Here is a 144,179-nt window from a genome sequence, read left to right as displayed (position 1 = left end):
ATGTGAGCCTCACTGACATGCATGTGTGTGTCCTATGGACACACATTTGGGCCACTGCATGTACTGCAGTAGGATTTGTCATCTTGTCTAGTACTGCCTAGTATGTTGACACCAGTATTTGTTATGGATTTCATGCTGCCCATATAACTGTCCACTATCTGCTGCCATCTCATTCAGCTACCCAATTCCCTTGCATGCTCATGTCCATACCAGAGATACAACTTTCAGAACATATTACTCCATTCAGCAATTGATAGGAAGAGTGACTTACCTTGTGGCTGTGCCAGTATTGAGGACAATGCTGGAGGGCTGACTATGTCAGATTAACATAGTACACTCCCTATACATGGTAAAGCACAAGTAGTGTCGTGTGGCATCCCTTTTACTGTATGTGTGAGTCAAAGAGAGGTGTCATTCCCTGGTTCCCTACTGTGTCAGTGTGTGTGCTATGCATTGCCTCTTTGCCAAGGCCTGGGCATGCCTCCTTCTGCCTACATGGGCAGGCTCAAGTAGTTCCTCCTCTGAGTCCCTCTGTGTCTGTGCTGGCCTTGGCAATGGTGGGGGCCTGTGTGGCCTTGCCTATGCAGTTCCCACTGCAGCTGTTTCTGCAGGATCATATTGTGTAGCATGGCACATACTATGAACATTTATGTACATGTAGCTGGAGAGTACTGCAAGGCTCCACCGGATATGTCCAGGCAGCGGAACCGTGACTTGAGCATCCCACACACATGCACTATTATGATTCTGGTTTGTGTGTGTGCCTCATTATAGAGTTCTTGTTCAGATATGTGTGCAAAGTGTCATCAGCCATGGCTCCAGTGTGTAGCCAGCATCCCCCACTAGGTGGCCATATGGGATGTCCCCACTGGCAAATGACTGGTACAGCTGTGTCATATGCCAGATGTGGGAGTCGTGATAGCTTCCAGGGCTGCCAGCACACACATTAAAGATAATGCCCTGGGCATTGTACACAATGTGGCTGTTGATGGAGGGGAAGCCCTTGTGGTTTATGTAGACCCTGTCCCGCTTACAGGGTGGTGCTTTGATGTGTATGTGCATGCATTCTATAGCACCTACTCTATTTCAGGTTATTCTGCTATTTGGTGGAAGAGATGTATATTGCTGGTCAACGCCTCACGGGTGTTGAAGAAATGTATGTGCTCACCGGCATGTGCTGACATGGCATCAAGGAACTGGTGGAGCACCCTGGATGCTGATGCCTGTGAAATCCCCATGATATCCCCAGTTGCCCTTTGGAAGGTACCTGTGGCTAATATTCTTAAGCCTACACATACCTTGGTATCCACTGGGATGGGTTCTCCTCTGTTTGTTCTGTGTGTGAGGCGTGGCTGGCACAGCTCAACAATTTGCTGTAAAATGTCCCTGTCCACCCTATAGCAGCCCACTATCTCCAGCTTATGTAGCCTCTGCTAGGTTACCCTGAGTCTGTGCACTCTTCTCCTTCTCCTCACTGTGGGTTGATTGTCAGCATTCACATCTTCACCACCCTCAGCCTCTTGCACATATTGATGTATGAGAGCAACAGCAGCCCCTAACATTTTGTTAGGTTTGTCAGGTAAAATTTCCCCATCTGTGTACACTGGTGGTGTAGAGTTTGTGGGAAAAAAACAGACTGGAAGGTGTCTGCATAGTTTATGGTAGCGTGCTAAAGTTCCATGTGTAATTCGCTGATTCTAATACCTTTCACCTGTCAGCTAAGCTAGCTCTCATTGATTGCCTTCCAACTGATGTTTTCCCTTCCCACTGCCTTCCCGTTTAAGCCCCGAGGTGGAGCGTGCATACCCAGCGCTCAGATGTGAACAGAGCTGCTATTTCCTGTTTTTTTTTTTTTTTTTAAAACCTGGTACACAGCTCGCATACCCGTTTAGGCAATGTAAACACTGCCAGGCAGCCTCAGACACACCCCCTTCCTTAGATGTGCTTAGCTAAGGGCAAACACGGGCCACAGAGCTCCAATAAGCTTACAGCATGCATGACACTCCCCCTTATGAGGTCATCCACCTCTTAGACTTATACAGTGGTGTTGCTCCACCTACCCGGTTGGCTGCAAGCTAACACTGAGTGGAAATCTATGATTCAGTATCAGTCCCCTCATTTGCATAAAACAGAATGCTAATTCATAGTTGCCACACTCACATTGAGCCTTCCCCCTTAGCAACTACTATTCCCTGGTATTGTTGTGTTATGCATGCCATTGACTATTATGGCAAAATGCTGATTTGGGTTTAAAAGCTTATTTCCAACTTTTTTCTTATTTTCGTCCAAAAAAAATAAAATTGTTTTTTATATTTTTGCAACTATTTCTCATGCCAATGGCTATATATTTGGCCATTGGCACGTCTACAACATTGAATACATGCTTGCTTTAGAGCTGTCATGCCTCTGTTTTGTAATTTGCAGAAATGTATTCGGTTAGTGACCGAATAAATTTCTGCAGGTTACACAATTCTTGTACAGACACCTGTCTGCTTCCTGGATCACTAATTCACCTCATTTGCATGTTTTTCACCAGCAAATGAGGAAATTAGCATATAGCAGTGGTATTTATGCGGGAATAGTGTAGGTGCGCTCGTGCACATCTTGGGGCTTGTTCCTGGATCGACCGGTGGCCATATTGCATGCAGCAGCTCTTGCACTATTCAGGCACTCTGTGCAGAGCTTGCTGAATCCAGCCGATTATCTTCGTTATTTAATTTTTCATCTTTATAAATTTGTTCTATGTTTTCTTCTCTTTTAACAAATAATTCAAATACATATTCTTTAATTATTTTGTATATTCCTTCTTGCTGTTTTACTTGGTTACCTTCCTTATTCTTTAATTCTCCTATTATTTTTCCTTATTTTATTATTTTACTCAAATATGGTGCTACATCTTCTTTCTTTCCTTGTAAACAATATTTGTGTTTATATAACAAGTTTTTCATTTTAATTTGATTCATTTTATATATTTTTCTTTCTTTTTCATAAAAGGAATTTTTCTTCTCTAATAAATCTCTGAATGTTTCTTAACTTAATATCTTATATCTCTGTTTAAACACTTGTTTATATCTTTCTTTAAAATTAAGCCACCAAACAGCCCAATTCTCATAAAACTCTGTCATAGTCATATGGTTTTTCATAATTCCATAAGTTCTTTTTTCTCTTCTATATCTAATTCATTTTCATTAATTCTTTTAATTTCTTTTCCTATTCTTATATATGCTTCATTTTCCCATACTTTAACCCATATAGCCACATGATCCAAAAATCCAGCATACTTAATTCCCTTTTCTTTAACATTTAAACTATCCAATGTTGAAAAATAATAAATTTCTGTCATAATTTCATTTCTTTTGTAGGTCCAGAGGTTATTCTCCCATACACTTAAAGGAAAATACCACCCCAGAACTAAAAAAAAATTTTTTTTACTCTATCTTTGTTTCTTGGCCAATTTTAACACCTCATAATCACCCTAAGTAATTTATTTGTAATTTTAGCTTGTTTTCCACAATATGGCTACTAATGGGGCTTGATGTAGCAATGTGATCTTGTTCTCCCTCAACCCTTTCTCTTTCCCATAATGCTTTGTATAACTCATGCCAGATATGAGGAAGTAATGAATTCCCATGCCACTGACATATAATGGGATTTGTACGAGTCACTATTATCTTCTTTACCTTCTGTAAAATGACTGCTTATTTTCTCTCTCTTATCACCCTCATTTATGTTTGGCTCAGAGGTTGTTTTGCACTATACCTAGAAGTTATCCAGCTACAACCAGAAAACTAGCTAAATTGCAGGCCTTTGTTCAGGGTTTTCTTTTGTAGTCCAAGAGGACTAATAACTTTCTTGGGAGGCATAAGCTATGGAACCTTGCTGGCTAGGCTTATGTAGGCCCTTGGACCGATAGCCTAGTACCTACCTATGAACCTATGAATTGACAGTCCCATCCCCCCACACAATTGCAGAGGTGTTAAAACTGTCACTCCACTGGGAGATCCTTACAGAATCAGTTCCTCTTAGACTACAAAAGAAAACCCTGAAAAAAGGCCTGCAATTTAGCTAGTTTTCTGGCTGTAGCTGGATGACTTCTAAGTATAGTGTAAAACAACCTCTGAGCCAAACATAAATGAGGGTGATTAGAAACAGAAAATAAGCAGTCCTTTTACAGAAGGTAAAGAAAATTACAGTGACTCACACAAATCCCATTATATGACAATGGCATGGGAATTCAGTTACTTATTTGTGTCTGGCATGAGTCATACAAAGCATTATGGGAAAGAGGGTTGAGGGAGAACAAGATCACATTGATACATAAAGCCCCATTGGTAGCCATGTTGTGGAAAATCGGCTAAAAGTACAAATAAACCACTTAGAGTGATCTTGACTTGCTAAAATAGGTCAGGAAACAAAAATAGAGTGAAAAAAACATTTTTGTTAGTTCTGGGGTGGATTTTTCCTTTACTTTTCCACTTTTCATAATTTATTTAACCATTTTAACATCACAATTGCTTTTATTTTCTCTTAAATTTTAATTAAAACCACCCATCACTATAATGTCCATATTTATACAAACATATTCAAGAATATTTTTAAACATCATATCTCTCTCTCTCTTTTTGTTACATATGCATAGAAAGCTTTAATTCTGTACACATATTTTTTCCATCTCAAGTCTATTATCATAATTCGTCTCAGTTCCACTATGGTTACATCTAATATGGTTACATTTGGGTGGTGTAGTGGTGAAGCATTTAATGTTGTCACCTCACAGCAAGAGGTTCTCTGGTTCCATTCTCAGCTGGGGTGCCTTCTGTGCAGAGTCTGCATGTCCTCCCTGCGTTTGCATGGGTTTCCTCTGGGTGCTCTGGTTTCCCTCCACATTACAAAGACATGCATCTGGAGTGTTTCTCCCTGAGCCTTCACTGAAAATAGGCTCTGTCCTAGTCAGACTTTCCCAGTCAATAAATGTTAAATAAATAATAATATTTTAATGCTTTCTTGACATAATATACATATACCCACGCATGTTTCTTTCCCCATGTTCCAAACTGCCACACCATTCCAAAGTTTTTCAGTTTGTGTTCTTTCTTCCTCTGTTAATAATCTGATATCTTCTAAAACGATAATATGTGCATCTACTGCAGCACACCCATTGTAATATACATATTCTCATCTTAAGATTTTTCATACTGTTCATATTTAAAGCTATTTTCAGCTTTTAAGAACAGTTAGTATAATACAATTTTTATACCTTTCCTTTCTTATTTTCTCTAAGCATTATATTTTTGAATTTTCTTTCCTTTCTTTAACTCTTTCCCTATCAATTTATTTTTATTTCTTACTGTATGCCAGTCAGCTTCTTCCTCACTTGTTTCCTTTGTTTCTTTTTCCTTATTTTCTTCAACTTCATGTACAACCTCTTTATTAGTCACATCTTTTTGTGCATTTTCTTGTACAACACATTCTGCAATCTCTTTCTCCTGTATAACTTCATTTTCTTGCACATTCCTTTCACATTCTAGCCATGAATGACCAGTATTACCACATTTTTTGCACTTTAAATAACTTTTTTTGCATTATGCCCTGTTTTGCCACATAAATAACACCTTTTTTTTTATAAATTTCAATGATTAAATCATTTTTTCACAAAAATAAGTTTTTGGTTGACCCCTGTATTTCACAACCCTCCTATTACCATGTGAAAAATTAATTATTAAGGTGCTGCTGTGCTGTACTGGAACCAAAGTCTTCTTAAGACACAAAGTCTTGTTGGCTGGTTACTGCTGAATCAGAGTCTGGTTATAATAGAGAGTTTTGCATGACTGCATCTGCAGTCTTTTTAAAGCACCGAACCTTGCAAACTACACACTGATAAAGAAATATACTTTGCAGCACAATACAATTTTATTTTTAGAGCAGTTACTATTAAATAACGTATAACAGATGAGACGTACTACTATTACAGCTTAAAGCTTTGATGTATAAGGTTTACTTCATGATCAGTATAAATGGTTATTCTCCTACAGGATACCTCGGAACAAGTGTGTTTCTACAAATACCTCTAACACAGCTTGATTTTTACAGTCTATTTACACTTTTCTTGAATCCTGTTTTTCTTCTTGGTATTTCTTTTTGGACTTTATATGGAAGCATCTGTTAGGAAACACTTCTGCTGATGCTTGTAAGAAAGCATATAATAATTTACTTGTCAGACTATGAGAAAGCACGTACAAATTGTTTTCTGATGATCATGTCCATTCATCTGTAAGAAAGCACATCAAACAGTTTTGCTGATATTGTGAGAAAACATGTTTTTTAAGGAAACATCTTGTAAGAAAGCACATACTGCTGATTTTGCAAAAAGCATGTCCACTCATCTGTCAAACTTCCTTGCTGATATTGTGGGAAAAAATACAGAATTGTTTTTTTTTACAGTTTCTGCTGATTCTGTAAGGAAACATCCATTAACAGATGTTCCTAGTTTTTCAAAACACAGTCAGGGTTATGTCACATAGTATGGATGCTCATTGCATATTGCTAAGCTCTAGTCCTACGTTTATGCAAACTTTTATTTTATATCTTATTTATTTTGCATATTTGTAGCAGAATTAATTTCAACCTTTATTCATTGTTTAGCACACTTTAACACCATGAACATTAATAATACTAGGTACACGCATAACATTGTCATTTTCTGTATTACACCACATTCCCACCCCCCAATTAATAGTCCTCTTTTATAATATATTTTTGTAGTGTCCATTACTTCCTTACATATAGTTAAATGTTCTTTCAGTTCTTTTGCTTCAACTTCAGTTCTAACTGGATCATTCTTCTTCTGTTTTATTTGTCTGTAAAAAGCTTGCACCACATATTCTGACCATGGCTAAATATTTTTCTTTTGTTCATATACACCCCAAACATTTTCCATGGCCTGCCCAGTCTCAAATATTAAGTCACAAAAAGTCCCTTTATTAATTAAAATAAATGCTCTTACCTCTTTTGCTTTGACACCCAGAGGTGCTATGAGAGAGTCCCAAACCTCATACCTGTCCAAACATTCTTCTTTTTTACTGCTCCCGTGTACTGTATACTTCTTTTTTATTTTTTTTTATTTCTTCTTTGTTCCTTCTTCAACAGTTTGCACATAAGTTTTTGTCTCTGGAACTTTCTCTGGCACAGTCTCTTCTTTTCCTTTTTCTTCTTCTATTTTTTCCATGATGTTGCTCCATGAAATTGCTGCTGCATTTTCTGGCTCAACTTGGTTTACCATTTCTTCCAAATAATCATCCCGCAACCCCCGATTAGAGGGTTGTAATTATGCATTTTTCAGTGGTAACTGTCTCTCCTTCAAACAATCTCCTCTGAAAGTTTTTCTCTGAATCCATCTCTGTTTCAGCTACAATCTCCTTTTCCTTTAATGTCATTTTTTTCTGTGCTGATATCATCAGAAAAAACTTCTGGTTGCAATTGTATCATTTCAACTACATTTTCAGCAACTTTCACTCAAGTTTCAGCAAAAGCTGAATCGGCCATGTTTTCTCCCTCTTCCTCCCGGCTGCCTCTACCCCTGGACAGAAAACAGGAAGTTGGGATGTGTAACACACAAACTCTTCCCAGACCACCAAGAGTAGGGGAAATTCCCCTGATGCCCTCGCCAAACTTCCCCTAGTAGTATAAATACCACTTTGGGTCTCCCCTGAAAAGAGGCTACTAGCCTAGTGGGACTAACCCAGTCAACAAAGGATAAATAAAATAAATGTAAGAATGAACTTTGACTGCTTGACTGCAGTGGAGGTAACTGATGGATTTGGGGAATTTTAAAGACAAAGATTTCTAAAATTAGCATAACTCTTTCAAGTCACTGGCAGTTAGTACATTTGTTTTAGTAATTCACAATGATGAGTATCTAAATCTGCAAGGACAAGCCCACACATTTTAATGTTAGTTTGCAGAAGATGTGAGTTCTTTTTGGAGTGAAGGGCAACAATAGGGTGCCCATATGCCAGCTTTGGAGCCAGTACAGGAAGTTTGATTGGCAGCTCTCTTAGCAGTGAAACTATGTTGGTTTGAGTTGGGTCCTGAATATGGGTGTTCTTTAAAAAGGTCTAAGGCTTTTCTCACAGGATTTTCTCCATTGCCTTTCTGGCTACTGACATTAGTTTAATTGGCCTGTATTTGCCTAGAATGGTACACTGTCTCACTCAAACAAGGAAGCAGCTAAAGCTGTTTCTAGTCATCTGATACTTCTTGTTGGCCAGGAAGGTATTAAAGAATTCTATAAGTGGTTTTGCCAGAGTATTTGCCCCTTTTTGAGTACCCTGACAACTACTTATCAGGGTCATCTGCTCTGCTTTGTAAAACTATAAGCTGGCCACTTCATTTCCTATGTTTTCCCTCTTTTCTGACCCAACTTTCACCACGCTCTGCCTTCTCCTCTTCCTAGAACAGTATCCTTACCTCTTCCTTTGTAAATCATAATGTGAAGACCTCATTCAGCACTTCAGCAAATCCTTGTCAATCCTGACTCCCCTTCCATCCTTAATTAATCCGTTTAGGTTGATGATACCATTCTTCCTGTCTGAAATTTATGTGAAACATTCTTTCCCACCCCAGCTTAGCTCATGGGCTAGTTTCCTCTCCATTCTAGCCTTGTTTTTCTTTATCTATCTAGTTGCTTCTTTCCTGGCCTTATTATTGACATGCTTCTCTTTCTCCACTGTTAGAAGGTCCCCTTTTTCTTGCTGAGACCTGCCTTGTTTCCCTTGCTCAGCTACGCTGGTATCTTTCCAAGCTCTACCTTCCATCTTCTAGGCAGTCACTCTTGACATACCTTTCAGGATTGTATTTTTGAATTTTACCTAAAGATTTATTTGCTGATTACATGTGTATTTATTTATTTTATAGTTTTCCCCTTTTTGCATATTATTTATCTTTGTATTTGTTTTATTTACAGTTTTCACCCCTGCACATTTTAATAATTTTTCCTGCCACCACAAATGCATAAATTCATTCCCCATAGAGTGAGAGCTGATTATAGAACAGTTGTCATCTCTGCAGCTAGTAGGAGATTGTCATACTTTCACAAGCAAGATTGTCATACTTTCACAAGCATGTGTTTCTACAGATGTCCAGGGGGCAAATAATTTTCTGTTTTATAAAACACAAGGATGTACAGAAACTGTCCTCTGTGATGACTCAAATGTGACTTTGGTAAGGATTTTGCAGTTTGTTGTTGTCATTTATTTTTTCCAACTGCTTTTTTAATGTAAGTAGCAGCACCATAGTCCTATATACAGACACACACACAAACTGCAGATTAGTAGGTCTTTCCAAGCAAAAGCAAAGTTTTGTGGTTTACTTAGAAGTACAGCATGTAACTTTAACTTGGTTATACACTGTTTAATACTGCTTTGAAACAATCTATGTTGACAGGTCTCTCTGGATTCCCTGCAAAGAACAGTTAGCAGTTTCTCATTTCAGGTCTTCTCTCACTGTGATTCAGTCTCTCTCCCTCTCTCTCAGACCTGCTTCTGTGGATACCAGGTCCCCTTTCACAAAGGACATAATCTCTGACTGGACTTTCCTTAGCCTTCTTCTTTATTGCTTTCCACAGCACATTAAATAAACTTGATGTCACTAATAACAGCCAGCTATCTTTCTGGAAATTACATAATTCAGACAAATGTAGGTCTTTTGGCATCCAGTTCCACCCAAGAAGCTTGACATGAATGCTGCCAAAGTAACACTGCTGGCAAAGTAACATATACATACTTCCAGGTATGTTTTGAATCCAGTTACAGCACTGCCTACTGTGTGGTAAACTACAGTGGATGCCTTGGCCCTGAGAGTGCATGCTTTTGTAACTCACTTTCATTGGGTGTGGGAAGGGTGAGAAGTACAGAAAATGGAAAAATGTTAGTGTGTGCATTTCATTTCTAATATGCTTTCACAGCAGAATGAAATCTCAAGTGTCCTTCAATATGTATCTGTTAGTTTGCTTCCTGTCTAATATTAATATTAGCAAGAGCTGACAGGGTTAGAAAAGTAATAGGAAAATATAAGATTTGTTCTGAATAGAAAGTTCTATCATGGAATGTGAAACTTGTGCTTAATATGGAATGTCATAAACAAACAGGATATCTTAGCAAAAGTAATACTGTAGTGTTAGATTTTAATTGGTCAGTGGCAGTTTTATGATTGTTACAATAATGTTGCTTTTAATGAAAACGGTATAAAATACTATGATTCTTGTATGTTGAAGAGACAGGATCTTTAGTCTCCTACATACATGTCTGTCTTTCTGTGCAATAAAAGAGATTATTCTCTGAACTGTCTTATGTGAAAGTTGTTTGGTATCTTAAACAGTTTGGAGCCATGCTACTCAGAGTTTAAAGATGTTTCTGTGCACCTGCATTAGAAATTGCCATTGGGCCCAAAAGAAAGACAGGTTTTCTGTCAGGCAAGTTTCTGGTATAACAATACACAATTTTAAATCTCAACAGAGTCTAAAATATTTACAGGTAAGCTTTACTAAAACATTCTTCATGAGTTTTAATTACATGTGAGTGGGTAAATTGTATTAATCAAGGAAATTGGATGTCTGTGTAATCACTTATGCTAACAAACTTTAGGTATAATTGTGTGCTATTGGGGTATTACACAATATATACAAAGACAGAGTATCCTTCTGAGAATTCCTAGTAGGAGGACAGAGTAATCTTCTCAGGAGAGAAACTGGGTTCTAACCACATATACAAAAAATGGAACAGAGGGTTCCTTCATTAGGAATGAGAGTGAACTTCGTTATAGCCATAGATCTATCCCTTTGGTATGAGAGTGAGCTTTTATAATGGTGCCAGTACAAGTGGTCTTAAGGAGCCAGAGTATGGGACCCCCAGGTAGCTATATGTTTAATAAGTACGGTAGATACAGCTGTAATTATTTGGTAAAATAGTCTGAGCTCACGAGAAATTACAGTGCTTTATAGTTTCTGGAAAAACTTAATTTTGATAAGAACATTTTAGAAAATCTAAAAAAATAAACTGAAACAGACAGGTAATAAGGTACCAGCCTCTTTTCAGTCAGCCTTTATAGGTTCATAGGATATTACTAAGCTAACGGCTCAAGAGCCCTTACAAGCCTAGCCTGTTTTACCCAGACTTTACCCAAACATTTATCCCTATGGGAAAATTAACAAGGGTCAGAAAGCAGGGTTTTGACAATTTTTGCAGACTGCCTCTGTCCATAAGGGACATGGGGAGCCACCCCGAATGAATTTGTGATTTCCCATCCATTGGTCTAGATTGCTGTTGAAGATGGTCAGGGAAGGGCTCTGCTTCACTGGAATAGGAAGTCATTTTGAGGAAGAGCAATCTCTGGGACAGATACCTGTCTCTCCACCATAATTTATTCATGTTAGGGATCAGGTTTAGATCTTTAGAATGGGTAACCCTCATGCAGTTAGTTTGGGAAAAATGCAACATTTTCATCAGGACTGGCTTAGAGACTGCCTTATAGGTCAGGCACAGATCACCCCTCAGTAATCTTAGGAAAGTCACTACAGTAATAGGGCTTTTTATCAGACCGCATATGACAGGTTGGTTATACACTGAACTTTTTTGGTGAGAGACCTCTGAGGACACTCCAACTGTTGTAGGTGCCTGGCAAGATACATGCCAAAGGGTGCATTATACTTGATTATTAGCCTGATGAGGGCTGAGTACAGTGGTACTATGACATCCTTAGATCTGTATGCCATGCCCTTACTTATAAGCAGAGTCGCATAGAAGGACTTCTTCACCACAGTGGACACATGGTGGTCAGAGTTCAGATTACTATCTATCTGAGGGTTTAATGGGAGTTTGACTGTTACATTTATTTCAAAGGAGACCGATTTATGATCCAATCTTACCAATGAGGACATTATGCTGGGTGGGGATGCAACACTCCCCCATGTTTATGAGTACTATGTTAAGGATATTTAAGCCCCTAGTGGGAGTGCAGACCAGCATTTACAGAACATTTGCATTGACAAAGTACACAAATTTCTAATCCAGCATGTTGGTGGTTATGTATATTTCCCAGTTTAGGGAGGGGTAGTTAAAATTGCCCATGAGTAGTATGTTGGGCTGAATGGTAAGTGATTCTATTAATCTCAGGTATGAGGAGTGGTTTTCATGGTTTGTTGTTGTAGACCTGTAGCTAGTGATGATATGGTGGGGGATTTTACCTATGGTCAGCTGGACATGAAGTAGCTCAAGTGAATTATCCTGCCTGACCAATCTAGAGGCGTGATTTTTTTTTTATTTTAGTAGAAACACCAAGTCTTTTTATGTTTTCCTTTTCAGAGGGTGGTCTGAATGTGTGATAGGCATTGCAGCCTTGCACTGCTGGGCTGGGCTTGTACTGAGTGTCAAGAAGACTCTAAAATAAGGAAAAGGAATATGTAGTTAAAAGTAACTCAGCTAAATTAAAGTCAGAGTTGCAGGCAGCTAATAGACCAGTAAATGGGAAGTCCCATTCCTGGGGTATGTGTAATTTAAGACAGCTAGAAAAGTTACCACTCATGCAGCCGAATCATCTGATGATAACTGGTCTCTGTTACCATCTGCATCCCCTCCACATTATAACCCAACAGTGCTTCAAGAAGCTGACAGTTTTCCCCGACTCCCCCAAGACAGCAGGTGGAGGTGTGTTTGGCAGAAGCAAATACCACTTCCCCAGATACAGCCCAAGTTACTTCCAGCACTTCCAGTCCCCCCTCTGCTCTGGGTCAGGTTATAACACTAGATTTAGTCAACAATAAGTAGTAATACCCTCAGACGCTATGTTAATATGTATGACTAATAATGAGAAACAGTTGTATCACAATCATAAATATGGGAGGGGGGGCAAATTAAAAAGATTTCCTAATAAAAGCCGGCCAGCAAAAACTATAATTTTGGGCAAAATTAAGCATATTATTACTCAATTTCCAATTGTTATTGATAAGGAGGAATATCAGTGGACATCCCCTGTAAGTCAACCTGCAGAAGAAGAGACAGATTCTGACTCTTCTAACAATTCTGATATATACCCTTCACACAGATGCTCCCTGCACAATATGTACCAAACCCTGCAACAGCAAGAAATAGTGAGGCTAAACCTATTATAACAGTGGTATGGCCGTGGACTGAAGTGGATTTTCAAACCACTGTAGGTTCCCTCATTCCCATTTAAACACACACTGCAAAATATGCAAAAATCTTAGAAAGACATGAACAATTATAAAGCCCTACTACCAAAGACTTGAGGGCCATACTAAAAGCCTCTACACCTCCTGATATTTTCAGGAAAATATGGGAAAAATCTAATGTGACAATATTCCAAAACATACAGATGATGGATTTCTAGCTGCTAGAAATAACCTCTTAAAAGCTATTACCACATGTTTCCCTGCCCCTGACTGGGCAAGGATAAAAGCTATTATACAAGGAGATAATGAATCCATTGACATGCATCCACAATGCATAAGAGGTGCATTTGAAACCTTCTCTGGATACCCACAGCCTACAGAAAGTGTGGCAGCTAAAGGGCTGTCAGCAGCTTTTGTAGAGATTCTGATATCACCCATACCAGAACAGATTAAAATGGTTTGCTTAAACTGGCCAAGCTTAGGCAGCCATGAAATTATAAATCAGGCACAATACATAGCAGCCAATATACTTAAGGCAGAAAAGGAACAAAAGAAAAGATATTGCATACTAACTTCCAAAGGTGGGGACAGGGAAGGAGAAATCATGGGGCAAGAGGTAGAGTCCAATCCTTTTGGCAACCCCCAGGACAGTATCAGCAAAATTATTTATTCCCCTGATTCATCACAGGCACAACAGGGTGCACCATGGCTAAATACATGTTTTAATTGTGCTCACACTGGCATTGATGAAAAGAATGTCCATCAACAGGACATCAAGCAACTTTGCCAAATGCTCAAATACCACAACAACCTGACAGAATCCATCCCATGTGAAACACTACATGGCAGCATTCGGTGTTGCAGCAAACTCATGAGGACAGCTATGAGCGGGAACACTACAGTTCTTTTCCTTGGTATGGCTTGATCAAGACAATCCCTTTGTCATATCTCTCAACTTCTCAGAGCAAGAAATCTGGACAATGCCAAAAATAATGGGGGGACAGAGGACCAAAAGTACAGACAAATTTTAAATATTCCTCTTATAAACTAAAAAAAGTGGCCATAATAACAGGTTTTAGCATGCATTTTCTCAAGGTTATAAAATCTGAAACTCAAATGACTGGCATTATTTAGTGACTTCAGTCCTCAATGACTTGCTAGTAAACCACAAGTTTTATGAGGAACAGACCAAAAGTTTGAGCCAAAACTCTGGACATTCTGTGAAAATCTGGACAGTTAAGATTTATGCCTTTTGTCATTGTTACAGTGCAAAATGTATCTGTCTCATTTCTTGTAGGTACAGGAGCTAATAGATCAATAATAACTTCGGCAAATGCTGAATACCTTCCACTTTCTAAACACACAATTTGGGGTATGAGTATGTCCGGAGTTTTTATAGCCGATCTAAACCTGTTCCTATTCAGATTAGTCCGCTAAAAGAACAGCATACTTTTATTGTAGGAAATTCAGCCCCATTAAATCTGTTAGGTAGACATTTACTATGTAAACTTAGATGTACTGTTTATTGCACACCTGATGATGGTGTATTTTTTAGACATTTCAAATGAATCTTTAGGCTTCTAACACTATCTGTTCAAATGAAGATATCTTTTTCTTTTCTTAACAGTACAGCAGAAAATAGAAAATGCTAACATGGAGGAATTTAATGTTATTCCTCCTCAGCTCTGAACTAGCCACAGCAACGTAAACAAAGGAATGGCATCTAGGTCGAAAGAAGTCATTGTTTCACTGTATTCAGCATTTATCAGACCTACCATTGAGTACAATGCCCACTTTGGTATGTACCTAACCAGGCATATCCAACAGTTGGAATGTCCAGAGGTTCCTCACTAAAAGAATGCAGGGCACAAGTAACATGTCCTATGCAGACCGCCTCAGGGCCCTATCCCTGTATTTTGTCTCCTACAGGCTCTTGGGGGATATCTATGCCTAACATACAAGGTATTGTCAGACCCTGCCCCGATGGACCTCCTGCATATATGCAAAACAAACAGCACCAGAATTACCCATTCAAAAGACTTAAACCTTGCCTGTGATATAAATAGGACCTGCTGGAGAGATAGGTATGTATACCAGAGATTACCTCATGTATGGAACAGGCTTCCCATCCATGTGAAACAGAGTTGTTCCCTAACCCAATTCAAGTGTAACTTGAACAATTGGATGGAAACAGGAAATTCATCAGCGGCTTGGAACCTATGTCTTCAATGGACACAGGCAACCTGTAAATGGTTAATCTCCCAGGCCCCTGCTTGTAAATGTTTCATCTACCAAGCCTCTGCTTATACTTATCAATAATACAAGAACTTGCCAGAGATTTGGGATGCATGGCTAGGCTTAAAAAGGCCCTTCTGGTCATTAGCCTAGTAAACACATATGAACTGAACAATTAAATAGAAATGTATCTGCTGAATTAGTAGCTGTAACTGAAGCATGTAAAATTGGCAAAGATCAATCAGCATCCATCTTTAGTGACTCTCATTATGCTTATGCTCTGCATGATTTGGGGGCACTTTGGAAAGAAGGGGTTTATTTAACATCAGCAGAGACAATTATTACAAAATTCTGTTTTTGTTAATGATATGTTAGATGCTTTATTACTAGAGGAGATAGCTGTAGTGAAGTGTGCTGCCATAAATCTGATAATTCTTTTGTAACCAAGAGTAACAATTTTTAAGATATGGTGGCAAGACAGGCTGCATTGTTTTATCCTGTTCAGGCTATATTTTTGCAGCATTTTAATGAAAATAGCATCTTTTCTTTACTGGAGTCTTTCCAAGACCAAAAAGAAGGCTGTGAGAGAGAGAGGTGGATAAGCAATGGTTGTAGTTGCTCTCTGGACGTTTTGTGGTGCCATAAGGATGGTCAGCTAGTAGCCCCACTAAATTTTCTAAATCATTTGGTTAAAATCTATCACTTGCCATTTTATTTGGACAAAAATGCATTAATAAGGTAAATTTCCACTGATTGATATGCACCTCATCTCTCAAAGTTTTGTAAATATGTGTGTAGTTCATTCAATGATTAAAAAAGCCTTGGGGGACCTTTTTTGTTTAATTCAGCGCAACTTTATTGACTTTCCTCAAATACAGAAATTTTGATATACACTTGTGATAGTCCATATATTTCCAGATGAACCAAACCAAAATAATAGTGTAAAACCACAATGAATCACAATAACACTACCCAAATCCTGAAGGAAGAAGCTCACTCCACAAAGCAATAATATGTCCTGATTTAATTGAAACACTCAACGTAACGGACAAGTGCAAGAATCAACTGATACAAAATAAAACAGGTACAAAACGGATCAAGCGCTTTCATCCGCCAAGCATGTGGACTTCATCAGGATCAATAAAATAATTAGCTTAGCTGATTTAAGCTATTTTTGGCGCCAACACAAAGAATCCATTTAAAAAGATACTCACTTATAATGTCTCTGATAACAATACATTCACCATTTCCATTAACAGTCCTTATCATAGTCTATACAGCAGGTGCAGTGTGTCACTTCACATCATAAAATACGTATGTATTCATAAATAAATGAGCATATAAACAAATAAAAATATTTACGTTTGGTGTCCCCATAAAGATCTACAAAAGAACTTAGTCATAAAATAGCTAATGAATAATAACTAGCACCTATGGGAAAAATCAATTTAAAATATATATATAACTGTGACATTTAATAGATGACCTGTGGGAAAAATTGATCTAAAAACTTATTTAGAACATAAATACTTATTGTAAAAACATGGCTGTAATTAAACGCTAAATGTTAACAGTTGTTTACTTGTAAATCAATTCCTCTACCTAAACATCTGCTAAATACAGTTAGTGTCCTAAGGCTGTAGTTATAATGTATAATATACATGTTGGAAACAGTTTTGATTGTAAATATTTATAATAAAAATCTTTATAGTAGAAATCAGAATGTATAAAACCTGGAGAATACTAAACCCTATAATTTGTGAACTTCTATGTACTATAAATGATGCATGTAGCTTAATATAGATTGCATCCGATCACCCAATATATAACCTCCTATTGCAGCTTTTGTAAGATGGGCTTTATAGTAATATAATCATTTAATCCGGGTAAGGTGGAAGCGTCAGTTAAAATTTGCCATCTCACTTCTTTCTCAGCCAGGTGTATACTAATGTTACCACTTCTGCTGTTCTCTGTTCCAGGATGGCAAATTTAAAATTGTGGGTGTTGTTGGTGGCCATTATGTGCCGATAAAGTGCGTTAGTACTATCTTTTTTCTTAATGGCATATAAATGGTCATAAATACGCTTCTTAAGCATGCGTTCAGTTTTGCCAATGTAATAACTGGTACACCTTAAGCATTTAGCCATATATATATGATGTTTTTTGTGTCACAATTGCCTCTCCTAAAGGCAATTCTGGTTCGATTAATATTCTCTAATATAATCCTTTCATCTTCTAGCATAACCTTGCAGTATCTGCAAAATCCACATTTTCTCGTTCCCTTGTACTGTGCACCCATACTTACTACCCTGTTATTTCTTTCAAAAATACACTTCATATTTGTGCCCATTTTATAAACAAAAATGGGTGCATCCCCTACTATTGTCTTTAGTACACTGTCAATATATTCCAATACCGTTTTAGAATTTCTTTAATTTGTGTAACCTGAGGGGTATATTCTAAAATACATGCTCTTTTGTATTCAATAACAGAATCTTTATTAGTGCCACTATTCATTAAAGGTTTGCCCATTACTGGGGAATATTTTTTCCCCCCATTCCCCTATGACGTATGTTTTAATTTCATTTATTAGCCTAGAGTTGTATCCCCTGTTTCTACGGGCAGCGCGAATGCACTGTCCCTTAAATATACTCTTTTTAGTCTTATAAGGGTGGTTACTTGTAAACTCCAGATAGTTGTTTGAAAATGTGTTTTTCCTATAGATGCGAGATCTAAAACCCTCATTGCTATTCGATATGAAGGTATCTAAGTATGCAATACCATCGCAACTATAATTGTAAGTGAATTTCAAAAAGTGACTAGTGCTGTTTAAATACCTAATAAATTCATCAATAGTCTCTTCCTGTCATTCCCATAAAATAAAAATATCATCCAGGTATCTTGTGTAATACCTTATAAACCTGAAATACTCACTTTTAAAGATTTTTTCCATTTCCCATTCCAACATGACTAAATTTGCATATATTGGGACGCAGGCAGCCCCCATCACCACTCCTTGAGTCTGCCTGTAGTATTCCCCTTCAAAGTAAATATAATTGTACTCCAAGATAATTTACATCAATTCCATAATTAGATTAGTATGTTCCCAATCTAAATTTGAATATTGTTTGATACTCGTGTAGAAACCATCTAGACCTTCTTCCTTGGGAATACATGAGAATAGATCAATAACATTATTATGTTATCAGAGATATTATAAGTGAGAATCTTTTTAAATGGATTATTTGTGTTGGCGCCAAAAAATAGCTTAAATCAGCTAAGCTAATTATTTTATTGATTCTGATGAAGTCCACATGCTTGGTGGATGAAAGTGCTTGATCCGTTTTGTACCTGTTTTATTTTGTATCAGTTGATTCTTGTACTTGTCCGTTACATTGAGTGTTTCAATTAAATCAAGACGTATTATTGCTTTGTGGAGTGAGCTTCTTCCTTCAGGATTTGGATATTTCCAGATGAGTAGAAGGATATAGTCCATATCTTTCCAGATGAGTAGAAGGGTATCTGTGTTTGAAGAATGATGCACACATGGTAGCAAAGAAGTTATTAACTGAACTGATTCCTATATGGTGTTCCCTGTAGAAGACAATCTGACCAAGGATCCCATTTTACTAGTTAGGCACTACATCAGCTTTGTAGAGCTTTGAATACTAAATTACAGTTTCACTGTCCCTATAGATCACAAGCTTCTGGGATAGTAGAGAGAGCTAATCAGACTATCAAGCAAAGACTTGCTAAAGTTTGTGAAGAAACTGATCTTAAGTAGCCAGAAGCATTGCCTTTAGTTTTATTTAGTATTATGAGTGCAGTAAGTGTCCCTAGAAAATTATCTCCTCATAAAATCCTCATGGGAACACCTATATGAATGTCTAACCCCCCCCCCCCCCAAGAACTTAGAATTGCAAGATATATATACACTTTCTTAATATAAATCCCTGTGTTCTCTTTTGCAGGAATACCATAGTGTCATTTTGCATGCATTCCAATGACCCACAGAGCAGGATCACCATGACCTACATCCCAGGGACTATGTCTTTATCAAACTCCATGCCTGAAAAAACACCATACTTGGTTTTACTCACAACTGTTGCTGCCATCCGTTTTCAGGGATTTCCCAGCTGGATCCATGTGTCGCATGTTGAAAGTGTCCTCCCTTGTGACAAGTACAACTGAAATCCCACCGAGGTCAGACCACATGAACCAGCAGAACCTATTGCTATAAGAACCAGACAACAAGCCAGAATCATTGTTGCATCTGGAAGTGATAGCCCATGATGAGTTGCCATCCAAACCAAATCCAGAACCACTTATGAACTGTTTGCCATCCAACCAAATTCCACATCTGCCATCCAGCTCACTTCCAGAACTGAATGCAGTTAAGTTACCCTTGTTGCCTGACCAGGAAATTAAACATTGTGATTCTGCTACCTCATTCTGGTCTGATTCGACTTCCAGTGGTTCTTCAAGTCTGACAAAATTTTTTATTGCTTCCAGTTCCAACATTGCTGATTCAGCCTACCTTTAGGATACTGATTTAGGCATTGCCTTACCCAGACAACATTCCCTTTCAAAATCATCTGCAATTAAGGCCTTTGGTCAATGAAGTTTTGGTGACTGGTTTTATTTGCACAATGAGGATCCCACCCAACATTCTTGTTTACAGTTTCTTCACAACCCGATCCAGTCTCAACATGCTCATTTTTTCCTAAGGGCCAGTCATCACCACAATTACTTTTCATCATCATTTTGTTTCACCTGCTTCTGTCACCTGGAACAGTGAGTGCATCATCCTCTGCAATCATTGGAATCTTAAGTACCTAATCTTTCTTGATAGACATACATGCTTTAAAAATAGAGACAGGTGTTTGGTTAAAAAGAACTGAGAGCACCTGAAGGACATCCCTAGTTTAATACTTTTTCTGCTGCCTTGTATACTTACACACAGACCCTCAACATTAGTAACTGCTGGGTTTGTTTGCATATTCCTACCACATATGATGGGGATATTCCATTGATTCCTGTACTAGTGACTGATTCTGAGGATCATACTGCATTTTACCTTATTTTTCTTGCTAAAAATTGGAAGACTAAATGTTTCTACCCCCTTTACTGTAATGTCTTTTCAGCTAGCAATGACTGCTAAAGGACATGTTTGGTGTCATAAAAATGGGACACTTTTTGTCAGATTAGTACTTGCATTTCTACTTGAAACATCTATGAGGGGGGATTGAGAGCAGGGCATGGCAGCATTACGTGCATATTATTACATTTTGTAAAAAAATAAAATGACCCAAACACAAACAGGAAACTCCAATTTAATGACACAACATACTGCACGAACACTACAAACAGTAAATCCCATAAACTAAGCACTTTCACCATGAAAGAATGGCTTCTTCAGAGTTAAAATGGGATGAATGTATCCAAACTGAAATAGCTTAATATCTCCAGAACTAGCCAATCAGATGGAATAACATCATACTCAACTGATTTAAAAAAACAAAAATGAAGAATTTTTTTAAAAATAACACATAATCTTCACACAACTAAAACAAGTATGAAGCATATAAATTCAAAAGATAAATAAAAATCTGTACCACACCATTAAATAAATAGTATAATTCATCACATAGCCTATATAACCCTAGCTCTTTCTTTCAGTATTGGTAGGACTGCAATACTGTTGTTTAAACCCGGGGGAATGTGGCATTTAGCCTAAGTTACCACTTAATTTCCAAATTCTCAACTTTTAATTTTAAGTCCCCCCTCTTTCATTTGCTGATACCCTATTAATCACAAAAAATAAAATTAGTACACCTTGTACTGTGAATGTATAGGGCATTATGCAAGTTTTTAGTTTTTATTGCCCTCATGTGTTCCGCTATTCTGTCTCTCAATCTACGTACAGTTTTGCCCACATAAAAACTTTTACAACTGGTGCACGTAGCAACATACACTAACATAGTAGTGTTACAACTGCACCTACCTGGGCAAGTTAAAATGCGATCATATCCATAGACAGAAACATAGGGACCATCATTAATATATTTGCAAAACTTGCATGTCCCACACTTGTACATGGTAGATTTATATTTATTCAGTTTAGAATGTTCTTGATGTTTCTACACCTGCTGAAAACTACCTTTGGTGTATATCCCAAAATACGTTTGCTAGTTTCATTAAAGCCAAAATGCCAAGCATTAATAATAGTTGTTAATATAAGTGTGGCCAGATGACTGTATCTTAAAATCAAAGCCCCCATTTTGTTAGTTTCATTTTTAGTGGGTTAGTTTGCCCCTGTGGACCAAAGTATTGGTTGAACAACAGTGTCTCTCTTATTTAATACCTCATGTCTAACTTTCAGTATTAGTTTTAAGGGCTAACCCATATCTAAAAACATCCAATTTGTATAACTCATCCTTGACGGTGTCATTGTCACTCACCAGCCTAGACAACCTAACCATCTGGCCCTTGGTGACTCCCTTCTTTTGGTGATAGGGATGACAGCTATCAAAATGTAACACTGAATTAGAAAAAGTATATATATATATATATATATATATATATATATATATATATTTTTTTTTTGGCTGTGTATAATACCCCCTTCTTTTGTCAGATTGATATCAAGGAAATTAGTTTCTACAGAGTACCAAGAACTGTTACACTTAAGAAAAGAGGTGGTGTTATTCATAAATTCAACAAACTGCATAGCCTCTTGTTCATTGCCATTGACAATGACACCTTCAAGGATGAGTTATACAAATTGGATGTTTTTAGATAGGGGTCACCCCTTAAAATTAATACTGAAAGTTAGACATGAGGTATTAAATAAAAAAGTCACTGTTTTTCAACCAATACTTCGGTCCACGGGGGTGAATGAACCCACTAAAAATTAAACTAACAACATGGGGGCTTTGATTTTAAGATACAGTCATCTGGCCACACTTATATTAACAACTATTAGTAATGCTTGGCATTTTGGCCTTAATGAAACTAGCAAAAGTATTTTGGGATATAAACCAAAGGTCATTTTCAGCAGGGGAAGAAACATCAAGAACATTTTGGAACATTCTAAACTGAATAAATATAGATCTACCATATACAAGTGTGGGACATGCAAGTTTTGCAAATATATTAATGATGGTCCCAATGTTTCTGTCTATGGATATGATCATACTTTAACTTGCCCAGGTAGGTGCAGTTGTAACACTACTATGTTAGTGTATGTTGCTATATGCACCAGTTGTAAAAATTTTTACGTGGGCAAAACTGTACATAGATTGAGAGACAGAATAGTGGAGCAAGTTGTTGTGTCTTTTGGCTTTTCCCAGTTAGGGGTTGTCACAGGGGAACTCCGGTCTGCCCCTGTGGACCAAATTTTTGGATTGGCAGTAGATTTTTACATGCCGAGTTGCCAGCCCTGATGCACAACCTTCAATGAAGGTACGCCCATTCAGAATAGTGGAACATGTAAGGGCAATAAAAACTTGCATAATGCCCTATACAGTCACAGTACAAGATGTACTAATTTTAACAAATTTATTTTTTTGTGATTGATAGGGTATCAGCAAATGAAAGGGGGGGTGTAAAATTAAAAGTTGAGAATTTGGAAATCAAGTGGCAACTTAGGCTAAATGCTAACCCCCCCCCCCCCCATGTTTAAATGACAGTATTTCAGTCCTACCAATATTGAAAGAAAGAGCTATGGTTATACATACAGGCTATGTGATGAATTATACTATTTATTTAATGGTGTGGTACAGATTTTTATTTATTTTTTGAGTTTATATGCTTCATACTTGTTTTAGTTGTGTGAAGATAAAGTATGTGTTATTTTTAAAACATTTCTTCATTTTTAGATTTTTTAAATCAGTTGAGTATGATGTCATTTCATTTGGCTAGTTCTAGAGATATTAAGCTATTTAAGTTTGGATACAATCATCCCATTTTTAACTCTGAAGAAGCCATTCTTTCATGGTGAAAGCAGTTAGTTTATGGGATTTACTCTTTGTAGTGTTCGTACAGTACATTGTGTCATTAAATTGGAGTTTCCTGTTTGTGTTTGGATCGTTTTATTTTTTTACAAGGTTATCAGTTTATTACTTCATTGGGAGTTTTTTAATTTGGTTTTATATTATTACATTTGTGGAAATCAAGCTTATCACTGGTTTTCTACAAACTGGTCTGCTTGTTGTTATATTCGGTAAGGGGCAAAGTATGTGTCTAAGAGTTGCACTTTGAAATCCATTACTGCTGCCATTATTTATTTTGCTTCCAACAGAAAAGACTTCAGATATATATATACACAGAAAGTGGATATCTTCAAAGGAGGGCGGCTGAGAGTTAACACTGTACTGGAAAAATGATGTTGTAGGAAAGGGTTACTACAGATCTGATTTTCAAGGTAAAAGTAATCTAATTAATTGATGTTGTAGGAAAGGGTTACTACAGATCTGATTTTCAAGGTAAAAGTAATCTAAGTATCTAGTATGGATTACAGATGCCAGAAACAAATATAATATTTATATAGAAAGATTTGAGTATGTACATTGGAATGTGATGAAATGTAACAATGCTCACTAATAAAGCATGAATTTCCTATTTTTATTTGTAAACTATTCAATGTGGTATATGGTTTATATTAGACCTTATGCGCGAATACCAAAACATTGACCCCTATACCGCAAACCGCGAAAATCCCGAACGCACTAAACCGCAAAAAAAAAATATTGAATTGTCATAGTCGGCCAGCCACCACCACCTGCTACATACTGCCTACCCAAACAAAATAAATAAACCACATACACTAACCAAACCCTACTTCTAACCTAAACTAAAGCACCAAAACCCTACCTCCAACACTACACTAAACCCCACAAACACAACTATCTATGCACTCTCCTTAACCCCTCCCTAATGTCCATAACTACAAAACACATCCCCTACAGACATACACCTACACAAAATAAAAGCACCAAAACCCTATCTCCAACACTACACTATACCCCATAAACACAACTATCTATGCACTGTCCTTAACCCCTCCCTAACCCTAAGGTCCGTAACTACCGCACATATCCCCTACAGACATACACCTAAACAAAATAAATAATACACAAATATACACTTAAATAAACCCTACACCTAACTCTTACATACAGTACCTCTCTATGCACTTACCTTAACCCAAATCCTAACACTAAAGTCCTATCGCACACTTACCTTACAGAGCTGTACCACAGACGGGCCAACCAAAACAAATCGACATTTCAAAATTTGCGGTTTTGATCTTTCGGGATTGATGTACTTCGTGCAATATGGTTCAACGTCTTCGTAGTCACCTAATGGGATTTTTGATTGCGTAATAGGAACCCGGTTTATCAGGGTGATTCTTTATTTTTAAAGTTACATTTTTGCTTCTTTCAAAGAGACTTGATACAATTATCTACCTCCATGTCAAACACACGTGTGTGTGTTTACTTGATCACAAATAAAAAACATATTTCTGCAGCTTGACCAGATACTTCCTCATCTGTTTATTTAAAGAAGACATGCTATGAGAATAATTGTTTTATTTAAGAAAGCAAAAGGAGTTGCATTAGCATTGTTACATAAGTCTTTCCTTTGAGATGCCAGTGAGTAGACTGCATTTGTGTGAAAGCAACAAGCTGAAATGCATTATTGTCGCTATAATTTATTTTACTTTCAGTGCTATCAAACATCAGAGGTATGCAAAGAAAGTGTTTGTTTTTGTGACTACAGACTTGCCATGACAGAAACTCCATGTGTATTTAGTGTGATAGTGTGCTACAGTCATATCCATCAGTAAGCTACACTGAAATCTCTAGTGGTAGGTCAGTAGTCTTAGGTGCATTTTGTACCTAAGTACCCTGCTTTAATTTTGTGAAGCCTTTACCATGAATTCTAAAAGAGGGACTCGCCTATGGCCTTCAATAAATGGATAGCAAATATAAAATTTCATGGTGTATTATTTTCAGAGTGTGGCATTTTGCATTACATTTGTTTACTATTAGGCACATGTATATGACTTTTGATTATGATGCAGAATGTAGCCCATGTCCACTCTCTCTCTCTCTATATATATATATATATATATATAGAGAGAGAGAGAGAGAGAGAGAGATTTGTCATTGCATCAGAAATAAAAATCATATTTTTTTCTGAAAGGTCAAATTCATCATGGCCTATAGTCCACATGAGAAAAAGAGCATGTAGTGAAATGTAGTATAATCAGAATAAAAATTAACATGCTCTCTAATCCCAAAGGTGATAGGAAGCAGTGGCTTTTTGCAAGCATGCCTAATCTGGGAAGGATTGATGGGCTTCTGCCAACAATCAGACACATTTTCAGATATGGGGATTGAACCAAAATTGTGAAGCAGATTGCTGTTATCATATTAGCATGGGGAGCTGGAGGTAAATGCCATTATATTCAGTAAAGAATGTGATGTCAATAGGCTCAGCCCAGGTAGGACATACTAAAAATTCCCACTTATGCAGGACAGCATATGTGACACTGCTAGCTGCTCTTCTCCACATTGCCACTGGTGCAGTCCAAAGCTTGAGTAACAGAATTATGATAATAACCATACACAATGACATTGATGATGTTGTTTATATAATGTTTTTTGTTTATAATGCTCATGCAGTTTTATTATAAGAAGCTTACCTATTTTATGTTGGAATATATATATATATATATATATATATATATATATATATATATATATATATATATATATATATATATATAGGTTCATAGTTACTTAACAGGCTATTGCTCTGTGAGTATATTACAACACCCAGACTTACATTCCTCCCATGGTACGTTTTGGGCCTTCTGTTTTGTGTATGAGTAACACAGAAACAGGCAGAACTGGGATATTTTGGGATATTTACTGTTGACCCTATCCAGGAGGGACATGGATGTTAAACCAGGGTGAATTTGTGGTTTCCCAACCATTCAGCCAAATTACACCTGAATCAAGTAAGAGAAGTACTTTGCTTTATGTAGAGTAGAAGACAGTTCATAGAAATGATATTCTCTGCGATACTAACTATCTTTCCAAGATGTTCTACTTATGTTACAAAAGAGATTGAGATCCCTTGAGCAGTTGTTCAGGCTACCATTGGACTTGTTAATGTCTAACAGGTCAGAAAGGATAAGGTCTGTTAAGTCCCCTTATGCAGGGCAAATATTGTCTCAACAGCCTGTAAAGTTTTTGTGATTTAGGTTCTTTTTTAAGTTAGAAAGTGTGTTGCTGTTTCTCCATTGTGAAAAAAAATATTTGGAACACTTAAGGGACCTACAGGTAACCCTTTTATCAAATCTAATATTCTGGGACAGTGTAAAAATCCTGTCAGGTTCATTGCAGAATAATTAGGACCTTTCATGTATCTATTATTCTTTTTGGTGGATCGTGTTGTCATGGCAACTACTTTAAATTAACATTACCAAAAGGAAACTACCTGTGGTGGCAGCACTTTAGCTATAGACAAAAAATGCCTATTTTCACAGTTCTTCATTTACATGGCTATGAAAAGGAAATGAGAAATTTGTAGCACAAAGCTATATGAGGTGACTCACTGAGTAAAACAGATTGTAACTAATGCTATTTCATGCAAAATTGAGTGCCTTTTCTACTCCCATCTTGCATTATCAACTCCTCCCCATAGAACATGCTGTATACTGATATCTGGGCTGTATAAGAAAATTTACTGAAAAAATATAAACCCTTTTGCTGCTATTTCTACTAGAGTTATTTACACTCCACTAACTAACTTTCTAGTGTAACAACAAATGCTTAATTTATTATTCACCATTCAGTATGTTTTTAAAGCTGTACTGGGTAGTGACATGGTTTCAATCAGGTTATTAGAGCATATTAAAAAAAACACAAGAGAAGTTGTACTGCTGCAATTTTACTGGATCTTTATAAAGAATGTGTCTGCTCATATGCCTGTTTTAAAAATTGCATGTCAGGTCTGATTATTCATGCTCTGACTCTGACATAGGGCCCATCAATAGTTATGACCTTGTTTCATTAAAAAAAGTACATTAGAGTGAAGTAATACAGTTGTATCAAATCTCAAACAATATGCTACAAAACAAATTATTTACAAAACAAAAATAATGACCCACCTCTGGCAGACATTGCATACATATATTGAGTGAGTCTTGTAGCAGTCAGGCTGTTATTAATGCATCTACTGTTAGGATAAGTTATGACATAACTGTACTTTCCTCTCTTTACAGAGAGAGGTGCTTGAAGTCATAAAGTAAATCCTTTCCAACTGGATTGGTAACTGCATTGTGTTTTGTCATCAGGCAATGAAAAGCCATTGGAAGATGGTGCTGTCAAGGGTCACTCCACCGGAGGCCTATCTGCATTCAATGCATTAATAAAAAATGTCTGTTTTGCAGATATTGGTGTGCTATGGACAAGGAACTACCAGGGACATTGGATCACACCTTGACTGTACATTATTCGAGTCAAGTCTCCTTTGCATTGTTACTTGGACTGCTAGTATTGGAATCAGGTCTCCTTCACATTAATTGAACTGTGATTGACTCCTGCCTGCATGGCATTTTGTGCTTCAGGACTGTTTCCTGAGCCATTGCTTTAACGCTATACCAGTTTGACATCATGCTTGGTGTTCTTCCCAGGAGTAACCAACTGCAAGAGATCTCCAAACTGAAATGTAGTGCATACATAATCACCCTATAATTTGATTTGTAATGAGGCTTTCTGCATTCGGTGCTTATTTTCCCCTCACTGCCCCCTTTTCACTGATGGCCTGTACATCCTACACATGTGGATGCATTTCCCTGTACATTGACCATCTATATAATTTATTATACTGCTGTTAGTTTTATATTTTGTTTCCTGTGTTGCTGCTTGAGCTTGCCCACTGGACTGAGTCAGCCTAAGGGGTGCATGGGCTAGACATAGTCTCCTACACTGTGTGATGTGTTGGCTTGAGGTCCATACTCCCTCAAGTACAGAGATGTGAACATATTGGGACAGCAGAAGAGGAAATACTAACAGCCACTACAGAAAGGCCTCCTCTCACTGCAGTCAGTAAGGTGAAGTACATATGTTATTCCTGTGATTTAGTCTCACCAGGCAAAATTTGTTGAATCTTCTTATTTCAGACCTTGGTATATTGTCAAGGTAAAGGTTTTGGCCACAGGGGATTCCTGCAAGGTAGTCTACATTAATTGTCCAAACCTTAGGTTATCTGCTGCACAAACTAGAGTAACTTTGTAGTTTCCAAGTTTAGCTTTGTTCCATCAGTTAACCGTGCCATTAGTTTTGGTTTCAGAATAAGCAAACAGCTGTCCTTTTAGGTTAGGACCTTTTTTCTATACTCAGTATCATATGCCAGCAGCAGTGGTTGCTCAGAGTCTTAGTTGAACTGAAATTAATCTCCCTGCTATCTTGTAAATAGAACTATTGAATAAAAGATATGTGTTCAATAGCCAATAAGGATAATAATATTCAGTTGTGAATTATAACAAAGTTTCAGGATCACTTCATCAAACTGATTTAGTAGCTTGGAATTTGGCATACCAGATTATTAGATTTAAACATTTATTTAGTATTTATTTTCTACAATGACAAAACAGTGTAAGAAACTTCTCTGTATGGAAGATTTTCACTCCATATATTTGTAGTTAATCACTGTATATTAATCAGATCAGACAATAGTAGTAGAAGTAGCGAACGTAAACTCGTCTTAAGTCAAAACAAAACAAAAAGTAATAATAGAAAATATATAATTGTACAGCATTACTAAGTATTCGAAAGTAATCCAAGCAAGGCAGGCAGTCTGTTTCCAGTCAAAAATCCTTTATTAAGTACACAGACAAACGATCCAAGTAAAACAAAAATAGAGTAATAATTTCCTCACAAGCTTTCTAAATATATATATACATTTTATCAGGCACGGGAGTGGTTTATTGTGCTGTAAAACAAAGTGTTATTGGTACACATTTTAAATTCACATCCCTTCCCCCATCGGTGTGACATTTGAGCTGGTCCTGCCCTACTTAGTAGCTGTCATAATAATATATAACCCTTATGTACTTTAAATAAAATTATATAAAGGTGTGGTACCTCTTATTTAACCAAATTATTAAGTAGATTATTAAGTCTGTGATTTTATCCAAGACAATATACTACATGGCTGGAAATATATCAACCTTAGTTCATTTGGCAATCAAAAAATATATATAAATATATACATATACATTTTGCATGTAAAAATCAATTTCTATTTTCATAACCTATTGTTGTTAAAGATCGCTTTCATCCTTCTAGACTTCTTCAGGTCTGTGTATAAGCTGTTCACTCTACTGTAAAAGAGGAGATGGTTTCTCCGAAATGAATTAGTTTCTATAACTTTTCATGTAGCAATGATCTGAGTGAGACTGCAGCACTACAGAGACTCAGTAACTTATGGTTCCAGTGAGGAGAGGGGAAAGAAGACTGGATTTAAACATGTCAAAAAAATGTTTGTAATAGGGAGAACAGGTACCAAATAGCGAGAGGAACAGCTATAGGGATCACTTCAGAGGGATGTCGCTCTTTAGTTTGTTTCCTAGCTAAGATGCCTTAGATGCAGTATCTGTAGACTTTCCTATTGCCCATGTGAGTTTTTGTCAGGATACTCAGTTTCTTTTCATATTCCAAATACATGCTATTTCATAAATTAACAATCACAAAATTGCCCATAGTTTTGAGTGATTGAGTGTTTGTGTGTTGTACATCTTTGAGTGGCAAGAGTGCCGCTTCAAGCTCTTAGGTCACTGCTAGTACAGAAAAGCCTTCCACTGCACACCACAGTGGTCCCCATGGCTGGAGCAATATCTAGCTCCAACTCAAGGAATAAATTCTGGTCTGGATCTTTTGATCCCCTAGAACTCCCAGCCTGGTTCTCAAACATGATTGAAGTAGCTATGAAGTCTTCTGTCATCTGTGTTCTGGTAAGTGGATGAGGTTCTCCCACTTGCCAAAGCAGCAGTCAGTCAGCTTGCATATGTTTTTGGCTTATTTAGACATCTTTGTGGTTTGAGTCTTAGTTATTACATGTTCATCGTGCTTGTGACAGCTATTCTGACCACCACAACATTGTAAAGAGCAAGATTGTGCCCCAGAACCACCTGTTTAAGCAGCTGCATAAAGGGGTCTTGAATCTCTGCCCTCCTATGAAGACCCCTCACCTCTTTGGGACTTGAATTTCAGAGTTGACAGACTTATCCGTCCACCATTCAAACGTAGGCACTAGTCACTATGCTGTCTGCTGGGTCCCCAGCAGTCCTCAGGCCTGCTTGTCTGCATAGTGATGAAGATCACAATATGGATGGTGACCTGAAGGGCTCACTTGTGGCCTCTGTTAATGATTCGCTGGTATTGAGGCTTAGGCCATCAGAAAATGGTGTACATGCATCTTCTTGGTTTACCTGGTGTGAGGTGGGGTGACTGGTAATGTGTCCAAAGTGGACCAGCAACTTGATACTCACATTGGCACCCTGAAGCACCTCCTTGTATGACTTGTATAATCAAAAAGCTGGCTGACCTCAAAACATCAGGCTACCAGACATAGCCACAGAGATGCCTGAGTTCTTGGGGGGGGTTCTCCTTTGAGCCAACTGGACAGGCCTCCTCACCCCCCCCCCTTTGCCCCATCATTGTGTTTCTCACCCTGTCATGTTACTCTCTATCAAAACAAAACAAAATTAGACATGCACTGCACCCAGCGTATTCCTGCAGTTGCACTTATTGTCTTCCCAATCCACTTCTTGATCACCCTTCCCCCTACCTCTCTTGCATGTTTGACCTTTGGCTTCTCACATTACTTCACCTCCCTTTCTTATTTTGCTTGTACAGGCTCCATACTCCTTGCATTTGTGATGGCTGTGACTCAGTCTCCTTGCTGTGCACAATAGAATGGTTGACTGTGTAAAATGTAAACAGACAGTTTGCACAGTGCACCATTCATAAGCAGTAATTTCCCTTTTCTTAGCCATTCTATTGGCTGCTACACACACATTTACAAGTAGTACCCTCTGAATAGTTCCCTTTATAGTGCATTAATCATACCCACCTTTTCTACAAGTGCAAAGTTTGAAACACTACTTTGTAACTTGATATAAAGCATTTTACAGGAGGGCAAGACTTCAGCACTCACTCTCCGTGTGGGTAGGTCTACATCCCCTCACACTCTTTGTTGAGTATGTATACTAATTTTCAGATTACACATCACGTTGAAAAAAAAAAACAGTCTAACCACTAATATAGTAAATGTATTACTGTTTATGAACAGGACTGTCAACAAGCAGTAGTCTGTGATTTGGTTATTATCAAGTAGTCCATCGACAAAATAAACTATTTCCATAGGAAATGCATGGCTATAGACATTAGAGGGGAAATTGATGGAAATTTGTATACTAGGAGTGATCTTGTGTAGGACAGAATGGAAAAAAGACAGTAGGTTACTAGAGTGCAAAGAGACTGGAGACTGAATGAACAGTTGCTGTGATCAACTTTTGTCCATACTAACAGGCCATTTTTAAGAGTGTAACTGAACTATTGTGTATATTTCTGGTGGCCATACAGAAGAAGAGAAGTTATGCTGGCAGAAAATGTGCAACACAGAGTTAACAGAATGGTAAAGGCAATGAAGGATTTGGGGTATAAGGCTGGGATTTAGAAAACATGGCTTATATGCAGTACAAAACAGAAGAGAAAGGGGGATATGAAAAGGACATACTAAACTGTCTGGGAACAAGTGGAAGCCAAAGGATGGCGGAGGAACATGGATGTCGGTCGGAAGTGGGGACAGTTCAAGTTAGACTTTGCCAAATATTATTTAACAGAGAGCAATATCACACTGCAATGCAAGCCATTAGGGGGATACAAGGGCACTTATAAAAGAGAAAAAAAGAAGGGTTCAGGAATGACGACTGACTTGCTGTGCCAGAGTTAGTTACTACACTTGGACAGACTCAGCAGTCCAATGATCTTTATTCTGTCTGTACTTTCACTTGTATATGCACTAGCTTCCCTAGAGCTGTTTACTGTTACAGTATTTCAGATTCACAAAATGTTTATTATTAAATAAAACACTGACATATTTAATCATGCCATTCCTAGCATGCACTTACAAAAAAAATAGCTGTTTTTATTTATTTCATTTAGCCTTTTGGGCTTTGCTTTAATACCTAGTGTAGTACACTACATGATTTGTGTACATATTTTGTGCAGGCCTGAAGTATCTATTTAATGCCACTGCCTTTTCTCTTCATTTTTGATAAAGTGATGAACATAACCAGTATGTTTGCACCCCCTCCTCCAGCACTGTTCCTGGGAATAATAAGTCCATTCATTGCATGAAAGAAAGCAAACAGATAAATACACTTCCCATATGGCTGGGTCCGATAATGGAGTGAAGGGGTCGTTCGAACAGCAGAAAGAAGCGGAAATACTCACAGGAGTCTCCAACCAGAGCCAAACACATTCAGAGACAGAAAAAGGAACATTAGTTTGGAATATTTCCAGTAAATGCCTGTTGCCAGCAGAACTGTCGTTATTGAAACGGGGACTACCATTTATTCCTACACAGTCCCTAGAGGTAACGGACACTATTTTAGATCTAAAAATGTTTAGTAGGAATTTACAACTGAAATTGTTATTTAATGGTGTGAATAATGACAATGTTTCTGTCTTTAAAAAAACTAGCACATTTATGCCACTGGGACATCCTAATGTAGACATGTTTGTTAAATTATGTGAAGATGAAGTGTTTGGTAAATTGAATAACAATGGCAATATGCACAGGATGAGAAATAACATAATCTAGAAATGAGGAACAGGCTTTGAGAGGGCTGCAGCTAGATTATAATATAACAATTAAACCTGCAGACAAGGGAGGCCCAGTAGTGATATGAATACATCCTTGTACAAAGAGAGTATGCAGGAAATGTTGAGTGATGAGAGAACATATAAACCAATAAAGGAATCAGACTTGGAAGGAATGGTGAGCAGTATTGAAACAGCATTATATGATTGTTTGCTAGAAGGACTGATAGACAGAGATTTGTATGATTACTTCTCAGTACACAAACCTTTGACACCGATAATACAAGCCTTGCCAAAAATACATAAGAATCCATATAAACCTCCTCTCATATTGATAGAATCATGCAGGAATTGGCTAACAGAGCCTTTATCTATTTTTGTAGAAAAAACTATCAGACTGGTGGTAGACAGTAATCCCTGCATTCTAAAAGATACAAAACAATTTCTACAGGATTTATATGACTTCTTAGAAAGCACGAATGAGGAAAAGAGTTCATTAATATTAGTAACCATGGACGTCTGCTCTTTATTCACATCTATTCCAAATATAACAGGTATAGAAATGTTAAGGGACTACTTGGTTAATGATGGCACGTGATAATAGGAAAATAGATCTAATATGCTTACTTATGGATTTGATTTTGAAGCATAATGTGATGCTATTTGATCACTGTCTGTACCTACAAAAAGAAGGAGTAGCTAGGAGCACGCCAAGTGCCTATAGCTACGCGAATTTGGTTATGGTGATGTGGGAGAAAGAGCAGATTGTATCAGGAAAATGGAAACAAATCATCTTTTATAGGTGATTTGTAGATGATCTTTTCCTGCTGTGGAACGGGAGTGAGAGTGAACTTAGGATGTGCCATCATGAATTGGATACAATTTTTGAGATTTGAAATGCATAAGAAGATAAACTTCATAGATGTAAATATATCTAAAGACATAGCAGGGGAATTCTCTACAAGCATATATCGGAAAGACTGTTATAAGAACACTCTTCTCCATAGGAGTAGTATGCATCCTGGTTACATTTTTGACAAGTCCTTAGAACATCTAGGTTGGAAGCAGGAGATGTTAGATTTAAAGAAGAAATCAATAACCTAAAAATGAAGTTACATGAGAGACGATATAAGGACAGCAAAACAGAAAACATAATGAAAGAGAGTATTGTCAAAAGAAAAGATGTTGGAAAACCATATTTTTCATCCAAACAATGAATGCATATCCATAATAATAAAAAAGGAAGTATGGGACAGGTAGTGAGGGCACCCACATACTATTCCAGTAATGCTGAAGTTGTAACAGACACCATTAGGAAGAATTGGCCAGACTTAAGACAGGATCCAGCTATTAGATAACTAGTAGGGGACAGACCTAGCTTTCTCTTTAAGAATAAAAAATCTTTAAAAAGAATGTTGTGTTATAAACCTGAATCTAAGGGGCAGCGGGAAGGTGTAATAGGTACTATACCTTGTAAGAAGTGTAACCAGTGCTTGTTTATAGCACAAGATAACACTTTCTTTCATCCAGACATGCAAAAGATGTTCACTTTTAAGACAAAAGCGAACTGTAATAGTAAGAATGTGATATATTTGGCAGTTTGTGGGATATGCTCATCTTTTTATGTTGGAAAAACTAACAGGGAGCTGAGATTTCGTATACGTGAACACTTACTGAATATTAAGAAATGTGTTATTACCAATGCCCTGGCAAAACATGTCTCCCTTACTGATCCATTGCATGTATTTAAGTTTCAGGTATTAGAACAGGTATTTGAGAATGAAAGAGGGGATGACTTGATCAACTGTACTGAAACTTCAGAGACCAGATGGATCATTAGATTGACGGCAGACAGGGGCAAAGGACTGAATGATAGAATACCCCTGAAACCTATTTTAAAAAATAGAAGGCCTCTTTAAAAATAGAAGTCTTCTTAAAAAGTAGAAGTTTTTTAAAAAGTAGAAGTTTTTTTTAAAAGTATAACAAAAAATGTCTATATACATGAAGGTGTACATACAAAACTGCCTGTTATGTAATACAATTCATTTATTTTTTCTCTAGGGGATTGTATTTGATATTGTAGTTATTTATACTTATATGCATAGAGATATATTTTACATTTATATGATTTGTTTTTAACAAATATTTGCACATTTACTGGGAACATAAACAGAGCAACATCTATTTATTATAAAGTTTCATCACATATGTTAGACATATTAGTAATAGTATCTAAGTATATATTTATGTATGCTTTTGCCTTTTTAAGCTGTTAATTGGTGTAGTGTAGTGATAGGATGATTGATTCTATGGAAAGCTATATTAATTCACGTTTTTAACAGCTTTTTATGGTCTGATGAAATGGTGTGAATTTTGCTGTTTCGAAGAGAATAAAGCTGGTTTTGAACCTACTACTGGAATCAGTTATTACTTTCTGCCTATGGTTGGAACGTTGGTCGTTTTGAGTGGATTATTTATCTTATAGTGTTGACTTCACACTTCATTTACACAGCTAGCAACCTATTTTGTGTATAGTAGCATAACCAATATGTTTGCACCCCCTCCTCCAGCACTGTTCCTGGGAATAATAAGTCCATTCATTGCATGAAAGAAAGCAAACAGATAAATCTTAAGACAATGTGGCAGTTTTTTTTTTCACGTCTTTCATAGCAAAGTTATGTTACATGTTATTTGTCTGAGAAAAACGGGCAATTGATTGCATACAACACTCCGTCTCGGATTTTGTAATGGTAAAGTAATGTTATTAGATGCACATTGCTGTTGAGTTTGTTTAGTAGCTAAAGTCCTGATTTCATTTTAAGATTATGTTCTCCTGTATTGTCTCAGTCTTTATACATTTTAGTTAACAAAGCCACACCAATCTCCAAAGCCTGTGACCAATAAAGTAAGTCTTTCCTGTTTATGAGGAGATCATGGGTGTTGTCATTTTTGTTTATAGTGACTTTGCAGTTTTTCCTGGTGATGAAAGACATTGTCCTCTTGACTTTTAGGCAGGCTTTATATCAAAATAAACTTTTAAATAACTCTAATATGATGCATATCAAACAGTGTAGAAGTCTGCATTACAAATATATCTTAGAAATCACATTGCTATATTCATGTAGTAAATTAAAAAATATTGTAATGCAAAAGTAAAATAAAACTGTAAGTATTCTATATTTCTATAAAGTAAAAATGTGAGATTGACATGACCTGGTCGTAACCTATCTTGTGACTTGTTTAGGTAATTATACATATATTTCATCCGTGAACTCAGATCTCATATTTTCACAACAGGCAAAACCATTTTAGGTTAAACATGAAATGCTTACTTCTTTTGCTTACTGTACAAGAAACACATCTGTCTTAAGTTAATATTAAACGTTTCAATATTCTTTGTTTACAGTACATGAAAAATATCCACATCTCAAGTTAACATTAAACAGACACTCAGGCTCATTTTGTCTACTGTACACAAGACTTTGCTTACAGTGTACATAAGACACTTCCATGTGTACATCAACAAAAACTGACTTATAAACTGTCATTTTGACCTGGAATTTGAGCAAAATACAAAAACTAACTCATGATCATTGCACATCCTACAGGGAGAAGAAGGGATGAGCATATTTTAATTTAATAATATATAAATATCAAATGTATAAGTCCATGATTCTCCAAGCTTGAGCACTGTTCTGGCCACATGAGAGAAAACCATGTGTGTGTTATTAGTTCATCTCCTTATGAAACCGTGCAAAAATAATATAGCTTCTAGGCCTAAGGAAAGCAATAGAATGGTAGCTTCTGATTTATCGGACTTCAATTGTACACCATGGATTTTCAAAGATTCAAATCCAGAAAAGGAACTGGGAGGAAGTGGACCTTCTACTATACCCGTAGGCCAACAGCAACAGACATTCTCGGCAGCACTGGCAAGCGGGTTACAGGAAAAAGACAAACGAATTAACCAGGTACCTGTACAAATTAATAATTAAAAAATAGACATGAAGGACTTGTTGCAGGTTAGTTTTACTAGTAAATTTGTATCTAAAACATTTGAACCTGCACCAGTCAATGACTCTTACAACATCAAATTACACAAACTGTCTAAACTTTTAATTAAATACAGGACTTTAGATATTGAGAATTCATATCTAAAACAATGTATTTTGGATGGTATTGTTCCTAAAAGATTAATGTTATGGAAATACCCTAATAATGTGATACCTGATAGTGACTTTCATAATGAATTACTGGATATATTTAACAGATGTGGACTGGAAATTCTTAAGGCTATGGTTAAAGAAAATGATAGATTGAAAAGTGAACTACAGAAGGATATCGAGGTTTTAAATGAGTGTAGTAAAGATGATTTAATTCATTTTATTCCTACTGAAAAAAGTAAATATTATAATATAATGGCTGAAATTGATGAGAAATGTGACAAATTGATAAAAAGGAAACTGAAGAAGTTAGGGAGAGACCTAAATGAATACAAAACTAAATTGAGCTACCCCAAACCTAAGTACGTTTATAGGACCTGGGAAACAGTGGGAAGGGACCAGGCGAATGAGGTAGGTCAAAACAATGACGTACAAATAGGTGAACGTATGAATGAATTAGATGACTTTAACGAACCCCCACCCTTGAGGAGATCTGAAAGAATAAAGAATATGGACAGCAATAATTATTATCAAAGAGAATTTTTGGAGAGGGGGAAGATGGGGGAGGGGAGATACTAAATATTTTAAGTATCCCTCACCCCGACTTGGAAAGTGACAACAATTAAACAGGATGAAAATAATGTATATAGGTTCACCAAGGATGGCTATAGTATATATAACTTCAGTGGAACTGAACTGAAAAACGAACATTTTAGCCTTCTATCTAGAGGTATGAAGTTCATGCCATTAAGAAAGGGAGACCTAGCTAAAAGTCTAATGGATGTGAAGATGTTTACTAGGAAAGTGAATTTAGAACTATTCTTCCCACAGGACAAAGTTATTAATCAATGTAATGAATTAAAGAAAAAAGTGTGTTCAACCCTCCCTTACATCCACAGATTAAAAACTTTGAACTCGTGGTGGAAAAAGAAATAACAGAAGGCTTTTCTAATGTAAAATACAGGGCTAACTTGGACACTAATGAAAACAAAGTTTTAAATGATTTAAGGAATAACAAAAATATAAGGGTTATGAAACCCGATTGGGGGGGGGGCAGTACTTACGGATAATTTGACATATGATGTGCTTTGTGGAACATCTGCTATGGCTGAATAAATATCCTTTAATTTCACTTGGCTGGTGTTCTTCGTGTCCCTTGGCACGTTTTGCAGTTTTTCCGGGTTTTTGTGCCTTGTTAGAACTCTTCCCCTTATGTCATTGACTTCAACTGTACCAAGACAGATCTTGGGTTTTGTTTCAGCAGGTACCTCATTTCTAAGGCAGAAAACTATAATAGACCCCAAGATTCAATAAAATCTGTGTAGTCTCCATGAAGAGCCAACACAGAATGTACCCATGTACACAGCCACACTTCCCCTCGGCAGCACACCATGCATATTAATCATGTTGCACCGCCGAGGGAGATCACCAAAATAGATAATGAATCCATGTAAGTAGTAGTGTAGAGGCTGTCCTGTAGTTGTGGATTGTCCAGGAAATTCCTGGACATATGTTATGCACAGGATAAGAATCTTTGTAATGTACTCTGATATTGTATAAATATGTTTTTTTAATTTTTTTAATGCTCGTTTGCGGCATGGTGCAGTGCTTAGCTTCCCCGAGCTGTTCTTACACATACACAGTTGACACCTGCTAGAAGTCTAAAAATAGAAACCGGATGTAATTAATTTGTTTAAAATAGTTTTTTTTTTAATGGCCATTTGCGTTGAGCCTAAGTAGTATATGTGAAGGTATACTCGTTCTCTCACTTTCCAAGTAGCTAAATAGGTTGAATCATGGCCTAAAGTGTAATAGGTCCCTGGCTCAAGTCCTGAGTAGTCATACCTTTTTAAATTTCATGCCATGAAAATGTGTGAGGTGACCTAAAAGGCGGTTTAATACAAAACCAAACTAGTTACATATGGAAAAGCTGTGCGATGCTAAGCACCGTTTAAACATGTTCAATGGCTATTCTTGTTTTCACGTTGCTAAGCTCCACTGAAACACAGCTGTGTGAGTTTGCATGATGCTGAACTCCACTAAACTGGTCCGTGAGATGATAAGCAATGCAGCACTTGTTTGAAAGTTACAGTATGATGTGTAAGGGTGGAAATGTAGACTGTATTAAGGCCAACAGGCGGGAATACTACACCATTCAGCCTGTTGATATGCCTGGCAGTGTTGGTGAGGGAGTGTGCTTTCGGGCACAGAAGCGAGGTGTGCGGGAGTACAGGGCATTTGTTGCACTCCTGGTGACCAACTATGAACCCCAACTGCTGCAGGATGATTACCAGGGCTCAGAATGTAAAGCTGAAGCCTGGGATTTGTTGGACAGGGATCTTACCAGTGCTACTTTATCCCCCACACTGATAAGCAGTATTGTCACCACTATGATAGCTTGAAATGGAGGAAGAGGGGAACCTTGGACAAGAAACTCAAGCTGGGCAGACCCCACAGATATGTAATTATGTTTGCTACTACTTTACTAATATACAAGTTGAATCCATTCAGAACTGGTATGCATAATGGTTCGCTTCTCTTCCAACAGGTGCAGCTGAATGGGTTCGCAATGTCCAATCTCATGCAGGGCACCTGGCCAGGATGAGGTGTGTGTGTGTTAAGTAGGAAAAAATGTTGGATAAATGTACTGCAATACCCACAGTAAGGTTCAGGGCTGTCTTCTGGCCAGTTTGCATCAAATAACTCTCTCTATTCCTCCCACTCCAGAAACAAAGTATGTGGGTAAGGTAGCTCATGTTCTGGGCTGATATGTGTGTAAGTGACAGATTCTAAGGAACAATAACAATAAAGTTTAAAGCAGGATTGTGTTTTGATAAGTAATGTGTTCAAATAACTGCAGTAGGGCTGTATTCACTGCATGTGTGTTCTAATCTGATGCCAGTCAATTGTTAAATTAAGTGCACATGTGACTCCAGTCAAGTGTAAAAAGGGAATTAATAAAGAATGTAGAAATAATTGCCTAATAAATGAAGTGCACTACCCAGAGTAAGGTTCAGGGCTGTCTTCTGGCCAGTTTGAGTCAAATAATGCTCTCTATTCCTCCCACTCCAGGAACAAAGTATATGCTTAAGGTAGCTCATGTTCTGGGCAGATATGTGTGTAAGTGGCAGATTCTAAGGAAAAATAACAATAAAGTTTAAAGCAGGATTGTGCTTTGATAAGTAATGTGCTCAAATAACTGTCATAGGGCTGTATTCAGTGCATGTGTCTTCTAATCTGATGCCAGTCAATTGTTAAATTAAGTGCACATGTCCCCTGGAGTCACAACTTTTGGGTTCTTCTCATATGCCAGCCAACTAAGACATGACCAGTTGTCTAGTCTACTTAATGTACATGAACATACCTCTCAACTGTCACGATTTTTCATAATGTAATAATGTCTGGGCCTTGATTAGCAGATAAATGATTACATGGAATGCAATTTATTTGTAAATCCATTCACAGAGCACCTTGGTAGTAATGTATGAGCACAGTATGTGAAACAGTTCCCTGTAGTTGTGTATCTGCATTTGTTACTGCTTGCCCATACCGTCCCATGTTAACAGGTTGAGAGGCATGTACATGCAACATCATCTATACAAGAATCGGAGTCGCTGTACTCACAACTGACACTGCACACCTGTAGAAGCATGTATTAGCAGTCTGTGTAGTAATATCATCTGCGAGTTCATGAATGGTATGTTTTTCTCTCTCTCTCCCCACCCCTTATCTTCTTTAATTTATTAATGTCATTTATTATTATGATTTGATATTAATGTATTCTGTTAAACTAACTGTTATGTTGGCCTTATGGGTTATTTCATAATGGTTTGCTGTTAACATACTTACTGCTATGTTAGCTATTCTTGTGTTCCACATAATATACCTTAATATGTATTTTGATTAATCAATATTATCTTCCATTATGTTAATATGGGTCTATATCAGTTCACAAAAATGGCTGAAGTTCGAACACCATATGTTCGAACTTCTAACCACGAAGTACAAAAACATCGAAGTCTTAGAACAGCAATTTTTTTCCCAGGGAAAAAAATCGTTGTACCAAGAAACACACACACACCAAAAAAACAGCAATCCACACACAAACATTTAAAATCCTACATCTAACCCTACACTAAACTGTACATACACTACTATCTATCCACTTACCTTAACCCAAACCCTAATCCTAAGGTACGAAACTATCACACACTCACCTTACCCGCGCCTTAACCCTAACTCACCTATCCTGCCCTAACCCTAAAGTCTACACAGTTGCACACTTCATAGGTTCATAGGTTTATACTAGGCTATCTGCCCTAAGGCATTTATAAGCCTAGCCCAAATTTTTGTGGCTTACGCCACCCCTTATATGAAAAAATACTGTGCCCATTAGTTTGTTGTGCCTCTGTCCAGCAGTGACACAGAGATGATTCCCGGGGTAAACCTACGATCTCCCATCCACAGGTCAAGATTTCTCTTGAACAGAACCAGCGAGGTGCTCTGCCTCACATGGACCGGGATTTTATTCCACAGCATAGGGAGTCTCTGAGTAATAAATCTATCCCTCCAGCACGTCCTATTTATGTCTGTGCTAAGGTTTAAGTCGCTTGCTCTAGTGATTTTGGTGGATTTGGATTTTTTGAGGTGGAGCATGTCCATTAATTCCGGGTTGGACATGACCTTGTATGTCAGGCACATGTCACCTCTGAGCAGACGGTATGCGACTGAATAGAGCTGGAGTTTCTTCAATCTGGCAGCATATGACAGATTTTGGAGTCCCTTTATCCTTTTGGTGAGGAACTTTTGCGGTCTCTCCAATTGCTGCAGATGTCGGGTGAGATACATCCCGAATGGGGCATTGTACTCGATCATTGGTCTGATAAGTGAAGAGTACAGGGGAACAATGACCTCACTAGATCTGGATGTGAATCCCTTCATGATCAGGTGGGCAATGTAGAAGGTCTTTCTAACCACTTTAGCAACTTAAGTGTCAAAAGAAAGGCCACTGTCAACCTGGGTCCCCAGGTCCCTGATAACCTCTTCTGTGCTTAGTGGATTGCCACCAATATGGTAGCTTGGGGTTACCTTGTTTTTCCCGAAGGGTATGACTATACATTTTTTGGCGTTTAACTTCAGGCCATGGCTCTGGCACCAGCTATCTGTTTCCGTGAGTCCCTTCTGAAGGATATCCGTGTCCGATGCACTTTCCACTATGGTGCCCAGTTTGCAGTCGTCTGCAAACTTTGTCAGCCAAAGTCCTCCCATGTTGGCCTGTACATCTGAGAAGTAGATGCCGAACAATAGGGGGCCAAGGACCGAGCCCTGTGGGACACCACTTGTGACCGGCTTGGAGTCTGACATAGCGCCAGCAACTCTAACCCTGTGGGTTCTGTCCTTAAGCCAGTTTGCAACCCATCTTGTGACATATGGGTTTACATTTAAGCTGGTAAGTTTTTCTACAATACCCGAGTGGGGTATTGTGTCAAAAGCCTTTGCAAGGTCAAGGTAGGCTGTATGGACTGCCTTTCCCTCATCAATGGCCTTGGTGACTGTTTCGAAGAAGTCGACCAAGTTCAAAAGGCATGATCTTCCCTTGACAAGCCAAACTGGGTCGGGTCCAATGTCTGCAAGTCCCCTATATCTTTGTTTATGAGCTCCATTATGATCCTCTCCATAGCTTTGCAAACTAGACTTGTTAAGCTTATGGGGTAATTACCAGGGTCCGTGAGGCACCGCCTTTGTGGAGTGGGACCACAGTTGCCGTCACGCCACTCCTTGGGCACGTATCCTGTGGTAAGGCTGAGATTAAACAGCTGCCTTATGTGTGGGTTTAATTCCTCATTTAGCTCGTGTAGCACACAGCCGGGGACACCATCCGGTCCCATTGATGCTGTGTTTTTAGCTTTAGAGAGAGCAGCTTTCACCTGCGCATTTGAGATGTCTGGGAGGCTACACTCTGCTGGGATAGTTATCTCTCCTTTAGGGAGAGGGGGTGAAGTTTGCACTGAACCTGTCTGCCAGTATGTTGGCAATGTCTGTGGGTTCAGTGATTTTTGTATCATTTTGGACTAATTCTGAGCATATATGGGAGTTTCCACCCAGGTTCCTAACATAGCTGAAAAAGGCCTTATGATTGTCCTTTGAATCCATGGCAATTGTTCTCTCAAAATTGGCCTTAGTTGATTTTATGAGTGCTCGTATTTTTTACTAATAATGATCAGGGGTGACTTCCCTTTTATGGATTTTGTTCTATCATGTAATAGCTTTCTCCTCTTATTGTAAAGTTTGCTAATGGCTGGGGACCACCAGACTGGACGTTTGACCTTTGTGGAAAGAGTCTTGGTTTTATTTGGGATTGCCTGATCCATGCAGTCCTGGAGGTGTTCATAGAAGGCATTTGTAAGGGCTTCCACAGCTTGGGTTGTGGTTTCCACTGGCTCAGGGGCCTTGAAGGATACCACACCAGTCTTGAGTAGTGTGAAGTTTGCTTTAGAGAAGTTCTTCACTGTGGTTTTTTTTTGGGGGTGGGGGTGGGATGTGGATTTCCAGTGAGATTAGTTTATGATCAGATCTCACCAATGAAGGATATACTTCCTGTGTGGAGCATTTTGTCCCCATGTTTGTGATAATGAGATCTAGTATATTTTCTCCTCTCGTGGGAACAGTGACTAGCTGTTCCATGGCATTTGAATTTATGAACTCCAGGAACCGTTGGGCTAGAAAGTTAGGGCTTGAGTAATGTTCCCAGTCTATATTCGGGTAGTTGAAGTCACCCAATATGATGGTGTTTGGAGATACATTTATACCCTCCAGTGTCTTCAGGAAGGCTGTGTGGGGATCCTGAGTTTGAGAGGGTGGCCTGTAGCATGCTACAATTTGTAGAGTAGTTTTGCCTATGGTTAGTTGCACCTGGATGGTTTCCGAAGCTTCGTGCGTTGCCACCAACCTGGAGGTGTGGGTATCCTTTATGAATATGGATACACCCCCTCCTTTTGTGGTGTGGTCCGGGTTTTGGGGCCGGAATGCATGATATGAGGTAAAACCTAATAGTGCCTGGGTGTTCTCAGGAGCCTTGAACCGGGTTTCAGTTGCAGCACAGACATCGATGTTCTCCATACTGAGAAGGGCCTCGAGTGCGTACATTTTGAGATTTAGACTTCTGGCATTGAGCAGCATTACCCTCAGTTTCTTCCCATTTTTGTTTTCTAGGGTGGTAGGTTTAGAATTTGAGCCTTGCCTAAAAAAGGCACTATGGGGGTGGCAAGAGCCTTAGCCAATATCCGGAATCCCAGGGGTGACAGGTGCAAGCCGTCCCTCGCAAAGCAGCATGGCTTGTCAAGCATGTCATCCCAGGCAGACAGACACTGGATCCCCTTTGAATGACACCAGACATTAAGCCAATTGTTAAAGCTGATCATATTGTCTCTATATTGTGGCATCATTCTTGGTGAAGGAAGGATACTGCTCAGGGTCAGGGTCATACCTGCCTGGGCTACATAATCAGAGAGCTCCTCTATGTCTCTTTTCAAGTAGTCCAGGGAGGTACGTCTCAGGTCGTTCACACCAGCATGGACAATGACTGTGTCATATTTGTACTTGCCATGGAGTGACCCGAGTGCTTGTGTTATGTGGCGGATTCTAGCGCCTGATAGGCAGCTTACTGTGACCCTCTCCTTGTTCAGCCTGGTGAGTGGGACGTCAGTGTGTCTGACTATGGAGTCACCTATGACAAGTATGTTTGGTGTTGTATTTGGCCTTAAGGGCTGTGACTGCTTTGCACATTGCTTTTGTGGTTTATGTGTTGCTTGTGGGGTGTCTTGAGGTAGCAGTTGTTTCGGTGTCTGCTTTGGAGGCCTCTGCTGTTTAGGTAAATTTTTACTCAGAGCCTCCGAGTATGTCTTTGTGTGTTTATGTGTTTGATTCAGTGGTGTGGTAGCATTATGTGAGGCTGGTTTTGTGGTGTGTGTAGTTGCCTTCTCCTCCTGTCTGGTCTTGCCAGTCCTGAGTTGAGAGAGCTCAGCCTCCAGTTTGGCTAAATAGCTGCATCTCTCACAAGTATTTGTGTTATGTGGGAGGAGGAGAGGGTTGTCTGTGTACATGAGGCAGTTATAACATTGCCTCAAGATTCCCAGATTCACCAGCTGGACCAGAGAGGAGATTGACAAATGACCTTTGCCCATGCTAGAATAATATTGGGAATTCCTTAATAATTGAAAACAAGGGCCAGTGGGGAGTGAGGGTGTAGTGCTTTTAATTTTTAGTGCTGACTTATATAATTGCTTTAGTGAGCAAGTGCCAGGTAACTTAAGTGCAATGTGTTACAAGTAACTAAATGCAAAAACGACAAACAGTAACTTTCTTTCAAATGAAACAAGGAAATAAGTACAGTAAGCAATGCAGATATCACTAGTGATCCACAGAAGCGCTGAGAAGCCGTGTATTAGGTGGAATTAGCTTCCAGGGAAATAACAAGCAAACAAACAACAAGCATATAAACAAAGCTAGATTCAGCAGGCCTGGATCTAGTCTATGCTAGAGCAAACAAGGTGTACCAATTTCAGTAAGATACAGTTCAAATATTCAGGCACTATAAACCTTTATCCAGAAATTCCCAGCTCAGAAGGGCAGAGTCCAGCCTCTTCTCCCACAAGAGTGCAGACCACGAACCTTCTTAATGTAAAATAACTGGCCTGAAGCCCAAGTGCCTAAACCAGAACTAATACACTTGGACACTGGGCTTTCAATCAGCAGTTCCCAACTTAGAAGGATGAAAGCTACCTGTCCTGCCACCACAGTGCTTGCCACAAACCTTCCTAATGTAAAACAACTGGTCTGAAGCCCAAGTGCTTAATCCAAAAGACTTAGAATGATAGCTACACTTTAATCAAGTTACAACCAAGCAGTAATAAATACAATTGAATACTTTAGAGAATGTCTGGATTAGTGCTCAAGTTACACAAACAAAGCTAGATCCAGCAGGCCCAAATCCAGTCTATGCCACAGCAAACAAGGCACCAACTTCAGTAAGAAGCAGTTCAGATATGCATGCACTATAAGCCTTTAACCAGAAATTCCCAGCTCAGAAGGGCAGAGTCCAGCCTCTCCTCCCACAAGAGTGCAGACCACGAACCCTCTTAATGTAAAATAACTGGCCTGAAAGCCCAAGTGCGTAAACCAGAATTAATACACTTTTAGAATAACAGACACTGAGCCCTCAATCAGCAGTTCCCAACCTAGAAGGATGTAAGCTACCCGTTCTGCCACAACAGTGCAGACCACAAACCCTCTCAGTGCAAAACAACTGGTCCAAGCCCAAGTGTTTAAACCAAAAGGCTTAGAATGAGTTACACCAAGCAGTAATAAATACAATTGAGTATTTTTAAGATGATGCAAAAGTAAAATGAAGTAGGTAGAAACACAAGTACAGTAAAAGCAGATGAAAATCTGAACAAGTGCTGAGATCAAAGAAACAGATTTGAGTGCTGAAACTAGAAAACTGGCTAGTTATAAGAAAAAAAAACAAGCTAGAAGGCTTCCCTCAAACACAGAAGGGCTTGGGGGCTCAGAAGCCTACAAATAGTCTATACCACTTAACAGGAAAGGCAGGAAATAAGCTTAATTTTTTTTTTGTCTGTTTCCCAGATGCTCTCTTTGTACACAGTAGGAGTGCCTGAAATCAGAATATGATCTCACTGCACTCAGTTGAGTGAGAAAATGAGATGGGCCCAGAGGCAGGCTGAGGGGCGGGCAGTTTCAAGGCCACTAAGATTAACACCAAAACAAAAACAGGGAGGGTGGGTGGGAATAACTGAAGAGCAGAATAACTGCCACAGTTTAAATCAAATTAAATACTGTATTTTTTTAAAAAAAAAAGTGCAGATAAAGGTACTTACCTGAACATGACCCGTAACTTCCCACCACAGTCCTGATAATTGCGAAGCCACAGAAATGGCCCACCGAATTCTTTCCCAGGGAAAGAATTCGGTGTTCTGCGGCTTCAAGATAATCAGTGTTTGAATTTCACAGATCGAACATCTGGTGTTCGATCGTCAGCCATTTCGATGGACTGATATAGACCCTGTTAATGCTAACATTTGTTTGGTTATTACTTATCTTACCTCATGTTTACATTTAATTTACTACATTGTGACAAGGTAGGCCAGTTCTAGGTGATCCACCTACCTTGGCTCCCCCGGCCGTGGCACTGGGGCCCGCAGCCTGGTGGTACCCCTCTGTGCTGGCCCTGCACTACCTGTGGTATTGGGTAGTTCTGCCCCATGGGCTGGAGCTGGGCCTTCCTCTGGGAGTGGCAGTGGAGGGGGTAATGTTGTCACCCATGATGGAATAACAGGTATGGTATGCAGGTTGCTACATTGAATGGTCGGAGTTCACCAGCATCAGATGGATAGCATGCTCGCCACCATAGTGGGGTAGCCTCACCCAGGATATCAGCCTCCACCACTGCCACCACTGGGGCAGTGAAGTAGCAGTGCTGACAGTCCCATGAGTGAGAACTTGAGTTGTGATGCTACCTTGTGGATGATCCTGAGACTGGGATTCCACAACATTCTCCCATCGAAGGTGTTCACCCCCTCGTGTCACACACCAACCCTGTCTGCTGTTTTGTCTGTCTGCAAAAGATTCCTCACCTTTCCAACTCACCTCCCCCACATGTTCCCCAACATTCCAATCTCACCTTAAAAAGGAAAATGGGCAACTGTCCCCCCCCCAAAAAAATTTATATATATATATATATATATATATATATATATATATATATATACATACATACATATACATATCGTCATACATAGCTCTCCATTTCACACATGTGTCTACTGCACACATGTAATTTGGTCAAACTGGCTTGACAATGCAGTTAGTATGGTTTGTTCTGATGAAGACAGTTTTATGCTGTGGAAAGCGCTTAACCTTTGGTGTTTTTATCAATAAATCTACGCTGTTTCAGCATAGTTTCCTGACTCCTGGTGGTTTTCGCTAACTTGTTGGTGAATTCTTTTATTTAGTTGACTACTGGGATCCTGTTGTTTAGTTTAATGCAGTTAGATTGTCATCACCCCTCTCTGGGGGTGACAGTCCAAGTTCCAGATCTGTTAAAATGCACCATTTTTGCTGATGAAGAAATGGATAGTTATGATTCTTTCCTTCACCCATCCTGCACATCTCTGCCTGCCTTTTACTATGTTTCCCCCCTGCTTGCACCCCTTTTCACCACTGTCCTATCTCCCCATTTTTCTTTTCTTTAAAGATTTTTTGTGTGATGCGGAGCTCCGCATTGCTTAAATATGCTAAATAGCGCTGTACTGATATATGCCTTTGGAACAGTATTAATCACATTCAAAATGCACACCTGCATCCTATTTCAGAGCCACAACCCTCACACCTGCAGGGCAGTGGATCATCCCACCAAGTCACACAGCCGCTAATCAAAACAGGTGTTTTAAGCAAAACATAGTAATGCTGTAGTTTTCCCATTAAGCAATTTTAAATGGTGTCGTGATTGCAAATCATGTAAGAGATTCATACAAAATAAAACAGTACTGCAATTAACGCTCTAGTACACAAATACATCATTATAAAGGCACACACATAAGCTATGACATAATTGAGGTATCTGATAGCAGATAACTCTGCATTTATGTCTACAACATGTAAGAACACACTTGATAAAACATTAATGGAAAAGAGGATGTTAACTGGGACTCTGTTATACAAATACATCACTTTAAAGCCACACACATACTAATACATGTAAGTGCGGTACTTAGCAACAGATAACTGTGGAATGATAACTACATGTAGGAATTCACTTGCCATAACAGTGACGCTGTAGCTCAGTCTGTAAAATGCATTGAAAAAATAGCTTTTTGGTACACATGGTCCTGGGTTCAAGTACAGATGCATCTACCAATGAAAATACATGTATGTCGCCATCAATATTATAAATCATGATATGTATGTCTGCCTCATCACCTATTTATCCACCCAAAGCAGTACAGTTAGAATGACTGCATCTGTATTACAGAGGGCAAAGGCATACAGATAGGACCACTCTCATCCTACTCCTAGTGCAACAGGTAATGCAGTAGGCAGCATTCCTACTGGATGTTGAAGTGCATACTGAAATTGTGCCCCACACTGCAGCCCACAGTGTTTTGCTGGTGATATCACAGACAACCACAGATGCACAAGTAACATGCATATATGTTGGTTGAGCTAGATGTAAGTGTTGCCAGCACACACTCATCAGGGGAATACCGTGGCATAACACGTGATATGGCAGTTGTCCACCTGCCTAACATCATGGTTAATGTACACTTCCCTGTTTTGTAGGACACATCAAGCATTTTGACCTGCATTGTCTTACTGATACCATTGGCTGACATTTACCTGACACACATGCCTTAATTCCCAGTGGGGAGGCTACACTGACTGTGGCTCTGCCTATAAAACAAGGCTGCCACAGGTCCCACACTTACTCTTGCAGCTTATTGTCCTGGAAAGTGTTCATCCTTTCTGCTTATGCCTGTTTCCTGCAGCATCACCTTCAGCTCCACCCTGTAGCACACACATTTGTATGTAAATAGTAGCTGCTACAGACATTTTCCCTGCCATGACGTAGGATCTATTCCCCACTATTTCCAAACCCAACACGGAGAAAGGGGTTGTAATGTACATTGAGGCCTTATATCTTGTTCGGGGGTTGCATGGGATTGGCTGATTATAATGCAAACTAGATGTGCTGTAATTTGCAGTTCAGAAGCACAGCTTGGTTCTGAGGCAATCACTACCTAATACAGAACCATGTTAAAAAGGCAAACGGCTAGCTAGGGAAAACATTGTGTATGAGACTTACTTTTTATGGTCAACTCATTGCCACAGCATCTATATATCAGTATCATTCAACAGAGGAGTATTGCACTCTGTCAGGTATATAACCATTTTGTTTCTGACATGATGCATATTTGTCCATGTACTTAGGGGGAAAGGTGATTACAGCAGTAAGCCTTATGTGGAACTGTACATCTGACATTTCATTGATCTGCAGATGGGATACACCTACAGAGGAACTAGTGAACAGTACGGGTAGAATGCTCTCTGTTACATAGGTATACCACTCTCCTGGGAATTTGATGTTGATAGAGGTGATAATAATACACTGCTATTTCCGTGGCACCACTTGTTTTACATATTACATGGAGGGTTTACACATATGGGCCACAACTTAATGGACTTTTGTGTTGGTTGTGTGACCATACAACAGTATGTGTCATGGCACAAGCAGGGATGGATGAGAACTGTCACTATTGTACTCACATCCACACCCTTACTATATTTGCTTAGTGTTGATTGTGAGATCTGTAAGCAAGCAGTGATTACAGGTAGCCATCTGTTACTGCTGTATCTCTACATACTATACTGCCACATATGTGATCCTGGCATATGTTCCCATGTTGTTGTCTGTCAGGAGATATGTATCTGAGATGCTGGGGCCCTTTTACAAAGGCTGAAAATGAAGCTATCCTGGACACCCTGTGTCGGCATCACCAACTCCTGCTGTCCAGAGGGAGGACAAACAGGAAACAGCAGGTAGCATTGTGAGCTGATGGTTCTCAATGTGAATGCCATTGGACAACAGAGCAGGATATGATAAATTCTGACCACAGAACAGCAGCAGATGTGGACAGGGATCGCAGTGTCACTGGTGGAGGCCCTGCAGCAGAACAACCACTGTCAGCCACAGATGAGTTCCTGGTGAACCTAGGAACACAGGACAGCTCCCAGGCATCCATCACACTGTATGTTGTGGATGTGGGTGCCACCATTTCCACACAATAGGAGTTTCCAGGTATGCTTAGTTGGATAAGCATTGGAATACTGTAGCATTCAGTGTTTCACGCTGTACATACTTTTATGTGGGCGACAGATTTTGTTTGGGGGGGGGTTAGTTTCAGTGTGAATCTCATGCCCAAATTGTGACCTACATACCAAGTAACATAGTGTGTACTGTAAATGTGAGATCCGTGGATGTATTAACCTGTCATAGTGCAACATGGGTTGCTCTTTACATTACCTCTCCCTCAATTTTTCACAGCGCCATCAGGAATCATACATGGCCGTGATCCTGTTCATGGTAAGCATAACACTGCTGTGATACAGATGTAGATTGAGTGCATTGTACTTGCTAAAGTGTCATCCCAGGTCTGAAGGCTAGATTGATGTACTGTCTGCATGATTGCCAGCTTCACAGTTTTACCAGTAGAACACAGTTTACAGTCATACCTATGCCTTATAGTTGTGTCCATACTGATAGATTTGCAGTATTTATATGACAGTTCAGATTACAGAATAAATGGAGGAAAATACCCAAAACTCAAACATGAACCAAATGAAAAACCACTTGGGCACTGTAAAGAAGGATAAATCCAGAGGAATTCAAATTACACCAACGCCGTTTATTAAACACAAACCACTCAGCATAAGTCAAAACTCATAAATGCATTAACTGTCACCGCATTTACGTCCTATACAAAGAAGAGTTAATCGGATGCTTTCCAAACCAAAATCTCATACCTTAAATACAATATTCATTGACCTACATCCAATCACAATGTTGCATCAATTAAATAGATAATACAAAACAAAATTCTGTTATGAAAAAATGTTGTTGTGAAAAATATTTTATCAATACAAGAAAACTACACTCTAAAACAAATAACACTGCTTAAAAAACTTACCAATTTCCTTTATTAAATATCTTTGAGTGTAAAACTATTGTAAAACCTAGTAACCTTTTATATGTGTTAATTTCCCTGCCATTTGGGTTACACAGTTGGAACCTGCTGTTATTTCTAATCGTTTGGGCTCCCTCAAGTGAAACATCCTATAACCCACATATATAAAATCCTTTATAGTGTCATTAACACTTATTAATGCAACATTGTGATTGGATGTAGGTCAACAGATATTGTATTTAAGGTATGAGATTTGGGTTTGGAAAGCATCTGATGAATTCTTCTTAATGTAAGATGAAAATGCGGTGAACACAATTAATGCATTTATGTGTTTTGACTTATGCTAAGTGGTTTTTGTTTAATAAATGGCATTGGTGTAATTTGAATTCATCTGGATTTATCCTTCTTTATGGTACCCAAGTGTTTTTTCCATTTAGGACAGTTCAGATTGCCTTATGTGTCAACTGTGCAGAGTGTTGACAAATGTCAGCAGTGTACATCATTGTTGCTCATGAGATTCTTGAATGAGGAGCTTATTATTTACAAACAACTACAGAAGTTTGTTAGAAAGTTATGTCCTCAGCTCCTGGTATATGACAGTGGGGGTTAGATAAGTCTGTAATACTAACAGCACTGTACACAGCTTGACATACATTGCAAGATAGTACTATAGAGCATAGTAGTGCATATACTAATGTACCTATTTTCCCTTTTTATCACGGGTGACTAGGGGGGGGTTGGTCTCTGTCCCCCTTACAACCTGATGTCAGTGTCTCTTCAGACTCTGATGATGATGGTGGCCAAAGTGAAGCACTGGAGGGGGCTGTTGCCAGGGCTGAATCTGTCATAGAGGTTGACATCCCCTCATCTGCCCTCATTATTACCATGCACAGTCAGTATGCCTACTCATACCCCATCCCCTGAGGCCACAGATATTGGACAGTCAGAGGGTGGGGACATTGAACAGGAAAATGCGGGTACTGTGGCTGCAGTTAGCATTGATACTAGCCATAACCAAAGAGATGGCGAGGTTCCACACAGGTGGATTGATAGGGGTGCTCGTAGGAGGCTTGCTGTCCTTTCACCACCTGTTGTAGGTGTCTCATCACGTGTCACTCAACATATGTATAGGGCCATCATGGAGGCACAGGCACCTTCTGAAAGGACCTCCAGATTATTTATTTATTTTTTATTTATTTATTTATTTAACATTTGTTAACCAGAAAAAGTCCGACTTGGAATGAGACAATTTTCAGTGGAGGCCTGGGATAAATGCTCTAGACACATCTTTGTAAAATGGGAGGAAACCAGAGCACCCAGAGGAAACCCACATGAACGCAGGTAGGACATGCAGACTCTACACAGAAGGCACCCCAGCTGAGAATCGAACCAGAGAACCTCTTCCTGTGAGGCGACATTAATGCTCAGGGTTATGGATGCAGCACAGTTTGACATCTGTGACTGCCTCCACCATGTTGCTGATGCTCTGGATTGGCTAACTGATACAGTAGAAAGAAAGTGGTCTGAGAGAGATCGCAGATTATCTGGCTTGGAACGGTCATTGTCTGTGATGGAACGTCTGGTTCGAGTTGAGCATTGGACCCATGGACATAGCTCAGCAAGTACATCAGGTAAGAGTCCATGTGGCTATGCTCACTCACACTCCTGTAGTGGCAGTATATCTAGTGGCCCAGAGGTGAGTGTGCTGTCCACACCAAGACATGGTGGCCATGGGCCAGTGGTCCTGGGCATTCCTGTGGAGGACACAGTCCCAGCAGACAGAAGTCACCCTCAGGTAGTAGCGCCACTTCTGACCTTGGGCATGCAGGTTCCAGTGCAATTCCTGGCCAAAGCAGTTCCTGTGTTTGGGTGCAGAGATGGTGAACTGTCAGCTCTGCCATGCATGGTTCAAAGCTGTCCAACATACAGTCATGTAGGGTTAGCACTGAACTTGACTGTGTTCATGCAGACGCTAACACACCACCATCACAAGCAGATCACCTGCAGACACACACAGCACATTCCATGGTCCATCTTGCCTGCTTCCCTTCCTGACTCACACACACACTTGCCAACCTATTGGGTCAGCCTTGGCCTCCTGCACCACCACACAACACCCTGTGCAAGTGATGATACCTGTGCTACATCCCTGTCATTGATGCAGAGAAATGAATCTATGTGTCTGATGCACAGAGTGATTATCTAAATTGCTATATATGCCTTTAATCCACTGTTGCCTTTCACATGCTACTTGTACTGGTCAGTGACCAACATTGTCTGCTGGCAGTTGTACTGAGTACACACATTATGTTGTGTAGATTAAGTTGGATGATTTTGTAATGGCTGTATATTTAAAAAAATGAACAGTGTCTCATAGAACTGTTTATGTTTCAGATTCCAGATTTTTTTGGGATACACCTATGGCTACATGGTACAATAAACCCGTAACCATCAGAGCACAGAAAGGAATGTCAGCACAGAAACAACATGTCAACATAAAGGTAAAGCAGTAGAGTTGCATGACTTCATAGCTCCATATGTGTCATGCAACCTACTCTGCATCCATAGTCTCTTATATGATGTGGTTTCCTTGATAAGTGTAAGCAGGGTTCTAGGAGCTGACACATCTACATGCTGTGGCTAGGAGATGCACCATCTACAACCCTGTGTCCATTACATACATCTGTCCTCATCCAGTTATGATTATCCTGTTCTGCATCCCATTGTGTTACTTACACATGATGTGCATTACAGCAGAAGTGTGGTTCACAAGGATGGGAAGCCTGTTACATGTAGTGTGTAGTGTCACTGTTACATACCTGTCTCCCCAGCATGGCCTATTTATACCACAGTCAAGGTGCAGCTGTGTACAACAGGAACATCCTGTACTACTCCTTTCTTGGATGTCCAGTTGGTACACAGTGGGAGCTGACATCTCCCTATATGACAGCCATACACCTCTCCTCCAAAGCATGTAGTGGACAGAATACACAGTTTCGTCCTTGACACAGCCTGCATTGGACATGTTATGTACACTGTATATTGGGTTACTGTAGGACCTCTCTTGCAGTTACAGGTGTCAGATATGCCTGTGTACTTACATATTGCAGATGTCATTGCACTCAGTGATAGGGGTGATGAGTGCCACATATAATGTAACAATGACATTCTGTGATTTACATGGCCTACCTTTATCTATAGGTTGTACAACAGTGCATGAAGTCCCACATCTTAATGACCAGTGAAAGTCGAGGGCTACATCACCCTCTGTGTACATAAGTCCCTGCCTACTGGGTCAACTGTTGGAGGTGTGCGGACAATACGGTATTGTCTAGGGAGCGGCAGACTGCCAAAAGTATAGTATTGTGCACACCTTGGCATGTTGTATTTGTCAGTGCCTCGGACAGCAACTGAATGTGTGTGTCAGCCCATCCTGGGTAACCGTTGGTTCTGTGTGTGAAACATAGACGGTCCTTTATTTGCAATCATCTGCAAATGTAGCCAGTCTGAGGTCACTAACAGTTGTTGTGACTGCAGAGAAGGGAATGGCTAGGAGGGGCAGTTCTAGGAATAATGTGTGTGGGTAGTCCACTGGTGACTGGGCTCATTTTAGCGCTGGCCTACAAAAAACTATCTTCCCAGATAATGACTGTCAGACACTTGGCTATCCAATGGCTGACATGCAAGTTTGCAACACACCTCCACAGTGTGTCCACAATGCCTGATGATCTAATCTTGATGAATGCATTGTCGGGCCATGGAAGGTGGGGTAAGTCATATTCCCCTCATACATTGCAGTCTGTAACTATGAATTTGGTACAAAGCTTAGGGTAGGCATGCTCTGACCTTGAACAACACAAACTGCATTTGGACCAGTGTCTGCAGGTGTACTACATTGTTAGCGATCATTTCCATGATAAGTGTTTTCATGGCTGTAAATATGACACTACTGAGGCATCTGTGGACACCAGTTGTCACTGCATGCTACTTGCCCTGTGTGCAACTATGTATTGACTTTAATTCCGGCATGGTTTTCAAGAAGGTAGTCTACCAACATGTCTGTGTCTGTACAGACCATAGGCAAGCAGTAGGGGGGATTCTTACATATACCCTGAGAAAGGTAGGGAAGCATTGTTCACACAGTTATCCTGCAGCTGCACACCACTTATGCAGTGTGTACTGCACTGACACAATTACCTTGTGAGGAATGCAGACAAGAAGGGGTCCCCTGAATTTCTGGTGCCTGGCTACTACAACTGCTTGTCTCAGCACAACCACTATCTCCTGGGATACCATGTCCCTACATCTCATCTCATACCAAAAGCAAAACATTAGTGCCAAACTCCACATGAGGTGCAGGCCACAGCCTGTTTGTTCATCTACATACTTGTCCAACTTCATGCAAGGCTCTGTAGCCTTGACATACTCTTTACCAGGTAGCTGCCTTGAGTAGCAATCAGAGCAATCATTACAGTGTGGCATGTATTATGCCTAGTATTTCAGGGTTCTTGGGTTTCAGTAGGGTAATGTGTGGACGGTGAGTTGGAGCACAGCTGCAGTGCCACACTATGATGTACAATATCCAGTGGCATACACATACAAGGTTGCCCAGGCAAGCACCATAGTGGCAGTGATCCCTGTAAGGTCAGAATGTCACAGCAGTTCATGCAGCCTGACCATAATCAGCATCATGGTACGTGTCTGCATGCCATGGATCTGAGGCATACTGCAGAGTGGTGGGCACCTTTGGCCAAAATGTGTATACCCACATTTGTCCTATGTATGTCAGACTGTACATTTATGTAACTGGCACACATGTCTGTGTTCCCACATCATGTCACACAGCATCCAGTGTGCTGTCTGGTAGCCTGACAGGCAATGCAGACTAGCAAGGCCAGAGTAATGCCCACAGAGTTGAACAAGTTCTCTGTGCATGCACAGACATCCACATCTTCACTGCAAGGTGTGCTACCTGTACAACTGCATTAACTTGGATGTAGCTGACAGAAGGACAAGAAGCAACTCATGGTACAGCAAACTGGGGGCAATCATACAATTTCCCAGTTATGTCACTCTCCCACAAGAGGGTCTTCATGAACATATGCCTGTTCGATACTCATGGCCGTAACCCTATGCAAATGTTTATGTAGTATTTCCATTGTAACAGCAATGTTCCTGGTACGTAGCACTTCATTAGCCACACCTAATGTACATACTCAGGGGTGAGATACATGGGCACACAGGTTTACACTTACTTTACCACAGATCACCATGTCTCCACAGGGGTAAGACGGGTAGTATATCATGCTAATGTCATTAGTGAGGGAACTGTCATTCGATAATGCTGTGTTTATAACCACTGTGTGCTCTTCCCTCAGCATGCCAATATTTCACTGCAATGGCCATTTTCTCATGTATCTTTGCAAGCACCACCAGCAATTGGACACAAAACAAACTTTCCTCACAAGGGAACTTCAAGTCCCCGGTATTTGGCCTACAAGGATTCTGTGCGATTACTGTCATTGTATCTTGTGTCATACAGACCACTCAGAAGTGATATCTGCCTTGCATACAGGGCACTGTGTGACCCTGGTGTACTGGACATGCTGCAACTCTATGAGTGGAATGGTGCATGTATTACCCACTGTAAGGACATAGGATCATAAGAAACTACTTGGCTATTGGCCCTGATGCCCTTACAAGCCTGCCCAGTAATTTAGCCTGTGTTCTGACATGTTAGCACCTGATGCCCCTGTCCAGCAGGGACACAGGTGGAATCCCAGGGGTGTATTTTATGTTCCCCATCCAGTTATCCAGGTTGCGCTTACAATGGGTTAATGAGGTAATCAGCTTTACATTGAGAGGGAGTCTATTCCACAGAAGGGGGAGTTTCTGGGACACATATCTGTCCAGCCAACAAGTTTTATTGATGTCTCAGACCAGGTTGTGGTCGCTCATGCAGGTTACTCAAGTGGAGCTTGACTTGCATAAGAGGGTCTTCATGAACATATGCCTAAGACTAGCAGTCCCATCAAGGTGTGGTCTCAGATTGCTGTGTATGCCAGACAGAGGCCACCTCTGAGGAGTCTGTATGAGACTGAGTAGAGGGACAATGCTTTTAGCCTATCTGTGTTGGTTAGATGTTTGAGGCCCTGTATTATCCTGGTCAGAACCTCTGTGATCTCTCCAGCTGCTGCATGTGTTTTGAGAGGTACATGCTGAAAGGGGCATTCTACTCAATAATGGGTCTTATAAGGGAAGAATATAGGAATATTATGGCCTCCTTGTCTCTGGATGAGATACCCTTCCTAATTAGGTGGGCCACGTAGAAAGCTTTCTGTACAATGGAGGCAATATGACAGTCAAAACTTAGTTTGCTATCAACCTGGGTGCCCAAGTCCCTCACGACTGATTGAGTGCTTAGGTCATTGTTATTATTGTGATAATTTATGGGGACATAACTCTGCTCAAAGGGGATGATGAGGCATTTTTTAGCATTCAGTTTGAGGCCATGTTTCTGGCACCAGTCTTTTGTTTGGATGAGACCCTCTTGGAGGATGTCCACATCACTAGGGGAATTGATGACAGTGGCCAGCTTGCATTCATCTGCAAACTTGGTCAGCTATAGCCCACTGGTTTTGCCCTGCATCTCAGAAAACTATATCCCAAGCAACATTGACCGCAGGACCGATCCCTGGCATACACCACTCATTACGGGTTTACTGCTTGTGGTGGCTTCCCCTGTTTTGAGTAGGTGGGTTCTGTCAGTGAGCCAGTTTGCTACCCATCTGGTAACATACAGAGTGATGCCTAGTTGAGAGAGTTTAGTGATTATACTCGAGTAGGGAATAGTATCAAAGGCTTTGGCTAGGTCAAGGAAGCCTGTATGCACCATCTTCCCCGCCCATAGCTTTGCAGACTGTTTCAAAGAAGTCTACCAAATTTAACAGGCATGTTATCCCCTGATTAAACCAAACTGTGTGGGATCGGGTATTTGGAGGTTGCCAATGTCCTTATTAATGAGTTCCATGATACTACATTCCATGGCCTTGCAGATCAGGCTAGTTAGGCTGATGGATATGTAATTTGCTGGATCGGTGGATAATCCACCTTTGTGCAAAAGGATGACAGTGGCTGTCCTCCACTCAGCTTGGACAAAGCTGGCACTCAGGCTTTAGTTGAACAGGGTGCCTAAAGGTGCTGCAAGTCCCTGCCTGTGTTCATGTAGGCTGCAGCCTGGGATGTTATCAGGTCCCATTACTTGGTAGGTGATGTTAACAATACATGCTAGTGGGGGAGATATGTGTACCACACTGTCACAAACTGTTGAAGCAAACCCCCACCTAATGGCCCTCCTTAGATGCAATCTTTATGAGTGCATGGATGACTGTCATGTCACCACAGGGCTTCTGTGTGTGTCCCTTTTGGACAGGGGCAATATGTGCTGATTGTGTAAATAAGGGTTAGAATGTGACTAGAATTTTGTCACCTATGTCCATCAGGCTACTACTGTCCAATGATCCTATGATCGCATACACTGATGTAAAATGCTGTAACATACACACACACACACACACACACACACACACACACACACACACACACACTTGGCTACAGTGAGAATAGTACCATGCTCAGGACTGTGTAGGCACACATCACCTATGACAGCCAAAATACTGCAATATCTCACATCTGTCTAGGTCAGCATGGTGATCACATTTAGTTTGCAGGGGGAAGCACACACAAACAAAGGATGTGGACCGGAGTGAAAAATAGAACCCCTACCTATCTAGTGCTACACACTACAGATCACAGTATTTACAGCATGTGCCACACCTTAAGTCTGACATTAATATGGCAGTTGGTAGAGTTAATGTACATGGCAGTGTGTGTATGCATCTCTCTGCATAACAAATGGGAATCTCACATTTTGATGGGCCTGCAATTTTTGGCCCTTGCGAGTGATGCTGACCTCCAAGCTCCTGTCTTTCACAAGGCTTGCTAATGTCATGTACCTTAAGACTACCAACTGCCATTCTAATGTCAGACTTCAGCTGTAGCATGTGCAATAAATACTGTGATCTGTAGTGTGTAAGACTAGATAGGTGGGGGCTGTAATCTCACTCCAGGCCACTTGGCTTGTCTTTGTATGTTTTCATCTCCCTACAAAATAAATATGATCACCACACTGACTTAGAAATTGTTAGGGTTTTGCAGTATTTTGGTCGTAGCAGGTGACGTGGGCCTCAAAATTTCTGACCACAATAAGGCTTGCTGATGTCGTCTAGCATAACATTACTGAAAGAGAGATCAACAGCAGACTTGCGCTGTGGTGTGTGTGTTAAGTACTATGATCTGTAATGTGTGCCATTGGATAGGTAGGGGTTCTAATCTAATTGCAGCCAACTTGGAGTATGTGTGCTGTGCAGTGTTCTGAAAACATTAATTGGTAGTGGTACTATTCTCACTGTAGCCAGGTTTGTGTGTGTAGACATTAGACATTGTACATCAGCATATGTAATCATGGGATCATTGGACTTTAGTAGCCTAATGGCCCTAGGTCCCTTAAAATCCTAGTCAAGTTCTTAACCTTATTTACATGATCAGCATATATTGCCCCTGTCCACAAGGGACACAGAAAGAAGGCCTGTATTGAAATGATGGTTATCCAGGCAATCATACAGATTCCATCTGAAGAGGGACAATGAAGTGCACTGTTTGCCATTAGGTGGGAGTCTGGTGCAAAGGATTTCTAAAGTCTGGTAGACATATCTCCCCCACCAGCATGTATTAGTAATGTCACATACCAAGTTAATGTCCTTACAGCAAGTAATCCATGTACCATTCTGCCTACAGATATGCAGCATTTCCAATACATCAGGGTCAGACATTGCCCTGTATGCAAGGCAGAGATCACTTCTCAGTAGTATATGACACAAGCTACAATGGCAGTTATTTTAGACGATCCCCATAGGACAGATACTGGGAGTTTGAAGTTCCCTTGTAAGGAACCTTTGTGTTGTGTGCAATTGCCACTGGTGCTTGGAAAGGTAGATGACAAAATGGCCATTGCACTCAGATATTGCCATGCTGAGGGAAGAGTACACAAAGGTTATAACTACACCATTATTGGGTGACAATGCCATCAGTAATGACATGAGCATACTATACTGCCTTCTTAACAGTGGGGAGACACAGTGATCTATGGTAAAGTTGGTGTAAACCTGTGTGACCAGGCCTGTGTTGCCAGGTCTATCACCCATGAGTATGTCCATCAGGTGTTGCTACTGATGTGCTACTTACCAGGAACATTGATGTTACTGATGGAAGTGATACTACATACACATTTGTATGGGGTTTACAGTCTTGAGTATGTCAACAAGCATTTGTTCATGATGACCATCTTGTAGGAGATTGACATAACTGGGGGGATTGTGTGACCACCCCCAGTTTGCTGTGCTATGAGGAGCTTGTTTTCCTCCTGTCAGGTACAGCCGAGTCTATGCAGTTGTACAGGAGCTTGCAGAAAGCATTGGTGTAGAGCCCGGCTTAGTCCTGTCCCATCTGAGGGGAGAGGTGCAGTCAAGCTGCTTGTGCCATCCCATAGGAGGTTATAATTTGGTTTGTTGAAGTTTATTACTGTATTTGCTGCAAGGAAGGATTCAGGTGTGAGTTTTACTTTTAAGGATATGGATTTGTGGTCAGATCTCACCAGGGAGGACCTCACAGTGGAGGTTCTACAGTGGTCACCCATGCTGGTAAGCACCTGATGCAGTATGTCAGTTCCCCTTGTGGGGATGTCACTCCACTGGTTCAGGGCATTATAGTTAAGGACATGGACTAACCTTTGGGCAAGTAAATTTGAGCATGAGTAACCAACACAGTTGGTGGTTAGTGAAAGACACCTCATACCATGGTGTTGTGATGTATCGTGATAGACACAAGTAGATTCAAATAAGCAAAATGGGTGGCTTGATTCATAGAGTTGCTCCTGTAGCTGGCAATGGCTTGATTAGGTACCATACCAGCAGTGAATAGCACCTGCACTGTCTCCAGGGAATCATGCTGTTTAACCAATCTGGATGTGTATCTATGATTAACGAATATGGATACACCACCTGCATTACTTGGCACACTTTCAGTTTGAGGTCTGAACATGTGGAAGGTCATGTACCCTGGTATGGCCATGGTGCTGTCCACAGCATTGAACCAGGTATGTGTGACTGTGCAAATGTCTGCATCTTCCAAGGTGGGGACACCTTCCAGTGAGTGGTGTGTAGTGTTGGAATCCCTAGCATGTAGCAGAATAACTGTGATGCTGTTTGAAGATGGTGTTTCCTCATTGGAAAGTTTCCCTTGAGACACCACATATAAGATGCACTATGGGGATGTCAGCAGTCTTGGCTAGTACACAAACTCCCAGGGGTGACAGATGAATACCACCCATGGCAAAGCATCGAGGTCTGTTGAACATGTCATCCCTGGCTGACATGTGCTGGATCCCCTTACAATGACACCACATGATAAGCCAATTATTGACCTCAATAATTTTCTGTGTGTATTGAGCCATCATCCTAGGTGAAGGTGAAATGCAGCTGAAGGCTATGAGCATACCCACCAGAGACACAGAGTCTGTAAGATCAGTCATGTGTCTGCATATGGTATACTGAGGTATGTCTCAAGTTGTACATACCAACAGGACCCATGAAGTCATCATAACGTTGCCTGATGTTGACAGACCTGCGTGCATGTGTGGTATGGCATATCCTGGCACCTCACAGACAACTAAATTTGAACTTTCCCAAATGTAGCCTGGTGAGAGGGACATCAGTGTGTCTCATGATGTAATCATCTGTGAATAATAGGTTTGAGTTTATGTTTTGCCTTAAATGTTTGACTGTTGAGACAGTGGTGCATGCACTATTATGTGTACTGTGTTCTGCAGATGTATGATTATGTGTAGTGAGCTTGCAGTTGGGTTTCTGAGGTGTCTGTTGGTAGCATATGTGTTTGGTAAGGACTTCCACACATGCAGGTGTATGTTATGTGGGTGTGGGAAGAGTGTGTGGTGAGGTGTGCATGTTAGCAAGCTGCTCATTGTCATATGTACTGAGCAGTGTGTGAGACAGTATGAATTCCAGGTTTGTAATATAGTCACATCTCTCACACATTCTGTTTGTGTGGCATAGGAGTATAGGGGTGGGGACTCTTTCAACATTTCAACAGCAGTCATTGATAATGCCATTAGCAATAGAGTCTTGCTTGTGTGTATGTCACAGTAGGCCATTGTTAGGCAGTGGCTGGAAAGATGCTGAAATGTAACATGTTATCACCTTTATATAGTTCTCCTAAGGTAACACAGCACCAGAGAGTGTGCCATAACATAGCTGAGTGAGTACAATGCTTTGCCAGGCATGTGGCCCTTGGATTAACCATAATCCTGTTATTAGGCATGATCACAACAGCATACCTAGAAATGGGACAATGGGCAACTCCAGCTAAGGTACAGTGATGCTGCAACACTCTTGGGGTTGACAGTCTCAAACACAATGTCTATAGGCATTCCTTGCAGTGGAGAGGTAGATATCTGTGCATGCACAGAGACCTTATTCAACTCTGCAGTCATTACTTTGGTCTTGCTAGTCTACAGTGCCTCTTGAGCAACTAGACAGTAAACTGGATGTTGTGTGCCATGACGTAGGAACACAGACATGTGTTCCAGGTACATAAATGTACAGTACGATATATCTAGGGCATGTGTGAACTATACACACTTTGGCCAAAGGTAGCGACTCCTCTGCAGTAGGTCTCAGATCCATGTCACATAGATGTGCTCCATGAAGTTGTTGAAGGTCGGGCTGCATGAATTGCTGCAAAACTGTCACCAATAGGGATCACTGCCACTGTGGTGCTTGTTTGAGCAATCTTGGACATCTATGTCACCGGATATTGAACATTATATTGTGATGCTGCAGCTGTGCTCCAATGCACCATCTAGTTAGTACCCTAGTGAAATTCTAACAACCCTGGAATGCAAAGCATAATACATGCCAAAATCAAATGAGTTCTCTGGTTGCTAATTAAGGCATCTACCTGGAAAAGGGTATGTGAAGCCTACAGAGCCTTTCATGATGTGGGGCAACAATGTGGATGAACAAACAGGCTGTGGCCTGCTCCTCATGTTGAGCTTGGTACTAACATTTTGCTTCTCGTGAGAGACAAAATATAGGAGCATGATAACCCAGGGGAGAGTGGTTGTGGTGAGACCAGCAGTAGTAGTAGCCAGACACTAGTATTGCAGTGGACTCCCAGCATGTCAGCATTCCTCACAAGGTAATTGTGTCATTTCAGTACACACTGCTTGAGTAGTGTCCAACTGCAGAATAGCTGTGTAAACACACCCTCCTTACATTCAGGAAATGTACGTATAACCCCCCCCCCCATTGTTTCCCTGTGCTTTGTACAGACACAGTCATCTTGGATGGCTATCTTCTTGGAAATCATGATGGAATTAACTGCAATACTTAGTTGCATACAGGACAACTAGCATGCAGTGACAAGCACTGTCCCCAGATGTCTCAGTACTCTTATATTTAAAGCCATGAAAAGACTTATCATGGAAATTATCAGTAACAATATAGAACATTTGTAGACACTGGCCCAAACCCAGTTTGTTTTGCTCATTGTCAGGTCATGCCTACACTAACCAGTGGACCTCATTGAGTGTTAAACTACGCAGTGAATGTGGGGAAAATGGCTCACTCCACCTACCATGGTGTGAGAAGGAATTTGACAAGATTAGGCCATCAGGCATTGTTGAAACATTGTGCAGGTTATTTAAAATCTAGTATGTCAGCCAGTGGATAGCCAAGTGTCTGACAGTCATTATCCGGGAAGATAGCATTGGGTAGTCCGCCACTACAATGAGGCAAGTCACCAGTGGACTTCCCTCACACATCATTCCTGGGACTGTCCCCCCTAGCCATACCCTTCTCTGCAGTCACGGCCACTGTCAGTGACCTCAGAATGAGTATAGTTGTAGATGATTGCAAATTAGAAGCTGTCACTGATTCCCATACATACATTCAGTTACTGTCAGAGCCATAGACAAACACTAAATGCCAAGGAATGCACAATACTATACTTTTGGAAGTCATCCACACCTGGAAAATATTGTATTGTCTGCAAACCTCCAATAGTTGACCCATTAGTCAGGGCCTTATTGACACAAAGAGTGATGTAGCCTTTGACTTTCACTGGTCGGTAAGATGTGGGGATTCATTCAATGTTGCACAACCTACAGAGAAAGTTATGGCATGTAAATCCGAGAATGTCATTTTTACACTGTATTTAGCAGTCATCACACCTACTATGGAGTGCGATGCCATCTTTGCTATGTAACTACACAGGCATATCCAACAACTGTAACAGCCACAGAAGTTCCAAAGTAAACCAATACACAGTGTACATAACATGCTATATGCAGACTATGTTAAGACCATAACTGTGTACTCTGTCTTTTACATACTTTGGAGGGGAGGTGTATGGCTACCATACAGGGAGGTGCAGGGAGGTGTCAGATCCCACTTGTGTACCTCCTGCATATCCAAGAAAGGACTAGCATGAGAATTACCTGTTCTACACAGCTACACCTTGACTGTGGTATAAATAGGACATGCTTGAGAGACAGGTATGTAACTCACACAATACATTCTATACGTAACAGGCTCCCCATCCATGTGAGGCATACTTCCACTGTAACGCACATCATGTGCAAGTTATACAATGGGATGCGGAACAAGACAATCATAACTGGTTTAGGACAAATGCTTGTAATGGACACAGGGAAGTTGTAGATGGTTCATCTTGTACGCCACACCTTGTAGATGTGTCAGCTCCCAAAACCCTGCTTACACTTATCAATGGTACCAGACTTTGTCAGAGATTAGGGATGCATGACTAGGCTGAAAGAAGCCATTGTTCTTGCTACCTTGTTATACACATATGAACCTATGGATCCATGCAAATATAATGCTTTACCTTTCTGAAGACATTTTTCTTCTGTGCTGACATTCCATCCTGTGCTCTGATGTTTATGGGTTTATTGTACCTGTGTACCCATAGGTGTGTCCTACACAAACCTGAACTAAAACATAAACAGTTCCATGAAACACCTTTCATTATGCAAGTACACAGCCATTACAACATTGTCCAATGTAATGTACACAAAATAATGTGGTTTACTCATTATAAATGGCAGCAAACAATACAGTACGTGTCAGTGACCAGTACAAGTGGCATGTCAAAGACAACTATGGATGAAACAAATACATAGTAATTTAGTTTGGTACCCTGTGCATCAGACACATAGCTTCATTTCTCTGCTTTGAAGAACTGATAGTCTCATCCATAGACACTATATTGAAAGATACTACACATTTTCTACATGATGTAGATGAGTTTATTCGCTATTATGACACATCTGATTTTTAATGGTCACCATGGATGTTAAGAATCTATTTATCTCCATATCCAATGAATATGGGATGGAGGCAGTTAGGCAGATTCTGAGCTCTAATGATAGTTGAATTATGATGTGAACTTAATCTGTACTTTGTTAGATTTGATTACAAACAACAATGTATTTTTGTTTGAGGAGCAGTTGTATTTACAGAAATGGGGAGTAGCCATGGGCACCCCCTGTGCCAACTCGTACGCAAATCTTGTCATGCACTTTTGGGAAAGACAGAACCTAAATGGGAATCCTATGTATGGATGCATCAAATTATATAGACGTTTTGTGGACGATGTTTTTATTATTTGGGAGGGAGATGTTACATCTCTTCTTATATACATTGAGTATTTGGAGTCAACTACTGACTTTTTACAGTTTACTGCCACTTATTCATCCACACAGGTAGATTTTGTGGATGTATCCCTGACTAGGGATTCCTCAGGGGGGATTATCACTACCCTGTATAAGAAGCCCTGCTGGCGTAATAGCCTTCTAAGCAGAGACAGTATGCACCACGGACACGTGTTTTCTAGTATAGTCAAAAGTCAGTTCACGAGGGTGTCTAGGATTTGCAACAGTGTAACTGATGCCCAACATGAATTTGATATACTAGAAAAAATGTTTATAGATAGAGAGGGTACCATAGTACCAATGTTAGGAAGATCAGGGAAACGACCCATGTTAGTCCAATAACTCAACATGAACAGATTATGGTTGAATCGAACGTCATGTTGCCGAGTTCTAGCCGTGATTGTTTGATGATTGTAGATACAATGAAGGGGGAGAGTGACAAGGGTGTTGGCACCATTAGAATTAATAAGAGGAAACAACAGACCTCTTTTGTAACTAATTTTACTAGCAATGATAAGGTAGTGAAAAATATTCAGAAGCATTGGTCTATATTGACCTTGGATAGTAAGACCAATAGTCTAGTTGGGGACACACCAAATTTTACTTATCGGAACAACAGCAATTTGAAACAATTGTTATATAATGAAAGAAAGCAAGTGGGACAATATGTGCAACGAACAGGGACCTATCCATGCAGACACTGCAGTGTCTGTAAGGTCTTAACTAAAGAACAAACATACAGACATTTGAGTTTATACCCAGGTTCTATGCCGATGCACTACCATGCAAGTAGTATACCTCGCTACATGTGATCTATTCCCATGTTGTTATGTAGGGAAAACCACCCAGTGGCTTACGGACAGAGTATATAAACATTTGTCAGATATGAGGAAGGGTGACATCAAGAACGCTTTAGCCAAGTATCAGCTAGAGTTCTCAAATCATCATTTTTCTTTTAGGGTTCTACAACAGGTACATAAGAATAGGAGGGGTGGTGATTGTAATATTTTTTTGGAACAAGTGGAGCTTAAATGGATTCTTAGGATGCAAACACACAAGCATCCAGGGTTGAACAGTCAAGTGAATATTAAGCCCGTTTTAAGTGGGCGGAAACTAAAGGTGTATAGACACAAGTAATAGGTTTTATTGCTGGTTATAATGTCACCTTGATGCCAATTTTGTGTGTATATGATTGGTTGTAATGTATTTTAAATATGTCTTCATTTTTTAAGATTTTATAAGGATCTGAAGAAGCAATTTGTGAAAGTGCTTGTCCTTTTTGTTCATTAAACATTTTACATAAGTGAAGATTCTGCCATGGTTGTCCAGTTGGTGTTGTTTTGTATGAGGTTTTGGCCTTATCTTCTGTACATTCAGTACACATTGGTGATTCTTTTTCTTGCTGATGACAAGGATGACAGGGATGTGGCACAGGTATCATCACTTGCACAGGGTGTTGTGTGGGGTGCAGGAGGCCTAGGCTGACCCAATAGGTTGGCAAGAGTGTGTGTGTCAGTAAGGGAAGCAGGCAAGATGGACCATGGAAATGTGCTGTGTGCATCTGTAGGTGACCTGATTGTGATAGTGGTATGTGAGTGTCTGCGTGAACACAGTCAAGCTCAGTGCTAGCCCTATGTGTCACTATGTTGGACAGCTTTGAACTGTGCATGGTAGAACTGACAGCTCACTGTCTCTGCCCCTGAACATGGGTACTGGCTCTGCCAGGAGTTGCATTGGCACCACCATGCCCAAGGTCAGGAGTGGGGCTACCACCTCTTGGTGACTGCTGCCTGCTGGGACAATTCCTCTATGGGAATGCCCAGGACCGCAAGCCCATGGCCTGCCACATCTTGGTGTGGACAGCACACTCCCCTCTGGAGTACTGCATGTACTGTCTCTATGGTAGCGTGTCTGTGTATGGCCATGTGGACTCTCAGCAGATGTAGTTGCTGACTTACTTCCATGAGTCTGACATTCAATTCTGACCAGACATTCCATCACAGACAATGTGTGTTTCAAGACAGATATTCTGCAATCTGTCTCAAGACCAACGTTTTTCCACTGTGTCTGTCAACCAATTCAAGGTATCAGCAATGTGGTGGAGGCAGTCATAGATGTCAGACTGTGCTGCATCCATAACCCTGGGCATTCATCTTGAGTTCCTTTTGGAAAGTGCCTGTGCCTCCATGACAGCCCTAAGCATATGCCGAGTGACACATGACAAGACACCTGCAACAGGTGCTGAAAGGACAGCAGACCTCCTATGAGCACCCCTATCAATCCACCTTTGTGGAACCTTGCCATCTCTTTGGCTATGGCCAGTATCAACACTCAATGCAGCCTTAGTAGCTATACTTTCCTGTTCAATGACTCCACCATCTGACTGTCCAATATCTGTGGCCACAGGGGACTGGGTATGCATAGGCATACTGACTGTGTACAGTGATAATGAGGGCAGAAGAGGAATTCCAACCTCTGTGACAGATTCAGCCCCTGCAACTCCCACCTGTGCCTCACTTTGACCACCATCATTATCAGAGTCTGAAGAGACACTGACATCAGGCTGTAAAGGAGACAGAGACCAACACCCTGGTCACCTGTGATAAAAAGGGAAAAGCAGTACATTAATACCTGCACTAGTATGCTCTGCAGTACTATCTTGCAATATATGTTAAGCCGTATACAATGCTGTCAGTATTACAGACTTGTTCAACCCCCAACCTCATATACTAGGACATGAGGACATCATTTTCTAACAAACATATGTAGCTACTTGTAAATAAAAAGCTCTTTAATCAAGAATCTCATGAGCAGCAATGATGTACACTGTTGACATTTGTCAAACCTCTGCACAGCTGACACATATGGCAATCTGTAATGTCCTGAAAATGCTGCCACATCTATCGGTGTGGTCGCACCTACAAGACATAGGTATGACTCTAAACTGTGTTCATTTGAAAATATATGTGCAGCTGACAATCATGCAGACAGCACATCAATCCAGCCAGCAGGCCTGGGATGACACTTTAGCAAATATTTTGCACTCAATCTACATCTGTAACAGAACAGTGTTGTACTTACCAGGGGCAGGAGCATGGCCATGTCTGATTCCTGATGGTCCTGTGAAAATCTGAGGGAGAGGTAATGCATACAGCACCACATGCTGCACTATAATAGGCTAATATGTCCAAATATCTCACATTTACAGTAGCAACTATGTTAATTGGTATGTTGATCACAATCTGAGTATGGGATTCAAACTGCAACTAACCCCCCCACAAATAAAATAGCTGACAACCACATAAAGCTATGTATACCCTGACATACTGAATGCTACAGTATTCCACTGCTGATCCAACTAAGCATACCTGGATACTCCTCTTGTGTGGAAACAGTGGCACCCACATCCATGACATACCATGTGATGGGGACATCGGAGCGTCCTGGGTTCCTAGGTTTGCCAGGAATTCCTCAGTGGCTGACAGTGGTTGTTCCACCACAGGCCTTCCACTAGTGATACCACAATCCCAGGCTACGTCTCTTGCTCTTCTGCATGTGCTGTTGATCATATTGGTGACATGGTGTCACACCTGCTCATATGTCCTGCTCTAGTGACCAACAGCATTCCATCATGAACCAGGTCCTTCCACAATGCTGCCTGTTTGGCCTCCCCCTGGACAGCAGGAGTTGATGGTGTTGACACAAGGCCTCCAGGATTATGTCATTTTTGTCATCTGTAAAATGGGCCCAGCATCGGGGATACAGATTTCCTGAAAGACAACATAATGGGAACACATGTCAGGATCACATATGTGGGAGTACAGTATGTAGAGTTACAATAACAAATGGCTACCAGTATTCACTGCTTGATTGCACATCTCATATTCAACATTATGCAAACATAGTAAGGGTATGGATGCAAGTAGAATAGTACCAATAGGCAGCTAGTCCTGTTTGTGCCATGCCAGACACTGATGTATGATCACACACACAACACAGGAGTACATTAAAGTGTGGCTCCTAGGTGTAAACCCCCCCTTATAATATATAAAAACAACACTGCCAAACAAATATCCATGTAGTATTACAACTGCTATCAAGGGAAATTTCCAGGAGACAGGTGTACCTAATTAACAAAAAAGCATTCTATCCTTACTGTACTCTAGTTCCTCTGTGTGTGTAACACATTTGGAGATCAATGACATGTCATTATTACAGTTCTAAGAAAGGCTTAATGATCTAATCCCCATTCCCCCTAAGTATATTGAAACATATGCATCATGTTGGAAACAAAATGGTTACATACCTGGTGGAGTGCAATACTCCTCTGTTGAAAGGTACAGATATATAAATGTTGTGCCGTCAAGTTCACCCTGCAAAGTAACTCTCATACACAATGGTTCCCCTAGCTAGCTGTTTGCCTTTTTAACATGGTTCTCATTAGCAAGTGTTTGCCTCTGAACCAATCTGTGCTTCTGAAATGATAACTGCAGCCAACACAGCTGATTTGCGGTATAATCAGCCAATCCCATGAAACCATTGAACAGGATATAATGCCTCAATGTAAATAATAACCCCTTTCACACTTGGGTTGGAAATTACTGGGGTACAGATACTACATCATGGCAGAGAGCATGTCTGTAGCAACTGCCTTTTACATAAAAATGTGCATGCTACAGGCTGAAGCTGAAGGTGATGCAGGCAATAGGCATAGGCAGAGAGGGTGAATACTTTGCAGGACAACAAGCTTTAAGGGTAAGTGTGGGATATGTGGCAGCCTTGTTGTATAGGCAGAGACAGATTGAGGGTACCCATCCCACTGGGAATTAAGGTATATGTTTCAGGTAAATATGTCAACCAGTGGTATCAGTAACACAATACAAGGCAAAATGATTGGTGTGTCCTAGAAAAAGGTAGGGAGTACATTAACCATGATGTTATGTAGTTGAACAACTGCCAAGTCATGTGTTATGTCATGGTAGTCTCTTGTTCAGTGTGTGCTGGCAACCCTTGCATCTAGCTCAACCTCCATATATGTATGTTACTTGTGCAGCTGTGGTTGTGTGTGATATCAATAGCAAATCATTCTGGGCTGCAGTCTGATACTACTGGGTCACAATTTCAGTGCACACTTCAACATCCTCTGGGAATTCAGGCTAATGCATGACCTCACATTCTCTGCACTTTCCAATGTTGTACTAGAACTAGTCAAGAGTGGTCCTATCTGTAGGCCTATGACCTCTGTTATTTAGATGCATACAATCCAACTGTACTGCTCTAGATGAATAAATGGGTGATGAGAGAGACATACATATCCCAATTTATAATGTTGCTGTCCACATACATGTATTTTCATTGCTAGATGCAGCTGTAATTGAACCCAGGACTATGTGTACCAAAAAGTAATGTTCTCAGTGCATTTCACAGACTGAGCTACAGAGTCACTGTTACAGCAGGTGTATTTTTACATGTTGTAGTTAACTGCTGCAAAATACTGCACTTACATCTATTATGTGTATGACTTTAGAGTACTGTATTTGTATACTACAGTCTCATTAAAAAATTATTTTCCATTAATGTTTTAGCAAGTGTATTCTTATATGTTGTACATATAGTTGCAGGGTTACCTGCTATTAGATACTTCACTTACATCTAAGCTTGTGTGTGTGGCTTTATAGTGATGTATTTCTGTACTAGAGTGCCAATTACAGTGCTATTTTTCTATTAATCTCTTAGCTGATTTGCGCGGTGTGGAGTGATGCACAGTATTGCTTCAACAAGCTTAATGATGGGAACTTGAGCATTACTCTGTTTTGATTAAAACACCTGCGTTAATTAGCAGCTGTGTGGCTTGGCGGGTTGCTCCACTGTTCTGCAGGTGCAATGGTCCTAGGGCCGAAATAGGGTGCAGTTGTACTTTTTGAACGTGATTAATATTTTTCAAAAGCATATATCAATGTAACACTATTTAGCATAGCTAAGTGATGCTGCAGCAAAAAATCTTTAAAGAAAAGAAAAATGGGGAGCTAGGACAGTGGTGAAATGGGGTGCAAGCAGGAGGAAAAACAAGTGAAAGGCAGATAGGGATGTGCATGATGGGTTTAGGACAGAAGCATAGCTATCCATTTCTTGAACAGCAACAACTGTGCACTTTCACACTCAGAGAGGGGTGACGACAACATAAGTGCGCTGTCAAGCCAATTGGATCAAATTATGTGGGTCCAGTGGACATGTGTGCAAAATGGATAGCTATGTATGGGATAACATTTTTTTAGGGGGGGACAGGTGTTCTTTTTTTTTTTTAAGGTGAGAGTGGAATGTTGGGGAAGGGACATAGATACGTGTGGGGGAGGAAGCTGGGTAGGTGAGGAAGGCTTTGCAGATAGACAAGGCAGACAATACAGCAGACAGGGTTGGTGTGTGACACAAAAGAGGGGTAAACACCTTGGATGGGGAGGGTGTTGTGGAATCCCATTCCCATGAGCAAAACACACGGCAGCAGTGCAACTCAAGTCCTCACCCATGGGACTATCAGCACTGCTCCTTCACTGCTCCTGTGGTCACAGTAGTGGACGCTGGTGTCTGAGGCGAGGCCACCCCTCCAAGATGGACAGAATGCTCTTGATCTAGCATAGGCATGCACCAACAGTTTGGCACAGCAATGCACGCACCATGCCTGGCAGTTCCTCATGGGTGAAAAATCACCCCCTCCACCTCCACTCCCAGAGATGGTCCAGCCCCAGCCTGTGGGGCAGAGGCAGCAAACTGGGTACCACCAAGCTGCAGCCCAGATGTACTGGGCCCCAGTGCCACGGCTGGGAAGCCAAGGTAGGTGGATCACCAGGAATCACTATTCCCATTTATGACTTTTATTGCAAACATTTTGTGTGAAACCCTACGTTTAAACATATGCATAGCTGTGTGTGGTATCACATTGGAAACCAAATGCACCAAACACATGAATAATGAGCACTTTTGTTGAATACAGTAGTTATCAAAGCACCATCTCCTTTTACACTCTGATTGTCACATGAAATCTGGCAGTTACACACATATATGGCTGTGTAGGTCATCTGTTGACCTAACCATATACCCTGTTCATTTGCAGAGTGCTATGTACAGCATATCTCAGGGAAAGTATCTGAAATAGGGCTTGACATTTACTCTGGGTACTGGAATACATGCATGTCTGAAATGTCTAAAATGTGATGATGCATTATTTTGTAGTTAATATGTAATAGCTGACTGGTGTCTGAATGGAACACACATGCAGTGAATACAGGAATAATGAAACGTTATTTGACAAGATTAGTTATCAAAGCACAATCCTGTTTTAAACTTTATTGATGATGTTCCTCTAAATCTGGCATTTAGACACATAGATAGCAGTCCAGGACTTCAGTTACCTTACCCATAAACCGTGTTTATTGCCTGGGTGGAATATACAGCATTATTTCAGACAGAATGAGCAGAGCACAGGCTTAAACCTTACTCTGGTTAATGCACTACATTCATTTCAGACATTTGTGGCTACATTCTTTATTCATTAACATTTAACAGTTGAATGATGTCAGATTAGAACATACATGCAGTGATTACAGGAATAATGAACACTTACTTGAAAAAATTACTTATCAAAGCACACTCTGAGTTAAACTGCATTGAAAATGTTTACTAATATCTGCCATTTAGACCATGGATAGCAGTTCAGGACTTCAGTAACCTTACCCATATACCATGTTCATTGCCTGGGTAGAATATACAGTATTATGTCAGACAAAATGAACAGAACACAGGGGGGTCAGAGGCAGCAGACTGGGCACCACCAAGCTGCAGCCCAGATGTGCTTGGCCCCGGTACCACAGCTGGGGAGCCAAGGTAGGTGGGTAATGCACTACATTTATTTCAGTTTTTGCTGCATTCTTTATTCATTTACATTTCACAGCTGACTGGTGTCAGATTAGAACACACATACATTGAATACAGGAATAGTGAGTACTTTTTATTTGAAAACATTACATATCAAAGCATCATCACCCTTTAGATGTTACTGATTAATGTTGCTTTAAGTCTGGCATGTAGACCATGGATAGCTGTGAAAACATCTAATAGAGAATGCATATACACTGTCCATTAATTGAGTGCAACCTACAACATATTTCAGACAATGGGAAGACTAGAACAATGACTCTTAATATTGGTAGACCAGAATATTAACTGATGTTTGGAAGCTATACTATATAGTACTGCATGTTTATCTGATTTAACTTGCTCTACCATTTCAGCTAGGCAGTGACACATTACTAAAACATGATAAATGTCCCAGGTATGCCATACCTGATTATTAAGACTGGAAACTCTGTAACTAATTTATTATAGGATTATGTTATGCATTGCATTATTACTTTGATGTTTCCCTACTTACCACACTTTTGCCTCATCCTGGCCAGGCACCCTACATGGGACTGGACATTGTGAGCCCTCTCGTCTGCAGCTGTTGAAAGAGAAGCAAACCATTATGTATACCAGTTTTGCACAGATTCAGCTTGTATATTTCTAAAGTACTGGCAAACATACTCACATATCTGTGGGGTCTGCCCAGCCCGAGCTTTTTGGACCCAGGTGTCCAAGGTTCCCCTCTTCTTCCACTTCAGGTCATCACAGTGGTGACAACACTGCTCACCAGTGTGGAGAATACCAGTAGCACTGGTAAGTTCCTTAGCCAACCAATCCCAGACCTCAGACTTACACTTTGAGCGCTGGTAATCACCCTGCAGCAGCCGGAGTTCATAGTTTTTCACCAGGAGTCCAACAAACACTTTGGACTCCTGCACACCCCACCTCCGCACTCAGAAGTTTGCTCCCTCTCCAACACCACCAGACATAATTGACAGCCAAATGAAGACTTCAATGAATGGTGTGAAATTCCCACCTACTGGCCTTTATATAGGCTGTATTCCCACCGTTACATATCATAATGTAACTTTCAAAAAGAGCTGTGTTGCTTAGCTTCACACAAACTCGCACAAACCATTTCAGCTAAGCTGATCATTGCATAAACTCACACAAGCCATGTTTAAGCGTAGTTTTGCAACACAAAAACATTGTAGACCATTGACCATGTTTAAGCAGTGCTTAGCATCTCGCAGCTTTTCTAAATGCAACATTTTTTTTCATTTTACATTAAACTGATGTTTCAGTCAGCTGACACATTTTCACAGCAATAAATGTAAAACATATGACTGGTCAGGACTCGAACTCAGGACCTACTATACTGTAGGTCATTACTCAACATAACTAGCTACTTGGATAGTACAGGGAAGCAGTACTAAAATGCCTCTTAGCATTGCGCAATGAAGCTGTGTGGGTTTGTGCATTGATAAGCACAACTACAACAATTAAATATATCTGGTTTCTATTTTTAGATGTATGACAGCATTGCTAAGCACTGTGTCACTCCGTGCAAACAAAATACAACTGATTACATCCAGTTTCTATTTTTAGATATATATAGCAGATGTCAGATGTATATGTATAAGTGCAGCTCGGCATCGATAGGCACCGCTCCACACCTCGCAAACAAGGAGAGATAAATAAAAAAAAAATTACAATTGATTACATCTGGTTTCTATTTTTTGATATATAGCAGATGTCAAGTGTATATGTATAAGCACAACTCGGGGTCTCAAAGCACTGCGCCACACTGTGCAAACAACACATAAAAATAAAAAAAAAAAAATACTGTCCTGGGCTTTCTACCTGTCTAGACATTTTCTGGACAGTACACAAGTACAGGACAGCCTCTATACTGCTGCTTGCACACATTCAGTATCTATGTTACTGTCGTCTCCCTCAGCAATGCGCCATAATTAATATGTATGGTGCTCTGCCGGTGAGGAACTGTGGCTGTGTACATGGATACATTCCATGTAGGTTCTATATGGAGCCTACACAGATTTTATTGAATCCTAGGGTTGGAGTTTAATAACAAAGCTTATAAACAAAGGGTTTGTGTCTAGATCTAGGGATGTCATTGTTCCTCTTTACTCAGTCCTCATTAGGCCATTCATCGAATATAATGCCCCTTTGGCATACATCTGTCCAAACAAATGCAACAACTAGAATGCCCACAGAGATATTTTATTAAAAGAATGTGAGGCCAAAATAACAAGTCAGACATGGACCAACTCAAAGCCCTCACTATAATCAGTATCCTACAGACAGTTAAGAGGTGACTTGTGGCTGGCATACAAGGCATCTTCTAACCTAGTACTGATGGATTTACTGCACATCAGCAAGTAAAGTGGCATCAGAAATACTTGGTCTAAGGATCTGAAACCTCTTCTGCAACATCAACAGAACAGTTTGGAGGGACAAGTATATCTAGTAGAGGATACTGCTGCTCTAGGACAGAATTCCCATCCTCTTAAAACAAAGTACATCCCTACCCATATTCAAGTGTAACTTGGCTCTATGGATGGGAAACCAGAAATTTACACCTGGACTGCTAATTGACTGAGGCAGCTCCTAAATGCTTATCCCATGCATGTATCTCCTGAAATTATCTATGGAATGATCCCAGTTATTCTCATTGGGGTAATATTTAATTATTGACCATGGGATGGATAAGGCCAATATCTAATCAAATGGGATAGGTAATTGGCCAGGCTTAAAAGGTCCCACAAGGCAGCTAGCCTAGTACTTACCTATGAACCTATACAGGAAGAGAGAGAGATATTGATTTGGCAGAACAGATTAATGTCATGTCATCAGTGTATTGAACTAGGGTAGCATTTTTTGTAGCAGCACAGAGGTCATTGAAGAATATGTTGCAAAGTAAGTGGTCTTGTATAGATCCTTGTGGGACACTAATACTTACTGGCAAGAAGGTGGAGAAATTATTTTTCCATTTCACTTCTTGTTCTCTGTTTGAGATATAGCCATGGAACTACTGCGGTGAAGAGTTGGTGAGCCCTAAGAATGATAGTTTATGTGAGAGTTTCTGCTGGGAAACAATATCAAAAGCTTTTGATAAGTCTAGGAAGATGATGGAGACTAAGCTTCTGGCATTTCTGTGGGTGTTGACGGTATTAACATTAAGCGAAGCAGTAGTTGTGCAGTGATGAAGACAGAAGCTTTGTTGGGTTGAAGGCAAAAGTTGAGAAGTTGTGTATGAATACATTTTTCTATATTTTTTATAGGGGAGATAAACTGGAAGTTGATTTATTTACCCTTTGCTGACCAGTTAGTCCCACTAGGCTAGTAGTCTCTTTTCAGGAGAGATCCAAGGTGGTATTTATAGTACTAGGGGAAATTTAGCCAAGACATCAAAGAGCTTCCTCTATTCTTTTCAGTAGGTCCCATGGACTCTTTTACATCCACCTGAGCTACCAAACACTCAAGCAAATAGAACCTTGATGTAAAATCTCATCTGAAAGATGAAACACTCAGAAGAAGTGAAGGACCCCCTTATGCTCTACTGCAATGTCAGCAATCAATCTACCTGGTGTGGGAACAGAACTCACAGTCTTCTGTACCAAAGGTGAGTGTGCTTTCTGATGTGCTGCTGACACTGACAGTTGGCCTGCAGTCTGAAAGATCTGTATTGATTCTACCCCTGTACAGTTGAATAATGATGTTCTCCATAGTGAGGAGACTTTATTTTCTGATATGGATTGATTTATCATAAGTGAAACTGGATATTCAATAGCCACTGCTGTTATTTTAAGATACTTGTTTTGTAGATTGTCAGAGGCAGTTATAGTAGACTTTCATTATTTGAGGTATTCTTTGATAGTACATTTGGGGACTGGTTGGAAGGAGAAATATTGCTGGAGGTTATTTGATTGGGCTTAGTTAGTCACCTGGTTGGTTAGTATCTGTATAAAGTGGGTATTGAACTGGCTGGCTATGGTATCATTTTGTTTATGTGTGTTTGATCTTTGCTGTGTAGCTTGTCTTGGATTTAACAGTTTTTTGCTTGAGGCTCAGAACACTTTTGGATTATTAGTTGCATGTTTTGATTGGTTGAGTAACAGGTTAACTTATCTTTGGTGATAATTTTTTTTGTTAAGTTTTTTATTAGAATTGGAGCTGTTCTATTTTTTGTCCAGACCTTCCATGCTTTGTCTTTTTTGCTTCATAAGGGGGCAGGGTTGGCTTTGACTCTCTTTCTTCTGATTTTTGAGGAAGCTCAGCAAAGAATATCTTCTAGTCTTTAGCATTGTTACCTGTGACTATGTATACATCCATGATTTCAAATCTCTTGTTTATAGGGTCATAGGAGATTACTAGGCTAACAGCCCTAGTGCCTTTACAAGCCTGGCCATGTTATACCCATGTTCCCTAATTGACCTTGGTTGGATGGTCATTATTTGCAGAGTGAGTCTATGATCAGCACCAATTATTCTTGTCCATGAGGTACACCCCCAGGGTGAATTTACGGTCTCTCATCCAGTTTTCTATGATGCACTTGAATAGGGTCATTGAGGAGCTGTGCTTCACATGAATTGGGTGTTTATTCCAGAGGAGCAGCAATATCTGGGAGATATACCTGTCTCTCCAGCATGTTCTGTTAGTGTCACAGGCTAGGTTGAGATCCCTGGAGCAAGTGACTCTTGTCCCATTTGATTTGTGGATGTGCAGCATTTCCATTAGGGCATGGTCAGAGACTGCTCTGTAGGCCAGTCACAAGTTGCCTATCAGAAGCCTGTAGGATAAAGATTATAGTGACAGGACTTTCAGTCTTTGCATGTAGGCCCTGAATTTTCTTGGTGAGAAATGTCTGTGGTGTCCTCAGCTGCTGCAGGTGTCTGGTGAGGTACATGCAAAAGGGAGCGCTGCACTCTATTAGTGGTCTGATGAGGGTCGAGTACAGAGGAGTTACAACATCTTTAGTCTTGGATGCAATGTCTTTACTTCTGAGATGAGCAATGTACAAGGCTTTCCTTACCACTGTGGACACATGGTGATTGAAGTTTAGATTGCTATCAACCTGTGTTCCCAAATCTCACACCACTGGATTTGAGCTTAGGGGGTGCTGTCAATATTGCAATTTGCAGGGACTTCCTCTTTGATAAAGGGGATAATAATGCACTTTTCTGAGTTTATTTTTAGTCCGTTGCTTGTACCAATCTTGTGAGTGTTTAGATTTAACATAGTTAATAGGATTTCCGAGTTAGAGACAGTTGGCAGGATGTGGGAGGAAAGGTAGATATCTAGTGTGTTTTTGTAGAAAATAGTGACACTGCCAGCTTTTTTGTTGTCTTCGTTTAAACTGATAATGTTATAGCCTGGTGGACCATTTTCTTCCTTTTTTGATTCCTAGCAGACCCAGTTTTCTGAGGCAGCTAAGATGTCTGGAGCATGTAGTGCTATCTATGCATGCACTTCAGGTAGATTGTAGTGATAAAGGAGCTGATGGGCATATGCTGTCTGGTGCCTGGGTGGATGTCACCATTAAGTTTTGTGGTGAGGTATGATGGTACGGGTAGAGGCATTTTTGCTTGATTTTATGTTTAGTATTCAGTTTGAGTGTAAATGGCTATTGGTTTGGATAATTGTACTTCAATAGTTGGATATATGAGTGTTGATATAAATAGAGCATGCTTGAAAGATGAGATCTAAATGTATTTTGCTTGGAAAGCACAAGAATTGTGAGGAGAATGTATGCTGGCAAGATGTTAAGTGTGTAACTAGAAGAAAACGTAGTATCATGAGCAACCATTTCTGAAACGTAAGAAATAGATGGACTTGAAGAACAAAGGATGAGGATGTAGTTACAATAGGAAGTATGGAGGGTTTATTTGGGAAAAGCAGAAGTTGAAATGTAGAATAATGTATTGTGTTTAGTTTTTATGTTAGGACCTGTCATATAAGTGAACATATAACTTTATTGATTAAAGATGGCTATCAGTTCGATCAAATTTTTAATAAGTTTGTATAAGAAATATGAGCTATAGGTTCCAGACGTGACTTGAAAAGAAATGAAATATTTGTAAACATTCAGGCAGGTAATATACTCTGGTCATAAATTAATAGTATCATGTAACTTTTACTATAATTGGTTAAGTCATAACTTGGGAGTTTATTAGGACAGTTGGCAGGATGTGGGAGGAAAGGTACTAGTTAGAAACTCTCTAAAGGTTATGTAGGGGATATGTTAGCTTAGGCATAGTTACTGTCTGTCAGAGATATGCTGACTAGACCTGGGGTTGATTTCCAATTTCCCATCCATTGGTCAAGATTATGCTTAAATAGGGCTTGGGATGGACTCTGCTTCACATGGATGCCTGTTTCATAGCATGTGGATCCTCTGAGACACATATCTGTCTTGCCAACATGTCCTATTTATGCGGCAAGCAAAATTTAAATAATTGGATCTAGTGGTTCTAATGCTATTTGTTTTGCAGATGTGCAAAAGGTCCATCAGAACCAGATCTGAGGATGCCTTGTATGCCAGGTATAGATCACCTCACCATAACCTGTAGAAGACTGAGTATATAGAAATAGGGTTTTAAGGTGATCCATGTAGGACAATGTGTTTATACCTTAAATTCTCCAAGTAAGGAACCTTTGTGGGCATTCCAGGTGCTGCAGTTGTCTGGTCAGGTACATGCTGAAGGGGACATTATACTCGATGATGGGTTCAATAAGGGTCAAATAAAGTGGCATTATGACTTCCTTGGACCTGGATGCCATGCTCTTACTTATAAGTTGGGCAAGATAGAACAGTAGTTTACAACCTTGGTCACATGTAGGTCAAAGGCCAGATTATTGTCTATATATGTTCTCAGATCAATGACAAATAGATCGACTCTTAGAGGTGTATTATCAATGGAGTAATTAGCCTGGGTGGATGTTTTCCCAAAAAAGCACTATAATGCATTTCTTGGCATTGAGTTTTAATATCATGACCTTGTTGCTAAGTTACTCTTCTCCAAATGCCATTTTCCCAAGACATAAAACCTGAGGAACAAAAATGCCAATACTTGGCCTTCCAAGATGGCTGCACACTGGTAACAATTTGATTAGCACTCTCTCAGTGTGAATTCCAAGGAATTGTTTAAAAAAGCCAGTAAAAAATCCATTTGTCTAATATTCATTTGCTGGTTAGTAATTACATTTTTTGGATGCTAGTAAAGAAGAAATTTAGAAAATGTAAGCAACAATCAATTAGAAAAGGAGAAGAAAAAATCTCTGGCTGGGAAGAACTTTGCAGCTGTTCAACAAAAAACACTTAAAGTTTCACTTTTAGTACAGAATACGGTTTCTAGTAATTTAGAGCGAAAATAATCTATACTCAAGAAATATTTATTTATTTATTTATTGACATTTGCTTACCAGGAAAGTCCATTTTCAGGGGAGGCCCAGACAGAAAAGCTCCAAAGTATTACAAAAACATTTTAAGAACAATATTTTTTGCAATCTTCAATAATAATACAAAAAAAAATCTACATTTAAATAATTATGCCAAATGAGACATAATGTGAAAGAACAGATATAACTTATATGACAATGATTTAATATTTACAAAAAATGTATCCAGTTTCTAAAGAAATTACATGTAAGTTAATATAATACAAACAGGAAATGCAATATGAAGTCAGAGAAAAAAAAACAGGATTATGGCATATTTCAAATGAGAGCCAGTGAACAGAAATTGATTGAAGTAAGGAAGTGAGTGAAGAAGGGAGAGTAAAGAGGTATAAGGTATGAATAGGTACTTGTTCATATTAAGGGATATAGTTGATCCTGGGGTTGAGCAGGAACATAGATAGATTTTGGCTTGGAAGTATTTCCTAATGATTTTAAAAGAATGGAGAAAGGGTATTGACCTGATGGATACAGGTAAGGAGTTCCAGGTCTTAGCAACGTATGAGTACAGACCATACCCAGCAGATCTGATAGGTTTGTGGACAGAGAGGAGTTTTTGGTCATTGGATTGAAATATCTGATTGAATCATAGTTGTATAGAATGGCATTTAGTGCTGGACAAGCAGATGGATGTGTATATGTTTGTTGATGGGGTAGTTCTAAACAATTTAGGCTTTTTTATGTTATGCAGTGGTGCATTCTGAAAGGGGCATTTTCTACAAATAATCACTTTATTATAGTATTTATAAGTTTTGATTTTTGTGATAACTGGAGGTTAGTAAGGATGAGAATGCCATAAAATTGTGAGGGGAGGAGGCAAGTAGTACCAAGTGTACTTTTAGTTGCATTGGTGGGGAAGATTTGGCTCTGTAAAGCACCCCTAGTTTTTGGTGAGCTCTTCTTATGCAGTTTTGTATATGCAGGTCAAATTTTAGATTATCATCCACTATCATCCCTAATAATTTGCTACGAGAAGTGACTTGGTTGTATTATTAAGAGAGGGGATTTTAATTTTTTTTCACAAGCGGGATTTGGAGATAAAAGAAGTACTTTGTTTTTTTTTTGGGGGGGGGTTGAGCATGTGTTGTGACTTACAAATCCATGTTTCAGTGGATGTTAAATCTTCTTGAGTAATTTTTTGGAGATGTGCCAGGTTGTCAGATGTGCATATGGGGGTGGAGTCATCTATATATTGCATTAAGGAGGCCTGTTGTGTGGATGTGTGGAAGGTGTTAACAAGAGAATTAAAGCGGAGAGGACCAAGGACAGTCATGTGGTAATTGGTGGTTACTGGGAGGTATGGAGACTGGGTGGAGTACCATTTTACTGACTAATACCTTTTGGACAGGTAGCTTTTGAACTGTAGAAGGGTGGACTGAGATAGATCTAGTGGGACCATTTAAAGTAGAAGTTTGCTGTGAAAAACAGCTTTGAAGGCTTTGGACAAGTCTAGAAATAAAGAGGAGATTACTTTGCCATTGTCCCTAGCTTTATTGATAGTATCTATAAAGGCTATAGAAGTGCAGTGTTAGTACTATAGGAACAATGGAAGCCATGTTGGGTGGGGGATAGAAATTCTTCCTGCAGTAAATAGTTTAGTAATTGTTGCTGAATACATTTTTTAAGTATTTTGGAGAGAGGAGATGAGCTTTCTATAGTTCTAAAGTTAGTAATGTCTGCTGAACTTCCTCCTTTGTGTAGAGGGATAATGTGCAATTTCTTTCCAGTGAGAGGGAATGTAGGATTCCTTGGCTGATATATTTATAAAGATTGAGATAGGATAGACAATGCTATCAGCTATCAGATGCTATTTTAAAGTACTCACTTGGAAGGTCGTCAGCTGAAGTAGAGCATGGTTTGAGTTTAACAGCAGTTTTATATAGGATGTGGACACAGGTTTGGATATGAAAGTGGATGTGGTGATATGTGGCTATTGGGCAGGGTTGGGACTGGATGTTGAGGAATTATTGGTTAGGTAAACTATACTATCTTTGAAATGAGTCAAATTCTACTGCATTTTCGAGTGGTGAGTTATTGGGAGAGGGGTTAGGATTGAAATTTTGTTCAGGATATTAACAGTTGACCATAGTCTTAAAGGGTTGTGTTTGCAATTGTTCTGAAAGTTGCTATAGTATAGTTTTTTTGTCTTAATTTATTTGCCTTTCAGTACAGTTGCAGAGCATTCTGAAAAGTTTGAGATATTGTGGTGTTTTATATTTTTGCCATACTTCCCATGCTTTCTCTATCCTGCATTAGCATTCTACTCTTTTTTGACAGCCTAATTGCACTATTAGTTTTTAGTCTTTGCCTTCTAGGAGCTGCAAGGCTATTTATGATATTTAGGAAAGTTGTAATGAATTCATTTACAGCATCATCTATGGAGAGTATTTTTTGAATGTTCCAGTTAACAGGTGATAGGATAGTAATGACTATTTCTGGATTAATCTTGGACAGGTTGTTTGTTGTTTTATAAACATGCTGTTTAAGTAGATATGTGAGATGTCTAGTTGTATACATTGGGTGATAGATGCTGAGAGAATCTGACATTATACCTGTGGTGATGAATTTGCTAAGGTCTGATAACTGGATCCAGTCTAATTAGGTATTTGATGTCTTGGTATAATGTGAGGGGCTACTAATTAGTTGCGTGAAACCATATAAGTTCATGCTAGATTTATGTGAATTAGACGTTATGTCCAACCAATTAATATTGACATCGCCTAATAGTAATTTTTCTTGCAGAATTGTTATTGATAGCCAATGTAAGATACCTTCCAGTGTAGCTGTATTGTCATCAGGGGGGTGTAGAGGACAGTAATACATACGTGTTTATATTTGTTTATTTTCAGGAAAAGTAATAATAAGCTCTGCTGAATTGACTTTTGGTATTGGTTTGTTGTAGATGGAAATATGATACTTGTTAGGAAATATTAAAGCAATGCCACCACCTTTCCTCTTTATACTGTCATTACAGATTATATTATACCTAGGGGTGTAATTTCAGAGTAAATTATGCTGGGTTTAAGCCATGTTTCAGTTACAGCAAGCATGTCAGGCTTGAGCTGAGTAATCCAGGTATGTACTTCAGTAGTTTTATTTCTGTTTCAAATTACCAGGGATAGAGGTTGATTATTTGTTGATAAAGTAGTGTGTAGAAGAAAATTGTATTGATATTGGTTGTGATACATGGGGCCAGGATTACTGTAAATATCTGCTCTTAGGAGGATTTTAGTATATTGGGATATTATTGCATCTTTTTTTTTTTTTTTTTTTTGAGAATATTTTTCCACTTGATTTTATTTTAATTTGAGTTGAAATGGAGTTACAGTCTATATTTATTTTAAAGTTAATGGATGTCATTAAATAGGTTTGTGCAATGTGTGGAGTGTTTAGCAAGGCCAAGGAAGTATGTTTAGGGGGTTGGGACAGAGTTGGGGAGATGTTGAGAGCTATTATTGAGTCATGGTAGGATGAGAAATGGCTCAGTACAAGAATAGAGGCTAAGCTGAGGAGTAGCATGATTAAGTAAAGGGATCTATATTTTATTGATGGCAGTTAGTGGGGAAGTAGGAATCAAGAAGGAAGCAAGAAGTTGCAGAGCAGAAGGATATTTAGTGGTGGTGGAGTATGGAAGCTGGTAGAAGGTAGAAATGTGAGAAACAGTGGTTTGAAAGGACAGAGTATGAGGATGAAGTTAAAATAAGGAAGTAGTCGCTACTCCTTTGGGGAATATAACAGCCACTTTCCAGCACTGGGCGGGCACATATTTGACTAGTTAAAATCAATACACAGCAAGGCTCTTCACGTTAAACTTGCTTACATTGCACAGTGACAAAGTTCTCAGTGAAAACTTTTGGGACTTGGGCCTTCTGGCAGAACTCCTGCAATACTGGGTTCAGGATAGGATGTAGTGATATTGCACAGTGACAAAGTTCTCAGTGAAGACTTTCAAAGTTGGGCCTTGTAGCAGAACTCCTACAATGCTGAGGTCAGGACTAGATGTAGTGACCAAAGGCTATTGCACAGTTACAATGTTGTAAGTGAAAACTTTCAGGAGTTGGACCTTTTGGCAGAGCTTCTACAATATTTGGGTCAGGATTGGATGTAGTGACTACATTCTCAGTGATAAACTTTTGGGAGTTAGGCCTTGTGGCAGAGTTCCTGCAATACTGCAGTCAGGATTGGATGTAGTGACCATAGACTATTGCACAATGATAAAGTTCTTAGTGAAAACATTCAGGAGTTGGGCATTGTGGCAGTGCTCCTGCAATATCAGGGTCAGGACTGGATGCAGTGATCACAGGATATTGCACAGTGACAAAGTTCTCAGTGAAGACTTTCAGGAGTTGGGCTGTGTGACAGAGCTCCTGTAATATCAGGGTCAGGATTGGATGTAGTGACCACAGGCACAAGATGTTTAAAATAAGTGAGATACTGAAGGAGTATCTAAAGCAGAATGAGAAAAAGGCTGAAAACATAGAATAAGCTTTAAGAATTTATTCAGATGAGTTTTTATAACTGTAGAAATCAGAGCATGAAATGAAGAATGGAGTGGCTGAATATGAGGCTTCTCAGGAAGAGTGGTTTCAAAAACAAAACAGAAAACACAACACACAGAGAGAAAATCTGAGATTTGTTAGCATACCAGACAAACTAGAAGCTATATTAATATTATGAAATTACAAAACAGCATCTGGACTGGTGTGTCACACCAGGGTCTGTTAATTGAGAGGAAACATTGTGTGTATGCTCCAAATCTGGCCATGAGAAAGCGGCAAAGACCTATACTAGTAAAAAAAACAATCATACCAACAGAAAGAGCTGCACCTGATAAAACTGTGATATAAGGAAATGTACTGAAAATTAGAGAGACAGCACTGTTTGTGGGAAATGATTATTAGATATACACCAGGCAGAAGAGAAGGAAGTTTATTCTGGCAAGGAGGGACTGTCATGAGGCAGGTGTGAGATTCACGCTACTATTTCCAGCTGTTTTCAGAATATTTTTCCTGAAGCATCAGACATATTTTTGGATTCAGAACATGCTAAGGAGGAAATAAAATGTTTGGCCAATAAAGAGAGAACCAAAAAGCTGAATGGAAGTCTACTTTTCAACCTTCTAACAATAACAAAGGCCATAGAGAGACTTTGCCAGCGAAACCATCTCTATTGCTCTAAAGGAAAATACCTGCACAACAGAAAAATGCCCAGGACCTGACTAGAAGAATAATAAGTACCTTGTACTTGAATCAGAGACTAGTTTTGGGAAAGCAAGATGATCGGGAAGAAGATCAGCAATGATGTGAAATTAGTGAATAAATGGGATAATTGTAAAGTATCAATCCCATTAGATGTAGCTTAGACACCTGAATTGTAGTAGAGTTTGAAAATTACTGGTAGCTTGTCAACTATGTTAAACAGGTGGGATGGCTGTAAAACATAAACTCCACCTTATGTGATTAATGTTTAGAAGGACACTAAAGGGACTGAAAAATTAACTGCAAATAAAATAGTTTTGGTCTTATTAATATTTATATACATTTTATGATGTAAACTGCATGTTATATTTTAAAACAGGTTTCTATATTATGCAATCAGGAGTATTTTAAATGTGAGGTGGGAGAGTTTTATCAGTGATTGCTGTACATGTATCCAGACTTCACACTGTAACAAGGTAAAACAAAAGTCTGGAAAGAAGCAACTTAAAGTTAATAGGATGTGATCTTTAGTTGCTGGGGTGTAAAGGCGTATTGATCATATTATATGCAGAATTAAAAGAAAATCATTCCCTGTTTTTATAAAAGTGGATGTCTAGATTAATGACCTGAGATTAAGCTGTAGACAAGTTTAAGAAAAAAGGCATGACAAACACGTGAAAATTATGCTAAAACATGAAAAATGGTTGTTCTTTCTTGCATTTGCCAAATTATTCGTTTTATTTTCTTTTAATGCCTGTTTATAGCTAGAAACAGAGCCTGCATGTGCAAGCAATAAATCATGAGCTATATGAACAATGTGTTCTGAGAGAATTCCACACTGCACAACATAATTAACTTTTAAAAGGAGTTTTGGCAAGCTGTACAGTGAAAACAATTGAAGTTTAAAACTATGGGGAATGAATAATTATACAAATAGTTACATCCTCAGCAGCCTTGGTACTTGAATGCATTATATATTACAGTGCACACTTTATTTATTTAAGGGTAACCAGTATAGTTTCAAGGTTAAAAGTTAATCTTTACTGAAAGCATGCACGTTTTTTTTTTTTTTTATAGCTGGGATATATATATCAGATTAGAATGGACAGCAATCTGTTTACTTGAGAACACAAACCTTAATGCTTGCTTTAGCATGGTTAACCTTAAATTTAGAGTATATAATTCCTGTGGGTTTCAGCCATCATTTTGAGGTGGCTGTTCCTATTTAGAGGCATCTAGTTTGTTTCTTGAATGTTCGTTTAAGTGAAAAGTCTGAGAAATATGGCATTGTTCAAATAAAGATGTGAAAGCAATTATGTACAAGATCAGCCTATCCAACATTAATGTATGCATGTAAGGAGCAAGTTGGAAACGTATTCAAAGGAAATTCCATGTACAATATATGGAAGTAATATCTTTTTATCAAAATAGCTGTTTTGGCAATATTAACAATGAATGCAAATAAGGTTACAGGTATAGAGAAAAAATCAAAGTACTGAATTATATTAAGAAATGAGGAGTACAAACAGTAAAATTATAGGACACATGTCTGGATAGAAAAGAACATGTGAATTTGATGAAGAGAGAGATTTTCAGGCTAGAGATTTGGCAGTCTATCAGGGCAATGGAATGGTTAGTAATGATGCTGATTACAAGAGGGGCTCCAGTCATGATAGAAGAGAAAAAGATAATAAAGGTTAATTTTGTGTTAGTAAGGGATTATTGGCATGGGAGGTAGGTACAATACCATGACATGACTGGATAGAAATTATATTTTGCAGGAGCATATGCTTTTCATTTGAAACCTTTGAGACCCATCCAATACCTATATCAGGCCATGCACCAATAAAACTAAGAATGAAAATACAGGGGAATGATGTAAAAATGAGATGCTGCTGCTTTCCCACTTATCTGTTAAAAAGAGATGAACTGAGGAATGGGTAGTGGATATGATTCAAGAGTTACTAGGGATAACAGGAATTAATTCAGAATGGGTAGCTAGTGAGTATGATTAAATGAAAATGGAGTTTAAAAATGTGGTATAAATAAGATAGAAAAAAAACATGGGAAAGCAGTAACAGAAAATATTTAAAGGGGTTGACAAAGGTTAAAGTACTGCAGAAGAAGGGAAATCACACACGACAAGAAAAGGAGCAACTACAGAGTGTTAAAGGGAAAATTAGGGAATATTTGATAATATACATGAGATTAGAAATGTTGTTAAGCAACTATTTTGATAACATCTCTAGAGTGAAAAAATTCTTACAATGACTTAGGCAACAAAAACTAGAAGGAATTGTAGCCAAACTTAGGGAGCATATTATTAGAAAAATAACCAGAGATTCTACAGAAGTATTTGAGCTATTTCAGAAATTTTATGAACATTTAAATAAAACAGAGGAATGGAGAACATAGAAAAGACATAAATGGAAATGTGTGTGAAGACTTAATTGTGCCAAGATTAGAAGAAGATGAAACTTGATAATTTAACATCTAAGATAGAAAGAGATGAGATAAAAATGGTGATGCATAGTCAAACAACACGGAAGTCTCCAGAACCAGACAATATTCCTGTGGAAATTTGAAAGTTAGCAGGGAATAAACTGATAGCAATCTGGAACTTTGTGCTTAATGATATTTTAAAGTGTGTGTGTGTGTGGGGGGGGGGGGGTACTAGCATCTTGGACAAAAAAATGGTAATGATTGCATTATACAAAGGAAATAAAAACCTTCAGATCTGGCTTCATGCAGACCATTTTCAATTTAAACCATGTCTATAAAATGATTATGCCTACACTATCCAAGAGAATGATACAAACCTTATATATATGGATCAATGTTTCTTTGTGGAGGGGAGGCAAGCATTTGATAACATTAACAGAACAATGATGATCCAGAATGAAGATGAGTATAAGAAGATGCCACTATTGTTAGTTGGTCTTTATGCAGAAAAAACATTCAATAGAATCAGTTGGGACTTTATGAGTAGAGCAACTTTGTTCCCTGATAGAATAATTGGGTTAATAAAGAAAGTATATGAAGGGTCTGAGGCAAGAATAAAGGTGTTTCTTTTTCTGACAAGCTATGTTTCAGTTGAAGAGAAAGATAGGAATGTCCTCTTTCCCCACTGTTGTTTGCTATTTAGAGCCATTGGCAAGTAAAATGTGGAATTCACAAAATCTAGGATATAACTGGTTTGGTAATTAAGAAAACTGTAGGTAGCTTTATTTGCAGATGGGAACATTTTTGTACTTGATAAATCCAAAAATTACATGTTGGTGTTGTGGGACATTTTGAGACATCTTCATGTCTTTTCAGAATGTCAATGGAGATAAAAGCTGTAGCAGTAAATTATGCTTCCTTCCATTGAACGGCTTAGGACTACCCATTCTTAAGTGTCAAGCTTTTGGACAGAGTCATGATTTTATTTAATAGTGTTATTTTACAAGAAGACAAAACACAGAAGAGAGGTGGGAAAATATAAGTTATTGAGGTGTGTGTGTGTGTGTGTGTGTGTGTGTGTGTGTGTGTGTGTGTGTGTGTGTGTGTGTGTGTGTGTGTGATTAAAATTTCTGAACATGTAGCACAAGCAAGAAGCAGGTATGCCACTCAACTGTCACACATTATGAGGAGGTATGTCATAACCTAACTTATTCTGTGTTAGTGACAAAAATCAGTATAACACAATAAGAAGTGGTCATTTAAAACAGAATTTCATACTTGGATATTATGCTTTGTAATGCACAACATTGATGGAGAAAGGTTAGGAAATATTTATGGGGAGGACTATGAGTAGAAGCCCTTACTGCTTTTTTAAATGAAACATGTAAAACCATAGAACCATACACTGGTAAATCTTGAATATCAAATAACCATACCCATATATTAAGAATAGCAAGAAAAAAGCACTCAAATTAAAAAAGAGTATAGCCCCCAAAGAATAAGAGGAAAACATAAAGAAACAACAAAAGCAACTTATTGATGTACTAGTGTCAAGGGAAAAGGTCAGTAATAAGGGAGAATCAGACTTTGGCCACCCACCTCAAAGGAAACATCTGTAGAGACTGTGCAAAGGCACACAGATTGTGAATTTGAAGAAAAGATTATATACTAAATGTCAGACTCCTACAAAATGCATAACACATAAGAATATACTTCAGAGGATCTTTAAAGCCCAGATGTGTTTATTTTGCCACATATTATAAGCTTTAGTCTTACTCGGACTAAAGAACTTCAGTTTCTAGACTCCCACACAAATTGGGTATTCGGTAGGGGTCTATACTGAAAGACCGAAAGGAACAAAGTGCGAATGCTCAGATGAGCGAAAATGCTGTAAATTGAAAACATTATTGTGGGGGGCTGCTCCCACCACTCCCCCCACTAAATATATATTCCAACTCTGAGATCGCACTACAGTGAAGAAAGGGTAATATTCAGATCTTCACTGTACTGCGTAAAAAAAACACAAACTTCGATTTGCGCATTTTCGCTCATCTGAGTGTTTGCACTTCGTTGCTTTTGTTCTTTCGATGTGTAACCATTTGGTAGTAATCCCAATGTGCTCACTGTCAACATTTCAAAAATAGCACATTAGGTTTGGGTGGATAGCAGAAATACTAAAGCTACAGAGAAATATATGTGCCACACTAACAATGTATTTCATATTAAACTAAAGCAAGTATATGTTTCATAATGGACTTGTATTCAGTTTTATGATCGCTGCCTATATGTATGCTCATTATTATTTTGAGACATAATTTTGCAGGACATTTCTCACTTCTGACCTGTGCAAAGAGCATCTTTTCACTTTATTATTGAAGATAATAATCTGCCATGACATATCATCTGTTATTCTTTTTAATCAAGTGGTTATGTTTCATTTATAGTGCCATTATTTTCAGCAGCATTTTCATTAATATTAATATTAAAAAGAAAGATATCACTGAAATGTCTAGACAGTTATAATTTTCTTAATTTTTTACAGGGCATAACACTCTAAGGGGGAATTCAAGAAAGCCTACACCATATTTTTTTGTGTATGTATTGCACTTAGCTGCGTGCATGCACGTGCAAACATGGAAAATTCCGTGGAATGCAAATCACCTCATCAGCAGGTGAATATTATGCAAATGAGGTAGTTTCAGCAATCCAACAAGCAGAAAGGCATCCGTGTAGAGCCTGTGTCCGTGTCCAAAGTGTACATGGAAATTTTCCACATACAAGCATGTCCACAGAAAGAAGGGGATATAAAAGTCCACAAATATGGAAAATCACAAAAGCACAAAATACACTGATAAAAAAACAACAAAACAGAGTGGACCACAAACTGCAGAACTCCACTTTAATAAAAGTTTAGCGCTTTCATCAGAACTGTTTCTAACTTCTTCAGAACACCAACATACAACAGTGAAATATTTAAATAGGTACATCACAGTCACATGATACTAAAACCACTCCCATCTGTACAATTTAAAAAAAAACAGTCTTCCAGAAAAAGCATGTTTTATATAGTTCAAAGCCTTGCTTGTTACAAAAAATGCTTCAATAAAATATGTGTAAAAAACACATACATACTGTTTGAACAAAAATAGCAGCATTGTGATATCTAAAAAAGCTCATAAGCAGAAATCTAAGAAAAAAACATATTCAACCTTTAGTTTCAAAACACTGCTGATTGAGGCTGACTCATTTAGCACAGGGAGCTCCAGTGCATTACTCCTGAATTGCCAAATCAACTCCTTATATTCTAGGAGCAGTTCATGAAGTCCACCCCTTTGATCAAAGCCCACCTTTTCTATACAAGTGTATTTAAAAGAATGTGTGGGATTTTTTTCCTCACATGTTTTGCAAGAGCATTTCTCTCATTATTCTTGTTTATGTCATATTGGTGCTGATAGACACCACACTACATGAGGGAAGCACCCCTGAGGAATGGCAGGGGGAGGGGGGAGAGGCAGGTACAGGTGGTGAATAACATATCTAGATGCAATCTTGTCAAGAATAAAATTGGGGACTTTAAGATATTCAATTACAGTTCTGCCCAAGTAACATCAGCAGAATTGGAAGACTTATTTGATAAAGGGGTTACCTTTGTCCCCTTAAGACAGGCTAGCATTGATGAATCCCTTGCACAACTTAAATTATTTGTGAGAAAGTTGAACTTGGGTCTGTATTTCCATCAAGGTCCACATGAACATCCTGATTTAAATGTGAACACTGTATGTAAGAGACCCAGTACTTTCAACCCACCCCTGCATCCTTTGATTAACATATTCGACAGAATGTGTGAAAATGACATCATGAAAAAGATAGGGAAGAAAAATGGGGTCAATATTCATCATAATGTAACAGAAAGAAAGAACTCTATTAAAGGACATCAGTGGCATTTATTAGGTCAGGGTAATGAAACCTGTCTAAGGTGGGGGCCTAGTGGTTATGGATGTGAATGAATATATTGACAGAATGTTATCTATACTGTATACAGATACATATGAAGAAGTCTCAGTCAATTAAATTAATATTTCATATCATAGGATTGACCTTGCACTAGAAGATTTGATGTTGAATAGTCAGATTAGTGTGAGTTACCTTGGATTTCTGAAGGTACTGCACCCTAGGACCCTCAACATGTTTGGCATACCCAAGACTCATAAGAGTTTAGAAGACCCCCCCCCCCCCGTTGAGGCCTATTATGGATGCAAAGGCCTCAAAAACCCTGCCTATAGCTAAATACATAGATGTGAACATTAAGAATCTCTTGAGTGAACATAAATATATATTCAGGGATTCTTGGGATTTTTTTTTATCAGAAATTTCAGACGATTTATATTCTGAAGAATTATTTGTCACTATCAATGTATGCGATCTTTATTCTGTCATTCCATACTCTGAGAGGCTGGATATGTTCTATGAGTTTTTATGTAACCACCTTATTGTAGATCACGACAAAGCACTGATTATTACCACCCTAATGAACCTGGTTTTAGGAAACAACTTTATAATTTTTGAAAATCAGCTGTTTCGACAACTTAAAGTGCAGTTTGTGCAGTCACATTTGCCAACATTGTCCTTGCCCAATGGGAAAGTCAATATATCCTCAACTCTGAGTTTAGTAACTGTTGGGCACTTTATGGACAATATTTAGATGACATCGTCATTTTTTGGAAAGGTGGTAGGGAAAAACTTAACAAATCTTTTGTACATTTGAACAGCAGTACATCATTTTTTAAGTTTACCATGGAAATAGGTGAAGAGGATGTCCATTACTTGGATGTGACCATCTCAAAGAATAGAGGTGAAGGCAGGTTTGACTCTTAACATATACAGAAAAACCTACCTACTCTAACTAATTATTTCATTTTAAAAGCCAGCACCCTATCTATCAAAAAAAGTCCCTGGTCAAAGGCCAGATGGTGAGACTCGCCCGTATGGTGAGTAATGACTCTACCTTTAGTGAACAATGTGTAATTTTGAAGGATATGTTGACCAGTAGAGGGTATCCAGCTATATTTATGGATAATATTTTTGGGAGGTCATCAGGAAAAGACAGGAAGGCATTTTTAAGCCACTACTTGGGACAAACGGTGATTTAGTTACCATGAATGGTGAGAGACATTGTGAATTTTCAAAGAGCCCTAATATTGCCATATAACATTCATTTTGACAACATTAGGGACATAACACAACATAACTGGGGCATCTTTATGGCTGACAATGAGTATGTGGAGAAAATGGAGAAAGACCCTGTAGTGGTGTATTAGAAAGATCTATGCTTTAAAAACATACTTGAAAGACAAAATAAAAAAGTCACCCTGGCCGCATGTCTAAATGCAGACATTGTAATCAATGTAGGTATGTAAAAGGAGGGTGAAGAAATTTGTATACCTAGATGGGGAGTTGTCAAATTTTGTCAGAAGTTGAACTGCCAGAGCAATAATGTCATGTATCTTGTTGAGTGTCAATAATGTTTGTCATTTTACATTGGTAAGACCAAGAATAAATTTAAAAGTAGGATCTATCAACACCAATATGACATAAACAAGAATAATAAAAAAAATGCTCTTGCAAAACATGTGAGAAAAATCCCACACATTCTTTTAAATACACTTGTACAGAAAAGGTGAGCTTCAATCAAAGGGGTAGACCTCATGAACTGCTCCTAGAATATAAGGAGTTGATTTGGCAACTCATGAGTAATGCACTGGAGCCCCCTGGGCTAAATGAGTCTGCCTCAATTAGCAGTGTTTTGAAACTAAAGGATGAATATATTTTTTCTTAGATTTCTGTTTATGAGCTTTTTTAGCTATCACAATGCAGCTATTTTTGTTCATAAAGTATGTATGTGTTTTTATACACATTTTATCAAAGTGTTTTTTTGTAACAAGCAAGGCTTTGAACTATGTAAAACATGCTTTTTTGGAAGACTGTATTTTTAAATTGTACAGATGGGAGTGGTTTTACTATCATGTGACTGTGATGTACCTATTTAAACATTTCACTGTTATATGTTGGTGTTCTGAAGAAGTTGGAAACAGTTCTGATGAAAGCACTAAACTTTTATTAAAGTGGAGTTCTGCAGTTCATGGTCCACTCTGTTTTATTGTTTTTCCACAAATATGGACATAACTCTCCTGAAATGGTTCGATCACATACAGTGATGTGCGAAAAATGCATTGTTGATGTCAGAAAATGCAAGGAAATATGTAAAAATATTTTTTAATGATTTCAGCATGTATGCACCGTGTGATGAAGTGTGCAAACATGCCTAATTGAAAAAAAAAAAAAAAAAAAGAAAACAATATTTTATAATACTTGTCAGAAATGTATTTATAAGATGCTGTGGCTGGTCTGTACAATGGAGCATTGGTGCTGTTGCCTAGGTCATACAGCTGTGAACCGTGTAGTTACCTGGCTGTCAGCAATGTATGCAAATGAGGTAAATTTGTTGAATTGCTAAAAGGAACAACCATGTCTGCAGATCCCTTCCATGTAGGCTTCTACACCATGTTGATGTTACCACTGGATGTGGATGCCAGCAGGAGGGGTGTGTCACTTTAATTTTAGGATTTTTTTTAAGACCCAGTGTGCATATTTGCACTGCACACTGCATACTGAGCATGTTCACTCGAAGCTTAACATGTACTCATGGCAGACTAGTCACGTGACAGTGATGATTCTTTAGGAGTGAATAAGCTATGCTGAGTGACACGGCGCACATCAGTGCGCCGTGCACCAAAGTAGGGTGGTTAAATGATTACAATTTAGGCAGGTGAAATGCATAATAAGTAGCCAATCATACATGGTGGACCTATAGCAGGCCTGTATAAAGTATGCATACAACCTACAATCTGTTTTTCCCTAAGTACTCTGAAGCACTGGAGTACTGACTTGGAAATTTTAACTGATGAGATAATGCTAGGGGTTACTGTAGCTACTCTACATCTGTATGTGCTAGATGCTGAAGTCAATGCTGCTTGTGCTGCTGACAATAGGCCTAGGCAGAGAAGGAGAAGAGTGTTTAGGCCCAGGGTAACCTTCCAGGAACTACATGAGCTGGAGATTGTAGAGTGCTACAGGGTGGACAGGGACATAGTACAAGAGCCATTGAGCTCTGCCGCCCTCAACTCAGAGCCATTGCCAACAAAGGGGAACCCATCCCAGTGGAAACAAAGGTATGTGTAGCCCTTAGGATACTACCAACAGGTACATTTCAAAGACCAACTGGGAACATGATGGGGCTCTCACAGGCATCTGCATCCAGGATATTCCACCAGTTCCTGGCTGCTATGTTACGACATGCCAGTGCGCACATATCTTTCCTCTTCTCCTGTGAGGCAAGGGCCAGCAATATGCAACAGTTCTACCTTGTAGCACACTACCCTGAGGTACTGGGTGCCATAGATTGCACCCATGTACACATCAAGGCTACATCTGGTGAGCAGGGTAGAATCTATGTTAACCACAAGGGGTATCACTCCATCAACTACCAGGTCATGTGCAATGCCCAGGGGATTATCCTGAAAGCGTGTGCTGGCAGCCCTGGAAGTTATCACGACTCCCATATCTAGAGAACATCGCAGCTATACCACATGTTTGCTAGGGGAATATCCCACATGGCATTTACTGGGGGATGTTGGCTATGTCTCGGAGCCATGGATGATGACACCCATCAGAAATGCATACACACCCACAGAAGAATGCCATAATGAGGCACACACACAAACTAGGAACATCATAGAGTGTGTGTTTGGGCTGCTGAAATCATGGTTCTGGTGCCTAGATATATCTGGGGGAGCCCTTCATTATTGTCCAGCCACATGTGCACATATATTCACACTATGTGCTATGCTACACAATATGATCCTGTGGAAACAGCTGCAGCAGGAGCAGCAAAGAGAACTGATACACAGCCCCCCACTGGTGCCTAGGTCACCACAGTCACAGGATGATTTGGAGGAGGTGCCCCCTGCTGATGTCCCTGTAGACAGATGTAGGCATGCTCAGTAAGCCCTGGCATTGGCTAAGAGGCAATGCATACCACATTCACTGACAACCCAGAGCCCCAGGGACTGACACCTTACTCCTACTCACATACATAAATTAAAAATGATGGCAGGCAATCCACACATCCTGTACCTACTCATGTATTGGCTGTGTACTGCTTGTATCAGACACAGGCAGCCCTGATCTATAGTTGTGTCAGCTGCTGTATTTGCAAGGTAAGTCCATATCATTCACAGTACTCATAAGGATTGTTATGATATGGCATTGTATGTATGGATCTGGTACATTATGCAAGTAAATATAGTGGGCTACTTGCACAGAAATTCCATCCACATGGGACTACTGATACCCATTCCACTACCTTGTTTCCAGGATTATTCACTAGGCTCCATGCATGGAATACTCATGCAGACCTTCTGCAACAGAGTACTGGTACATCTGTCAAGGAAGATGTTAGACTGTGGGGTGACATGATAGACGACTGTGTATCCCAGCAGAACAAGTGGTGGTGTTCCACCAACCCCAATATAGCGGTGTTCCCTTGAAACTGCTGTAACACAAACTCAGCAATGGTATAGCAGGATCTAGGCAGTCTCAGGACAGTAACAAAGAAATTGATCATACATTCTCTATATCTTACTTAGTGCAGAAGTAACTGTATACATACGTCTGCAGTTGAATATGTGATGAATGCTTGCTGCCTGTCAAGCAGCCTGTGTAGCTCAAAAGACTAGGGCAGTTAGCTGTGTAGTGATGTTCTGGGTTCTACTCTAGACAGAACCACTTATTTTGGATGTCAGGTAGTATTACTTTTTGTTTTTCATACCTTCAGTCTCATGTGTGGTGCAATATTATTACCCTTTGTGACATATTAATTATATCACACAATTGAAGAAAGTCGTAGCCAAGTTCAGTGATGAGCAACAGTGCAGAAACAGGAAAGGATGTCATATTTTGTGTGTAACACTCAAATCCTGCACTGGAGTACTACAGATAGGTATGGGCTGGAGTCAGGTTATAACTAGGAAAACCCCCACTGCTGAGCATGCTCATGCACTTAGTTAAGCAGAGGGAAAGTCTGTCGCTTCCCACACAAAATGACTTGTTACATATACATATGTCTACACAGATACAGACATATATGTATACATAGTCTATCAGTATCTCACTCTCCATAGATATATATATATATATATATATATATATATATATATATATATAAATACACACACACACACACACACGTATGTATGTGTATATATATATATATATATATATATATATATATATATATATATATATATATATATATATTTATATTTATATAAGACTGGGAGATTTCCCTTTCTGCATTGTAGTGTGATCTTGGAGTTAGACTAAATAAGTAGCGGGGGATGCAGGGGGGCTTGCCCCCCCCCCCCCCAGGAACATTGTTTTGTTGTTTTTTTTTTGTAGTTCGCTTTCAGAAGGTCGAGCTTCTAAATTTCGAGCATATGGCTTCGGCCATATGAATTTTGAGATTTCAGCCGTTCAACCTTCTAAAGAGGAACTATATATATATATATATATATATATATATATATATATATATATATAGACACATACATTTTTGTCTTCTTCTATACATCTACACCTACATAATAAATATACATAAATATACATATATCACACAGACACACACATCCATGTATATTAACATCCCTGTTATCTACATGTATATATTTATATGTCTGTGTATGTCTATATTGTCCTACATACTGTGATACTGGTGATTAAAGCTGCACTATGACACATATATAATGTTGTTCAAAGGATCAAATGTAAGGGTTCAGTGTTAGATAATGCAGTTCCCTACAGTCCCCTGTGCTTGCTGGATGTCACAACACACACACCAACAGGTGAACATGTGGCGTTATGTACCATGTTCTGTATGCATGCATTGACAGGGCACATTGTTTTTGCTCACATGCTTGCCCACCCAAATGCAAACAGCCACATATGGCTAAAATGGCTAATGTAGACACATAGCTAGGATAAACAACAGTTATCTGACTGCAAGACTACTAGATACAGAGAACAGTTGGGAAGCAAATTCACTCTGCAGCCCCCCCACACACACAGTGTTTTACACAACATAAGAACAGTGTATATTACGTATAAGAGCACTGATAGATATTATATCCCTTTATGATAGAAAAGGCTGGAAGTTTTGTGTTTTAAATGGTGAAATTATTCACATTTTTAAAGTGAAGTTTTGTTTTGTTTTGTTTCTAACATTTTAGCTGCTGGTTCTGTATGATTTTAAACTCACAAGCTGTTGAATTGGTAATTGGTAATTTGTTTTCTAATTGGTTAATTAGTTAACAACACCCTTTTAAAGAAAGTTTGATATTACAACTGGTTGTTTCATTTTTGTCTGAGGAAGGAGAGATAGGAGTCTCTCCGAAAGTGCTTGTGGTTAATAAAAGCTCTAATATTACAGCATGGATTTTTGTTGCCTTCTTTGGAACAGTTTTACCGGACTGTGGATTTTACTTTATCATCTGTTTTCCTTACGCTTAGCAGCTTGCCCCCTGCAATTTTTGTTCTTTCGTAGTCTGTTTGGTTTTTGGAATCGTAGTTGGTCATGTCCAACGAGGAAACGCTGTTTCGCAGGGCTCATTGTTCTCCCAAGATGGGGTGTTGCTGGCAACAGTTCGGGAACTAAGGTGAAAGACTGTGAGGTAAGCCGATGGAGATTTAACCACTCTCATTCATTTACTTATGGGAAGAATGGATAGTTTTAGTCAGAGAATGGATTTGTTGGACAACGCGTTAACACAAGAACCAGCATGCAGCTAGTAACGCAAAGAGTTGATGTGAACTCTGGAACTCATGACCTTGTACCGCTTACCGGTTTGGCTACTAGAAATCAGCAACCAACTAGCGGGGCATCATTGGATGTTAGTGACATTCCTGCTGGGCAAGGACACAACATAGTTTCGGCGAACGCCGGAACACAAGGTACTGTTAGTTCTGTTAATGATTCTCTTCCAACAGTATCACTGTATTTAAACAGAAAGAACTTTTTTATGACCACTGACAAAACAACGACAGGGGTAGTTAACACAGAGACTACTGATGAGGCTAACATCAATAACATTGCAGAACTTATTGGGGATTTCGATCATAAGTTGTTCAGGTGTAAAAAACTGCAGCTCGAAATCTCTTATTTAACCGAATGCCTGGACAGGAAGATAGTCCCTAAAGGGCTTAGGCAATGGAGGTTCCCAGTAGGTTTAGAGGAAGGCTCTGAATTTCATGGACAACTTCTGGCCTTATTTGATAAACAGTGTTTTGAATACATGGCGATGCTAATAGATTATTACACAGCACAAGTGGAGATTTACAGGAACGACTTGGCTAGTCTAGAACAAGAAATCAAAAATAACTATGATTTCTTGCGCTACAAATATGATTATTCACGAGTGTTTTCCAGCATTGATGCCTCTATTAATAAGCTCTGTGACAATAAGAAAAGAAAATCACTAGAGACATGAGGCAATATGCTGACAATAAAGCCTACCCTAAACCCCACAGATCAACTCAACCAGCAACAAAGTTAGAGGGGCATCGTCTAACGCCAATAAGAAAAATTTGGGTACTAGAGCTCACAATATGTATGAGTTGGATGATTTTTTAGAGGATGGACATAATAGTAACAATCCCCTTATTGATGAAGAAGAGGATGTCGAATTGGATGATGAACAACAGCAGGTCTTTGTACCTGTGGTCAACAATAAAAGGAGTGGAAGAAAGCAGAGCACTAGGGCAGTTCAGGCACGGGGAGAACATCAACAGGGTTTTGGCCAGGTCCAGAACCCACGGGAGAGGAACTTGAGGTCGAACACCAACAGGATGGCCCTGAGGAGCAAACAGAACCAGAACAACAGATGATAAAGGAGCCCAGTCAGCCTGTTATTGTTTGCAGTACCGAAGGAGACTTTAAGATCTTTAATTATACTACATTAAACATCTCTCCTGCTATGGCTGACTTTTTCTCAAAAGGACTGTCCTTTGTCCCTGATACCCGTATGGACTTATCTAAAACTCTTGTGGACCTTAAACTTTATGTCCGCAAATTGAACCTTTTGGCTGTCTTAGGCAAAAGCTCTTCCCTCATTAGACCTTTTAGAATTGCTAGTTTATTTAACCCACCCTTGATAGGAAACTTAAAAACTTTTGAAAAATCCTGTGAACTAGATTTAAGGTTTTTGGCTGAAAGCTCATTTAATAACAAATATAAACATAGGTTAAACATAACACGTGAGGAACGGGATTTTATCAAATTACTACAGGATTGTAGAATTCGGGTTATGAAACCCGACAAGGGTAATGGGCTCATCTTTATGAATCAAGTGGATTATATTAACAAGTTAAGTTCCCACTTAAATGATGGCCCATATGAAAAAACTAGCACTAATGAGGTTATTACAGCATTTAATAGGGTGAAGGCTACGCTTGAAGATTTATTCTTGGAAGATTTTATAGACATTCATATCCACTCTTTTCTTAACATCACAGCACCTAGAATGCCTTCCTTTTGGAACGCCAAAATTCATAAATCTATCTGTGAACCCCTTTCAGACCTATAGTAGACGGGAGGGGTCTATGTTGGTGTCTTGTGCCAAATATGTGGATGTTGTCTTAAAACCATACTTAGAAAAGAAAACCAGATCTGTAAGGATTCGTGGAGCTTTCTAGAGAACATAAATAAAATACCCTTTGACCCTGACTTAAGCTTCCTAACTGTAGATGTGAAGGAACTTTACACGGTCATTCCACAACAGTTGGGATTGGAGTGGGTAAGGGACTTCTTAGAGACAAGGAATGTGGAACAAAACATTGTCTACACAGTTGAAACGTTGCTAGAAATGGTGTTAAAATACAACTTTTTTAGTTTTGACAACGTTATATATAGGCAAGTTTCTGGCGTAGCAATGGGCTCACCATGCGGGGGGTCTTTTGCCAACTGTGTAATGGCACAATGGGAAAACACATTATTGTTTAATAACCCACTATTTAAAGAACATGTCGCCTGGTACACAAGATACCAGGACGACATGTTTATGTTATGGAAGGGTTCCTCGGATATGGTGGCTCCTTTTATTGATGACATTAAGACCATGACCCACTTCTTGGATTTCACATTTGAAGTGAACGAGGCGAAATTAGCTTTTAGATATTAATCTGACCAAAGATAGAAAACTGGCTATGTTTACTAGTAACATCTATAGAAAGCCCACGTATTCTAATGGATTCCTGCACTTTGGTAGTTGCCACCCTATCCATCAAAAAAGAGCTGTGGTTAAGGGGCAGATGGTTAGGGCGCGGATGATAACCAAAGATGAGGATTTCCATTATGAATGTACCAATTTAACTGCTATGTTTGCTAATAGGGGGTATCCCAATTCTCTCATTTTGGAGATCGTATCTGAAGTGAAACACAAAAGGGAATCTGGCTACTTTAGACCCATCCTTAACAGAGCAGGGCCGAACTTGATGACTAACCAAGACTCTGTGGGGGGCCTGAACAGAAAGGGTGGAGAAGCTGATATAGAAGTCAGATTCTTGTGCACGTTCTCAATTGATCACCATTTTATTAGGGGAATTCTGCAGAAAAATTGGGCCAATATAAAAGAAGATACAAACTTACAGCAATTGTTGGGTACAACACCCAGTATAGCCTTTAGGAAAGGATTTAACTTAAAGGCATTGCTAGAAATGAACAAAAATAGTTCATTTAATAAAGTTAAGGGTATGGTTAAATGTGGATTGTGCAACCAGTGTAAATTCATGCAGGAAGGTAATTATGTGGTTATCAACAATGTGAAATACAAATTAACAGGTAACTTTACCTGCTCATCTAAGGCAGTGGTGTATGTGGCAAGCTGTAAGCAGTGCCCTGCTTTCTATATAGGAAAGACTGAGAGGGCACTGCATAAAAGAGTGTATGAGCATTTATATGCTATTTCTAAGAGCGACACTAACAACGCTCTGGCCTTCCACGTTATGGACAATAAAGAACATAGTTTCAGATTTATGGTTCTGAAACAAATTAAGACACAAATGTTTTCAGGTCCATGGCAATTGTTGTTAGAAAAGGAAGAGCTATTATGGCAGCTTAGGACATCTGCACACACACACCCTGGCTTAAATGAAGCAATATCGCTCACTTGTATTTTAAAACTATTAGCTTGTAAAAGGTAGCATCTTTTGACTCAGCAGGGAGCTTTTGGAAACTCTCCATGCATAGCTAAGTCATATTTTTTGATTTGGTTCCATTTTGAATGACGCTGTATCTAGCGTCTAACACAAATGCATAGGGACTTTGAAATGAAGTGTTGAGTTGACCTATGTAGGATTTTACATTGATCAACTATTTAACGCATGTATCGCATTTAAGAGAACAACATAATGCCACATGGACATAGTGGTTTGTATCCATTTTTAACAAACCACAAAACTTATTAGTGTCGCTATAAATATTGAAACACATTAGGTTTACACATATTCGCTCAATTATAAGCTGCAGGTATTATAAAAATTAAACACTAAAACTAATAATTGGTTCTTCTTAGAGCATATTTATAACAATAGGACATTTGAAAATGTATAGAAGTTTTTGTTTTAAAATTTTAAATTTCAAAACTTTAAACTTATAGGTGTTAATATTTGGAAAGCTACTCATGAGAGTTTTGTAGTTCCATGCTAACAATCATTTAAATGTTAGCACTATGAGTTAAATTTAAATTTAAATTTAAATGTTTAAGGCTCAGCCTTTGGATGTAGTTGCAATTATTACGTAATTTATAATTTACGTATTTGTGTATACACTTTTACACAACATAAGAACAGTGTATATTACGTATAAGAGCACTGATAGATATTATATCCCTTTATGATAGAAAAGGCTGGAAGTTTTGTGTTTTAAATGGTGAAATTATTCACATTTTTAAAGTGAAGTTTTGTTTTGTTTTGTTTCTAACATTTTAGCTGCTGGTTCTGTATGATTTTAAACTCACAAGCTGTTGAATTGGTAATTGGTAATTTGTTTTCTAATTGGTTAATTAGTTAACAACACCCTTTTTAAAGAAAGTTTGATATTACAACTGGTTGTTTCATTTTTGTCTGAGGAAGGAGAGATAGGAGTCTCTCCGAAAGTGCTTGTGGTTAATAAAAGCTCTAATATTACAGCGCATGGACTTTTGTTGCCTTCTTTGGAACAGTTTTACCGGACTGTGGATTTTACTTTATCATCTGTTTTCCTTACGCTTAGCAGCTTGTTCCCTCGAATTTTTGTTCTTTCGTATATATGTATACATAGTCTATCAGTATCTCACTCTCCATATATATATATATATATATATATATATATATATATATATATATATATATATAATACACACACACACACACACACACACACACACACACACGTATGTATGTGTATATATATATATATATATATATATATATATATATATATATATATATATATATATATATATATATATATATATAAGACTGGGAGATTTCCCTTTCTGCATTGTAGTGTGATCTTGGAGTTAGACTAAATAAGTAGCGGGGGATGCAGGGGGGCTTGCCCCCCCCCCGCAGAAACATTGTTTTGTTGTTTTTTTTTTTGTAGTTCGCTTTCAGAAGGTCGAGCTTCTAAATTTCGAGCATATGGCTTCGGCCATATGAATTTTGAGATTTCAGCCGTTCAACCTTCTAAAGAGGAACTATATATATATATATATATATATATATATATATATATATATATAGACACATACATTTTTGTCTTCTTCTATACATCTACACCTACATAATAAATATACATAAATATACATATATCACACAGACACACACATCCATGTATATTAACATCCCTGTTATCTACATGTATATATTTATATGTCTGTGTATGTCTATATTGTCCTACATACTGTGATACTGGTGATTAAAGCTGCACTATGACACATATATAATGTTGTTCAAAGGATCAAATGTAAGGGTTCAGTGTTAGATAATGCAGTTCCCTACAGTCCCCTGTGCTTGCTGGATGTCACAACACACACACCAACAGGTGAACATGTGGCGTTATGTACCATGTTCTGTATGCATGCATTGACAGGGCACATTGTTTTTGCTCACATGCTTGCCCACCCAAATGCAAACAGCCACATATGGCTAAAATGGCTAATGTAGACACATAGCTAGGATAAACAACAGTTATCTGACTGCAAGACTACTAGATACAGAGAACAGTTGGGAAGCAAATTCACTCTGCAGCCCCCCCACACACACAGTGTTAAACACAAGCCTAGTTTATGTACTCCACTAGCATTTGTCTACAGTCATATGTAAAACAGACATGCTGTGGCACATGCTGTAAATACTGTCATCTGTAAAGTGTAGTAGTAGATAGGTAGGGGTTCTAATCTTAATCAAGTCCACGTGTGTGTGTGTGTGTGTGTGTGTGTGTGTGTGTGTGTGTGTGTGTGTGTGTGTGTGTGTGTGTGTGTTTGCATAACAAATGGGAATTCCACATTTCAATGGGCCTGCACTTTTTTGCTCTTGTAGGTGCTGCTGTCCTCCAAACCCCACTCTTCTACAAGGCCTGCTGAGGTCATATACCTTAACAGTACCAATTGCCACAGTAATGTCAGACTTATGCTGTGACACATGCTATAAATACTGTCATCTGTATTGTGTAACACTAGACAGGAAAGGGTTTTAATCTCACAGCTGTCCACATGTTGTGTTTGTGTGTGCACCCCCCTGCAAAATAAATTTGATCACCACACTGACTTAGACAGAGGTGGGGTTTTGCAGTATTTTTGCTGTTGTAGGTGATATGCGCCTACAAAGTCCTGACCAGAACAAGGCCTGCTGATGTCATCTACCATAACATTACCAAAAGAGATGTTAATAATACACTTGAGGTGTGGCATGTGTGTCAAGTACAGTGGTCTCTAGTGTGTACCATTAGATAGGTAGGTGTTCTAATCTAATTGCAGCCAACTTGAACTGTGTATGCTGAACATTGTGCTATATATATGAATTAAAAGTGGTGCTATTCTCACTGTAAGAAAAGAAAATGTAGACCACTCAGTTAAGGTTAGAGCAAATGTAGCAGTCAAATCCAAAACAGTAAGAAAAACTCCTCCCAAACACGACTTTAAATCACTGTATATAGAAGTAAGACCACTGCAACACTGATAGGTCTTGATACATACATTTTTTTTGTTTTGTTCCTTGTTCAAACTGGTGCGTAGTGTTCATAGGTTCATACTAGGCTATCTGCCCTGGGGCAATTATAAGCCTAGCCCGATTCTGTATGGCTTACGCCACCCCTTGATTTGAGTATACTGTGCCCTTTTTAAGGTTTAGTTTACTGTGCCTCTGTCTAATAGTGACACAGGAGTAATCCCTGGGACAAACCTACGATCCCCCATCCACTTATCGAGATTCTTCTTGAAGAGATTCAGTGAGGTGCTCTGCCTCACTTGAACTGGAATCCTATTCCAGAGCGAAGGAGCCTCTGGGTTATGAACCTGTCCCTCCAGCAAGTTCTATTTATTTCTGTGCTGAGGTTCAAGTCCCTCGAGCGTGTGGCTCTAAGGGATTTAGATTTACTGAGGTGGAGCATGTCCATTAATTCTGGATTTGACATAGCTTTGTATGTCAGGCATAGATCGCCAAGTAGGCGGTATGCAACTGAGTAGAGCTGGAGTTTTTAACCGAGCAGTATATGGCATCTGTTTGAGACCCTTGATCCTCTTGGTGAGATACTTTTGGGGTCTTTCTAATTGCTGCAGGTGTCGGGTAAGGTACATCCCAAAAGGGGCACTGTATTCTATGATGGGCCTGATGAGGGATGAATAAAGGGGCACGATTACCTCTCTTGATCTAGATGTGAAACCCTTCGTGATGAGGTGGGCTATGTAGAAGGTCTTTCTAACCACTTTGGCAATGTAGTTTTCAAAGGAGAGATTACTATCAACTTGGGTCCCCAGGTCCCTAATAACTTTCTCTGTACTTAATGGGTTTCCGGCTATGTGGTAATTTGTGGGCACATTGTTTTTGCCAAAGGGTATAACTACATTTTTTGGCATTTAGATTTTGTACACAAGAACTTTTATGCACCTTTTGTTTTATCTTAGTTTTCCATTAGAATATTAGTTGTTTTTTTCTTTTTGTTTGCTGTATGTATACAACGGTATATCTATGGTTAATAGGTCTCAATGTTTGTGATGTTGCTTTTAGTGAGTGTACTGAGTTTTTTTGCATGACATTTATTAGGTTTTTCATTTTTGTCACACCTGTACATTCAAGTAAGTTCATGATACTCCTTCTGCTTCTACATTTAATGCATTTATCTATGTTTATGGCTAGGTCTGAAGCAACATATAGAGACTGCTCAATGTCTTTTATGATTTATTATTGTGTTTGGAATAAGCTTAACAAATCTTTATATTTGATTATGGGAATATTGTTTTATTGCTATGTCTTTATCAAAAGGTAGGCTGCTTTTATTGTTTGGGAGTTTTTTATTAATGTTATCACATGAATGGTGAACTTTTTGTGATTGGTTGAGTGTTTATTTTAAATAGCACTGAGATTTTGTGTTCTGTAATGGTCTGATGAAGCAGAAGTTACTCTATGAAAGCACTTACCTTCTGTTTTAATAAAGTTACTTCTATATACAGTGATTTAAAGCCATGTTTGGGAGGAGTTTGTGTTACTGTTTTGGATTTGACTGCTACATTTACTCCAACCTTAACTGGGTGGTCTACTTTTTATTTTCTTGCTGTTTGGCCTGTGTTTGTGTGAGACCACTTGGGCATGGCTGGCACTAACAGCGAGTTGGACTATAATCCAGATTCAAGTATGGAAAAATTGTGATGAATTCTCAGCATTGATACCAATCCACTTCTATCTGTAACACACTTGACTGAGAGCTGCGAGACACCCCAGCATGATTTGGCTGTAAGTGAACTTTTTGTTTCCCAGTTGAAGAAGCTTGAAAATGACTTATATAGATATAAGAGGTATCAGTGGCAGAGGCTTCATTTAGAAGCATGTTTTCAACACAAGTTTGTGCCTAGAGGTATGAGAGTATAAAAAATGCCCACCTATGGGGATGTATATCCTGAACTACTTAAGAAATGGCAGACCCTGAATCTACAGCTGGGGATGGACTATCTTAGACTTCTGATTGACTTCTTTTATCCTATGGAACTTTTGTTAGGCACTGTAATTAAGAATTTACAACATGATATGCTTGTCAAGTTCCCTTCAGAATATTGTCAAGCAAAAATATGTGAAGTCTTGAGTAATGTTGCTCATTATGGAGACGAGCTTCAGGCCATAAAACTGAGGAAGTTACAGTGTTACCTGAATGACTTTAGACAGGGCCATATTTTTCTTGGCCTCGACCATCTTTACTGAATAGGCCTGAGAGACCAGATGATAGAATCCCTGAGGATAATGGGGCAATGGCTATGGAAGGCAACAGTGCTGAAGTTAATGTTTCAACTGAACCTGGCTTTAGCAGCAATCTCTCCAGTTCATCTACAGCTGTACCTGTTATGAATACAAAAGTTTCAATCACCACTACAGCTCATAACTCCGGTACAACTGAGTCCAATGCCCTCCCTTTTTTCCCTAGTATCACCTTTACTGATAACAAGGGACCCCAGTGAGAATCACTTACGCAGTCATGTGAGAAGGGGGAGAGTGCAGTATCACAACAATACTAGCACAGTCAGAATGAGGAACAGGCAATGAGTAACCTTGTCTTCAACATTTCATCATATAATCTTACCTCTGATCAATTTTCTTTGTTAAATAAAGGGCTCTCATTCATACCTTTACAAGCTTCAGACTTAACAGATGTCCTTTTTGACCTGAGGCTGTTTGCCCGTAATGCCTCCCTGTCTCTGTTGAACAACAGTTATCAGTCTACTTACTCTTTCTTTAAGAAACCCTGTCTGTACACCCCAGATATATATCCATTGGCAGCAGCTTTTATTAAAGTATGTGATAAAGAAATTAGAGACATATTAACAGCGAAGCATAAACACAGTAGTCATAACTTGACTCCTGGCCAGAAGAAGGCATTGCAAGAATTGCGGGCAGCTAGACATTTAGAAATATGCCCCGCAGATAAGGGAGGAGGCATGGTTGTCTTAGATAGAGATCTCTATCTGGATCAGATGTCTATTAAGTTGAGTAACTTTACTACTTATGTTAATATTGCAAAACATAGAGTAGATGGCTTTATTAACAGAGTCCATTTTTTGGTCTATGACCTGTTGATGACAGGATTGATTACTCAAGAGTTGTTTGACTATTTTACTGTTGATAATCCCATTATCCCTATTTTATATGGGCTTCCTAAACTCCACAAGAATCTTGAGAAGCCACCTATGAGACCTATCCTCTCTAGTAGTGGATGGGTCACAGAGCTCTTATCCATTTATGTGGAGAAAACACTTAGACCAGTTCTAGATACTGTTACCACAGTGTTGAAAGATACCAAAATCTTTCTGGAAGACCTTTATGTCTGGGCTGAATCAAATTTGCATGACGATGCTTTTATTTTTGCCACATTTGATGTGAATTCATTGTTCACTGTTATTCCTAATGATGCTGGAGTTGATAATGTTAGGTAGCTTCTGAGATCACATACTGATTTTTCCACCACTGAGGATAAGTTATTGTGTTCCTTAATTGAGATTATACTTGAGAATAATGTCTTTATTTTTGAGAACAACTTTTATCCACAGAAAACTGGTGTTGCTAATGGCACTGCATGTGCGAACAGCTATGCCAACTTGGTCTTTGCATACTGGGAAAATAGTCTGGTCTTGAATGGTAATACATTTTCTTCCTCTATTGGATTTTATAGGCATTTTGTGGATGACATATTTATTGTGTGGAAAGATAATGAACAACAGTTTAAGGCATTTGCTGACTTTATACACAACACAACTGATTTTTTGAGGTTTAGCTATAAGGTTTCTAGAGAATCTTTGGAGTTCTTAGATATCTCTGTATGCAGACAAGATCTACATGATATTTCAACATATATATATATATACAAGAAACCCTATAAAAAGAACACTCCATTACTGAGAAGTAGTATGCATCCATGTCATGTTATGTGGAATATCTTGAAAGGCCAGTTTTTAAGAGTAATAGGTTCATAGGTTCATAGGTGGGTACTAGGCTATCTGCCCAAAGGCATTTATAAGCCTAGCCAGAATGTGTTGGCTTTTGCCATCCCCTTAGATTAGTTCCCTGTGCCTCTGTCCAGCACAGACACTGAAGTGATCCTGTTTCCCATCCACTCGTCAAGGTTTCTTTTGAAGAGTGTTAGTGAGGAGCTCTGCCTAATGTAGATTGGGATCTTATTCCAAAGCATGGGAAGTCTCTGGGACAGGAATCTATCCCTCCAACACATCCTATTTATTGTTGTGGTGAGGTTTAGAACCCTAGAGTGTGTGGCTTGAGGGGATATGGTTTTCTTCACGTGAAGCATGTCCATCAAGTCTAGGTTCGACATGGCCATGTATGTCACGCAAAGATCACCTCTGAGTAGGCAGTATGCAACCGAGTACAACTGGAGTTTCTTCAGTCGAGCTGCATAGGGCAACTGTTTGAGGCCATTGATCCTCTTGGTGAGGTACTTCTGTGGTTTTTCCAGCTGTTGCGGGTGTCTTGTAAGGTACATCCCAAATGGGGAGTTGTACTCTAAGATGGGTCTGATGAGTGATGAGTAGAGGGGCACAATGACCTCTTTTGATCTGGATGCAAACCCTTTTGTGATTAGGTGGGCCACGTAGAATGATTTTCTAACCACTTTGGCAATGTGATTATCAAGGGTGAGATTAATATCTACTTGGGTTTCCAGATCCCTTATTACGTCTTCCATATTTAGGGGACTACCACCTATGTGGTAGTTTGTGGGTACTTTGTTTTTTTCCAAAGGGGATGATGATGCACTTTTTGGCATTTAGCTTGAGGTCATGATTTTGACACCAGGTATCCATCTCAGTGAGACCCTTTTGGAGGATGTCTGTGTCAGCCAGAGAGTCAATTATAGCCCCTAGTTTGCAGTCATCTGTGAACTTGGTCAGCCATAGTCCTCCTGTGCTTGCCTGTGCCTCTGAGAAGTATATGCTGAACAGGAGGGGTCCTAGGAACACCACTTGTAACAGGTTTACAGACGGACTTAGCTACTGCAACTCTCACCATGTGGATTCTGTCCATGAGCCAGTTGGCAACCCAACTTGTGACGTAGGGTTTATGTTCAGGCTGGTGAGCTTGCCTATAATACCAGAATGGGGAATGGTGTCAAAGGCTTTAGCGAGGTCTAGGTAGGCTGTGTGTACCACCTTTCCCTCATCTATAGCCTTGGTAACTGTCTCAAAGAAGTCCACAAGGTTTATGAGGCATGATCTGCCCCTAACAAAGCCAAACTGGGTAGGGTCTAGTGTTTGGAGATTTCCAATGTCTCTGTTAATGAGTTCAATGATGATGTGCTCCATAGCCTTGCAGACCAAGCTAGTCAGGTTTATAGGGCGATAGTTCCCAGAGTCTGTTGTGGCTCCACCTTTGTGGAACGGAATATCCGTTGCTGTGCGCCACTCTATGGGTATGTAGTCTGTGGAGAGGCTGAGTTTGAACAGTGTGTTTAGGTGAGGGGTTAGTTCATCTTTGGGCTCATGTAGGATGCAGCCTGAGACACCGTCCGGTCCCACTGATGCTGAGTTTTTGGCTTTGGAGAGGGCTGTTTTAACCTGAGTGCCTGTGATTTCAGGGACTCTACATTCATCTGGTATGGTTATGGGCTCTTTTGGGGGTGAGAGGGAAGTGAAGTTTGCACTGAACATGTCTGCCAGGATGTTGGCGATATCGGTCGGTTCAGTGTATTTTGTGCCATTCTGCACTAACTCTGAGCAGATCTGAGCATTGCCACTTAGATTCTTGACATAGCTAAAGAATGCCTTGTGGTTATCTTTGGAGTCCTTGGGAATTTTTTTTTCAAAGTTCGCCTTGGATAATTTTATGAGGGATCGTAGTTTCTCGCTGATACTGACCAGGGATGCCTTCCTTTCTGTACTAGTTTCCTCCTTCTATTGTATAGCTTGTTTATGGCAGGAGTCCACCAGACTGGTTTCCTTTTCTTGGTGGAGTGACTCTTGGTTTTGCTTGGGATGGCACGATCCATGCATTCTTGTAGCTGCTCGTAGAATGCATTAGTAAAGGATTTTGCAGCTTGGACAGTGTTATCCTTCAGCATGGGGGCTTTGAAACTTTCCACCTCGGTCTTAAGTAACATGAAGTTTGCTTTTGAAAAGTTTTTCATGGTGGCTTTCTTGTCCGGGGGTGGGGGCAAAATATGGATATCCAAAGTGATTTGTTTATGGTCAGATCTAACCAGTGAGGGGTTGACCTCTGGTGTGGAACACCGGTCGCCCATGCTGGTGATGACCAAGTCCAATATGTTGTCACCTCTGGTGGGAGTGTTGACCAGTTGAACCAGGGCATTTGAGTATATAAATTCTAGGAAAAGTTGGGCAAGGGAGTTAGTACTTGAGTAGTTCTCCCAGTTAATGTTTGGGTAATTGAAATCACCCAATATTAGGGTGTTTGGTAGGACCTTTATGTTTCCCAGTGTTTCCAGAAATGCGGAATGGGGGTCCTTGGACATGGTGGGTGATCTGTAGCAAACTACAACTTGAATTGCAGTTTTGCCCATTGTTAGTTGCACATGGATGATCTCTGAAGCATCGTGCTGTGCCACTAACCTGGAGGTGTGGGTATCCTTGATGAATATCGATATGCCCCCGCCTTTTGTATTTCAGTTTGGGTTCTGTGGCTGAAATGTATGGTATGAGTTGTAGCCTGGTAGTGCTGGGGTGCTCTCTGGAGCCTTAAACCAGGTTTTTGTTACTGCACATATATCGATTTTCTCCATACTGAGGACTGCCTTGAGTGCATGCATTTTGAGGTTTAGACTTCTGGCATTGAGTAGCATTACCCTCAATTTTTTGTTACTTGTGCTATTTACGGCGGTGGGTTTGTCTTGCTGTTTTTTGAGCTTTGCCTAAAAAAGGTACTATGGGGGTGGCAAGAGCCTTGGCAAGTATTCGAAAGCCTAAGGGTGACAAGTGCAAGCTGTCTCTAGTGAAGCAACGTGGCTTGTCGAGCATGTCATCCCAGACGGACAAACACTGGCTCCCCTTTGAATGACACCAGAAACTTGGCCAATTGTTGAAATCGAGAATTTTTTCTTTATACCATGGTATCATTCTTGGTGAGGGCAGGATGCTACTCAGGCTCAGGGTCATACCGGCCTGGACTACGTGATCAGAGAGCTCTTCCACGTCTCTTTTCATGTAGTCCAGGGAGGTACGGCTCAGGTCATTCACACCAACATGGACAATGATAGAGTCATATTTGTACTTGTTCTGGAGTGACCTGAGTGCTTGTGTTATGTGGCGGATCCTGGCACCTGACAGGCAGCTAACAGTAACCTTCTTCTTATTCAGCCTAGTGAGTGGGACGTCAGTGTGCCTGACTATAGAGTCACCTATTACTAGTATGTTGGGTATGTTATTTTGCCTTAAGGGCTGTGATTGCATGGCATACTGGTTTTGTGAAGTATGTGTTTCATGATTTGTTTTGGAGGGTGGAGGTTGCTTGGATGTTTGCTTTGGAGGTCTCTGTTGGTTTTGCAGATTTTTATTTAGAGCCTCCGAGTATGTTTCCATGTATTTATGTCTTTTTTTTTGCCGGTGCTGGTTTAATGGGGTCTATGTAAGATTGGTGGTGTGATGCAAGTATTTCCCTTCTCCTTTTGACTGTCTGATCCAGTCTTGGGTTGAGAGAGAGCTTAGCCTCTAGTTTGGCTGTATAACTGCATCTCTCACATGTATTAGTGTTTGGTGGTAGGAGGAGGGGGTTGTCTGTGTACATGAGGCAGTTGTAACATTGCCTCAAAATGCCCAGATTCACCAGTTGGACTGGAGAGTACACCTGAAACTGCCCCTTGGACATGCCTGGATAGGTACAGTGAGCTGTTTTACTGGATGGTGGGTAAGGTCGAATAGAGAGCCTTGTCCTTCTGTACAGTACAGTAGGGTCTAGTGCTAGGGTTTATAAGTGCTTGCTATAAGTTTTGAACAAGTGCCAGGCTGAGAAATGAATGGCTTGAGTGCTCATGTTGAAAGTTTGTCTAGTTCCAAGGGAAAAATTGAAGAGGAGACTTTGTGGTGCCGGGAATAGTTTTACCCTAGCTACCTGGTGTGCAAAACCAGGCAAATATGGTATTTATAGCAGGGAAATGAAAGAGATAGAAATTAGCCCAAAATGGCCAATAAACTACTAATTTCTGGGCTGAAACCACTCCTCCAGGGACATATACACTGCTCAAAGTTCCCCTCTCTCACAAGTGAACAGAGATACTTCCTTCTATCCAAGTAAGGTATGCGCAAACACAGAGATTTGTAACACAGCCCTGAATTCAGCACTAACCTGAAAACTGGACTATACTAGCTTAGAAAGGCGGGAAACAAGTATATATATATTTTTTTCAGAAAATAAAGCAGACACACACAAAAAAAGTTTAAAAGGACAGAAAAGGATACATATTGTTATATATCGCAGATCAGAGTTGTAGTCAATACCCCCAGTAATAAAGTAGGAAGAAACACTAATACAGTAAAAGCAGATGAATAAAGTGCAATTTATATATATATATATATATATATATATATATATATATATATATATATATATATATATATATATAATTAACCAATTAACCAGAAAAAAGTTCAAAACTGAGCCCTGCAGTCTTCAATCAGACAAGTTTGAACTGAACTGCACACCCCTGCTTACTAGGGTGCAGGGGAACCTTCTCCAAAAAAAAGATGGCCTGGATCAGTGCTCAAGTTATACAAACAAAGCTAGATTCAGCAGGTCTGAATCTGGTCTATGCTACAGCAACAAGGTGCACCAATTTCAGAAAGAAACAGTTCAAATAAGCAGTCACAATAAGCCTGTGACCAGAAATTCCCAGCTCAGAAGGGCAGAATCCAGCCTCTCCTCCCACAAGAGTGCAGACCACAAACCTTCTTAATGTAGAATAACTGGCCTGAAGCCCATGTGCTTAAGCCAGAACTAATACACTTTTAGAATAGCAGACACTGGGCCTTCAAACAGCAATTCACAGCATAGAATGATGTAAGCTACCTGTCCTGCCACAACAGTGCAGACCACAAACCCTCTTAATGTAAAACAGCCTGTATGAAGCCCAAGTGCTTAAACCAAAAGACTTAGAATAACAGTTACAGTTTAATCAGGCTATGACCAAGCAGTAATAAATGCAGCAGAACAAATAAAATTGAGTATTTTTAAGAAAGGCAAAATAAAGTAGGAGGAAACACAAATACAGTAAAAGCAAATGAATAAAGTGCAAAAAATATATATTTTTGTTAGGTTACACAACAAAGTGATGATCTGCAGTTAGCCTTTGAACAATTAAAAAGAGATTTTGTGGAGGGTGTATAGTCAGTCTGTTGTAGAAGAATGTGCCACTACAACCTTCCCTTAGAAGCACTAAAGGTAAACTTTATTTTTCAAGGAGAGCTGAACAGAGATGTGATAATGCTATACCTTCACAGCATTGTGTTACCAATAGACCTATGTTCACATACTCTAGTGATGTTGGGCTAGTTTTTGATGTGGATGAACTGGCCTATTTTACTGGCAGATCCTGAAGTTAGACAGGTCATTGACTCTGAACCGAAGTTCTACTTTAGAAATAATTTGTTCCTAAAAAGACAACTATGTTACAGAAACTATAACACCTCTGTGATACCCGAGTCAGAAAGGAAGGGGACCTTTAGATGCCATAACTGTAAGGCTTGTGATTACATCTTTACATGTACCTCGTTTACACATAATATTTCTGGTGTCACCCTCAATTTAGACTTTTACGCTGATTGTAAAAGCAAGGACCTTGTATATTTTGCTACTTGTTGCACATGCAGTGCCTTCTATATTAGAAAGACCGATAGCTTGCTTAAGGATAGGATTTTGGAACACTTGATTGATATAGCCAGCTGTAAAAACACCAGTGCTTTAGCCAAGCATGTTATGTTGAAAGTAACTAGCCATTACTTTAAGTTTTTTTGTTAAAGTTAATGAGTTGCAAGCCTAGGGAATTTGATAAGAAGAACAGAACTGAACTATGTGAACAGAGATGGATTTTATTAGTGAAAACATATGCTGAACCAGGTTTAAATGAGAGGGTCTCCCTTAAACCTGTTTTAAATAAGACCATTGTGACACTGATAGGTCTTGATACATAAAAATTGTTTTCTGTTTTATTCTTTGTTCATACTAGTGTGTAGTGTTCTCTTTTTATTTGTTACACAAGAACTTTTATGCAGCTTTTGTTTTTATCTTAGTTTTCTGTTAAAATATTAGTTGTTTTTTTTTCCTTTGCTGCATGTATACAACTGTATATCTAGGTTTAATAAGTTTAATAGGTTTAATAAGTCTCAATGTTTGTGATGTTGCTTTTAGTGACTGTGTAGAATTTGTGCATGACATTTATTAGGGTTTTTCATTTTTGTCACCTGTACATTCAAGTAAGTTCCTGATACTCTTTCTGCTTCTACATTTAATGCATTTATCTATGTTTATGGTCAGGTTTGAAGCAACGTATAGAGACTGCTCAATGTTTTTTAGATTTATTATTGTGTTTGGAATAAGCTTAACAAATCTTTATATATGATGATGGGAATATTGTTTTATTGCTATGTCTTTAACAAATGGTAGGCTGCTTTTATTGTTTAGGATGGATTTTTTATTAATGTTATCACATGATTCCTGAACGTTCTGTGATTGGTTGAGTGTTTATTTTAAATAGCACTGACATTTTGTGTTCTGTAGTGGTCTGATGAAGCAGAGGTTACTCTGTGAAAGCAATTGCCTTCTGTTTTAATAAAGTTACTTCTATATACAGTGATTTAAAGCCGTGTTTGGGAGGAGTTTTTATTACTGTTTTGACTATTCTCACTGTAGCCAGGTGTGTGTTTGTAGATGTTACAGCATTTTACTTCAGTGTATGGGATCACAGGATCATTGTACAGTAGTAGCCTAATGGACTTGGGTGATATAAAATTCTAGTCATGTTCTAACCCTTACTTACACAATCATCGCATACTGCCCCTGTCCACAAGAGACACACGCAGAAGTCCTGTGGTGACATGACAGTCATCCATGCAATCATACAGACTGCATCTGTGGAGGGCCGATGAGGTTCACTATTTGCCAATAGGTGGGGGTCTGTTTCAACAGTTTGTGACAGTGTGGTAAGCATATCTCTCCCACCAGCATGTATTATTAATGTCACATACCAGGTAATGGGACCTAATAACATCCCAGGCTGCAGCCTACATGAACACAGGCAGGGACCTGCAGCACCTTTAGGTGCTCTATTCAACCAAAGCCTGAGTATCAGCTTTGTCCCAGCAAAGTGGAGGACAGCCACTGTCATCTCTTTGCACAAAGGTGGAGCATCAACTAATCCAGCAAATTATAGACCCATCAGCCTAACTAGCCTGATCTGCAAGGCCATGGGACTGAGTATCATGGAACTCATTAACAAGAACATTGGCAACCTCCAAACACTCAATCCCACACAGTTTGCTTTTATCAGGGGAGGTCATGCCTGATAGATTTGGTCTATGTCTTTGAGACAGTCTCCAAAGCCATGGACCAGGGGAAGACGATGCACACCACCTACCTTGACCTTGCCAAAGCCTTCGATACTATTCCCCACTCAGGTATAATAGATAAACTCTCTCAACTGTCATCACTCTGTATGTTACCAGATGGGTAACAAACTGGCTCATTGATAGAACCCACCTACTCAAAATAGGGGAAGACACTTCAAACACTAGACTCTAGACACTAGACACTAAGGCCTATTTTGTATCGGATGTAGTTTTCTGAGATGCAGGGCAAAACCAGTTGGCTATGGCTTACCAAGTTTGCAGTTGACCACAAGCTGGCCACTGTCATCAATTTCCCTAGTGATGTGGACATCCTCCAAGAGGGTCTCACACAAACAAATGCCTGGTTCCAGAAACATGGCCTCAAACTGAATGTTAAAGAATGCCTCATAATCCCCTCTGGGGAGAATGAAGTCCCCATAAATTATCACAGTAATAACAAGGACCTAAGTACCCAAACAGTTCTGAGGGACTTGGGCATCCAGGTTGATAGCAAACTGACTTTTGATGGTCATATTGCTTCCATTGTACAGAATGTTTTCTACATGGCCCACCTCATTAGAAATTATATCTTATCCAGGGGCAAGGAGGTCATAACATCTCTGTATTCTTCCCTTATAAGACCCATTACTGAGTACAATGCCCCTTTGGGCATGTACCTCACAAAGCATGTGCAGCAGCTGGATAGACCATAGAGGTTCACACTAGGATAATCCAGGGCCTTAAACATCGAACCAACACAGATAGGCTAAAAACCCTGTCTGTCTACTCAGTCTCATACAGATTCCTCAGAGGTGGCCTCTGTCTGGCATTCACAGCAATCTGAGACCTACTTTGATGGGAATGCTGCATATATGCTTGTGAAGCTCCACTTGAGTAACCTGCAAGCATGACCTCAACCTGGCCTGTGACGTCAATAGGACTTGTTGGCGGGACAGATATGTGTCCCACAAACTCTCCCTTCTGTGGAATAGACTCCCTCTTAATGTAAAGCTGAGTACCTTATTAACCCGTTGTAAGCACAACCTGGATAACTGGATGGGGAACATAAACTACACCCCTGGGATTCCACCTGTGTGCCTGCTGGACAGGGGCATCAGGTGCTAATGTGTCAGAACACAGGCTAAATTCTTGGGCAGGCTTGTAAAGGCCTCAGGGCTAATAGCCTAGTAACTTCTTATGATCTTATGATCTTCCTATGTCCCTACAGTGGGTAATACATGTACCATTCCACTCACAGAGTTGCAGCATGTCCAATATAGCCGGGTCACATTATGCCCTGTATGCAAGGCAGAGATCACTTCTGAGTGGTCCATATGATGCAAAATGCAATGACAGTAATAGCACATGATCCTCGTAGGTCAAATACCAGGGACTTGACGTTCCCATGCGAGGAAAGTTTGTGTTGTGTCCAATTGTCAGTGGTGCTTGCAAAGGTACATGAGAAAATTAACACTGCAGTGAAATATTGGCATGCTGAGGGAAGAGCACATAGAGGTTATAAACACAGCATTATCGAGTGACAGTGCCCTCACTAATGACATGAGCATGATATACTACCCGTCTTACACCTGTGGAGACATGGTGATCTGTGGTAAAGTGGGTGTAAACCTGTGTGGCCAGGCCTGTGTGCCCATGTATATCACCCCTGAGTATGGACATCAGGCATGGCTAATCAAGTGCTACATACCAGGAACATTGTTGTTACCAATAGAAATGATACTACATATATATTTGTATGGGGTTATGGCCATGAGTATGTGAACAGGCATATGTTCACCAAGACCCACGTGTGGGAGAGTGGCATAACTGGGAGTTTATATGACTCCACCCAGTTTGCTGTGCTTGTTGTCCTCCTGTCAGCTACAGCCAAGTTTATGCAGTTGTACAGGTGACACACCTTGCAGTGAAGATGTGGATGTCCATGCATGTACAGAGAACTTGTTCAACTCTGTGGTCATTACTCTTGCCTTGATAGTCTGCACTGCCTGTCAGACTACCAGACAGTACACTGGATGCTGTGTGACATGATGTGGGAACGCAGCCATGTGTTCTGGTTACATAAATGTACAGTCTAACATACATAGGACAAGTATGGGTACACACACATTGGCCAAAGGTGTCCACTTCTCTACAGTTTGCCTCAGATCCATGGCATGCAGACATGCACCATGAAGCTGATGATGGTCAGGCTGCATGAACTGCTGTGACATTCTGACATGACAGGCATCGATGCCACTGTACTGCTTGCCCGAGAAACCTTGCACATGTATGTCACTGGACATTGTACATCACAGTGTGACAGTGCAGTTGTGCTCCAACTCACCATCCGCACATTACCCTACTGAAACCCAAGAACCCAGGCATAAAACATGCCACACTGTAATAATTGCTCTGATTGCTGCTCAAGACATCTACCTGGTAAAGGGTATGTCAAGGCTACAGAGCCGTGCATGAAGTGGGACAACTAAGTGGATGAACAGGCTGTGGCCTGCACCTCATGTGGAGTTTGGTACTTTTTGCTTTTGATGTGAGATGAGTTGTAGCGGCATGGTATCCCAGGAGACAGTGGTTGTGCTGAGACCAGCAGTTTTAGTTGTCAGGCACCAGCAACTCATGGGTCCCCCATCTTGTCAGCATTCCTCACAAGATAATTGTGTCAGCACAGTACACACTGCTTGAGTGGTGTGGAGCTGCAGGATAACTGTGAACAGTGCCTTCTTACCTTTCCCAGGGTGTATGTATAAATCCCCCCCCCACACACACTGCTTGCCTATGGTCTCTACAGACACAGGCATGTTGGTAGACTACCTTCTTGGAAACCATGCTGGAACTAAAGTCAATATATAGCTTCACATAGGGCAAGTAGCATGCAGTGACAACTGGTGTCCCCAGAGGACTGACTAGTGTCACATTTACAGCCATGAAAACACTTATTAATGAAATGATCACTAACAATTTAGTACACCTGCAGACACTGAAGCAAATGCAGTTTGTGTTGTTCAAGGTGAGATCATGCCTACCCTAAGCTTTGTACCAAATTCATTGTTACAGATTGCAATGTATGAGGGGAAAATTACTCACCCCTCCTACCATGGCCCAACAACGCATTCATGAAAATTAGGCCATCAGACATTGTGGACATACTGTGGAGGTGTTTTACAAACTTTCATGTCAGCCGTTGGATAGCCAAGTGTCTGACAGTCTATCTTGGGAAGATAGTTTTTTGTGGACCAGCATTACTGTGAGCCCAGTCACCAGTGGACTACCCACACACATTTTTCCAGGGACTACCCATCCTAGCCATACCCTTCTCTGCAGTCACAACCACAGGTAGTGACCTCAGACTGGCTACATTTGTAGATAATTGCAAATAAGGGACTGTCATTGTTCAGCACACAGAAACAACAGTTACCCAGGATGGGCTGACACACACATTCAGTTGCTGTCAGAGCCATTGACAAATACTACCTGCCAAAATATGCACAGTACTATAGTTTTGGCAGTCAGACACCCCCTGGACAATACCATATTGCCTGCTCACCTCCAACAGTTGACCTGGTAGTCAGGGACATATGGACACAAAGAGAGAGATGTAGCCTTCGACTTTGACTGGTCAGTAAGATGTGGGACTTCATGCACTGTTGTACAACCTATAGATAAAAATATAGCATGTAAATCCCAGAATGTCATTGTTACACTGTATTTGGCACTCATCACACCTATCATTGAGTGCAATGACACCTGCAATAGGTAAGTACACAGGCATATCTGACACCTGTAACAACCAGAGAGGTCCCACAACTCAATACACAGTGCACATAACATGTCCAATGCAGAATGTGTCAAGGTTGAAATTGTGTATTCTGTCCACTACATGTTTTGGAGGGGAGGTGTATGGCTGCCATACAGGGAGCTGTCAGCTCCCACTGTGTACCATCTGTGCATCCAAGAAAGGACTAGTACGGTATGTATCTGTTGTACACAGCTGCACCTTGACTGTGATATAAATAGGACATGCTGGAGAGACAGGTATGTAACCCTGACACAACACTTTACATGTAACAGGCTCCCCATCCATGTGAACCACATTTCTGCTGTAATGCACTTCAAGTGTAAGTAACACAATGGGATGCAGAACAAGGCAATCATAACTGGCTGAGGACAAATGTCTGTAGTAGACACAGGGTTGTAGATGGTGCATCTCCTATGCCACAGCTTGCAGATGCATCAGTTCCCAGAACCCTGCTTACACTTATCAAGGAAACCACATTATGTTAGAGACTACGGATGCAGGAGTGGGCTGCATGATGCCATTGTCCCTGTCAGCCTGTGATACACATATAGAGCTATGGAGCCATGCACATCTACTGCTTTGCCTTTGTGAAGACATTTTGATTCTGTGCTGACATTCCTTTCTGTGCTCTGATAGTTAAGAGTTTATTGTAGCACTGTAGTCATAGGTGTGTCCCAAAAAATCCAGAATCTGAAACATAAACAGTTCTATGAGACACTGTTCATTTTCTAAGTATACAGCCATTACAATATCATCCAACTTAATCTACACAACATAATGTGGTGTTCTCAGTACAACTGCCAGCAGACAATATATGTCAGTGACCAGTACAAGTAGCATGTGAAAGGCAACAGTGAATTAAAGGACTACATAGCAATTTAGGTAGTCATCCTGTGCATTAGAATCATAGCTTCATTTCCCTGCATTGAAGATAAGGATGACACTGATGTGACACAGGTATCATCACTTGCACAGGATGTTGTGTGGTGGTACAAGAGGCCAATGCTGACCCAACAGGTTGGCAAGCATGTGTGTGAGTTTGGAAGGGAAGCAGGCAATATGGACCATGGAATGTACAGTGTGTGTCTGAAGGTGACCTGATTGTGACAGTGGTGAATGTCTGCATGAACATAGGTAAGCTAAGTGCTAACCCTACATGACTGTATGTTGGACAGCTATGTATCGTGCATGGCAGAGTTGACAGTTCACCGTCTCCATCCCCAAACATGGGAACTGCCTCTGCCAGGAGTTGCACTGGCACCTCCATGCCCAAGGTCAGAAGTGGTGCTAATACCTGTGGGTGACTGCTGTCTGTTGGAACTGTGTCCTCCATGGGAACCCCCAGGAACATGAGCGCATGGCTTGCCACATCTTGATGTGGACAGCACACTCGCCTGTGGGGCGTTAGATGTACTGCCCCTATGGAAGCGTGAGTGAGCACGGCCATATGGACTCTCAGCTGATGTAGTTGCTGAACTACATCCATGGGTCTGACCCTCAACTCCAACCACACGTTCCATCACAGACAATGACCATTCCAAGACAGATAATCTCTGATCTCACTCAAATAACTATCTTTCCACTGCATCAGTCAGCCGATCTAGGGTATCAGCAAAGTGGTGTAGGCAGTCATGGATGTTACACTGTGCTACATCCATAACCCTTAGCATTCATCTGGAGGTCCTTTTGTAATGTGCCTGTGCCTGCATGACAGCCCTAAACATACACTGAGTGACATGTGACGGGACACCTGCAACAGGTGGTGGAAGGATAGCAGGCATCCTGTGAGCACCCCATCAATCTGCCTGTATAGAACCTAGCCATCTCTTTGGCTATGGCCAGTATCAAGACTCACTGCAGTTACAGTACCCACAATTTTCTGTTCAATGTCCCCACCCTCTGACTGTCCAATATCTATGGCTTCAGGGGACTGGGTATGTGCAGGCATACTGACTGTGCACTGTGATATCGAGGGCAGAAGAGGGATGTCAACCTCTGTGAAAGATTCAGCTTCTGCAACCCCCCCATGCCTCATTTTGGCCACCATCATCATCAGAGTCTGAATAGACACTGACATCAGGTTCATCAGGTTCTGAGAGGCACAGAGACCAACACCCCTGTTCAACTGTGACAAAAAGGGAAAAGTGGTACATTAGTACATGCACTACCATGCTCTACAGTACTAACTTGCAATATATGTCAAGCTGTATATAGTGCTATCAATATTACAGACTTGTCTGACCCCACCCTCATATACTGGGACCTGAGGACAGTACTTTCTTAAAAGCTTCTATAGTTGCTTGTCAATAATAAGCTCCTTATTCAAGAATCTCATGAGCAACAGTGATGTACACTGCTGACATTTGTCAACAGTCTACACAACTGACAAGCCAATCTGAACTGCCCTACAAATACTGCAAATCTATCATTGTGGTCACAACTACAAGGCATAGGTATGACTGCAAACTGAGTTCCATTGGTAAAACTCTGTGAGGTTGGCAATCATGCAGACAGTACATCAATCCAGCTGGCAGGCCTGGGATGACACTTTAGCAAGTACAATGCATTCAATCTACATCTGTATCACAACAGTGTTATACTTACCAGGAGCAGGATCATGGCCGTGTATGATTCCCGATGGTCCTGTGAAAAACTGAGGGAGAGGTAATATAAACAGCAAACCATGTTTCACTATGACAGGTTAATATGTCCACAGATCTCACATTTACAGTACTTACTATATTACTTGGTATGTGGGTAAAATTCTGGACATGAGATTAACACTGCAACTAACCCCTCCCAAAAAAATACCTGTCACCCACAGAAAAGTATGTACAGCATGAAACATCGAATGCTACAGAATTCCAATGCTTATCCAACTAAGCATACCTGGATGCTCCTCTTGTGTAGAAATTGTGGCACCCATATCCATGACATCCTATATGATGGATACCTGGGAGCTGTCCTATGTTCCTAGGTTCACCAGGAATTCCTCTGTGGATGACAGTGGTTGTCCCACTGCAGGCCCTCCACTTGTGACACTATGATCCCTGGCCGCATTTGCTGCACTTCTGTGGGTGGAATTTATCATATCTGTGGTATGGTGTCACACCTGCTCATATTTCCTTCTCTGTTGTCCAATGGCATTCATGCTGCAAACCAGGTCAGCCCACAGTGCTGCCTGCTCTTCTCTGTTTGTCCTCCCCCTGGACAGCAGGAGTTGGTGATGCTGATGCAGGGCATCCAGGATAGCTTCATTTTCAGCCTCTGTAAAAGAGCCCTGGCATCTTGGATACATATCTTCTGAAAGACAACAAACTGGAACATATGTCAAGGTCACATATGTGGCAGTATAGTATGTAGAGATACAGCAATAACAGATGGCTACTGGTAATGACTGCTTGGTTACATATCTCACATTCCACACTATGCAAACATAGTAAAGGTGTGGATGCGAGTAGGATAGTGACAGTACTCATCTATTCCTGCTTGTGCTATGACAGATACTGTTGTATGGTCACACAACCAACATAAAAGTCCATTAAGTTGTGGCCCGTATGTGTAAACTCCCTTGTAATATGTAAAACAAGCAGTGCCACACAAATAGCAGTGTAATATTACCACCTCTATCAACATGAAATTCCCAAGACAGTAGTATACCTATGTAACAGAGAGAATTCTACCCATACTGTACACAAGTTCCTCTGTAGGTTTATCCCATCTGCAGATCAATGACATGTCAGAAGTACAGTTCCACATAAGGCTTACTGCTGTAATCACCATTCTCCCTAAGGACATGGACAAATATGCATTATATTGGAAACAAAATGGTCACATACCTGATGGAGTACTATACTCCTCTGTTGAACAATACCAGTATATAGATGTTGTGGCAAACAGTTGACTATAAAAAGTAACCTCTCACACACAATGCTTTCTTTAGCTAGCTGTTTGCCTTTATAACATGGTTCTGTGCTTCTGAACTGCATATTGCAGCCAGCACATCTGCTTTGCATTATAATCAGCCAATCCCATGCCACAACTGAAACATATATAAGGCCTCAATGTACATTACAACCCTTTTCTCTATTTTGGGTTTGGAAATAGTGGGGGAAAGATCTTACATCATGGCAGGGAGGATGTCTGTAGCAGCTACTATTTACATACAAATGTGTGTGCTACAGGCTGGAGCTGAAGGTGATGCTGCAGGCAATAGGCATAAGCAGAAAGGGTGAACACTGCAGACAAGCTGTAAGAGTAAGTGTAGGACCTGTGGCAGCATTGTTTTATAGGCAGAGCCACACTGAGTGTAGCCACCCCACTGGGAAGTAAGGTAAGTTTGTCAGCCAACGGTATCAATCAGACTATGCAAGCCAAAATGTTTGGTGTGTCCTACAAAACAGGTAGGTGTACACTAACCATGATGTCAGGCAGGTGGACAACTGCCAGATCACGTGTTATGCTGCGGTATTCCCCTGATGAGTGTGTGCTGGCAACACTTATATCTAGCTCAACCAACATATATGCATGTTACTTGTGCATCTGTGGTTGTCTGTGATATCACCAACAAAACATTGCAGGCTGCAGTGTGGGGCACAATTTCAGTACACACTTCAACATCCAGTAGGAATGCTGCCTACTGCATTACCTGTTGCACTAGGAGTAGGATGAGAGTGGCCCTATCTGTATGCCTTTGCACTCTGTAATACAGATGCAGACATTCCAACTTTACTGCTTTGGGTGGACAAATAGGTGATGAGACAGAAATACATATCACACTTTATAATACTGATGGCCACATACATGTATTTTCATTAGTAGACACAGCTCTACTTGAACCCAGGACCATGTGTACCAAAAAGCTATTTTTTTCAATGCATTTTACAGACTGAGCTACAGAGTCACTGTTATGACAGGTGAATTCATACATGTTGTAGTTATCATTCCATATGTATATGGCTTTAGAGTGCTGTATTTCTATAACAGAGTTCCAGTTAACATCCTCTTTTCCATTAATGTTTTATCAAGTGTGTACTTACATCTTGTAGAAATAACTGCAGGGTTACCTGCTATCAGATACCACAGTTATGTCTAAGCTTATGTGTGTGCCTTTATAATGATGTATATGTGTACTAGAGTGCTATTTTTGTATGAATCTTTTAGCTGGTTTGCACTGTGTGGCGAGATGCACTGCACCATTTAAACATGCTTAATAAAGGAATTACAGCATTACTGTGTTTTGCTTAAAACACCTGTTTTTATTAGCAGCTTTGTGGCTTAGCAGGATGATTCACTATTCTGCAGGTGTGAGGGTCATGGGTTCAAAACAGGATGCAGATGTACATTGACTGTGCTTAATATTGTTCCAAAAGCATATATCAGTATGAGCTATTTAGCATATTTAAGTGATGCAGCACACTGTGCCTCGTCGCACAAAAAATCATTAAAGAAAAATGGGGAGATAGGACAGTGGTGAAAAGGGGTGCAAGCAGGGGGGAAAACATAGTGAAAGGCAGATAAGGCTGTGCAGGATGGGTGTAGGAAAGAACCATAGGTATCCATTTTCTCATCAGCAACAACTGTGCATTTTAACAGATCTTTTACCCGAATTTGGACTGTCACTCTCAGAGAGGGGTGATGACAATCTAACTGCATTGTCAAGCTAATTGGACCAAATTACATATGTCCAGTGGGCACATGTGTGAAATGGAGAGCTATGCATGGGATGATATTTTTTGGGGGGAACAGGTGCCCATTTATTTTTTTTTAAGGTGAGTGGAATGTTCAGGAGGGGACATAGGTACATATGGGGGAGGTAAGCTGAGAAGGTGAGGAAAGTTTTGCAGACAGGCAAGACAGACAAGACAGCAAACAGGGTTGGTGTATGACACAAGAGGGGGGGTGAACACCTTGGATGGGGAGAATTGTGTGAAATTCCAGTCTCAGGATCATCCACAAGGTACCAGTGTGACTCAAGTCCTCACCCCATGGGACTGTTGGCACTGCTCCTTCACTGCCCCTGAGGTAGCAGTGGTGGAGGCTGGTGTCCAGGGTGAGGCTGCCCCACCAAGGTGGTGAGCATGCTTTCCATCCAGTGCAGATGACCTCCAACAGTTCAGAGTATTACCTGGTATTTCATCATGGGTGACAAAATCACCCCCTACACCGCCACTCCTATGGGGGGCCCAGCCCCAACTCATGGGGTGGAACTACTCAACACTGCAGGTAGTGCAAAGGCAGCAGAGGAGGCACAACCAGGCTGTGGCCCAGATGTGCTCAGCCTTTGTGCCACAGCCTTAGGAACCAAGGTAGGTGGATTGCCTGGACCCAGTCTACCTTATCCCGCTCTAGTATATTAAATGCAAACATAAGGTAAGATAAGTAATAACCAAACAAATGTCAGTATTAACATAATGGAAGATAATATTGATTAGTCAAAATACATATTATGATATATTATGTAGAACACAACAATAAATAATGGTAAGTATGTTAACAGCAAACCAGTATGAAATTACGCATAAAGTCAACATAACAGTTAGTTTAACAGAATACATTAATATTTAATCATAATAATAAATAACATTAATAAAGTAAAGAAAATAAGGGGTGGGGAGAGAGAGAAAAACATACTATTAGTGAACTCGCAGATGATATTACTACACAGACTACTACTACATACTTCTACAGGTGCGCAGTGTCAGTTATGAGTACAGTGACTTCGATTCTTATATAGATGTTGCTGCATGCACATATCTCTCAACCTGTTAGCATGGGACAGTATGGGCAAGCACTAACAAATGCAGGTACACAACTACAGGGAACTGTTTCATATACTGTGCTCCTACATTACTACCAAGGTGTTCTGTAAATGGATTTGCAAATAAATTGCATTCCAGGTAATCATTTGTCTGCTAATCAAGTACCAGACAGATTGGGCAGTTGCCATTACATTACGAAAAATCATGACAGTTGAGAGGCATGTTCATGTACATTATGTAGACTACACAGCCGGTCATGTCTTAGTTAGCTGTCTTGGGAGTAGAACCAACAAGCTGTGGCTCCAGGGGACATGTGCACTTAATTTAATAATTGACTGGAGTCATATTAGAACACACATGCTGTGAATACTGCCCTACTGCAGTTATTTACACACATTACTTATCAAAGGACAATCCTGCTTTAAACTTTATTGTTATTGTTTCTTAGAATCTGTCACTTATACACATGATATCTTCCCATAATGTGGGCTACCTTACCCATATACTTTGTTCCTGGAGTGGGAGGAATAGAGAGCCTTATTTGAATCAAACTGGCCCAAGGACAGCCCTGAACAATACTCTGGGTAGTGCACTACATTTATCAGGCAATTAGTTCTGCAGTCTTTATTAATTTCCTTTTTACAGTTCGCTGGAGTCACATTAGAACACACATGCAGTGATTACAGCCCTACTACAGTTATTTACACACACTACTTATCAAAGCACAATCCTTCTTTAAAATGTATTGTTTATTATTTATTGCACTACATTTATCAGAAGATTTCCCTGCTTACCACACTCACACCTCATCCTGGCCAGGTGCACTGCATGGGACTGGAGGTTGTGATCCTGTTCAGTTGCAGCTGTTGGATGAGAAGCAAACCATTATGCATACCAGTTTTGCATGGATTCAGCTTGTATATTAGTAAAGTAGTAGCAAACATGCTTACATATCTGTAGGGTATGCCCAGCCCTAACCACTAGGATCCAGGTGTCCAAGGTTCCCCTCTTCCTTTGCCTCAGGTTGTCATAGTGGTGATAACACTGCACACCAGTGCGGGGGGATACCAGTAGCACTGGTAAGATCCCTGGCCAACCACTCCCAGGTTTCAGCTTTATATTCTCAGCCCTGATAATCACCCTGGAGAAGTTGGGTTTCACAGTTGGCCACCAGGAGTCCAATAAACACTCTAGACTCCTGCACATCCCACCTCTGCTCCCAAAAGCATGGTCCCTCACCAACACTGCCAGGCATATCAACAGGTTACTATGGACTCCAATGAATGGTGTAGAATTCCCACCTATTGGCTTTAATAAAGGCTGGATTCCCACCCTTACACGTAAAATTGTAACTTTCAAAAAAGCACCGCATTGCTTAGCATCACAGAAACCAGTTTAGGAGAGCTCAGCATCATGCAAACTCACAACTGTGTTTCAGCAGAGCTTAGCAACGAGCAAACAAGAATAGGTGTTGCCCTTGTTTAAGCAGTGCTTAATATCATGCAGATTTTCCAATCATAACAATTTTGTTTTTGTATTAAACTGCCCTTTAGGTCACCTCACACATTTTTACTGAAATGACATTTAAAAAGGTATGACTACTCAGGACACGAACCCGGGACCTACTACACTTTAGGCTGTGACTCAACATATCTAGCTACTTGGATAGTGAGAGAACCAGTATACCTTCATGTATACTAGTAAAGTACCTGTTAACATTGCTAAGCACCACTCTGTGCAAAAGGTCAAATTAATTACATCCGGTTTCTATTTTTAGATGTCTGGCAGATGTCAGCTGTGTATGTGTAACTACAGTTCAGCGCCATGGCGTGCCTCACAAACGGGCATTAAAAAATGAATAAATAAAAATTCAAACATATTTAAAACTAGCAGAGTACATTACAAGGATTCTTATCCTGTGCATAACATCTGTCCAGGAATTTTCTGGACAATCCACAACTACAGGACAGCCTCTATACTACTGCTTACATGAATTCAATATCTGTGTTACTGTAATCCCCCACCACAGCATGCAATGATGTACATGGGTACATTCCGTGTAGGCTCTACATAGAGCCTATATGGATTTTATTGAATCCTAAGGTAAATCAGAGATATCTAACAAATCACAGATGTGGAGTTTGAGTTTAAAGGCTTGTTTTGTGTTATTCTTATGTTTGTATGATCATGACTATAATATCATCACTGTAAATAAAGCTGAATGAAATTGCAAGTAATTGTAAATTGTTGTCAACATGGTCCATTCAGTTATGTTAGATTTGTAATATCATGCAAACCATAGGGGAAAGACAGCATACCACACTGTTGAAATAGATTTAACATTATAAATCAATAATAACCTGTGGTGTTGTCTAACTGGCAGTCTTTGCAAACATTATTCCATTTGATTCTGATGTCTCCAGTTAGATCATTTGTTATACTGATTTATTTTGCACAGTGTCCTATACCTGGAAATGGAAGGTTGGCAGACATGCAAAATAGAAAAGGCAACTTTTTTTTATCTACAAACAATAATACTGCATTTAGAAATCATTAACAACTGATCTTTTGACACAGCTCAGCCACAAATTTCAGGACTGAGTTGCTCAACAAATAAAGGCTATTAAATGCAAATACATAACAAATATGTACTCCACACCGTCAGAAAAATGATTTGGTTATGATACTTATACGTCTCAAGTGTACCTCATTACAAGGAATGTTCCTCATTTGGGGTACTTGAAGTTCCACATAGACAGTATCTGTCACAAATTCAGTTTTAGCATGTTTTAACTGATATTCATGGCAGATAGACATGAGTTATACTGATTCATTAAAATAACTCTTACATAATTAAAAAAAAAATCACATTTCTACCATCCTATCAGCTTCCTAGATTAAGTTGTTAGTAAGTTGTTAGTGAGTGTTCCATATTTTACCCATTTGTTCCATATTATGAAAGGTAGTATTCCTCATTTTGGAGATGAAAGGTAGAGCACTATGATTTTTATTATTTTTTGTGACTTAAGGTATCATTATTTAGAAAGATTTATTTATTTGCTTGTTTGTTTATTTATTTAGAGGTGTATTTGTTTTTTCCAAATCTTTTTTATTTATTAAAGTTTTATAATAAATAACAAAACAAAATATATAATGAAATTTAAAATATAACTTACATTGAATAATAGAAAAAACCTTCATAATAACAGTTAACAAGTAAACTATTTACAAAAGCTGTCTACCTAAAAGGAATTATAGGTCGTACAACTTATGTCATATTGTTCTCAATTTTCTCTAATGCATCTCATACCTTTAGAATTACTTCATATTATAACTCATGGCTATCTGTTCTCATCTTGATTGAAGATAATTCTGTAAGAGAAACACTGACAGCTATGAAGGTGTAGTCTCATTTTTCCAATTTGTAGTGATAACTTTGCAGCTGATGGCTAATAAACTCCATAAAATAGAATATTTAGGTCTAGGAACACTTTTAGGAACAGGTACATTAAATAACATCAATGATTTAGTTAAGTTACAATTGTCATTAAAACAGTTTGCAAAAAGAAGTCAATGTTGTCCAAAATGGCTCAAATAATATACAGTCATAAAATATATGTTGCCAATCAGCTTTAATCTGTAACTGACATCTCCAATAGCCAACATCTTTTTTAAACACCAACTCCATTTTGTGAGGGGTAATAAAACATGGATGTAAAAATTTCCATGTGAATAATCTCCACTGCAAGGAAATGGTACTCTGTTTTGAGGATATTAACATTATTTTTTTCTTCATCAGAAGGTAGTTGATTATTAATTAATTTGTAATATTCCCCAAATGTTTCTGTATAATGTAATTTTGTGTCTTTAACAATTTTATATATTTTGGATAAATGCCCTTTCCATGTGATGAATTGGTCACATAGGATAATCATAAATTCTATACGTTTAGTACAGATTCTTTAACAGTTGTATTCATTGAATCAAATTTGCTAATATTAAATTGCCGCAGAGATTGTATTTCTAACCATTTTTCTTTATTTATATTATATTTAGTCAGAATATATTTCATTGCATGCATTAGTTTATTTGGTGTACTGGCTATAAAGAATAATAGGAATGACCATGCTTTAAAATTTGGATTTTTATTTATGTATTTTTTAAAAGTATTTAATGTATTAGTTATATACCAAGATTGTATTGTTTTATTTTTAATTCCGAGAATATTGTCTCTTAATAACCAATGAAATGCATTAGGAAGTATCTTACTAATTTGTATTAAATCTAAGTTATTTTATGTGAGTCTAACCAGATTGCCTCTTGTATTTTTTTCCATTATGAAGAATAATTTGAATTTAACCACAGAGTTATTGTTTCAACAACTGATGATAATGCATACATTTCTATATCTGTAAGTCCAATACCACCTGTTTGCCAATCTTTTAAAGATTTTGAAGATTTAGTGTTAATCTAGGCTTGTTATGGTACCATAAAAAGTTTAACATCAGTGAATTCAATTATTTTATACTTGTTTTAGGTAGGGGAAGTGAAATAGTATAAAAATTTTGGAAAATAATCATTTTAATTAAAGAAAGTCTCTCATCCCATTGTAAAAAAAGTTACTCCACTTATTCATAACATGTTTTATATTATTTAGTATGTTAAAACAATTAATAATAATTCAGAATGTTAGAATTAATTGTTATTATGCCATTAGTATTGTCTAATAATATAACTCCTACATATTTTATTTTATATAGAACCACAATATTGACAATCAACTAAAACTAGACAAACACATAGCTGTAGCTATAAAAAAGTCAATATAAAATTAGGTCAACTCTATAGAGCTAAAACCTATCTTTCTGATACCTCTAGACTAGCTATTGCCAGATAATTTCTTCTTTCTACCATTCTCTACTCTTCTCAAATCTTTACTAACTTGCTTAAGACTGATCTACACATTCTAGAGTCATGTTACAATAAAATAGCCAAATTGCTGTCAACATTCCCTCTAGAGAACACCACTGCCTGGCTCTAAAAACACTTAACTGGTTAGAGCTACCCAATCTTCTTCAACTGAACCAACTCACTGTTGTACATACTATTTTAACAAAACCAAATAACTGCCCAGACCTAAAAGACTTAGTCCAAATAAAGTCTAACATCAGAAATGTACGTTCCTCAGACAAACTTCTGCTAAAAGTTACCAAATCTACAAATAGTTTTGGTGACACACTGTACTCTAACAGAATATCTAAACCCTTGAACCTATTACCTCAGCACATCCTCAACCTTAACAAAACCTCCAAATTCAATGTCTCAAAGAATAATTCTCCACCCATTGGAACTGTCCTTGTTCCAAACCAGACTAGTTATACTATATTTTTACTTTTTCTGCTACTGATGATGTCTTCTCCTTACTATATTCTGACCAACCCTGCAGACTCTTGTTTTTATATCTTTCACTCTGTATATAGTTTTCAACTGTTTGTCCGTGAGTCACTTGTATCGGCCCCTGCCAATACGCCATTGACAATTCCTACATTGAATAACACATTTTTGACAAATGTCTTGTTATCACCATCTTATTCCTTGTACTATTACTTTTCTATTTTACTACTCTACTTGTTCTTCAAATTTTTATCACATTACTATAATTGGTTTTCATATATATATCTTTACTGTAATTTGTTTGCTTTTTTATGAATCTTTTCTCCCCAGGTCTCCACTGAAAATGAGCTTCCAGCCCAGCTGGACACTTATCCTGTAATCAAATGTAAAATAAATAAATAAACAAATATATTTGGAGAATGTATTATTTATTTTACTTGTTTTGCAATTTATAAGTAAGATCTAAGTTTTGTTATCATTAAAATGAAGTCCTGATATCCTTTGAAAAACTAACATTGCATCAAATAATGTTTGCAGACAGTGGCTATTATTAGTCAATGTTAATAATATATTGTTGGCAAATAATTGCATCTTGGAATTTAATATTTTATTGAACTGAACACCTTTAATATTGATGTTAGATCTAATAAAGTTAACAAATGGTTCTATGCCTAAGGCAAATAATAAAGGTGAAAATGGGCACCCCTGTTTAGTACCTTTGGTGATTCTCATTGGTTTAGAAGTGTATAATCCAATTTCTATCAAGTCAGATGATTTTTCATAAAGCATTTTAATTAATCATATAAAGTTATCTGAAAATTATGTTCTTTTAGAGCCAGTAACAAGTGATCCAAATTGACTGAATCAAAAGCATTATAAATATTTAAATTCACCAAAGTTAGATTATCATTGGTAGTGCTAAAATAATCTATTATTGTAAGTATTCTTTTCATGTTGTCATATGAATTTCTATTTAAAATAAAATATGTTTGATCTTCATTTATCAGTAAATGTAGAAAATGTTTAATCCTATTAGCATATACAGCCATAAACTTTAATAATCAATATTTAATAGGGAAATTGGTCTATAAGTGGATCATTCATTGTCTTCTTTATCTAATTTTAATATAGGTGAAATTAAGGTATATTTCCAAGATGGGGGTATACTTTCTGATTCATTTACTAATGTAAAAGCATTTAATAATAGTGCCAAAGCTTCTTTTGGTAGAAGTTTATATAATTCTAGAATAACACCGTTGTTCCCAGGAGCTTTATTCAACTTTAGTTTATTTATTTGAATTTTGAGTTCTGACATTAAAATGGGTTTATCAATTAATTTTATCTTTTCTTTTAATAATTTATTCTTAATATTTCTTTTAAGAAATGTTTTTATATTTGTCTGTGTCTCTAATGCTGAATTTCTTTGATTAATTGAACTAAAATAAATTCTCAATGCCTCTAGAATCTCTGTCTTTTTTTAGAGACAGAAATATATACTTATTTAATTTGGTTGGTCTTGATAATCTTCTTCTTTATATTTGCCAGTCTACGTAGGTTTTTAGGATTTAGGGAATATGAATACAGCTTAATCTTCTCTAAATTAGTCATAGTTTCATGATTTAGAGTTTCTAAGTACTTTTATTTGCTTTGTCAAATTCCTTCTCTAAGTGTTTTTCACCTTTTTGAACTTATAGTTTAAGCTTATTTACTTTCTCTTGATATTTTATTAACTCTTTGTCCCATTGGTCCCATTGTTTTTTCTTATTTATGTACCACAAAATGATTTTAACATATAGATATAATTTTAGAAAATCCCAAACAATAATGTCAGCTATGTCTTCAGTTAAATTTATGTTTATAAAACAGTGGATTTCATTATTTAAAAACTCCTTAAATTCTGTCAGATTTGTTATATATGATGGTATTCTAGTGATGGGAATGCTGTTTTTAATATTTGTCATTACTTCAAAAGTAATTGCATTATGATCAGTTAGTGGACATGAAATAACTTTAACTTTATCAAGTTTTGTTACTAAATCATTTGAGGTGTAAACTCTGTCTATTCTAGATTGAGTACTGTGTCTATGTGAAAAAATGTGTGAAAAATAGTGAGTTAACTTCTGAGTATCTGTTAATATCCTTAATATTAGACATATCTATAAAATCTATTAAAGTTTTAGACTGCACTGTTTTTCTTTGTTTATCTATTGAGTTAGTATCCTTATCTTTGAAAATACAGTTAAAGTCACCAGCTCTTAGAAAGAGGTGGTTAAAACAAATTATCTTTTTACTATATATGTTTATTTTTTTCACAAATTTATATAATAACATTCAGTAGTTAAAATCTAACTACAAGTATAGCATTCATGGCATTTATAACTTTGATACAAGAATTTAAATAGAAATAATATGTTACAATTTTAGAAACTTTAAGAGATATTATAAAGTTTTGAAATATGAAATAAACAAAATGTTGAAATAGGATATCTACATACATGAAATAACTTTAACTTTATCAACAATAGGACAAAGAGATAATCTCTTCAAACTGTTGTTTTACTGTTTTAACACCCAGTCCAGGTATCCAATAAACATTAATTAAGGCATATAATTTCCCTTTTATTTCCAAAGTTACCAAACAAAACATTCCTATATTATCATTATAATTATTTAGAATTTTGGGTATTGGTACTGTATTTTTCCGTAAAATTGTTAATCCTTTTTTTAATTATGTGAATTAACAAGTACTGTATAATGATACATATTAAATCTATCAGTGTTTTCTCTTAATAGATGCATCTCTTGTAGGAATACAGGTTGAGTATCTAATATCTTTAAATATGTATATAGGCTACGTATCTTACAACTGTTATTCAAACTATTATATGAATAAAAATACATTTCATAAAAGATGAATTTGTATACATACGTCTAGTCATATATTGTCAATGAAAATCAGAGGAAAGAAGTCAAGGAGAAAAAGGTAACACCTGTTTTATTACATAACTTGTTTATATATATATATATATGACTATATGTGATATTATCTCTAAGTCTGTTGTACTTATTATTTTAATAATGACAGACACCAAAAACTATATATTTATAAAATAATAAACTAAACATCAAAATAGTTTAAAACTCATCCAGTCTTAGAGATTTGATACCCCTCTTTTGAATAGCATCCCTACTCAAATGGACCCACTAACTTCCTTACAGATACCAAACCCTCTGCTAATACTTAAAAAATAGACAATAATAAAGGTTATTTGTTAATATAACCCAGCTGTTGAATTTTAATCACTGAATGTTATTATATAAATTTGTGAAAAAATAAACAGATATAGTAAAAAGAGAATTAATTTGTTGTAACCAAGTCATTTTAAGAGGATTCTATTCCATCACCCCTTTGTAACTATAGGGTAGGTAAAACATGTAAAACATTCACTTCTTTATCTGTTTAATATAAGATAATATATTATTACTTTCAACCATTAAACAACTTAAAATGCTTACATCCCCTCCTATTTTATTTATATTATAACCCAATGCAAACAAAATTGTAATATTATGAGACAGCATAACAATAAAACCACAAGACTAAATAATTACTTATTATAATCTTAATAATTATTGATATAGTGCTTAATATTACAAATTCTAAATCATATCATAAACAATTTAACCATAAATGTGAAAGTGGCCATATGATTTTTGTTAACAATGCAGATTCTATCAATGTACTTGACTTAATAGCATTGCTGTAAATTCAACATAAAATATCAATGAATAGGATACATATTATTAAGTAATGAAAGATGTATTTTCAACATTTTGTTTAATTCACATTTAAAAACTATAATATCTCTTGAAGTTTCTAAAATTGTAACATATTACTTCTACTTAAATTATTGTATCAAAGTTATAAATATCATGAATGTTATACTTGTAATTAGATTTGGTTCTAGGATTCAGAAAACATTCTTAAACACTCATCTGTTATTGTACATAGAACTATATTGTTATTATAAAGTGTCTAAACAAAAAATACACATTTGCTTCTAAGCTTTTTTTTTTCTTTTTTCCTTTTTTTTAAATACCACCACTGAATCTCATTTAGCAAAAATCTGGATAAAGTCTCAGTCAAAAGTGAGGCATTAAGCAGGAACATAAGCAATTTTAATTTTAAACATCATACCTCAAACCTAGAAAGTTGTCAAAACAACAGGTACTGCACAAACATAAACCCTCTGAAGAATACAAGGTCTAGAGTCCAAATGTCTATGATCGTTTTCTAGCTTATATCTATCATAATTTACAACTAGCATGACAGAAAACCACAATTCCTAATATACAATCCAAAAAAGATACCAGTCCTAAATCTGGATACTCTGGAAAATCCATTCAGTTAACAGTGCAGAAAACACCAAAAGTATTGGATTAGGTGGATTCAATCACAAACAACAAATCAGTAATATAGATGGATCCACTGACAAGGCAGGGTGTAAAAATCCAAAAAAGTTTAATAAGAAATAAATTTTTAAAACATATATAAACAGATACATCCAGAGTGGTAGCTCCATATCCACTTCTCATTGTGACATCAATAGGATATAGACTTGCAGCATGAACTTTAATAATAATTTCATTGGGATAATGTATAATGGGGAACATTACACTACTGTAAAACAATACATCATTGTCACCGAATCGATCTATTACCCAAGCTGGCATGACAGTCTTCCTTACAGGAGTGCTACTAAAATGTTTGACATAAATCTCCAATCTAATACTTACAGATGCATTCATATTTATACTGTAGTAACAAAGCACTGCACTGTAATGGCAAAGCAGTTATAATTCCACAACTTCATGGTTAAAATATGAAAATTCCTCTTAAGTTTATGCTGCATTTTTATAGTTGGATATCAACTACCTCAAATGAAAATAATGCAAAAATGTTAATACTTCCTGGCACATGTTGTATATAAATGACAGGCAGAGGTATGCTTAAATGAACTCACAAAAAAAATGGAACATGCACCATTGCTAACAACTGCTCACCTTAACATATATTTGCAATATAACAAATTAAAACAATTCCACAAGGTGTCCCTAGTGTAACTTTGAGAGACTACTTTAAATCTTAAAACTACATTAAACCATTATTTTTTAATGAAAGCAAACAATTAAAGAAGTAACCAAAATAAAGGTTACCTTAGTTAATAGTACTCACTTATGAATGTGTGACCTTTGACCCTTTACCAATTGTGTCATTACTACAAGTCCCGCTTCATTAAAAAAAAAAAAAAAGGCAGTTCACGTAACCATGCTGCTTTGTTCTTAGATAAGAAACAGGTCTTTCAACTCGAGACCTCGGTGGAAAAACCATCAAAAAAGAAAGAAGATAAAGGCTTCACATCTGGCAACTGAAGCTCGTAACTGGCCCCTGATAGCATGAATCATGTAGGCAACAAAACCACAGCAAGTCAAATGAGAGAAAGTTATATAACTCTCTTAATGTTAGTAATATTAACATACCCTCCTTGCAGTCATATTTAGAGGTACAGTCATTCCTTCTCCCCTTTCACAAAACCATCTACCATAATCAAGCAAATGTAATTTTAGGCTGACACACAGAATCCAGCAAACATTTATAATACTAAACAACCATACAACACTTAAAAAAAAAACATTTATCTTACTAACATATGAAACATAAAATAAAAACAATCTACTATTTATGTTATATTAATTCATTGTTTTCAGGAGTAAATTAGTGCATAAAAAGCTAAATTTTATATATATATATATATATATATATATATATATATATATATATATATATATATATATAATGCACACACACACACACACACACACACACACACACACACACACACACACACACACACACACACATATTCTCACATCTACTAACAAGTAAATAAATTAAGATTGCATAAAACTTTTAAAGTGTATGAATTATACTTGGAAATAAATCAAGTATCTACATAAAGGTAATTATAACATGACATTAAAGAAATAATTTTATATTATAACTAAATATTATTTATTTTCTATCAGTGAGTCTATTTATATTCTGTATGTTTAATAATTACACATGTAAAAGATGAGTGTATAATAGATGATGAAAGAAAGAAAAGAAGAGAATAAAAAGATGAGGAAAAAGAATTAAAATAAACATTAAAATGGTATATTATTTATTACAGTATACTAGAATATGTAAATAAATAAAAACCTTATAATGTATACTTAATAGCTATTTGTCCATTTTCTTTAACAAAAAGTAAGTAAACATTTTTAACTTTAATGTAAAGTCTGTTGTATTTTCCCTTTTCAGATTAAGATGAAAAAGCAGCTTAGTAAAAAAAAAGATTTGTGTTAGCCAAATGTATATTGCATACTTTTATCATGTTTCTTTTGTTCAGCTAAAAGGAGAAATAAAGAAAAAATATTTATTTGTCTTTAAGTTTCCTCTTTTTCTCAGTTGTCTTCCAGTTGTTTTTATCTGCATGTCTCCTTAAAGAAGTACTGTTCCAATCCATTTCATCTATTTGGTCCAAGATCTTTTTAATCTTTAAATAAGACATAGCCATTTCCAAAGATTGAAATATTTTGATTCCATCTGGAAGAAATACCTTTAGTCTTGCTGGAAATAATAGATGGACTTTGATTTGACATTTTTCAGTTCTTTTATTAAAGGATGAAATTATTTTCTCTCTCATATTACTGAAGTAGAATAATCATTGTCAAACCTAATGATGTGCTCATTAAATTTTACTGGAGAGTTTGACCAAGCAGGTTTTAAAATCAATTATTTATCAAGAGAAGAGAAAAATCTTACAATAACAGAGCTTGGATTTTACTTTTTTTGTTGAAGAAGGGACCATCAGTGACCTACGTGCTCTTTCTATACTGAAAGATAGAGCTTCAAGTAAGTCTAATGTCTCAGAAAGCCAGGAATTAAAAAGTTGTCACCTTCAGTTCTCTCTGGTAGTCCATAAATATGAATATTATTCCTTCTGGCTCTATTTTCCAGATCATCTACTTTGTTCAGCAAAAAATGTTTTGTTTTTAGCAGGAATTCAATGTTATGTTCATCTTCTGTTAATCTTCCCTCAATGTCATTTAATGCATCTTCTATACCTGAAATTTGGACTTTTTGTTGTTTCATTATTTCATTTAGTTGATTAAATTGCTCAGTAGATTTTTCTTTAAAATTGTCCAGTTTACTATCCATTTTTATTGATAGTTCTGTGATGTTTGTGAAAACTGACTGCAGCTCCTTCTTTACTGACATGTCTTGTGAGTTGGGTTTGGAGTGACTCATCTTGAAGTAATAAGCATACACCTTTATGCTTAATTAATGACAGGAATATAATTGAAAATTAATATAAAAAGTAGATAAATTCTTCCCAGATTAAAAAAAATAATAAAAATCTACAAAAATAATGAACATAGGATGACTTATTCTTTAAAAATCTTGTCAGAAATATAATTCAAGTAGTAGAAAAGTGAAACAGTGCTGTTAGCCTGTCATCATCTTGGCCATGGCCCCTGTTTGTTTATTTGTTACCATGGTTAGCTGATGTTTGCTGGAATTAAGACATGCCTAAAGGTGTGACTTCCTGTACAAACAACAATACTGATGTAATAATTAAGGTACCATTGGTATTTAGAATTCATACAGTATACCCTTCAATTGTGACCCTGCTGCCTCCATCCTGAAATGCCACGCAAACATAATTTAATATTATGAGCGACTGAATTTATCTTCTGCTCTTGAGCAACATTAGTTTGTTTGCTGTCAAATAAAATGAAGCTCACACTGACTTTTAGTGATTAACTCAGAATTATTCATAGTTTAGACCCTCAGCATATGTTATGCAATTCCTGAGGAAGTTATTTGGAAATAACTTCCTCTTGGGATGTACTGACAACCAATCAAATATCAGGATTTTTCTTAACATGCATACTGTATGATATAGTTTGCATAACACACAGGAAAATAACCAGTTGTACAACTAAGCAAAGAAATGACTTAAGAAAAAAACTAGTTTTATTTTATTAACTTTAGAAAGTAGCAAAATATATCTGCATAAATGTCACTTTTCTATACATAAATCAACAATTCTAAACAAATACACTTTAATTTTGTTGTACATAATGTTAAAGGTTTTCTTGAATGATACTTGTTTTTGTGGGTTTTTAAACTTAAGAAAGCATTATACCTTCCAACTTCTAAGAAACACCAAGTGAGATTTTTTAAAATAAAAGACAGCTCAGCTGAACATCACTAAGAAAAAAGGAACAGGAAGTAGACAGTTTTAACTTCAAAATGTTAGAGTACAGGAGGCAACTAGTAAATTATTCAAAGGGGTCAGCAGTGAGCTGATACAGTCCTAGATGTGTTAACAGATTTGAGACTGATCTGAAGGTAACTTTGGCTGTTAACTTTGTTTCTGCTGATCTTTCAAAGTTGTCAATATGCCAGCTGTAGAAATAGCTAACAGATTTCCTGTCAGTTATTATTTATAAAGCTCTTTACTATAGAAGTAAAGTGAAGCTGTACCCCTTACTTCACTCTGACTTTGTCTTTGAGTCAAATGTAGAGCTCAGACACAGCCATGGCAATGAATGAAGCCAGCTGTGTGAGCACCATCTTAAAAATAAATAAATAAATATCTTCACACGGCTAAAATTGACATAAAAGTTAACAGCTATTAAAAAATAGAAAACATTCAGGAAAAAATGGATTACTCCTGAAGACTACTAGAGAGAACAGTAACAGTCTGAACACTTTATTCCTTCAGACTACTTAGAAGCTTTAGCAGTGAGTAAAGCAGGAAGTAAGAGAATGGGCTTGAAAAGACTACATCTCTTAACATTTTAAAAGTGGCCTCTTCCTGTTTACATTGGAGACAGCACCACATTTCCGCAGATGGAGAATTGCAAAAAATTAAACATCTATACAGTTTAAAGCTGTGTGATTCACGTATGACCTACAGTTTAAAGCAAAGTTCTGTTAACATTAGAAATATAAATGTTAAACAAAACACATAGCCAAATATATGTGTGTTTGTTCGAAAACTCCTAAACTCAGTGAACTGATACAATATATAACTTACAAAAAAACAGACTTGTTTTAA

Source organism: Protopterus annectens, chromosome 3.part0 (assembly GCF_019279795.1).
Source record: "Protopterus annectens isolate FY-2018-M chromosome 3.part0, PAN1.0, whole genome shotgun sequence".
Taxonomy (NCBI): domain Eukaryota; kingdom Metazoa; phylum Chordata; order Ceratodontiformes; family Protopteridae; genus Protopterus; species Protopterus annectens.
This window is presented reverse-complemented; position numbering follows the sequence as displayed.